This window comes from Pinus tabuliformis, chromosome 6, assembly GCF_031772625.1.
Source record: "Pinus tabuliformis cultivar Carrire ecotype Pingquan chromosome 6, CPIR1, whole genome shotgun sequence".
NCBI classification, from domain to species: domain Eukaryota; kingdom Viridiplantae; phylum Streptophyta; class Pinopsida; order Pinales; family Pinaceae; genus Pinus; species Pinus tabuliformis.
The window spans coordinates 621914098-622058276 of NC_142292.1; the positions used below are offsets into that span (position 1 = coordinate 621914098).

Below are 144179 nucleotides of genomic sequence, written 5' to 3' on the forward strand. Positions count from 1 at the left end.
TCTCTCTGCACCAAGAGACCTTCTTAGAGCTCACAGATTTTGTCAATGCATCTGTAGTATTCTTCGAAGTGTCCACCTTTACCAGCAACACCTTTTTGTTTTCTATCATATCCCTCACAAAGTGATATTGAACATCAATATGCTTTGTCTTTGAATGATATGTGTGTTTCTTTGCCAAGAAAATTGCACTTTGGCTATCAAAGTCTATCCTTATAACTTCCTGTACTAACCCCATACTTGAACACAATCTTTGCAACCAAACTGCTTCCTTGCTTGCATGAGTGGCTGCCATGTATTTTGCCTCTGTAGTTGATAGTGCCACTATAGATTGTTTCTTACTCATCCAACTGACTGCACCTCTAAATAGGTTAAACACATACCCACTTGTAGATCTTCTCTGATCCAGATCTTCAGCCCAGTTTGCATCAACAAAGCCATGAATATCCAACACTCTGTCCAATCCTAGTCTTCCTTGGTAGCACAAACCATAATCACTAGTGCCACGCAAATACCTGAAAACCTGCTTCACTGCTGTCCAGTGCTCCTTCCCTGGTTTTGACATAAACATGCTCAATACTCCCACTGCATGTGCAATGTCTGGTCTAGTACAGACCATTGCATACATTAGGCTACCGACTGCACTTGCATATGGAACACGGGACATGTCCTCTTCCTCTTCTTGTGTCTTGGGACACTGTTCAGCAGATAACCTCACACCTACAAGAATAGGAACCTTCATTGGTTTACAATCCTGCATATTAAACCTCTGCAATATTGTCTCGACATACTTCCTCTGGTTTAATTAGAGCTTCCTCTTTGTACGATCTCTTTTAATTTCGATGCCAAAATATAGTTTGCAGCACCAAGATCTTTCATGTCGAACTTCGAGGACAATTGGGTCTTCAAATCGTGGATAACTTCTTTGTCATTTCCAACCAACAACATATCATCCACATACAAGACCAGATAAATAACACGGTCACCAATTAATTTAAAATACACACAGTGATTTGCTTTGCTTTTGGTGAAGCCAAGTCCCCGTATAAATGTATCAAATTTCTGATACCACATCCTTGGTGATTGTTTTAACCCATATAGAGACTTCTTTAACTTACATACCAGTTCTTTCTTACACTTCACCACAAATCCTTTAGGTTGCTTCATGTAGATCTCCTCTTCTAGATCCCTGTGAAGAAATGTTATCTTCACATCCATCTGTTCTACTTCAAAATCAAAAGCAGCAGAAACAGATAAAAGTAATCTAATAGAAGTTACCTTGGAAATAGGAGAAAAAATATCACCAAAATCAATTCCCGACACTTGGGAATAAACTTTTGCTACCAACCGAGCTTTGTATTTCTCCACTTTTCCTTCTGCATTTGTCTTCTTTTTGAACACCCATTTGCTGCTAATGGGTTTCCTTCCAACTGGCAACTCCACCAGATCCCAAGCCTCATTTTTGTGCAAATATGCCATTTCATCAACCATGGCCTCTTTCCAGAGTTTTCCATCCTCTGAATCCACTACTTCCTTCATAGTTCTGGGATCATCATCAGTAACAGACAAAGAAAAATTTGAATAGAAAGAAGATGGAATATACCTTTCTAGCTGCCTTCTTTCTCGAACTGATCTTCTGACAGCCGGAGTTTGTGGCTCTTCATCTTCTGATTCCTCCCTTGCTGTAGAGTCTGATTCTTCCTCCTTTAGCTCAAACTCTATCTTCTCAGGTTCCTTTGGTTGGACTTCATGTTTAATAACATCTTTCACCTCTCTAAACACCACATCTCGGTTGTACATTACTTTCCTTGTTACTGGGTTCCAAAGCTTATAAACCTTTAAACCATCCTTATACCCAATAAAGATGCACTTTTCAGATTTACTATCCAACTTTGTTCTTTTATCCTTTGGAACATGTACATATACATCACATCCAAGTACCCTCAGATGTGAAAGAGAGGGTTTCTTACGAGTCCATACCTCTTGTGGAGTCTTATTCTCCAACGCTGATGAAGGTGACCTGTTGACTAGGTAACATGCAGTATCCACCACCTCTACCCAGAATTCCTGTCCTAACCCGAGACCACTGAGCACGCTTCTTGCCCTTTCCATCAATGTCTTGTTCATTCTTTCTGCAACTCCATTTTGCTGAGGTGTATATGGAGTAGTCTTCTGCCGTGCTATACCACACTTCTTGCAGAATTCTTCAAATTCCTTGCTGCAAAACTCTCCATCATTATCTGTCCTCAGCACCTTTATCTTCTTCTCTGTCTGGTTTTCCACTAGAGCCTTAAATTCTTTAAACCTATCAAAGACTTCATATTTCTTCTTAAGGAAAAATATCCATGTATTCCTTGAGAAGTCATCTATAAATGTACATAGTACACAAACTTACCTAGTGATGGAACCTTCCAGGTCCAAACACATCACTATGCACAAGCTCTAATATATGTTTCGTCCTCTTACCACCAGAGGGGAAACTCACCCAATTCTGCTACCTGTATACATAATTTTCACAGAAATCAAAATCTAGAGAGCTATTACTCATACCTTCTACCATACCTTTACCATGAAGTATTCAAAAGCCCTTCTCTCCAATATGTCCAAGCCTTTGATGCCACAACATGGGCTTTTCTCCAGAGATCACTAGATTTTCTGCTCCACTTTCAAGAACCACGGAACTGTTGCACCCATCAACAACAGTGCTACCTTGCATCTTGTATAGAGTTCCAATCCGAACTCCTTGCATCAATACCAGTGCTCCTCGAACCATCTTGCAGGTATCCTTCTGGAAAACTATTTTTACACCTGCATCATCTAGCTTACTAACAGAAATCAAATTTCTGGCTAATGCAGGAATCTACAGAACACCCGAAAGTGTTCTAACCCTTCCACCTTGCAGCTTCAACTTTAATTTTCCACGACCAATGATTCTAGCCTTCCTGTAATCCCCTAAGAAGAAATCACCACCATCATATTTCTCATGCTCACAGAACCACTCTCTATGGGGAGTGAAGTGAAAGGATGCACCTGAGTCAATGAACCATGCCTCATGATCTACATGTGTACCTGAAGAAGCCAAGTACAGATCCCCACCTTCATCTGAGGTGGTTTTTACCTCTACAGAAGGAGCCTCATGAGATCCCTTTCCTTTGTCAGGAGCTTTAGATTTATAGTCCCTTTTGAAGTGGCCTTCATTTCTACATTTCTAGCACACCACCTTTACAGGTTTTCCTGGAGATTTAGATCTCCCTGTAGATTTAGATCTCCCACTAGATGACTTATTTTTGTTTCTGTTCTGGGACTGTCCTCGTACAGACAAGGCATCACCATTTTGGCTCTCCATATTTTTACGTCTCATCTCCTCCATCAACAAGGTTGAGACTATTTCATCAAACTGCAAGGTAGTTGCATTGCTACCTATTGCAATAAGTAGACTATCCCACGAATCTGGTAGAGAACATAACAAACTGATGCACTTATCTTCATCTGAAATTTTAATATCAATAGATGCTATTCGACTTACCACAGTATTAAATGCGTTCAGATGCTCTGTCACCGAGTCTCCATCTTTCATCCTCAGGTTATACAGCTTTTTCTGCAGGAACAGTTTATTCACCAGAGACTTAGATTGGTACAAAGTCCCTAACTTATCCCACAAAGCCTTTATTATAGCTTCCCATGATACATTCAGAAATACTAAATCTGAGACACAAAATCGTATTGTGCTCTTTGCCTTCCGATCCAACTTCTTCCATTCTTCATCAGACACTCCCGTTGGTTTAGTACCTAGATCTATCATGATCCACTGATCATTATCCACCAATAGATCCTCCATATTGAGTTTCCACAACTCAAAACTCTAACCATTAAATTTCTCGATATCTATCTTTGCACTGCTTGCCATCTTCTTTCACCTCTAGAATTGATCTTGTAGATCTCCCACTGAATAGGGTCTACCACAGGCTCGAGAGAAACCCCTCAGCAGCAAAGGCGTCCCCTTGAAGCCAAATCTGCTCTGATACCAAATGTAGGTTTTAACTCCATACAGAAATTACCTGCATACGAATTCTAAAACACAGAAAATAAATAATGCGAGCGTAGAACACATAAAACACATATACATAGATATTTTCCCCTAGATCCCAAAATTGGGACTACCAGCTTGATTTTTCATTATGTTCCTTTCAATGTTATAATACATATTTATACATTCCAAAGCATCCAATACCATGGACCGAAAACCATCGCGTCCAAAAAACATGTGTGAAAATCATGCACAAAACCATAGGTGGGTCCACCCAACCTAACATAGGGTCCAAAACCAAAATTTTCCGGGGCACTGCCCCGGACCCCATAAAGTGGGGTTATGCGTGCCCCTCAAACCCCCTGTTAACTACATGGAAAGAATATAATATAACCCAATACCAAGAAATAAGGTGCACCTTTTATGTTTTTTCTCAAGTCTCAACCTTATTAGAATGCGAGGACCCTGTGCGTGGATTTTTTTGAGGGACTTGAGGGAATGTTACCTCAATAGTAAACCTGGAAGTAAGAAGTAAGGATTTGAATGAGTGGCTTCTAAGAATTGCTTAATTTGTAGTCATCTTAGCAGTTAAAATTATTCAAGAACTTTTCGATTTCTAGAGCGTTATAAATTATTTGGGTGGAATAGAAGGGAGAAAGAGTAAGGAATTTTGCTTGGTCGAAGCATATATAGTTCTTATATTTATATGAGTTTTCAACAAGAGAAAATATTTTAAACTGATTATGATTGGTATCAACTATGTGTTCTTTCAATTGAGATTTAACTAATTTATCTATCTGGCATATATAATAATTCTCCAAATTTTTTACTAATAAGCTTCAACAGTTTGTTGGAAACTCCCCTTATTAAATTAAGTATTCAACCCATTTTATGCATCAAACCTCCCATCTCCACCTTGATCTAAAACCCTTTTTTTAATTGAAAATATTTTGGATCTTGAAACCCTCAAACTCATCCATATTTTCCTTACCTCCACCTTCTTTTCCTTTTGGGGCATGTGTTATGAGGAAAATAAAGGGTACAAAATGGGATATTCTCTATCCCTTGTGATCACTAACATCTTCATGGAACATTTTGAAACTAAAGGCATCAACTCTTGGCCCTTGAAGACCAAATGTTGGAAATGATTTGTGGATGATACATTTGTTATTTGGTCCCATGGATTTCCTGACTTTCATGAATTACTTAATCAACTCAATAGCCTATCCCCTCATACAATGTGATGTAATTAGAAGAGTACTCTTCATTACTATTTTTAGATGTGCTATTATCGTTATGCCTTGATGGTTCTCTTTCTCATCAAGTATATTAAAAAATATCCACACTAATAGGTACCTCTATGCCTAATCCCATCACCACCTGGATCAAAAATTTTCTATCCTAAAGAACCTCATTTTTAGGTCTATTCACATCTTTGATCTTTAGTTCCTTACCACACAAAAATATCACCTCTTGAAAGCACTTGATAATAATGGGTATTCATCTGCTCAAATTAGTAAGGCCCTTGTAATAGCTCGATTTCCATCCTCTAAGCAACTGCCCACCCTCCCCCCTCGAGCTATGGTTTCCCTTCTTATATTAATGGGACCACCGATCACATCTATAAAATATTAGCCAAGAAAAACATTAAAACTCTTTTCAAACCCTAAAAATCATTAAATCAATTATTAAATTCCTTTCTCACGTGGGAATTATTATATAGGCCAAATAGGTAGATCAGTTAAACCCTAGTTGAAAGAACACATAATCGATACCAATCATAACCGGTTTGAAAAATCTACTCTTAATGAACACTCATATAAATCTAAGAACCTTATATGCTTCAACTAAGAAAAAATCCATTCCCTTTCTCTCTTATATTCCTCTTGAATAATTCATGAACCTCTCCAAGTAGAAAAGAACTTGAATAATTTTAACCATGAAGATGACTACAAATTAAGTAATTCTTGGAAGCCACTGATACAAATCCTTAATCACTAACTGTGTGCACCCCCTTTCTCCTCTCTTGGTTTATTCAACCCTTTTCCAAATTTAATTTAATATAACCCACCCCCAACTTTGTATTCCATTTCTATTTTATTTAAGTCAACCATAACACATTTATTAACCTATCCATTTTATTCTCTTTATCTTCTTTTTAATTGTTTATTATTTTATTCATTTTTTTTAATTCATCTCTTCTTTTCTAAATTATTCTTTTTTGAATAATTTTATTTACAATTTATTAATTATTTTTATTTACAATTTATTATTTTTAACACCTATTTCCTAGTATTTTGGTTTTACCTCTCACCTAGTTATTTATTAATTCTTTATATGTAAGATTTATTCCTTAATTATTTATTATTACCCCCTTCCTAGTATTTTAGTTTGACCTTTAACCTCTATTATCTATTTATTAATTAATTTCTTTACATGTTATGTCTTAAATTTTTTAATTATTTATTAGTCTTTTGGTTTGATCTTTCACCTTTTCCCACTAATCCTTTGAATTTAATGTTCACCTTTACATCCTATTGCATCTTTATAATTCTGTCACACTCTTTTCTAATCATTCAACTTCATTTGGTCCTTAAGGGTGGGTGAAGTGTTCACCCGAAACGTTGGACATAATCCTCCCACTTACACAATAAAAATATCCAAAAACAACATTATTATTACGGTGATGGACCGTGGAAACTTACACACTCTTATAATAATTTAATTTTGGTGATACAAATAATTTTTTATTATAATATGTATACATATTTAATAGAAATGAGTATAGGTTTTTATTAATAATGATTGGATAATGGGGAATATCCCTTACAATAACATTATGATATTTAACCATATAGATGTTCATTTATCCATGCAAACAATATACCGACTCTAGATTTGCAACTCAAGCTTATACAAAAAACAATTCTACTAAGAACATGACAAAAAGACTTGAGGATAAGGCAACATTTAAAGTATAACATGAGACATTATAGAAACCAACAAATTGACATTAATCCTATCCTTCAAATATGACCATTTCTATGGGAGTTGGATCCCCACAGATGACATTAATTTGTTTTCACTTCTAGAGATTAGATTTTCTAGAGTTGAAACCAAAGTATTGAGAGAGAAAACATACTCATGTAAACCATTACTGGTATGCTCCATATTTATTATGTTATAGAGAAATTAGCTTGTAAAAGAAGTTGAAAGGACTGTCATTGATTTTCCACCATCTCATTATACCTCTGTCTAACTTCCAGTAAGACTTTGGATGAATCCATAATCCTATTAAGAAGAATAGGGTCATTGTACCATTCTAGGATAGATGGAGGATCTGCCATTTCCAAATGGATCCGTTAAGTGCAAACAGATAAAACACCAATAAAGATGAGCTAATCTCTAAAACTGATTAAGAAAGCTAACCCATAGATACCTAATGAAGCCCAAGGAACTATTAAATAAGTAATGTCAAAGAATCAACCCACCCCTAATCAGATTTGATTCCTAGAAGACTCTAGAAGGATCATCACAATAGCTTAAGAAAATGGACATGAATTTTCTAAGTCTTTATGTAAATTTCAACTAAAAATGTAATCCTCTATAAGGTGATTAGCTAGATGGAACAAGATCCACTCTGTTAGAATATTGTTAGGCTTTGTTTTTTATATATGAGATGCTTGCAAAGTGTTGAGAGAGGTGGACATTACGAATGTAATATCAAACTAATTTTATGTTAGGTTTTAGGTCTAAGAGGCTATATGTAATCTTTTAGTTTCAAATAAATATGGAGGGCGTGTTTGGTCCATGAAATCCCACCACTATTTTGAGATGTCGCCATTATTTTTGTATCATATCTGAATGTGTATTTGGTGTGTGAGAGCCATAAGAGTTATAGTCCCAATTGTGTGTGTTGAGGAAGGGAGGATGAATATTGGTTATTGATCACTGGTGAGATCAATGATCTAAACCTTGGAGTATCATACAAGCTCATAAAAAATAGAGGAGATGGGTAAATTTTTCGTTCAGTGGATATTTTTGGAGCTATGATAATATCTAAGAGATGAGAGCTCGTTATGAGGTAAATGGTTGAGTGATCAAAGAACCCTTGGTTAATTATGATTGTTTGTTATGTTTATCATAGGGGTGAAGGATCATTCAAGTAGCTATCAAAAATGTATTTTCAAGGGTTGTTGTGAATTTGTTCTTGGTTAAAGGTAGTAGGAGTTTATTAGGTCCCTATACTACTAGGGTAACCCCTTATTATTATTAGTACAACCCCTTTATTATATTGTTGTGCCCATGTAGTCCCCATATTGTTATTATTGTGCCCCATAGAAGCCCACTATTTTTATTATTGTGCCCTTACATTATTATTGTTATGTTGGCTCTGATTATATTATGACCCCTTAGATTCCTATATATAGAAAGGAGGTCTTGTCATTTGTATCATATAAGAATTGTTCATTTTTGTAATGTAAAAGAGGTTTCTCCCTCGAAGAGGCTAAATTCTAAGGCATTGATCTATCTTTTCTATATTTTGTGAGATAGTTTCATAAAATTTGGTATCAGAGCTTTGGATTCTAGGGTTTCACTGCTCCAAATAGGTCATCATGGAATTTTCGTTATAACTTTTTTCTGTGACGTTTTAGAAGAAAAAAAAAAACCATTTGAGACGAACTCTTGCTGAATCTCGGATACAAATTTCATATCTTGTCCTACTATAGTTTTGGAGATATGATCTGAGGAAGTTAGGGTTTTTATAAGCTCCAGAATTTCATCTAAAATAGGTCATTGTGGAATGTTCACTATAATGCTTTCTATACCAAGTTTTAGAAGCTAAAAAAAACACCCATTTGATAGGAAGTCGTTCTGAACCTCATTTCCAAATTTTAGATCCAGTCTCACTATATTTTTGGAGATATAATTTGAGGACATTAGGGTTTTTGCAAACCCCCGAATTACATTTCAAACAGATCACCTTGGGAAAATTGTCATAACGTTCTCTTTGAGCATCAGATTGAATTTTCATAAGAAGTTGTAGAAAGAGGACAAACTATAGTTTTTTGGGTACCATTTGTATAACCTTAGGTTGAAACAGTGACCTGCGACATGTTGTACAAGTTTGCTCTACTAAACAAGTCTATACTCAGGTCATCATGGGAGATTTATCATAACTCTTCATTGGAGAATCCAATATTGATTAGACTTGCGGAGTTAGAAAGAGGAATCAAAGGGCTGTCACAGGCCGAAATTTTAGAACTTAAAGATACGAAATTACAAAGTTATAGTCATTTGAAGATCGAGCTTGTAAAATAGGGAAAATGAAAGATGAGGAAGTTTGATGGCAAGGATCCGGTAAATTGGATACTACATATGGAGAAATATTTTGATCTACATGGTGTACCACTGTTACAAAAGGTATGTATTACATCTAATTATTTAGAACCGAATCAATTTTTATGGTATAAAGGCATTTTTTCTCGTAAATCACTTGTCACTTGGTCAATTTTCATGGAAGAAATGATAGCACATTATGAGGATACAAAGAGTAACACCTTCTTTAGCCAATTGATAAATATCGAACAAAAGGGTTCAATGGTAGAGCACATTGAGGACTTTCAAAATTTGAATATAAGGGTAACTGATATTCCAGAGAAGAAAATGATTGATGTCTTCATAGGGAATTTAAAGGATAACATTCAACACGAGGTTCGTATTTGGGAACCTGATTCATTGGACAAGGCATTCAAGTTGGCAAGAAAAATTGAAAGTGAAATTATGGAAACAAGGAATCCCACTACTCACGACTATAATTATGGAAGCGTTTTTTCTCCTAGCCTTCCACAACCTACAAGGTTTACACAACAACAATTGGAAGAAAAAAGAGAAAAAGGGCTTTGTTACAATTGTGATATCAAATACACTAAAGGTCATAAGTGTGTTGAGAAGAAATTATTTTACATAGATTGTGAAGAGGAGGAAGAAAAGGATCAAGAAACGTCAAAAGAAGAGGATATACGCCAGGAACCAACCCTAGAGAAAGAAGAAATGAATTTGACCATATCTTGTAAAGCATTGGCAAGAATTACCATTCCTCAAAAGCGCAAGATAGAAGGACATATCAAGAAGAAAAAGGTTCAAGAAGTGAAATATCACATCGAGAAAGAAGAAATGAATCTGACCATATCTTGTAATGCATTGGCCGAAATTACCACTCAAATTATCAAGATAAAAGGACATATCAAGAAGAAAAATGTTCAAGGATTAAGAGATCACATCGAGCATCAAGAAATGAATCCAACCATATCTTGTAATGCACTGGAAGAAATTAAAACTCCTCAAACTCTCAAGATAGAAGGAAATATCAAGAAGAAAAATATTCAAGCAGTGAAAAATCACATCAAGCATCAACAACAAGTTCTCCAACTTTTAAAGGATAACGACACTTTGGTGCAGAATATAATGAAACAACGGGCAAATCAACATCACAGTGAAAGAAGATTTGATGTAGGCGATTGGGTATTTTTACGGCTACATCTCAAGCAAGCTATTTATGAGAAGGAAATGTTGGCAATACTACATGCACCTAAGAAATGCTAACCTTACCTAATGGGAAGACACTTCATCCTAAAAATGGATCATGAGAGTCTTAAATAATTTTTAGAACAAAGATTATCTTTAGAAGAACATAAAAAATGGGTCACAAATATGTTGGGTTATGAATTTGAAATCATCTACAAAAAAGGGAAGTAAAATGTTGTTGGATATGCACTCTCAAGAAAGGATGAGGATGTGGAAGCATTGTTTTGTGCTATTTCTATTATCCAACAAGTTTGGATAAATGAAGGAAGGGATGAATGGAATAAGGACGAAGAAGTGTGGCCACTCATTCAAAAGTTGCAGAAGATCCCAGTTCAAAACATATTGCCAGAACTTGATGAGGAAGGAAAAATCATATTGGAGCCTGGAGAAGTCATAGAAACAAGAACCCGACAACTACGAAATCAATCAATTTCAAAGTATCTCATGAAGTGGAAGAACTTACCTGCTAAATATTCCACAGGAGGACAAGAATTTTATACAGAAGCATCAAGAACTACTCAAGTGTTGAGGACAACACTTTTTGAAGGAGAGGGGCATATTAGGCCACCATACTACTAGGGTAACCCCTTATTGTTATTAGTACGACCGCCTTGTTATATTGTTGTGCCCCTGTAGTCCCCATATTTTTATTATTGTGCCCCATAGAAGCCCACTATTGTTATTATTGTGCCCTTACATTATTATTGTTATGTCGACTCTGATTATATTACGACCCCTTAGACTCCAATATATAGAAAGGAGGTATTGTCATTTGTGTCATCCAAGAATTGTTCATTTGTGTAATGTAAAGGAGGTTACCCCTTGAAGAGGCCGAATTCTAAGGTGTTGATCTATCTTTTCTATCTTTTGTGAGCTAGTTCCATAACAAACTTTGTGTGTTAAAGGATTGGTGCCAAAACGAAGGTGGAACTCATCAACAAGTTTGAGATATCGATTTGGGGTGGGACCTATTTGGTATGGTCAACCCTTGTAGCCATCAGTGAATATGAAAGAGAAAATACAAGGGAGCTAGTATAATGATCTGAGTCCCGATGGACCCACAAAGTAGGCTTGCATTTAGTCGGGCCAAGAAATAGGGTGCACTGATTTTTGTTTTTTCTCAGGTCTCAAGCTTGTCAGAATGCGAGGACCTTGTGCACGGATTTGTTTTAGGTACTTGAGGGAATGTTACCTTAATGTTAAACCTGGAAGTAAAAGTAAGGAGTTGGGTGAGTGGCTTCTAAGAATTGCTTAATTTGTAGTCATATTAGCAGTTAAAATTATGAAAGAACTTTTCGATTTCTAGAGCCTCACAAATTATTTGGGTGGAAAAGAAGGGAGCAAGAGTAAGGATTTTTTCTTGGTAGAACCATATAAAGTTCTTATATTTATATGAGTGTTCAACAAGAGAATTTATTGCAAACTGATTATGATTGGTATCAACTATGTGTTCTTTCAACCGAGATTTAACCAATCTATTTGTCTGGCCTATATAATAATTCTCACATGATCAAGGAACTTCAACCTTCACTTGTTCCTCATAAAAACAACCTCCCCCATCACTTCCTTCTTCTTCTCCTTCCCCCCCACCTTCCTTTAACCTTCATTCCAAAGTGGTAAATATTTCATCGATTGTATTACCTCCTTCTACCCTTATGTTTTTAGAAAAATATTTTAATTTCAACCTCGATCCTGAGAGAATTCCTTTTAAAGACATCTTATGTGCAATTGAATCCACTATGCATAACCTCCTTTCTTCTGAAGTAGAGGAGATCCATCAAGAGTGTGGACAATTCTTAGGCATGCAAAACCCCTTATCCTAACCTTTCCATTGAATAATTTTGTGCAATTTGTGATCTCAATAATAACCTCAACATTTTGGTCTTAAAAGAAGAGAAATGTAATGCTATAGTCATGATGAATTCTTTAGATTATGAGGCTAAAATTATTAAGGTATTTTCATTCTCAACCTATAAATTTCTTCCCAAAAACCCTATTAACTAAATTACCAACATGGTAACTAAAGCTATAAAATCTTCGTCCCTCCCCTTCCCCCCCCCAAATTCAAAAGTGCCTTATACCATTTCACCCTATTACAGTTAGAATCTACGAGTAACCTAAAACTCATAAAAAAGAATCCCCCTCATGCGCATTGTGAGCACCATTTGAGCTCCTACTCATGCCCTCTCCAAATTTTTTACTAATAAGCTTCAAATGTTTGTTGGACACTCCCCTTCTAAAATTAAGTATTCAACCCATTTTATCCATCAAAACTCCCATCTTCACCTTGATCTTAATGAAATCCTAGTTACCTTCGATGTGGTATCCCTTTTCACAAAAATCCTTGTTCCTAAAACCATTTTTTAATTGAAAATATTGTGGATCCTGAAACCCTCAAACTCATCCATATTTTCATTACCTCCACCTTATTTCCTTTTGGGGAATGCGTTATGAGAAAAATGAAGGATCCATAATGGGATCTTCTATATCCCTTGTGATCACTAACATCTTCATGGAACATTTTGAAATTAAAGCCATCAACCCTTGGCCCTTGAAGACCAAATGTTGGAAATGATTTGTGGATGATACATTTGTTATTTGGTCCCATGGATTTCCTGCCCTTCATGAATTAATTAGTCACCTCAATAGCCTATCCCCTCACATACAATTTACCATGGAATTAGAAGAGAAATCTTCATTACTATTTCTAGATTTGATATTATCATTATGTCTTGATGGTTCTCTTTCTCTTCAAATATATTAAAAAAATATCCACACTGATAGGTACCTCTATGCCTAATCCCATCACCACCTGGATCAAAATTTGCTATCCTAAGGAACCTCATTTTTAGGTCTATTCACATATTTGTTCCTTAGTTCCTTGCCACACAAAAATATCACCTCTTGAAAGCACTTGATAATAATGGGTATTCATTTTCCCAAATTAGCAAGGCCTTCGTAATAGCTCGATTTCCATCCTCCAAGCAACTGCCTACCCTCCCTCCTCGAGCTATGATTTCCCTTCTTGTATCAATGGGACTACCGATCACATCTCTAAAATACTAGCCAAGAAAAATATTAAAACTCTTTTCAAACCCTAAAAATCATTAAATCAATTATTAAATTGCTTTCTCATGTTAGAATTATTATATAAGTCAAATAGGTAGACTAGTTAAATCCGGGTTGAAAGAACACATAATCAATACCAATCGTAACAGGTTTGAAAAATCTACACTTGATTAATGCTCATATAAATCTAAGCACCTTATATGCTTCAAATAAGCAAAAATCCTTGCCATTGCTGTCTTATATTCCTTTTGAATAATTCATGAAGCTCTCAAAATAGAAAAGCACTTGAATAATTTTAACCATGAAGACAACTACAAATTAAGTAATTCTTGGAAGCCACTCATACAAATCCTTAATCACTAACTCTCTGCACCCCCCTTCTTATCTCTTGGTTTATTCAACCCTTTTCAAATTTAATTTAGTATACCCACCCCCATTTTTGTATTCCATTTCTATTTTATTTAAGTCAACCATAACACATTTTGTTAACCAATCCATTTTATTCTCTTTATCTTCTTTTTAATTGTTTATTAATTTATTCAATTTTTTTTTATCTTTATTCATTTTATTCATCTCTTCTCTTCTAACTTATTATTTTATTAAAAAAATTTATTTACAATTTATTAATTATTTTTATTTACAATTTATTATTTTTAACACATATTTCCTAGTCTTTTGGTTTTACCTCTAACCTATTTATTTATTATTTCTTTTTATGTAAGATTTACTCAATTATTTATTACTACCCCCTTTCGAGTATTTTAGTTTGACCTTTAAACTCTATTATCTATTTATCAATTTATTAATTAATTTATTTACCTGTTATGTATTAATTTTTTTAATTATTTATTAGTCTTTTGGTTTGACCTTTCACCTTTTCCCACTAATCCTTTGAATCTAATGTTCACCTTTACATCCTATTGCATCTTTATAATTCTGTCACACTCTTTTCTAATCATTCAACTTCATTTGGTCCTTAACGATGCGTGAAGTGTTCACCCGAATTGTTAGACATAATCGTCCCACTTACACAATAAAAATATCCAAAAACAACATTATTATTATGATGATGGACCGTGGAAACTTATACACTCTTATAATAATTTGTTTTTGGTGATATAAATAATTTTTTATTATAATATGTATACATATTTAATAGAAATGACTATGGTTTTTTTTATTAATAATGATTGGATAATGGAGAAGATCCCTTACAATAATATTATGATATTTAACCATATAGATGTTCATTTATCCATGCAAACAATATATCAACTCTAGATTTGCAATTAAAGCTTATACAAAAAACACTTCTACTAAAAACATGACAAAAAGTCCCGAGGATAAGGTAATATTTAAAATATAACATGAGACATTATAGAAATCGACAAATTGACATTAATTCTATCCTTCAAATATTACCATTTCAAAGGTAGTTGGATCCCCGTAGATGACATGAATTTTTTTTTCTCCGCCAATGCCTCCCAAGCTAAATCGATCACTTCTAGAGATTAGATTTTTTAGAGTTGGAACTAAAGCATTGAGAGAGAACATACTCATGTAAACCATTACTGATATGATCCATATTTCTTATGTGATAGAGAAATTTAGCTTGTAAAAGAAGATGGAAAGATTGTCGCTAATTTTCTACCATCTCATTATACCTCTATCTAACTTCTAGTAAGTCTTTGGATGAATCCATAATCCTATTAACAAGAAAAGGGTCATTGTACCATTCTAGGATAGATGGAGGCTCTACCATTTCCAAATGGAGCCGCTGAGTGAAAACATATAAAACACCAATAAAGATGAGAAAATCTCCAAAATTGATTAAGAAAATCAACTCGTAGATACCTAATGAAGCCTCAGGAACCATTAAATAAGTAATGGAGGAGCATTGACCCACCCCTAATCAGATTTGATTCGTAGAAGACTCTAGAATGATCATCACAATAACTTAAGAAAATGGACATGAATTTTCTAAGTCTTTATGTAAATTTCAATTAAAAATGTAATCCTCTAGAAGGTGATTAGTTGGATGCAACATGATCTACTCTGTTAGAATATTGTTAGGGTTTATTTTTTTATATATGGGATGCTTGCGAAGTGTTGAGAGAGGTGGACATTACGAATGTAGTATCGAACTAATTTTGTGTTAGGCTTTAGGTCTAAGAGGCTATATGTACTCTTTTAGTTTCAAATAAATATATAGAGGGTGTGTTTGATCCATGAAATCCCACCACTATTTTGAGATGTCGCCATTATTTTTGTATCATGTCTGAATGTGTATTCGGTGTGTGAGAGCCATAAGATTTATAGTCCCAATTGTGTGTGATGAAGGGAGGACTGATATTGATCATTGATCATTGGAGAGATCAATGATTTGAACCCTGGAGTATCATAGAAGCTCATAAAAAATAGAGGAGACGGGTAAACTTTCCATTCGGTGGATATTTGGGGAGCCATGATAATATCTAAGAGACGACAGCTCATTATGAGGCAAATGGTCGAGTGGTCAAAGAACCCTTGGTTAATTATGATTGTTTGTTACGTTTATCATATGGGCGAAGGATTATTCAAATAGATATCAAAATGTCTTTTCAAGGGTTGTTGTGAATTTGTTCTTGGTTAAAGGTAGTAGGAGTTTGTGTGTTAAAGGTTTGGTGCCAAAACTAAGGTGAAACTCATGAACAAGTTTGAGATATCGATTTGGGGTGGGACCTATTTGGGATGGTCAACCCTTATAGCCATTAGTGAATATGAAAGAGAAAATACAAGGGAGCTAGTATAATGGTATGAGTATCGATGGACCCACAAAATAGGCTTGGATTTAGTCGGGCCAAGAAATAGGGTGCACCGGTTTTTGTTTTTTCTTAGGTCTCAAGCTTGTCAGAATGTGGGGACCCTGTGCGTGGACTTTTTTTAGGGACTTGAGGGAATGTTACCTCAATATTAAACCTGGAAGTAAGAAGTTTTGGGTTGTGACCCATGAGACCCAAGATTGAGGACCTTTAGGGGTAAAAAATGAAGAACCCACTTGGATCAGTTTTCATCTATTAGGGTACAACCCTAACCCGTTTATTTATGTAATAATCCAAAGGGACCTTATCAGAGTCATAGTTAGTTAGTTGATTCAATAAAGCCCGTAAGTATTTACTTGCATTTATAATAATTGTAAGTGGTTAACCCACATTATAGAAAAGGGATCGCAATTATTATAAACATGCCATATTTAATAAATAAAGTGGTTAACCCGTGTTATGCAAGGGACCATTAGTAGTTAGGGTTTTGGATTTCATAAATATACAAATAGTCTTAGATAGCAAGGGAAGAAGCATCATGTTTTATTGTAATTGAGATCTACTTTGTTGGAGGCTTCCCCCTCAAATAGGCGAGTGAACATTGTATTATGCTTCTGAATAATAAAATATCTTTGCATCTTGTCTTTATTCATGTGATAGTTCTATGTTTCTGGTAATATTGTTTTGTATTTATGGAATTTTGTTATTCTTGCAGGTCAAGTGCATAACAAGATGTATAAGAGCACTTTCCAGGGCTAACTGTACCTCCAAATTTGACATATATTTTTTTAAGGCTAGAGACATGTTCCAATGTCTTTAAACCACTAGATCTTTCGTTGAGTGCATAAACCTATATATTTGGGGAGGCATGCATGCATGAACTACACGAGGTTGTCACACTTGTTGGACTACCTTATAACCCCTATGGGTACCCCTTCAAGTAGTACTGCATTAGAAAAAACCACACACATACTGCACTTCCATGTATCCTTGGGTATATTGGAAGCCCCCGTGGGTAACCTAAAACCTAACCTTAGATAAGCCATTGGCCATCTTGCTGCTACAGTACATTGATAACAACACTATGGGGGATTAATCAATATACAATAGGGTAGTACGACTAAGGGTACGATCTATCCTACTCAGTTAGCGCTTTGAAATACTGATATGATTACTGTTGTTGGAATCTTTGTGTAGGGAGGGTTTTGGCCTCTATAGTCTAAATATATTTATCGCAAGAAATTTCACACTGCCGATACTTTAGAGTTTTTGCTACTATAGTCCAATCTTGATTTTCGTAGGATATTTGGTCGTGAAGAATTTTGGATTTCGGCCATTGCATTTTTTATCAGTTGGGAATAAAACTCCTCTTAGAGTTAAAAAAGGTTCGGGGCCATCATGGGACACTTGCAAGAGAATTAGCCCATAAGATTTAGGATAATGAGCTGATCACAGTGTTAACATTCACCTGTAAGCCCCCCATTTTTCATGCGGCCCCAAAATTTTCCCGATGTGACTTCAAGTGACCCACATCAGTACACTCTTGAAATTTTCCTCTTTCCAACCATACTACTCTTAACTAAGCTCAAAAAATTTGACCGGGGCTAGTATATGTGTTGGGCTTCAAAATTGATACATTCTCTTACCTTGTTTCCTTATCTTTTTATTAGTTTTCTAAGCCTTTTATGTATATAATATTGTAATTTATGTGATATGAAATTTAGAAAGCCATCAATAAGAATTTCATCATTTTATTCTTCGAAAGAGTTGATTTAATTATGAAAAGGCAAGTTACGATTATGATTTGAAGTGTTAACTAACATGGAATTTTAATAGCGGATGGTGTTCCTTGGGATAGCTAGACAAGAAAGTGTTACATAAAGTTGCTTGGTTTAGTTATAACCTGATTGCGTGAGATCGACGGTCACCATGGAAATATTAGATGTGAATGAGATATTGGCCACATATTTCAAGGAAATATGGGAGATTTTGTAATTCGAATTAAGAATCCTAAGAATCTTCATATTCTCAGGATCACTTCCTTATTTTTAAAATAGACTTGATTGTAATATAAAAGTGAGGAACTAAACCTCGGTAGATTAGGTGGGAAATTACTGTCATTTTGATCTATGCTATAAGTTTTATAAACACCCTTTGTAATATTGTTCCTGATTAATTTAACAGAGACTTTCAAAGTTCAACTTTAACTCTTACACTGAGCTAGCTCTAAGGTGGTTGAATTCTAGTGATCGTGGGCCCAATCCTAGAATGACTACTGCCCTTCTTTGTGTTATTAAATTTACATTTAAGCTTTCAGTTCTTGCTTTGCAATTATTCAATCACTTTCTAGATCTGATCATTGGTTATTGGATTGCTCATTATAGTGATAGTTGCTACAATAGTTTGAATGAAGGTCATGAGATTGGATTCCTGATAATTGATTTTTTGAAGCATTATTTGTTTTGTTGTTTCCTGTGATTGATAAAGAATTGTTAAGTGTGAGATTTGATATTTCTTTCAACAAAATCATTTCTATTTAGAGGTGTTGTTTCTTTCTTATAGCTGTAGTTTCCCAGCACTACAACAAAAAAGGTCATTAGTGAGGGTCATGCCTACGAAAAACCTTTAAGGTCCATCACCAATGTCACATATGGTAACAATCCTTTAAAAAGCATTGTTGTAAGTGCATATAGTGATGGTCCTTTAAGGTTTGTCACCAAAGCCATTTTTAGTGAAACTTTTGGGGAGGGTTGTTAAAGGCTCGTCACCAATTCTATATTTTGTGACACTTCTAGTGATGATCTTTTATTTACCCTGACTAATGATCTTTTTGGTTACTTTTGGTGATGATCAAAAAATGCTTGTCATCATTGATCATTCTAATGAGCTTTTGATGATGCGATGTGCATGCTACTATATTTTTTGTCAAAAGATAATGATTTAAGACCATTGTTGTGGAGTATTTTTCATTTGTGTCCAAGACCATAGTGGTTAGAGTTAGTCAATTTGTTAAGAAGTAACTAGTGTGTATCATTTCCCTCAAGTAATCAGAATATAATTTTCCTATGAGTCAACGAATGATTCATCTCTATTATGTCTATTATGTAACAAATTTCGTTGAGATAAAGTTCCACTAGTCTGTGTAGGAACTATATTATTTAATACATAATCAAGATTTGTCAATTCTATTAATGAGAGAGACCTAGCACTCCTCAAAACTCTTGGCACATCTTAACATTTTTTGGCACACACTAATATTCCTTGACACCTTTCATGTCTTGGAACATCTTCGTACGTAGAACATCTTTCCATGACTAAGACACCCAAGCACTTGTTGGCAGGCTCTAGGATAACGTAGCAATCTAATAGCATGTGTTGGCATGCCCTATTGTCCCTAGCATGCCCTGGAACACTTTGGAATGCATTAACATACATTAATATACATTAGCATTAGGCATGTATTAGAGCCTATTATTAGTGTGCCTAGCATGCCCCTTTTGAAAAATATAAAGTCTTGACTTATTAACCCTCTTATGTGTTCATTTCCTTTCATTTTAGCTTGGTTCTTCCTTGTGTTTCCTTGAAACTCCTTGACACATATCAACATACCCTGACACCCTACACATCCTAGCATGCATTAGCATCTTTCGTGTCTTGGCATGCCTTGGCACTATTTGGCACATGTTAACACACACTAGAACTCTCTAACACACTCTGACATTTCTTGACATGCTCTGATATTCCATAGCATCTCTTACCCGTACTTAGCAACCTTGTCACTCCCTCCTTGGTATGCCAGCTAGCACTCATTGACACTCCCTTACACACTTTCATATTCATTCACTTCCATGCATTTTGACCTAGTTTTCCCTTGTGTTTCCCTAGTAATCCCTAGCACTCCTCAACATGCATTAGCACTCTATGACATGCCTTAACACTCTTCGACATGCCCTACCACTTCATAACATGTGTATCACTCCCTAACACACATTGGTACTTGGAATGTGTTGGTGCTTGGCATGTCTTAGCATGTCTAACATTCGTTGAGATGCCTTGGTATGCTTTGGCATGGTTTAATATTAAAGTTGTTTGAGATCAATTGTTGGAAAGTAGATGAGAAGTAACAAAGGAATATTTGGCACTTAGAATGCACTAACATTTGGCACTTCACACCTATTGAAACCTAGTGTTGGTGTGCCTAGCATGACCCTCTTGGAAAAGGTAAATTAATGACTTATCAACCCTCTTATGTGTTCATTTCCTTGCAATTTAACTTGTTTCTCTTTTTTGTTTCCTTGATAATCTCTAACACGTATTGTGACATCCTTGCACATCTTGGTGTGCCTTAGCACTTGGTACATATTAGCATATTTGACATGCCTTCGCACTATCTAGCACATGTTAGAATTCCCTAGCACGCATTGGTAATCACACCCTTACAACTACCCTTACATTTTTTCATGATTTGGGAACCCAATCAAGTCCTTATCTACTGCAGTTCATGTGACATTGGCTTGCTTCAGCCGCAATAACTAGACCAATTGCACCTAGTACAAGTAGATTGTGCCTTGTTCACCTAGGAACTACCTATAACTCATCTTAGGCCACTCGTGTCTAAGCTCAACTTGTCCCACTTAAGAAATTATCAAGACAAGGATCACATATAGCCATGGCCATAAAACAACTAAGAAACATAGCTTACACAAACAATATTTGACATGTATGTCTAGTTCATATAAAAAATAGAGCATTAACTAAGAGTTGGCAAGAACCACAAGATGCCCAAGACACACATGATATAATCTGTCACAAGATGAGTTCCCCAAAACTTATACACAATAATTTATAATATGAAATTGTCTAAAATAGTTTAATAAATGAGCATTTGGCCAAAATGTGCCACATGTCATATACAAATAATAGCTAAAGGAAAAACAGTGTTGTGCCTAGCATGAAGTCTCCCTTTGTCTAAAACTGCTTTGTTGAACCCTTATCGTAACCGTAAGCTTTCCTCTTGAAAATCCTATTATGAACTTCTCCTAATGAACTTCATCCTTGGCACATTTGAATTCACTAACGCTCCTTGTCACACACTCTTATTCATTAATTTCCATGAATTTTGACCTAGTTCTCCCTTGTGATGCCTCAATACTCTCTAACACTCCTCAACATGCATTGATATTGTCCAGCAATTGTTAGTGCGTCTTTTAATTCCTTGTCATGCCCTGAACCTCCTTGGATATCATGCCCTCACAACTACCCTTACTTAATTTGCAACATGGGAACCCAACCGAGTCCTCGGTTGACTGTAAGAGCTTGAACACGTTACGATTATTACAACTAGACTATGTTGTTGAATTGCATAGCTTGGAAGGTACTCCACAAGCCTAGTGAGATGAGTGTGTGTGAGTTTGGTCACAAAATTTTTGTGGTAAAAGAACCCAAGCGAAGGGGTTTTGGATCCAAGTTGGAGTTTAAAATCTAAAAAAAAATTAAAGAGGAAAATTAATATTTCTTAAGGTCTAAGTGGTTAAAACTCATAAGTTCTAGAGGGTTCCTAAGAGGCATAACTAGGAAAATCTATTTAAGGAGGCATTAGTATGAAGGAAAGAACATCAAGTGAGAAGGAGCTCATTTTATCAAGGAGGCCAAGAGAGATGTAGTCCTAAAGTAGGCCAAGTTAGAGGGTCGAGTAAGGGTTGCTAAAGGCAGGCCATGATCATCCACCAAGAGAAAGATCATCATGTGAGGGTTCACAAGAATGTCACATACATTAATGGGTGAGAGCTAGGAAGTAGGATGGAAAAGTGTTGGTTATCTTGTGGTAGATTGAGCTCAAGAGAGGCGGCTCATGAGAATTTGAGCATGTGATTTCAGTGGTGTTTTTGTGTGAAGTCCGCATCAAATTCTGAAATAGCAGAGAGGGTTGAGACCCTGCCTTGTGGTGGTTAGTAGGTTGCAAGGTCTGTGATAAAGACCAACACAAATGGACGAGGGCCTGCACTGGAATTTAGGGCCAGAACATAAGTAGCTACAAGTTTAATAATGACTGAGGTAACCATAGTTTGAGGATCATACATATTTGAAGTTCAGGTCAAGATTCAGTAAAATAAATTCCCATAATCTATGGATCTATATGAGTTAGTTCGAGTCTCTTATGGAGGCAAGAGTTGTTGTTTTTGGTATGGTGGATAGGATTGTTCTAAAAATATTAGAATATAAGTATAATGCCCATTCTCTTTTATCACCACTTTATTGTAGCCTTTAACAACATATGTGGGTGTATAGAGTCACACAATATGGATCAATGTGAAATACAAGAGGTCAATATAAATGTACCCCTTGATCAATATAAGAATTAGGAAGGGGAAAATAGGGACTAACTCAATGTCACATTTATTATGGAAGGAAAATGGAAAATCATGGAATTAAACAAAATCCTAATTCATTTGAATGAGAAGAGGGTCTAAGAAATCATACAAACTTGGGGGTTTATTATTTTTCACTTCATGAATAAGGCAATTATGTAATTGTTATGAAGGGTGACCTACCTTACTACATCCTTTTTGGATAAGGGTTGAACCCATTGAAGGCATAGAGGGCTAAAATAAATAGGTTTGATTATCCCTAGAGAGGGTGTATGAGTTCACATGATGTCATATTTGGTAAAATGTTCACACTAAAAAGGAATACCCGACAACAAGTATATATAATCAAGAAAATATACATCTCACATCACTTGTTCATGACAATAGAGGCCAATAAAAAAGCTGATGGAACATTGTGATGACATGAATAACCATTGAGAACTTTTGGTGACCCATCTATTGAAGGCTCGAAAATGTCTACCTACAACATTATTAGGGAGACCACCTGGTCAGGAACTTAAAGAAGCTCCATTTCCATTGAAATGTTGGTTTTTACTAGTTAAACTAGGTCCAATTACCTTCTCTCTATCTTCACTGGCTTAAACTGTTACTTTCACCTACTAGTAGAGAGTAGACATTAGATCATCCCTCTTACTGATCAGGAAAGAAAGTGATCCTTAAGCTGATCACTGGCTAAACCAAGCCACAACTAAATTTTACCTCTTTAAGAGAGGACTTGATGCAAACTAAGATATAGATGCATAACTAATCTAATACATGAAAAACCTATCTCAAACTAGAATGGGATAACCCTCTCCTAATCCAAGAGAAAGTTAACTAAAATAGGGGGAAAGAATTGACATAATTCATCATGTGATTTTGTTTAATTAAAGGAAGGAGTTCAATTTAACTAATACAACTGAAAGTAAAATAAGCCTGCAAATGAATAATAAATAGTTATTAGTCACAATAAGAATACTCTAATGAATTAAGATTGGTTCCGATCTTATCCTACCCTACAATTATAGCTTTAACAAAGTTTCAACAGAAAATTGTTAATGACACAACAATAGTGCATAATATCAAATAAACATAATACTATTTAGAATAAAGATCAGAAACAAAACTGAAACTTTAACAATGAGACAATAATCTTGCATTCCAGTAATAGTACACAAGAATAATAATTAATTAAAACCATGTCAAAATTTTATTACCACAATTTCGAGAGTAGCTATGACCCTCAATGAAAGTGCTTGCAATAGCACAAAGTCCCTTTATAACAGAGCCATAACTTCTCTACAATCTCTACAATAAAACTATTTGCACTCTACAATAGTACGAAAGCACAAATCAAATTATTATAGAGAATTCCCCTGTGTGTGGATCATGAACCCTCTTGAGAAAGATTGAATACAAGGGTATTTATACAAATTTTAAGAGCTAATTGTCTCCCCTAATTCTCTCGAGAGCTGGAAAATCAAATTTGAAAGTAATTGCAATGAAGTGACCTTCTTCAACCAAAGGATTGATTTATTGCCCACATGTTGGCCTTATTTAGTTTTTGTTACAACAATCTTCCCATTTTAAAACTGCATTGTGACACATGGTAGAGAGTGTTCGGAAATCTCAAATAGAATTGTTACTTCCTCCTATCGACCCTGGGTTCATCCCTATTTCAAAATACAACAGAGAAGTGAGTTCTATTACTATACTTAGACAAAAACAAATTGGAAAATAAACAAACTTCCCACAAAACCATTGAAAATAAACTTTTCAATTATTATAACAACGACCCCATATGGAAGTAACAAGTGGAAAGAGCCTAGTGGTATTGGTGATTTAGCTCATCGCAACTTTTGAAATGATACAACACAAAATATTGGTGATATTAGGTAGATTTGATATGGGGCAGATGTGTTATCATATTAAACTCTTTTTGATAACTATATCAAGTCCGTAGTATCAGAGGTTTGATACGGGCGGTTTTACAATTGTTCCGATTAGAGAGGTGGACACGATATTCTGCTTAAACCATTGTTATTACATATATCGAGTCCATATATCGAAGGTGAATGATATATCAGAGTTTGGAGATCGGAAAAGTGATATATCAACATATTAGAGCAGATGCCTTTAGGGATATCAGAGGGAAATATGATATTGTATTTCAAAAGTGAATGAATATGGCATATCGGAGGTTTTGATTGGTGACACATAACAAAACTTTGATAGGGATTCTCTGATATATGGGAGCGGAGGAGGATTACATGGTATATGGGTCCTTTCTCCAACAAACTACAACCAATTTATAAATGGGCTTAGGACTTATGATATTGGGGATTTAGAAAGGGATCTTCCGATATATCGAAACCACTTTATAAAAAGAACACATCCGCTTTATAATATAAGCCAAAGCCACTATTTGGAAAATATAGCCACTAATAATAATAACGAAGTTGTTGGTCTCGGGGGCTATGTTTTATTAATCTAGGATGTTTAAAACAAAAACTTGTTTACAAAGTTTATTAACCAACAAACTTAAGCAATATTAGGCAAAATATAAAAATAAAACAAATGTAAATAACGAGCAAATTATACTTGAAATGATGCAATCACACTCAAAGCCTACATACAATGTAAAAAGGGTCCCCATGTTTATTATGATAGAATAAAATGATGGTGTTGTGTTTTCACTACAACACCACCCAAGATGATAAGGGTCAAGTCAAAGATTAATTGGTAGAGACAATGCCTTGGCTTGGACAATGGAGACCAAATTACTTTGAATACCATTTCCTATAATATACTTAAGCACTCAATCCATAATCTAGTACTTGTGGGTAAAGATCATAATAATAACTAGCTAAGAGATATGGTGAGTCATCTATACAATGTTAGGACTAGCATCAATCAGATTTTGCACATTGATTATGTCAATGAGATGGATTTATATCTCACAAAAGAAGGCTTTAGGGGCCCATGAGTGATGAAAGGCATAATAAACTATGGTCGTGTGAGAGGTAATATTGTGAAAAGTGAAATGTTATCCTATGCAAGGTGAGGAGGGTGAATTGCAAGAGGAGGGTGATGGAGTGGGAGTCAAGTGGGATAAATAGTGAAAAGTAGCGGGAAGGCTAATTTTTTTTAGGAAGAGTATTTTGAAATGATAATGAAAGAGATGCACAAGGCTGTGCACCAAAAAAACTTGATGGTGGAAAGCAAGAAATAAATCAAAATTTAATTTAATTATAAGTACTTGTTCCAAATCAACAATGGAGAGATGCATCTATAACTTGTAGAAAGATTCAAGCCACTTTACATAGATATGTTGTGCATAGCCAATAGAGTTCATTTATAGAATAACCATGTAGAAGGTGTCCCAACTAGCTATGGTGGTAAGACTTTGGTAAAAGACCCCATTATTAATTTCAACCCAAGAAAAATCATAAATGTAGAAGGTATGTTTTATGTTTACCCATAGACAATTGATCCTTGAAAATGACATACTATTAAAATTTTCATATACCTTTCAAAAATAAATTAAATTAAAAAATAAAATAAAATTATATGGTACATTTCCTCAAAATAGAAGTAGTGAACATCTCAAATATGTCGATTGAATCTTTCAAAAAAATAATCATTTTATTATCAATAATAGTTATTAATTATACTTAACGCTTTCCGAGAGTTAATAAAAAACTTGCCATAATGATTAGTACTATTAGACACTTTGTAAGGTTTAATGAAAAAATTGGCTTAAAAAAGAAAAACAAATAGCTCGATGTAAGTTCTTGTACACCATATTTACACTTGAATACACATATCAAGCTCTTTTGGACCATCCCTACACTTAAATATGCTAAGATATTAAATTTGCTAAAAGTAAGTATTATTTTTTAGATACGTTAATTGCCTGGAGGTGCTCTACAACCCAGTATGGGGTAGATCTCACTTAAAAGTTAGTCATGTAGAGGTGCTCTACAAAACAGTATGGGGGTAGATCTCACGTAAATGTTAGTCACGCAGAGGTGCTCTACAAACCAGTATGGGGGTAGATTTCACGTAAACGTTAGTTGTGCGGAGGTGCTCTACAACCCAGTATGGGGGTAGATCTCATGTAAACATGTAAACATAAACGTAAAAATTTACCATTTGATGTTTAACCTTTAACATTTTTAATCTACAACTACAACCCACTATGGAGGTAGATCTCATGTAAACATGAACGTAAATATTTAACATTTAATGTTTAACCTTTAGCATTTTTAATCTACAGCTACAACCCACTATGAGGGTAGATCTCATGTAACCATGTAACGTATGTAAATGTAAACATAAACATTAAACATGTAATGTTTAACCTTTAACATTTTTAATCTAATGTCGTTCTTTATTTAAAAATCAATCTAATTATTTCTATGTATAAACACAATATAAATTTAAAATATAAATAGGTTTAGAAACACTAAAAAAAAGGTAGGTATGGTAAATAATAAAAATATAAATAAATTGGAGGTATGGAAAATAAATAAAACTTCTTTTTTATTTACTCAATAAACATCTTTATATTGAAAGAAAACTCAAAAAGTTTTATTTACCCTATGGGCCAAATACCATTTCGATACCATGAGCCAAATACCATTTTAATACCATAGGCTAAATACCATGGGTCAAATACCATATTTATAAAAGAGGTGTGGTAAATAAATAAATATAAAAGAGGTATAAAGAGGTATGGTAAATAAATAAAATATATCAAATAAGATTAGAAATCAACATCTAAACTCCTATATCCAGTCGATAAAAAATACCATGGGATAAATACCATGGTAAATAAAAGAGGTATTGTAAATAAATAAAACCATTTTTTCATATTTACTCCATAATCCACTTTATATTACCAACACTAAAAAAAGAGGTTTTGTTTAGGTGAAGCTTATGGGCCAAATCCCATGGGCCAAATTATTATTAATACCATGCAAAAAAATATTATTAACCCTAATATCAATATTAATATTATTATTAAATCTAATATTCATATTGATATATTATAATATTCATATTAATAAAGTATAATATCAATATTATTAAATTCAATAACTTTGGATTAATACAATATTAAATTTGTTATATTATAATATATATTCATATATCATGATATATATTAACTCGATATATATATGGGAGGGAAGAATAAATACATAGAGTGAGAGAGGTGGAGAGATAGGGGGAGTCACAAGGGAGAGATGGAGATAAATTGAAGGAGAGGGGAGAGGAGGAATGATAAGAGAGAGGGAGAGGAGTGAGAGAAGTAGAGAAGGGTAAGAGAGGGAGAGAGATAGAAAGATGGAGGGGGGAGAAGGAGATTGGGGGGAGGGAGAGAGAGAGAGAGAGATGGGGGAAGAGGAAGGTAGGAGAGAAAGTGAGAGAGAGGAAGGATGAGAGAGAGGGAATGAGAGTGAGAATGTGAGAGGGAGGAATAGGGAGATGGATTTGGAGGGGGAGAGAGGGAGATAATAAGAAAGACATAGAAATTAAGAAGTGGAGAGAGAGAGGGAGTGAAAAGGGAGGGACGAAGAGAGAGTGTGTATATTTAGGGGTGATATAAAGAGACAAATAAAGAGAGATGGAGAGAAGGGGGAGAGAAGGAGAGATAAGGAGAGAGGGAGGGATATAGTAACATAGTTGGAGAGAGAGAGAGAGAGATAAATGTGGGAAAATAGATGATTGGAGGGAAGAGAGAAAGAAAAAAAGGATTAGAGAGAGAGAGAGAGTGATGGTGGAAGAGAGAGGGAGGTAGGAGAGAAATGGAGATAGAGGAATGATGAGAGAGATGACTTGAGAGAGAAGAGGAGAGTGATGGGGGAATAGAGAGGATTAGAGGGAAAAGAGAGAGAGAGAGAGAGAGAGAGAGATGAGGGAAGAGAGGGGATTGGAGGGAAAAGAGAGAGAGAGAGAGAGAGAGAGAGAGAGAGAGAGAGAGAGATGGGGGAAGAGAGAGGGAGATAGGAGAGAAAGGGAGAGAGAGGAAGGACAAGAGAGAGGACTTGAGATAGAGGAGGAGAGAGGGAGCGAGATAGGAGGAGAGAGGGAGGGATAAAGAGATGGAGATAGAGGGGGATTGAGGGAGGGAAGAAGAAATACATAGAGAGTGAGAAGTGGAGAGAGGGAGAGGGTGTGACAAGGGAGAGATGGAGAGAAGGTCTATATGTTGTGGGGTGAGATAAAGAGACAAAGAAGGAGAGATGGAGAGAAGGGGGGAGAGAAGGGGGGAGAGAAGGAGAGAGGGAAGGATATAGTAACATAGTTGGAGGGTGAAGAGAGAGAGAGAGAGAGAGAAATGGAGATAGAGAAAGAAGAGATAGGATGTAAGAGAGTGGAGAGAGGGAGGTAAGAAGAAAGACATAAAGAGAGAAAGGTGGAGAGAGATAGAGGGAGTGATAAGGAATATGGAGAGAGGGAGAGATGACAATGGGAGGAAAGAGAGAGAAGCGGGGGAAAGGGAGAGAAGGGGAAAGAGAGAGAGAGGGAGAGGATGAGGAAGGGATAAATAAATAAGTTGGAGAAAGAGAATGTATGTTTTGGGGGTGATATAGAAGGACAAAGGGAGATAGAGATATTGATGGAAGGTGAAGAGAGGGAAGAAGAGGGAGATGGAGAGAGGGAAGAAGATTTATTGCACTAGATGAATTAATTTCAGTGTATATTGCGATTTCTAACCCTATTTGATTGTTGCACTAGATGCCTTTATTTTAGTGTAGATGTTGATTTCTAATGATATTTGATTGCTTGCACTAGATGCATTGATTTCAGTGTAGATAATTCCTAATCCTATTTGATTGCTTGCACTAAATGCATAGATTTTAGTGTAGATGGTGATATTTAATCCTATTTCATTTCTTTCACTATATGCATTGATTTCAGGGTAGAGGTTGATTTCTATTTCTATTTGATTTCTTTCACTAGATGCATTGATTTCAATGTAAATGATTTCTAATCCTATTTGATTGCTTCAACTAAATGCATTGATTTCAGTGTAGATGCTAATTTCTAATCCTATTTGATTTCTTGCACCAAATGCATTAATTTTAGTGTAGATGTTGGTTTCTAATCCTATTTGCTTACTTTCACTAGATGCATTAATTTGAGTGTAGATATTGATTTCTAATCGTATTTGATTTCTTGCATTAGATGCATTGATTTCATTGTAGATGTTGATTTGCATTAGATGCATTGATTTCATTGTAGATGTTGATTTATGATTTTATGTAATTGGATGTATGATGGTAGGTAAAAGTTGTTTTCTAATCTTATTTGATTGCTTTCATTAGATGCATTGATTTCAGTGTAGATGTTGATTTATGATTTTATGTATTGATTTATGATTTTATGTAATTGGACGTATGATGTACATTAATTTTAAAGTGATTGCATTAACAATGTGCGTTGATTTTAGTGTAAGCACAAAAAGTTATTGACATTGTACATTAATTTTTGTGTTATAGTAATTGGAGAGTAAGAGAGAAAAGGTATGCTGTTTACTACAACATCTTGAGCTAAAGATTTAAATGATTTACGATTTCAATTGTCCTTTTCATATAATTGAATAGTTTGAGATTAATCACACTGAAGAGTATTTGTAATTGACTACATTCTTATTAAATGTAAACGTAAACGTAAACGTCAATGTAAATGTAAACATTTAACATGTAATGTTTAACCTTTAACATTTTTAATTCCTTTATTTGAAAATCAATCTAATTATCATTATGTATAATTACAATATAAATTTAAAATATAAAGAGGTTTACAAACACGAAAAAAATAGATATGGTAAACAAATAAAAATATAAATAAATTGGAGGTGTGGTAAACAAATAAAACTTATTTTTATATTTACTCCATAAACATCTTCATATTTAAGAAAACTCAAAAAAAGGTTTTATTTAGGTGAAGCCTATGGGCCAAATACCATTTTAATACCATTGGCTAAATACCATGGGCCAACTATAAAAAAAAAAATTATTTAGGTGAAGCCTATGTGCCAAATACCATTTTAATACCATGGGCTGAATACCATATTTATAAAAGAGGTGTGATAAATGAATAAATATAAAAACAGTATAAAGAGGTATGATAAATTAATAAAATTATATGAAATAAAATTAGAAATCAACATCTAAACTCCTAGATCCAACCTAGGTAAAAAAATACCATGGTAAATAAAAGAGGTATGGCAAATAAATAAAACATTTTTTTTTTTTTCATATTTACTCCATAATCCGCTTTATATTTATGAATACTCAAAAAATAGATTATATTCCAATGAAGCCTATGAGACATATACCACGGATCAAATTATTATTAATACCACTGGAAAAAATATTATTAACCCTAATATTAATATTTACCCCAGGCGTTCCCTTTGAATAAAACATCCCTAAATGCCACCTTACACCATTCTCCATCCTGAAACCATCCTGAAATCTGTTGTTAGATAACTTGATGAATGATCTGCCCTCACAAACTGTCACAAACTGTCTCATATACTTGCTATGAAACTACCTTAACTGTTTCTACCCTATGTTCGAGTTCTGCAAGCAGGGGTTTTGACTGGTTTCCAAATGTTACTATAGTTATTATGTTCGGTGCCATTATCTCTGTTATAATCGTTGTTCATGTACTAAAATTCGAAGTCCCTATGGTTGCTTACCGTTGGGAACCCAGATGCTCTGGAGTTTCGAACCAACGACTGATGATCCAAAATTCTCTCTGTAACCTCCTCTTCTTCAACGGAAATCTTCTTTGGACCTAACTCTTCAATATAAGTTTCTAATTCGAGTGAATTGACAGAAATATCTTCAGCGTCTTGTGATTTCACCTTAATTTCTGCTACATCGAAGTCTAATGGATTTTTCTTCTTCTTGGCGGGCTGCCGCTTACTAGATATTGCTTTTCCAAGAGATGAAACAATTACAGGATTCGATTCTTGATCTCGAGAAACTGAAATGATCTTTACGAACTCCTCCGAATTGGCACTGATAACGCGATTGGGGAAATCTTTACATCTTAGTTTGAGGAAGGGATCGGCCTCGAATACTTTCTTTTCTTTTTTTGCTTTATGCGCCTTTTTAACTTGGAATACAAAGATTCCGACAACACCGTTCTGTTGGCCTTTGTTCCCATGGCGGAGCCGAAGCAACTACAGCTACACTTGGTGCATGCAGCCGCTGGTACTGTATACTTAATGTGTATATGTTACTCAAAGAACCGAAAATGTACGTTTATGTAGATATCTCCCACATTATCTCAGATATGCAGACCAGGAATCTCAGATTTAGGAATTTGGTTTTATTTTGGTATTCATTCCAATATTAATTCCATATATAACTGTATTTACCCCACGGTCAATATACAATTTCGCATTCTACTGGATCTATATAATTTCTTATTTTTGCTTTATGGTTCTGTTTTCTGTATATATTTCTTCCACTTTCATTTACTTTTTAGATTTTTATGGCCAAAGTGATTAATATGAAGGTATACGCTGGCTTTCTCCGGTACACATGTTTCATCTGTTTTTACAATTCTGTGTTCCCCATTGGGGAGGATAAATATGAATTGTGGAGGATAAGTATGAATGAATGCACTGGCTTTTTTCGTGTGAGCATATGTGAAAGTATGTATTATAAATTCCATGCCTGCATTTTTTCTGAAGTGTCTGCCTCTTTATAAGCTAAGAGGTAAATCTGCTTTTCAAAATTTACAGCACGATGTCACAGTTGCACGCGCGATTATTGTGCATTCACAAAACATTTTTGCACGTTTTTTCAATATTGCAGTTTTTGCTAATACAACAATACTTTAAAGAATGTTTTTTCAAATCATAAAACCACTAAAATGCTGGGCCCAAACGGCTTTGGTCTTTTAAATTCAAACGTTTAGAAACGTGAATGCGTTTAGGTATTAAAATGTGAATAAATAAATAAAATAAAAAAAAAATTGACGAAAAATAATAAAAAACTAAATAAATAAATAAAAAACAAAAACAAAGAATTATGTTTTTACATAGTGTAAATATTAATGGCCTAGACCTAAATATCTTTGAATATTTTTATTGACTAAATGCAAATAAAGTCATTGTCTAGGAACATTTTTCGAACAAAGTATATAAATCAAAAATTAACATTACAAATGAAAAATAATAGATGATTATATATTTTATAATATGGAAATTAATTTTTTATAATAGATGATTATATATTTTGTAATATGGAAATTAATTTTTTATAATTAATTAATTAATGGAATGAATTTGATTTAAAATTATTTATGAATATCAAATAAAACTCTAGACTTTAAAAGAATAAATATATATATATATATATATATATATATATATATATATATATATATAAAATTCAAATTTATATAAGTTATAGATTAAATTTTATGTTTTTTAAATATATGTAAAAAAATTATAGTATAAAATAAAAAGACACTATTACTTTGAGGTAATTTTTAATATATCAATGAGTATAGTATTGTGATTTATAATTCATGATATTGAGTGACTTATAACTTTTGTTTATAATATTTAAATATGAGAAAACTATTTCTTCAATATAATTGAAAAATTTGATAGTTTAAATAGAGTTTGTGAGAATGTGTTTCAATTTTTTGTTTTTAAACAATTATAAATATATATATATATATATATATATATATGGAATACCATTAAAAATATATTTTTATTTGATATAAAATAGTAGATTAGATATCAAAGATTGAAAGATATTTGTGAAGAAATGAAAATAAAAATATTAGTTAGAATAGAATAGTGTGTATATATATATATATATATATATATATATATATATATATATATATATATATATATATATATGCTAATACTCTTTATTATTATTTAATCATGGACATTTTCCGAACAAAATATATAAATCAAAAGTTAACATTACAAATGAAAAATAATAGATGCTCCTTAATTTAAGGTATGATCATTTATGACCACGACTCGTATTGAATTGGATAATGTATAGTATCCCAATAAGGAGGAGATGCTTCATAATATTAGTAAAACAATATTTTATATTAATAAATTAAATAATAATAAATTAATATTAATTTCAAGTAAAATATTTTAATAAAATGAGAAAAGTTGTGGTGATATACTAGATTAAAAAATAATAATAACCAAATATAATGTTCACTTAATTAAAAAATAATAGAAACAAAAAAGTAATAAAAATAGTTACATTGTTTCTTTCTCAGAACAACTCTCATCCCATGCTACTTGTGTCATTTTGAAATAAAAAACCTATCATACCTTAAATTAAGGAGAAAAAAATTATCTATATATAATATTTGAAAAAGAAATATTTAAATTATTGTATTTTCACAATCACTTAAACTTATCATGGTTAATATGTTTATATTATGAGTTTAAAAAATATTTAATAATAATAATATGGTGAATAAAAAAAACACATTGAAATATTTTTAAAGGTATTGACTACAAATATAAGTAGATTGATGGCAATTATGTATTAAACGTTGAAAGAATTAAAAATCTCTATCATGCTTTAAATTAATTATATATATATATATATATATATATATATATGAAAAAAATATTTAAATTATTTTATTTTTTCTCTATATAAATTTGATATAGAATTATGTTATTTATAACTCATAGTAAATTTATTTATTTATTTTTAATATGTTAAAGTCAATTGAATTACACATCATGTAATATCAATAATATTATTTTTACATGTCATTTGTCAATTCTATAACAATATAAAAAAGCACAATCACTTAAACTTATCATCATTAATATGTTTATATTAAGGGTTTAAAAAGTATTTAATAATAATCATATTGGGAAGCAAAACAAACACATTGCAAATGTTTTTAAAAATATTGACTACCAATATAAGTAGAATGATTCATCTCATTCTTACTATGAACCATACATATCTTGATTATGACTTCAGGTACATATCTTGATTATGAAGTCAATCTGGGTTAATATGCTTATATTATGTGTTTAAAAAATATTTAATATTGCAATTTTGGCTAATACAACAATAGTTTAAAGAATGTTTTTTCAAATCATAAAACCACAAAGGATCATAAAATGCTCTTCGTACAATTAACTCCCTTGTCTTAGCCAAGATGGATCCCCATTACGCATGGTGTAGGCTCATAAATTTTCCAAAGTTAACTCCCTTGTCTTAGCCAAGATGGATCCCCATTAGGCATGGTGTAGGCAAAGTTAAGTCCCTTGTCTTAGCCAAGATGGATCCCCATTAGGCATGGTGTAGGCTCATAACTTTCCCTTGTCTTAGCCAAGATGGATCCCCATTAGGCATGGTGTAGGCTCATAACTTTTCCAAAGAATCTCGATTGAACAATGTGAAGCAAAAATTGAAAATTATTTGCTTGAAGCATTGGGAAAAAGCTTTGAATAAACTTCATATGTCACAAACCAATCCAAATTCCCAAAAGATTTTAAGAAGCACAAGAAAAGGAAAATTCAATCACCTTAAGAGAAAGTGGTAAAAGACTGTAAGATTTTGATCAAGTGAGATAGTTCAATATTGAAAAGAGCAACTTTTTTATCAAATATTTCCTATTTGAACTTGAAATAGCATCTTTGAAGATTGAGAGGCAATCTATGCTAGAAATGTTATAGAATATGTAAATTTGGCATTATGTAAGTGATTTCTCTTTATTTACTAGATTTGAATATATTCAGTGATCTTCTGTCATGATTTTTCTCCAATCTGTCATGATTTTTCTCCAATTTATGCCTTACGACATTTCCTGGGGCAATTGCTAGTAATATTATTATTAAATCTAATATTCATATTAATATATTATAATATTTAATAACTTTGGATTAATACAATATTAAATTTGTTATATTATAATATATATTAATATATCATGATATATATTAACTCAATATATATATCGAAGGGAAGAACAAATACATAGAGTGATAGAGGTGGAGAGATAGGGGGAGTCACAAGGGAGAGATGGAGATAAACGGAAGGAGAGGGGATAGGAGGAATGAAGAGAGAGAGGGAGAGGAGTGAGAGAGGGAGAGAGAGAAGGAGAGCAGGAGGGAGATAGTGAGAGGATTGATGGAGAGAGAGAGAGAGAGAGAGAGAGAGAGAGAGAGAGAGAGAGAGAGAGAGATGGGGAAGAGAGAGGGAGGTAGGAGAGAAAGGGAGAGAGAGGAAGGACAAGAGATAGGACTTGAGAGTGAGAAGGAGAGAGGGAGGGATAGAGAGATGGATTTGGAGGGGGAGAGAGGGAGAGAAGAAAGACATAGAGAGTAAGAAGTGGAGAGAGAGAGAGGGAGTGACAAGGGAGAGATGGAGAGAGAGTGTGTATATTTAGGGGTGATATAAAGAGATAAATAAGGAGAGATGGAGAGAAGGGGGGAGAGAAGGAGAGAGAAGGAGAGAGGTAGGGATATAGAAACATAGTTGGATAGAGAAAGAGAGATGTGGGAAAATATAGGATTGGAGGGAAGAGAGGGAGAGGTAGGAGAGAAAGGGAGAGAGAAGAAGGATGAGAGAGAGGACTTGAGAGAGAAGAGGAGAGTGATGCAGGAAGAGAAAGGTTTGGAGGGAAAAGAGAGAGAGGGGGGGGGGGACTTAAGAGAGAAGAGGAGAGTGATGTGGGAAGAGAGAGGATTGGAGGGAAAAGAGAGAGAGAGAGAGAGACAGAGGGAGAGAGAGAGAGAGGGAGAGAGAGAGAGGAAGGACGAGAGAGAGGACTTGAGGTAGAGGAGGAGAGATGGAGCGAGATAGGAGGAGAGAGGGAGGGATAGAGAGGTGGAGTTAGAGGGTAAGAGAGGGAGGGAAGAAGAAAGATATAGAGAGTGAGAAGTGGAAAGAGAGAGGGAGTGACAAGGGAAATATGGAGAGAGGGTGTGTATGTTTGGGGGTGAGATAAAGAGATAAGAAGGAGAGATAGGGAGAAGGGGGAAAATAAGGAGAGAAGGGGGGAGAGAAGGAGAGAGGGAGGGATATAGTAACATAGTTGGAGGCTAGAGAGAGAGAGAGAGAGACAAAGAGAGAGAGAGAGAGAGAGAGAGAGAGAGAGAGAGAGAGATGAAGTTCGAGGGGCAGAGAGAGGGAGGTAAGAAGAAAGACATAGAGAGAGAAAGGTGGAGAGAGAGGGAGTGATAAGGAATATGAAGAGAGAGGGAGATATGACAACGAGAGGAAAGAGAGATAATCGAGGGAGAGGGAGATAAGGGGAAAAGAGAGAGAGAGGGAGAGGAGGAGGGAGGAATATATAATATATTCGAGAAAGAGAGTGTATGTTTTGGCGATGATATAGAAAGACAAACAGAGATAGAGATATTGATGGAAGGTGAAGAGAGGGAAGAAGAGAGAGATGGAGAGAGGGAAGAAGATTTATTGCACTAGATGAATTGAATTGAGTGTAGATTGAGATTTCTTATCTTATTTGACTGCTTGCACTAGATGCCTTTATTTTAGTGTAGATGTTGATTTCTAATGATATTTTATTGCTTGCACTAAACGCATTGATTTCAATGTAGATGATTTCTAATCCTATTTGATTGCTTGCACTAAATGCATAGATTTCAGTGTAGATGGTTATTTCTAATCCTACTTGATTGCTTTCATTAGATGCATTGATTTCAATGTATAGGTTGATTTCTAATTATATTTGATTTCTTTTGCTAGGCGCATTTATTTCAATGTAAATGATTTCTAATACTATTTGATTGCTTCCACTAAATGCATTGATTTCAGTGTAGATGATGATTTCTAATCCTATTTGAATTCTTGCACTAAATGCATTAATTTTAGTGTAGATGTTGGTTTCTAATCCTATTTTCTTACTTTCACAGGATGCATTGATTTGAATGTAGATGTTGATTTTTAATCTTATTTGATTTCTTGCATTAGATGCATTGATTTTAGTGTAGAAGTTGTTTTTTAATGTTATTTGATTTCTTGCATTAGATACATTGATTTCAGTGCAGATGTTGATTTATGATTTTATGTAATTGGATGTATGATGGTACATTAATTTTAAAGTTATTGGATTAACAATGTGCATTGATTTCAGTGTAAGAACAAAAAATTATTGACATTGTACATTGATTTTTGTGTTATAGTAATTCATCTTATTAATATTGGAGAGTAAGAGAGACAAGGTATGATGTTTACTACAACATCTCCAGCTAAATATGTTAAATATTTAAATGGTTTACGATTTCAACTGTCATTTTCATATAATCCATATGAAAAGATGACAAAACTAACAAGGGTGACAATAAGAATAAGAATAGTAGAAGAAAATAGTTTGAGATTAATCACAATCAAGACTATTTGTAATTGACTACATTCTTATTATTCACATTTTCTATCATTCAACACTATTATATTTTCAATTTGCATTCAATTTTTTTATTTCATAACAATATTTATCATCTCTACAAACTGAGGTAATTAAGAAAATTTAAAATTAAAATGACCAGACTAATCTCAAACATATTTAGAATATTTAAAATTATTATATTAATATTATATATATTTACATATTATTGATAAAATTAATCATATCTTCCATAGACTAATCTCAAACATATTTAGCAGATTTAAAATGATTATATTAATATTATATATATTTACATATTATTGATAAAATTAATCATATCTTCCATAGATTTTCCTTGGTTGCACAAAACATCTCTCGAGGTGCTAACCTTTCCTCAAGTTTTTCACTCGACAAAGAGGTTTACACCTGGAGAGGTTTGATTCCTCTCGGCGCTTGATAGATCCAGAATTTAGATGGATTTAGGCTGGTTATAAATCAGAGTGAAAATATTAGATTTACATTGAATATCATGATGATCCAGACTTAAGATGGATTTAGGATTTTTATAAATCAGAATGAAAAGATTAAATGTACAGTGAATATCATGATGATGAAAAGTGTGATCTAGGCTGGTTATAGTAAAAAAATTAAATGTACTATGATCTAGTATGGTTATAATCAGAGTGAAAAAATTAAATGTATCGTGAATATCATGATGATGAAAAGTGTTTCACATGTTAGGTGATTTCCTTGAGAATTTTGTGATGGCATCATTGTGATTTTTATTTTTATTTTAATATTATTTTAATAGTTTAATAGTGAAATTATTTTTTAATATTAATAAAAATATTTTAAAGTCCGCCTAGGGTAGCTTAAGTGGCGATCCCGTGGAATGAAATCTTACTAAACTGGAGATATTGGGTTCGAATCTTGTACTACCCTCTCCCCATTGCAGGGTGAATAATAGACATGTAAAATTGAAAATAAGAAACTCCTACCAAGCTTAACAAAAAATATCAAATATAAAATTTTAAAAATTAAATATCTTAATATAATATTATAACAAAATTTTCCATATTCATTTTATTTATTTATAATTTTTTTTAAATATAGATATTGTGTAATGTATTAATTTATTCAAGATTGCATAAATATTATAATAAAACATTATGAAAATCACCTTAAAAGAATTAATTTTATTTATTTATTTATAATTTTAAATAAAGTAAGGTGAATTTATTTATTATGATGTTTATTAAAATGAAAAAGATGACATACTACTTATTATACATATATTTATGAACTTCTTGATAGAATCATGTATTGTATAATAAATTAATAAGATAAATTTATGATGATAATAATTACTCATATTTACTAAAATAAAAATGGTTTATTAGTATTTTGACTCCGACTTGGCCAAGGGTTGACTCCGACTCCAACTCCGACTCGGTATCGACTCAGCTGGCTCGATTTCAATGACTCGGTTGTTGTAAAAAATACATTAAATATTTATTTTTTATAAAAACACATAATTTTAAAGATTTTCATTCATGTTTCCAAACACACAGCATTAGAATATAAATAGAAGACAACATATGATCAAAGTAGGCTCATAAATATATCCATTATATCAAAATGGCACCCAGTGCACTGTCCAATACATACACGATGATGATATAGAGATCAAAACAAAAACACATAACCAAGGAGGCTATAAATGGGTTCTACAACAAAAGTCTGTGACCAGTACTATTGTCTACTGCTAGAGTTGCCAACATCATCTGGCTCAGTGTTACTTGGGAGCGGGAGCGAAAGTGGGGAGCGAGAGCGAAAATAGGAGCGGGAGCGACATTTTCAGAAGCTCTTGGTTTGGGAGCGAATCCCAGAGGAGTTCGACAACCAATGTCATTAACATCAAGGTACATAGAGGGATTGGTTCTCTTGATTAAATACGAGTTCCATACCCTAATACATGACAAAATTCAATGGAAACATTGCAATCCTCCAATCCTAAAATACTGAAAAACAGATAAGTCTGTTGGATTTTGAATGAAATCTAAAATTCCACTTTCTCCATATGAAATCCAATGAGGCTGGAACCACTCTCAAACATCCTGAGTCATTTCATGGTAATGTTAAAAATTTAAGTAAAAGGATGAAAATAGAGATTAAGGAGAATGTCACTTTTACTTTAAGAATTTAACATTACCAAGAAATTTGAATAGCATATCAATACTAGGAGAGGGGAATGGACCCCAAATAGCATTTAACTAATTTAGAAAACACTTTGGAGTCCCCAACACTTAGCTAACAGTTAATTAATATTAATATTATTATTATTATTTTTTTTTTTTAAATATGAAAAATCACATTTTTTTGGGGGTTACAGGCTGCATTCATTGACTGGCTGAGTTATTGCAGAACCGGCCGGGTTGACCGAGTCATGACTGACTCGGCCACCCGTTCTGTTTCCTATGCCGGGTCACAAAATATCCCAACGATTCGGATCAACTCGGCTGTTTCAGATTCGATTCGACCGTTTTTTAGAACATTGATATTTAGAAAAGTAAGATTATTTGAATTTCTTTAAATTGTCATTTCAATACTTGAATTTTATTAAGAGAAGCATTCAAATGTCGTTATAATTTTGATGACTTAGAAGGTTGATGTTGGTGTTAGGAAAAAGTGTTTTTAATTTTCAATCTTACATGCCATGGTATTTCACTATGCAATTTGGTGAGAGTTAGATCTTATTTTAGCAATGTTAATTATTTTATTTACTTAAATGAAAACAAAGAGATACTTTTAAAGATAAAGGAGAACTGTCTCCTTATAGTATCTTAATTTTATTTTATTATCTAATTCTTTATTGCACCATGGATTCTTCTTAAACTTAAATATAATATATTTTTAATATCACATATATTCTATAAAAGAAATTCTTTCTTTATTCGTTAATTATTTAGTCAAAGACTTGGCATCTTTATGCCATCCTCGCTTGAGTCATCAATGGTTTTTATTGGAGTAGAAAGCAATTTTGGAGATACTCTTATAATCCATGTTGTTTATCTTTTTCTTGTACATTAAGTAACTAATCATCGTTGTGCTACCAATGGTGGAAGGGCTCATTTCTATGAGGAGGAGGATAAGGTAGGGTGTATTTCCTATCATTTTGAGATTATAAGTTATTAAATTCTTTTTGATCTACTCTATTTTTTATTTAGGATTATCAAGAGATAATATATCCACAAACTTCACATCAAGTTTATACTCATTATCATACAAAGCTTTAGGAATTATATTTTTCATTTTACTCAATAACCTAACAGATTTTTTTTTGTGGAAGTAGAGAGATTTGTCATAAAATTATAATCTATTTTTCTTATATGATATGATATTTAATTTAATATTTAAGTAAGTTTAAGAAGAGATCAACTTTATTTTTGTAAAAAGAAAGTGCCTTTATTTAGTAGATTTCTTTTCAATGGAGCTCTTATGCATGACAAAGTTTAGAGTTTAAATGGAGATCTTATGCATGAAAAAGTTTAGAGTTTAAATGGGCTTTTATGCATGAAAATAGTTATAAGGTCAAAGGTATATTATCAAAGTTGTGTTCATGGTCATTTAAAAGGTCAAAATTGACTATCTGGTTGTATAGAGATATTTGATATCACATAATCCACAATATTGTAGTCCAAACCATGCATACAAGTGATCTATCATTTCAAACTTTATGTGTCCATGATGGTGGGTGGAGCACCCACCCAAATCGTCAGAAGTTTCTAATTTTCTACATAGTCAAATTTAGAAAGATGATCATCACTATCCCTGTTTCATTGCACCATTGGAAATTATTAAGTCTTAAGAATTGGCTAGCTTTATTAGTTAGCTAAAACAAAGTCCTCATTTAGACACAAATAATTAGTTTTAAAATCAACAATTAAAATAATAACTTAATTAATTATAATTTTAAATAATTATTACCTAAACAATATGTTTTATTAAAAATAAACATAGAACATCAAAATTAACAAACACAATTTTTTATTGAAAATAACCATAGAACAACAAAATTAATAAACACAAAAACACACATTGTGAGATGCATATAACATCAATATCTCAAATCTATGCCCCATACCAAGCTGATTGTCATAATGTTTTATAATAATATCTATCTTCGAAGGTGATTGTCATAATGTTTTATTATAACATTTGTACTTCCAAGGGGGAGACACAAAATCTAAGTACTTCCACTGACAATTCAATCTTAGAAAACATACCAACTCCATAAGGAAGATCAAAGACTTAGATGGTATAGTATTTAACCCCCAATATTCTTTGGAAAAAGATGTTATCTCTCATTTTAAGGGCCAATTTATGGCCTAGGAGCATGCTTTTCCCTCTCAATCAGAATTTATTTCCCTCGTCCCTAATATGTTTTTTGTGGAGGATAACGAAAAATTGGGACATCCAATTTCGAGAGAAGAGCTGATCTAGACTTTGAGGGAATGTGCGAAGGAAACGATTCAGGGTCCAGATGGGTGGGGGGTTGAATTATTTATTTATTTCGTGGAATTGATGTTACCAGACCTTTTGGTGGATGCTGAGGAATCTAGGGTTAAAGTATTTATTCTAGGGGCTATCAATGCCACATTTATAACACTGATACCAAAGAAGGAGAACCCCTTGACATTTGTAGACTTTAGGCCAATATCCCTCTCCAATTCAGTATATAAAATGATTTCAACGTTGATTCCCTGTAGACTCAAGCCGATACTATCTAAGCATATATCTGAAGAACAATTTGGGCTCATTGAGGGTAGACCAATTTAGGACGACATTTATATTTCTCAGGAGATTCTTCACACTATTAAATCCCGGAAACAAATTTCTTACCTCCTCAAGGTGGATTTAATCAAGGCATACGACTACATTGATTGGGAATTTCCTAAATTGGATAGGGTTAAAGAAAGTATGTCTCCTCCGAATATTTTTTGGATGATGACGTGCATTAAGACAACTAGTTTTCTTGTGATCATAAACTAGTTGCCATCACAATTCTTCTCTGCCCACGGAGGACTGAGACAAGGTTGCATGCTGTCCGTGATGTTATTTCTCTTGGTGATTGACATTTTGAGTAGGAAAATGCGAGATGCAAGGGAAAAAGGTTTAATTTCAGGGGTAAGAGTATCTAGAGAGTACGATGTTTCTCAATTAATGTTTGTCAATAATATTATATTCAGAGGACATGATATAATTGGTGAATGGATATGTCGACATAACATCATTAAATCATTTGGAGATGCAACAATATTATGTATGAATGATGAAAAATATATCCTAATACATAATGATAGTGAGGAACTGGTGATCAAGGACATCAATATGCTCTTTGGATTTGGTTCCAACCATATTGATGAAGGTATAGTATACCTGCAGTTTAGGCTGAAGTTGAATGATTATTGTAATAATGGTTGGGACTGGTTGGTCGAGAGGTTCCACAAGAACCTAGATTGTTTGAAGCATAGAGGCTGACAATGGGAGGTATAATGATAATGATAAATGCAGTACTACCGAATATCTATTTATACTGGGTGCACCTATTTCTTCTGCCTTGAAAAGTTATTAAAATGATTCAGTCAATCATGGGACATTCTATTTGGGTAAGGACACAACATTCAGGGAAGATACATTTGGTTCTGTGGTCTCTAATAGCTAGAACAATAGAGGAAGGTAGTTGGGGGATCATAGATCCTTCTACTTTCAACACAACATTGATCATTAAAAATATGTGGAGGGCTATCTCCAGATCTAGTATATGGCTACTTATTAAAAGGAAAAATACATGTACATATAATCTTTCTCTACATGGGTAAGCAGTGGGGCAAGGAAGAAAAAAATGCATCTTATATTTGGAATAGTATGATGAAAATATTACAACAACTTTTGGGATTTGTTCGTTGGGAGGTCGGTGATGGCTCCAAGATCAAGATTAGCTTAGATGCAATCAAAGTATGACTGAAAACCACTCATTATTTGTTCACATCCTTAACTTCATTCATGGAAAAGATATACTCTTTCTTAAACATATTTTTCAACAAAACTTACATAATATTGACAAACAAGCATGGACGAGGGCAGGGGCATTAGAGATGCCAAATGAATATGTATGTGAATGGGAAATCTATATCACTAAAATTAGAAATGTAGGCATCACCCTCAGTGAATAAGAGGACGACATGACTTGGAGGGGCATTCTTAAGAAGGATCTTTCGATGGTTAAAGACATATACAATAATCTGCCCAGGAAAGAGAAGGAAAATAATTTTCCAATCTGGACTCAGGTCATATAGAAGTGGGATCTTCCTAATAAAATTAAATGTTTTAGTTGGTTGGAAATTCATGACGGGATATTGACATGGAAAAATATATAGCGATGAGGATTCTAAGGTCTAGGAATTTTTATTTTATGTAAGAGGGGAACATAAGATGCTACTCATTTGTTTCTCCACTATTCATTTGTGAGCGAACTCTAGGATGGGGTTATGGAATACGACAACATTGATCCACTACATCATTATCAATCATTGACTTCTTGCCTTCACTCTTGGTTCAAAAACCCATATAACTTATGAAGTTCTCCCTCTATACATTATATGGACCATATGGCGCAACCGCAACACACTTATTTTTTAACAAAAGGGAGAGGTGGTTTGGGAAGATGTCATTAACACAGTAGCATATTTAAACGAAATTGGACCATCGAAGAAGAGGAAAAACTACAAGAAATACAAACTCATAGACATATGACAAGTATTCCCAGTGGGGTTCTTTGAAGGTGCATGCTATAGGAGAAAATGTGGGTGCATTGCTTTCATAGTCATTGAACTTGACAATTTTTTCCACTTTTGATGGGAAGGTGGATAGGGAACAAACAATAAAGCATAGATTATAGCCCTGTGGGGAGCCTTGATTGCGGCAAAATGGATTGGTATGGAGCACATTTAGATATCTGGAGGTGCCAAGGGCATCATAGACTAGGTGAAGGGCTTCAATAAATTAAGTCCACCCATATTAAATAACTAGATGAAGAACATTAGGACTCTCTGGTAAGCACCTTCCATCATATCAATTTCAACCACATATATAGGGAGCAGAACAAGATAGCACATTTACTTTTCAAGAGAGGAATTGCTAAGAATCCAGGTAAGTTCTACTTTTTTGCCTTTGAACAAGGAGTCATGATTAATGCTGAAAACATTATTTTATTTTTTTTAACCACATGGTGAATCGGTAACTGCTCGTCCTAATCTATGGGAGACCCAGGATCAATCCTCATAGCTGCCAGTATAACACCAAGAGTACATCCAACTACCTGCAAGTCGATATACTAAGATCCTATGGTTTTAGCAAAGCAAGGCTCTCGTGCCGCCAAGGCGGGGATGGGGAATCTATTTCTCGAGAATCCACCATAGCAGGCCAGTGTACTCAATGAGATTTGAACTACGGTCTCCCAGGCTTCGCGCAAGTAGACTTACCGTCACATTGACAACATTAATTACTCATAGTAGATTAAATTTTTGTAAGAATGTGCCATAATTTTTGGGGAAAATGTAATGTAAACACTGAATAACAGTAAGATGGTCTTGAAAAGACGATACTCTCGCATATTATTCTTTTTTGAGGGCATAAGCAACACTAAGTTGAATAATAGTAACAGAATTGGACATTATGAACTCAAATTTAAGAAACACTAAGTTGAACAAGAACTACTGCAAAGCAGCAAGTCCCTGCCGGCAGTTAAAACAAAACTTTAACATAACTTTATTTATCTTGATTTAGGAAGAAAGGGCCAGCCACTTGCGCTTCTGCATCCTCATAGTCCGGGTGCAGTAGGAGGCCTGGAAACCATTGCCCCTGACCCGCTAGCTTTTAATATGTAAAAAATCCTGTGAGGGCTGGCTGCTTTGCCTTGGAAACTGCTCAGACTTCCTTACTCAAATGGTCACGATATAGGCCTGGACATGGAGGTCTGGAACCTGATGAGGAGGTTTGGACACTGGAAGTCTGCAACTTTAGGTCTGGACATATACCTGGAACAACAAAAAAACTGGAAGCTGCTCTGATTCAAATGGTAAGGACATCTAAGATAGAAGCAGAAATTGCAATTGATGGCTTGAGAGCCTGACCATGGAGAATCAGAAAGAGTAGGAGAAAATTTCCTCATTCAGAATCTGACCTTTTCTGGCAGGAAAATATATGTGGCTCAGCAGCGAATAATTGACACTAATAGTAGGATCAGTGGGTTAAAAGCCAGGAATATCAGGCTAGAGAGAAACCTCAGAACTAACTGACTATGAATACCTTTATGTCTAGTCTTTGGTATTGCCGGATTCCACTTCATCATCTGACATCCCTACTTCACATTTTGACATACGTGGGTCCCTACCTGCCCATTTGAACATACGTGGGTCAAGGAAGCAACAGGATTCGAACCAACTCCCTATCAGAGAATCGCTTCCCAGAGACAAGCCCTTCTCTGGCATGACCATTGCATTGTCAGGTCGAATGTCACGTCCTCAGGTTGCACTTAAACCCCATCAATTTTTTCTGATATATTAAGTTTGGTTCCATCATTTTCTATTCAATTTTAGGATTTGTGTCTCTGTTTTCAATTCAGTTTTAGTAATAATATAGATCTATGTTGCAGCATTTATGGAGAGAAGAAATTGAGAAGAATGGAGGAATGGTTGTCACTGCTATCACAAATGGTTAGATAATTCAAGTTGTGTTATTGAGGTTTAGCAGTAGGGTGAACTTAATTTGAATGTCTATGTTTGAAGGCTTTGATGGTTTCACATTATTTCTATATGTTTTCCAGGTGTAGATTGTGTTGTAGTGTCAGAAAAGGAATGGACGAAGGGAAACTCTGCTAAAGTAGCATAGGCAAAGTAAATTGATCTCCTGACTTCAACCTTGTGAGAATTTTAAGTGGTGATATAGTTGATATTGTGTTAACTTGTAGTGCATCTGGCTATTGCCGGATTCCACTTCATCATCTGACATCCCTGCTTCACATTTTGACATACGTGGGTCCCTACCTGCCCATTTGAACATACGTGGGTCCCTACTACCCATTTGAACATACATGGGTTCCCCTGCCGATGGTGTTATAGGATCGATAACATTAAATCAATTATAAATCGATGATTACAAAGTCCCTTATATGTGGTTTTTGCATGAATGGCAGGTGTCTTCTGCATTGCAGGTGTCAAGCAGCACAAAATCCAGTTGTTAGTCCTCTCCTCCTTTAGTTAGTTTGAAGCTATTTTGGGCTGCTTTCGTTTCATTTTATCTAGATTGAACCTCAATTCACTTCACTTTGTTCAATATTGTACTTTAATGTGGCCCAACCATTGACTGGAATGACTAGAAAACTTTCGATATTCGATTCAAATCTCGTTGAAGTAAGGACTACATCTGAGTTTTGCAAATTGAGTTTCTCTGGGACAACATCTCACTCATGGCGATTTGAAAAGCTTCCCTAGTTTTAGAAATATGAGAATTTGAGTTTTTGCATTATGGGATCATCACAAATAGAGGGCCCCAGCACGAGCACATACGATAGCGGTGGCTCCAGCGTCTTCTCCACCAGCACTGCCAATTCGCTCGCCAGTCTCAGGGACTTCCTCCCTGAAAACCCCATTCTCTACACACACAAAGAAAGCGCAGATGCCACCACGCAATTCGCCTATGGAAGGATAGGGAAATCATCTGTCTGGAAGTGTGTTCTCAGGGGGAAGATGATGGCAGTCACTGTGAGAAAGCAAAAGGGAAAAATCGGAGATATCCGGACAGGGCTCAGACAAATTTGCAATGCCCACCACGCTAGCATAGTCAAGCTCTTGGGAGGCTGCTGCGAGGGACAGATCGTATATCTCGCCTACGAATACGTCAAGGGATCGAGCCTTGCGGACTGCCTGAGGGGCAGCAAGGTGCCCGGATTCACGATCCTCGGTTCCTGGATTTCTCGGATGCAGATCGCCGTAGACGTGGCGCAGGGGCTCGAATACATGCACCACGACGGCAACATAAATTACGTCCATAATTACATAAAGTCCAGCAGCATTCTCGTGACGGAGCCTGGTTACAGAGCGCGGATCTGCCATCTGGGCGCCTCTTATCTTGCTGGGGAATACGATTCCGATGGAATTTTTGATACACAAAGCGATTCGAATGCAAATTTCTAGGCTAGAGCTTTGCATAAACATTCTAACTTGAAAATTATGGGCACACAGGGGTAATGTGTATGGCTACATGTATGGCTAGGGTAACGTGTCAAATTCACTTTAACTTCGTCATTTCCATGTCGAGGTATCAGCTTATCAATTTCACCCCAATCAAGGCCAACAAATTGTTCATATGTCGCATTGCCATTATCACCTTCGCCATTACTGCATTCGCTATAAGCAGCCCATTCTCCTTACTTTTCATAATTCCATGCTACAGAAACAATCTCAAAGGTACCATACCTTTGCTACACCACCACAGTTCCATCAAATGCTGGAGGGAAGTACAGCTAGGTGGGATGGGAGAAGAGGAGCACCTCTGGGATATGGTGGACAGGCAATGTCAAGTGTTATTATGAGAAAGCACTCAGAATAGCTCTAAGATGCAGGACCATTTTGAAGCAATGAAAACAGAAGCATCTTGGGTTTTATAAAGGTGCTCTCCATGCAAGGACATACCAACAACACTAGCACTAGCGCTGACAACAGCCATGTTGACTAAAGGAGTGGAATTAACAACAAGTCATGTTACAAGACTAGATCCTTTTGTTCAAAGCACCCAGAGGGGCAGGCGAGTGACAACCACCTGTTGTAGTGTTTTCAGATTCTCTCTACCTTCAATGATCTTATGAGATATGAATAATTCTGGCTTAGTTAGACATGCCAATCCATATCTGCCCCTTGTCGTTTCCAAGCAGCATAACAGGGCTACACCAAACTCTCATTTAGCAAGTGCATAAATGCAGTCCCATAATCCCCACCAGAAGCAAATGAACGGAGAAGAACAGGGGCATCGCAAGTTTCATCCTCCATGTTTCTATCACTCTGCAGATCCTCCTGATAAAGCTTCGGTAGGTAATTTCCTTCCTCTATCTCTTTTTAAGCGAGTTCAGCTTGCTTTCCAGAAAATCAGTTTTATCTAAGCTAAGTCGAGTGCCCATCCATTGAATGACCTATTTGCAACTTTAGCTCTACTCACGAACCTAATTGAAAGATTTTGGTTTCCAAAGCAGATCAACTTGACTACCGCTATAACTAGACTGGCTGGACTTGCGGAAATATTCTATAAGCTTTAGCAACGAAAAAGCATTTCTCTTTTTAAGTGAGTTAAGCTTGCTTTTTGGAAAATTAGTTTTATCTAAGCTAAGTCGAGTGCCCATCCACTGAATGACCTGTTTGCAACTTTAGCTCTACTCACGAACCTAACTGAAAGATTTTGGTTTCCAAAGCAGATCAGCTCGACTACTGCTATAACTAGACTGGCTGGACTTGCGGAAATATTCTATAAGCTTTAGCAACGAAAAAGCATTCCTATGTACCTACCGAAATAGATGAGTTATTCAAGGCACCCTCCATGTTTCTATCTCTCTGCATATTCTCTTGATAAAGCTTCGGTAGGTACTGTGTTATGTTGTGAGCATGTCTCTGTATTGTTTTCAATAGGATTTAGGTTATGTTTTATGGACTTAAATGTCACTTCAAACTTTCACATGTTACACCTCAACAATGGTAGTTTTCTTAACTGGAACAATTTTAAAATAGTGAACTTAGAGATAGGCCTGTTGGGATTCAGGATAATACACTTTGAATTAGGAGGCCACAAAAATACTTGGGATTATCAAAAAATTATTGTAACAAATTTCCATAGAAAACCAAACAGGTTGAGACTCTGTACCTTAGCAAGCAAGCGAGCTAGTACGCCTTAGCTTCAATCATTAATCTGTTGTGCTCTCTGTGTGTCTTGGATGGTGTAAGACCTAGAACCTTAACGGAATCGATCTTCAGATGGGCGCAACAGAAATCAGGTTTTTCCCTGATCCCTTGGGCCTGCGAGTCATGTGGACCCTACAATCTCCACTTTCCGGTGGGAGGCATCCAGTTTGGCCTTGCATAGTCTACAAAAATCGTAAGTAGCATTAACGATATTTCTGTAAATCGTATTATGAAGTCATAATTAGAATTTTTTCATATATAAATCAGCTTCTAAAACAAAGAATATCATTTGAAATAGAGGCTTATTATTTGTAAAGCTAGCATATTGTGATGCAGGTGTGTTCATAGAGCGAACAGATAGAATGAACAGAAAAATAGAAGTGTTGTGTCTGTCAGCCTATAGCTTATTCGAATTAAGTTGGACATACAACAACAAGAAATAGTTATGAAATAGTTCCGAACTAGTTTCGAACTAGAGGATGATTGCAAATTTAAGAAAACAATCAACTTCCTCAAATGTTCACTTACCTCGTCTGAATATGATATATGTTTATGTTGATTGAATTTTGTTGTATATCTAAGGATTCAAATTTGTTGTATATCTATATTATGATGCAGGTGTGTTCACTGAGCGAACAGATCAATCACCGAGCCAACAAAATGAACAAAAAGATTGTTATGCCTGTCATCCCTGTCAGCGTATGGCAGATCTACAGTAACAAGAAATAGTTCCAGTTCAATAGTTCTGAACGGGACACTCCTTAAGGATTTCACAAACAATAAATAGTTCTAGTTCAATAGTTCTGAACGGGACGCTCCTTTAGGATTTCAGAAACAAGCTACTTCAGGATTTCAGAAAGAAGAAATAGTTCCAGTTCAGAAAAGAATGCCTCTGCAACAAAAAGCCCCAACAAAGATAGGGGAGCTGAAGCCTGCAATAGAAAATCAACTTCCAGCCCCAACAAAGATAGCGGAGTTGAAGCCTGCAACAGAAAATCAACTTCCAGGCATGGCAGATGCAGCAAAAGGAAAATAGACAGAAAGGAAAATAGACAAAAAATCAACTTCCACTTCCAGGCATGGCGGAAGAGGCCAACCATCAACTTCCAACATGTGGGAAGCGGTCTTGTTATTGAATTGTCGAATTTCCCCTTCATGCATCACCGGTCTTGTTGTCGAATTGTCAAAGCTGGCAGCTGTTGCACCACATGGCAAGTTCAATGCACAAGAGCAACTAGAACATGGGAACTTGGTTACCACTATAGCATTTAATATCTGTTAAACTATGAAACTAATGCTAGCATTAGTTTCCATTATATTTTCATTAGTTTCAAATTTCTGAAATAAGTACACATAACATATGGTTTTTGCCTCTTTGCCTCGGGAAGTGGCCAAATAAGATGGCAAAACCATATGCCTCTGGAAACTTTGGTTTATATAAAATAGTAAAACCATATGCCTTCAAAAACTTTGGTTTATAAGTAGAAGTGACTAATAACAAATAGATAAATTAATGTAATAACATCGCAAACCCATCACTATAGTCCCTAGCCATTGCCAAATGACAAGGACTAATAATAGTAACAAACTTGGACATTATATAATATATCTATACATATATATATTGCAAAAGATATATACATATTGCAAAAGATGGCATACTATGCATTATATTTTTTTTGCAAAAGATGGCATACTATGCATGGCTTATTGACTGGAATAAAGTGTAAAATACTTGTTGAGGCTGCATTTAAACCCTAGAGAAAAAAGCAGCCCCGACATATTTTAATACTGAAAGGAATCCAGGATATTCGTGATACAAACAGAGGGAAGATTCAACTTAAAAGCGATGGAGAAGAGCGTTTCATTGGCATTTACGGATCACTTTTTAAACTCCGAAATGAATACCAGGTACTTACGAAAATTAATCCTAAGATACCTATAAAGCAAATAGAGGAATGATTCAACTGAGAGAGATACCCTATGAACCGTTCTTATATATATGTGGAGTAAGATAACCCGGGGCATATGCGGGGATCGATAAAAGCACAAGTGGTGACACTTTCTGAATACTAAATTACTAATTGTATGCATGCATGTGGGATAGGAATACAGTATTGAACATTGTGTTGTTGTCAACAGTTGCCAGGAAGGCATGAAATGCATTTTCAGAGGTACGGATCAACCAAAAACCATTTGAATAACATGTACTTTTCTCTTTGTTTAATGTGCTCAAGTCCACTTTCTCATGCTGCATGAGGTTTATTTGTATCGGCGTCCAACAAGTGAGAGAATATCATTGCAGACACAGAGAGAAAGCAAAGTAAATTGCAAGTGATGAAAGGGGTATAAGTATACACCCACCCTCTCATGGTTGTATGCGCATACTGCAAATGCTGTAAGCACAAGACTTGCCCCACCTCCCTGCTGAGAGGCATTGTTTATTTCTTGTTTTCCTAGTGACGCTAGTAAAGAACTCAGCATTTGAGAACAAAGAAATGATGAACAACTTCGTAGGCTTGGGGGTTGGAATTTTAGGTCTCTTAGCGCCTCCAAATCCTTAATATTAATCTGTATCTCAGTCCTCTATAATCATAGATATGGATTTCTTTTTTATACCTCACATCTAACCTATATTTTTGCATTTAGAATAATCGTGTTAGTCGTGTATGAGAAAAAATGTTAATCATGTCCACTGATTTCTCTGACATTACACGACATTACAGGAAGTGCTTTTGCTTTGCTCGTGTATGGTGCACAAATGTGAGTATTGTGTGCAAAATTCTAAAATTCAACTCGGAATAAAGCACCATATTGGGTATAGGACTAATTTGATTTTTTGTGATATCGGTGAATAGTACAACATTAAAGAGGGTAATAGAAAATAGAGCTACGGAGAGCTTTTCGGGGTTACCATACACAATAGCGCTCTTCAATTGTTCTCTACACGTTCTGTGGGTCCCCTCTGATCAGCAACGGGTGGGATAACATTGTAGTTGTAGTTGTCAATGGCATTGGCCTCCTTCTCGAGTGCTGCTTCGTTTCCATCTATCTTATATTCGCTCCACCTAAACCCAAGGCAATATTTGAATTTCAACATACTTCCTCTCGTGTAAATATTAACTGAAGAGCGGCTTGGGTAAAATTAATGCAATCTGGAGGAACTGCACTTGGTGTCTCGCTCTCTATAAATTGTTTGTAGAGGAAAATGGCTGGGATGGTCGCGTGTGTGTTGGTGGTGTTTGGGACTATAGCGATAACTTCATTTTGTGCTGTAGGAAGTGCATAAGAAGGTCGTTGTAGGAACTGCAGGAATGGTAGCGACTGTCATGCTCTACGCTTCGCCGCTTTCCGTCATTGTAAGCTTTACCCTGCCCTGTCTAGTTTTCATAATTATCCGTCATTGTAATCTTTGCCCTGCTTTGTTTAGTTTTCATAATTATGGGCACTATGCCATAATTTTCGTAATTATGGTGTAATAAAAAATTTCGAAAGGCTTAACAGCTTTCAGCATCCATTATTGTTAATGATAGTGCCTATTGTTAATGTCTTTTTAATGTGCTTATTACTATAATTCAGAGAATGGTAATCCAAACGAAGAGCGTGGAATTCATGCCGAACGTCTATTTCTCGCTGTTCTCTTTCCTCCGAAGTGTGTTTGGATGGTGTATGGCGCTCTAAGCAGAGATATTGTCATCACGGGAATATCATAATTAAATTGTTGTTACGAGTTTATATGATGAAACTCATGTGATCAGTGTATATGACCCAACAATATCGCGCAGTAAGAACAGTTAATTTGAAGCTACCGCTAAGTGATTAATTGCTTTCTGTGTACCTTATATTTTGCGCAGGCACCAAATTTTGTTGGAGTGCCATTGGGGTTGGCTCAGATGGTTTTGTACAGCTTTTATCGCAATAAAAAGAGCCCACGTGTTGAAGATGGAAAACTAATGGATAGAGGCCAGCCGTTGGAGCCGACGAAGGAAAAATGTGAGGAAAATAGTGAAGAGGACAATGAAAAATGTCAATCCTATGAACAAGACATGGAATTGCAGTTGAGAGTATGAGCATAGGCCGGAGTGAAACACGACTCTCTGCAATACGCACTTAGATCGATTACTTATTATTTACGTAATATAAGCAAAAATATACATTAGATCTTCTCACCGTACAAGAAAAATTGTGCCTGAAATTTTGGTATGAGCAAATGTTCAGAGAAAAAACCAATTTTATATTTTTCAAAATGCAAGTCACATAATTTCTAATGCTCTTGGTTTCTCTCACTTTAAGTTCATAACTCAAATTTGAAAGTAACTTATTAAAGTCACTACAAAAACGATTTATTAAAATACTTTATCGTAAGGGTTTATGTAAGTGTACGAATCTTCAAAATACCATTCACTAAAGTAGCTTGCTAGTTTATTAAGGGAATTGAAATATCTTGGCATATCCTCTTAAAGTTAAAAGAATTAAACGCATATATGAATAAATTAAATGTAACAATTATATAGATAAGGAAGAAGTAATTGATGAGAGGGAGTTTAATTTGTAAATTTGGTGAAAATGAAGTGTTATATATGAAGATATTTGAGATTTAAATTAATCTTTTTTATGTCAAAAGGGTATATTTAGACATTTAGAGGTTAGTTATATGCAGTTGTGTTTTTTATTTCACTTCCAATCAATTTAATGATCATGTTCTATTCTTTCTCCTCTTAAATGTGGCAATCATAATTACTAGCATTTTTTATTTCACTTCCAATCAATTTAATGATCACGTTCTATTCTTTCTCCTCTTAAATGTGACAATCATAATTACTAGCATTTGTATACACTGCAAAGGAAGCGTCATAAGTATTTCCAATAACACTTGCATATGTGTTTGGATTTTGCACAAGTTTATGCGAAAGCAGTTTTCCAAAACTTATAATCAATTGTAAGATGCTTTTGAGGGACACAAAATATCAAATTGGCAAAGGACCCTCCCATTATCATAAAATCTCATATTGCTACAGCCATATTGGCCTTCCAGTGTATGGCTGCATTTGTATTTTATTTTGAGCTGATGATGATCAGCTCTCAAACATAACACATGCTTATTAGGCACCTACCCACGTTCTTATCATCACTCTCATTGACTTTTGTATTCTGGAGCAACTGTAGTAAGTAGAATGGAGTGTCAATGTGAAGATATAGATGGTAAGAATGAGGATAGCAATATGTTAGAGATGAAAGCATTTGTTCCATATATGCATCCATTTTGCCTCAAAAATAGAAACACAGAGGATAAATGATTTGGCATTTAGGTTGGTCATTTGGCTACAAATTTGTGAATATATAGAGCTTTTCTTACTGAGTTAGATGATGAAAAAACAAATTTGGTTGTGCTTGAGAGGGTAGTATACTACATTAGAGAAGATTCTCATGAAGCCTTTGTTGAGGAAAATGAAAAAGGTATAGATAGATTAGAAGAAAGCATTTTGAATTCCACAAATTAAATGTTTCTTAGAAATCTTCTATAGTTGGAAACATCTGATAAAAATTTGAAACTCTTGCATTGCATTAGGTGGTGGCGATGGAGCGTTGCCCAAACAAATGGCCACCATTAAAGTAGGCCAATAACACCTCTACCCCGATGACAAACAAAGGAACCTTCCAAGCGCACATTCCAACAAAGATAATCCCAAACTCCTTATATCTCTAGAGCATCCATCACACTTCCCACTGTACCCATCAGGATTGAACCTTTCAAGACTCATATAAGCACAAGTTCACACGAAGGAATTGCACTTGGCCAAAGTGTGAACCAACACAATGCTGACACCAAAATCAACAATCTTGACTTCTCTTCTCTTGTTGATTAGCAAATTGGAGGTCTTTATAGCACATACTGGGCAGTTTTCATATAACAATCATTAGCGGGCAAATCAAATATTTGAGAAAATGAGTTGGGATACTATGCATGTAGGAAGACAAAATTTTTGCACAAAACGATTATAAGTAGTTGATACATGGCATTTGGCTCTTTCCACTGGCATTTGCTTATGTGAAATGGTCGATAAAATTGGGAAAGTTAATCACGGTATAAATATATGAGTGGACTAATACCTTTCATAGCATCAAGGCTTTTCCATTTGAAGTCACATCTCTACATGATTGATACATAGCAAGACCATATGATTAGCATATTTTCTAATCTCTTATTCTGGTAATTAATTTTTCATTTTCCTTTCTAGTATATCACTTGTTCCATTCATGCTCACCCATAGTCTTCCATCATGGGTTGGAAATGCTCCTTGTAAAACATAATATTTGATTTCCAGTGCAATGGAGAAAAAAATATTGTAGATAAATCAGACAATCAAAAGCTGAAAATCCAAAACCGACGAGATTGGGGAAGAAAGTAGGAATTTATTTTATTCATGTTAGTACACAATAGCCAAAGGTCCAAGTTCATCACTTATCTGAAAGGAGAATTTGACAAAATACCATATTGAGCATATATAGTGGCAAACTGCCATACTCAACTTTTCTTCACTTATATTCTAACAAAAATTATCTTCATACAACCCCTTGAAGTTTGAAGATAAAGAAGAATAAAGCATAATACAATTTTACCGCAGTGTTCAGGTCTGTGACTCATACATGCACAATGCATCTCACCAAGTTGTAGCATATTAGGTTGACATACTCCAATATAAATGCTTTACACCCCTTCAATCATTATCTACCTTACAACTTGCTTAGGACTCAAATGTGGTTCTAATACACATATTTACATTGCTCCCAAAACTCAATAAATATTTATAACACTATGATTGCTAAAAACAAGAAAATAGCCTAATGTCTTCACTTATATTCTAAGAAAAATTATCTTCATACAACCCCTTGAAGTTTGAAGATAAAGAAGAATAAATCATAATACAATTTTACCGCAGTGTTCAGGTCTGTGACTCATACATGCACAATGCATCTCACCAAGTTGTAGCATATTAGGTTGACATAATCCAATATAAATGCTTTACACCCCTTCAATCATTATCTACCTTACAACTTGCTCAGGACTCAAATGTGGTTCTAATACACATATTTACATTGCTCCCAAAACTCAATAAATATTTATAACACTATGATTGCTACAAACAAGAAAATAGCCTAACTTGCAATTTTCAAAGTTGTAACCATTGTCAGCCAAAATGTTACTTTATTGTCCATTCTCTCGGCGAAAGAAGTTTTCCAAAACTTATAATCAATTGTAAGATGCCTTTGAGGGACACATAATATCAAATTGGCAAAAGACCCTCCCAGTATCATAAAAGCTCATATTGCTATAGCCATATTGGCCTTCCAGTGTATGGCTGCATTTGTATTTTATTTTGAGCTGATGATGATCAAGGCTCAAACATAACACATGCTTATTAGGCACCTACCCATGTTCTTATCACCATTCTCATTGACTTATGTATTATGGAGCAATTGTAGTAAGTAGAATGAGTGTCAATGTGAGGATATAGATGGTAAGAATGAAGATAGCAATACGTTAGAGATGAAAGAATATGTTCCATATATGCATCCATTTTTCCTCAAAAATAGAAACACAGAGGATAAATGCTTTTAGGTTGGTCATTTGGCTACAAATTTGTGAATATGTAGAGCTTTTCTTACTGAGTTAGATGATAAAAAAACAAATTTGGTTGTGCTTATGAGGGTAGTATACTACATTAGAGAAGATTCTCATGAAGCATTTGTTGAGGAAAATGAAAATGATATAGATAGATTGAGAAGCAAGCATTTTGAGTTCCACAAATTAAACGTTTCTCAAAAATCTTCTATAGTTGGAAACATCTGATAAAAATTTGAAACTCTTGTGTTGTATTAGGTGGCCGAGATGGAGCGTTGCCCAAATAGATGGCCACCATTAAAGTAGGTCAATAACGCCTTTTCCCTGACGACAAACAAGGGAACCTTCCAAGCGCACATTCCAACAAAGATAATCCCAAACTCCTTATATCTGTAGAGCATCCATCATACTTTCCGTTGTACCCATCACGATTGAACCTTTCAAGACTCATATAAGCACAAGTTCCCACGAAGGAATTGCACTTGGCCAAAGTGTGAGCCAACACAATGCTCACACCGAAATCGACAATCTTGACTTCTCTTCTCTTGTTGATTAGCAAATTGGAGGGCTTTATAGCACATACTGGGCAGTTTTCATATAACAATCTTTAACGGGAAAATAAAAAATTTGAGAAAATGAGTTGGGTTACTATGCATGTAGGAAGACAAAAATTTTGCAGAAAAATATTATAAGTAGTTGATACATGGCATTTGGCTCTTTCCAGTGGAATTTTCTTATGTGAAATGGTCGATAAAATTGGGAAAGTTAATCATGGTATAAATATACGAGTGGACTGATACCTTTCATAGCATCAGGGCTCTTCCATTTGAAGTCACATCTCTACATGATTGATTCATAGCAAGACCACATGATTAGCATATTTTCTAATCTCTTATTCTGGTAATTAATTTTTCATTTTCCTTTCTAGTATATCACTTGTTCCATTCATCCTCACCCATAGTCTTCCATCATGGGTTGGAAATGCTCCTTGTAAAATATAATATTTGATTCCTAGTGCAATGGAGAAAAAAATATTGTAGATAAATCAAACAATCAAAAATTGAAAATAAAAAACTGACGAGATTGGGGAAGAAAGTTGGAATTTATTTTATTCATGTTAGTACACAATAGCCAAAGGTCCAAGTTCATCACTTATCTGAAAGGAGAATTTGAAAAAATATCATATTGAGCATATATAGTGGCAAACTGCTAGACTCAACTTTTCTTCACTTATATTCTAAGAAAAATTATCTTCATACAACCCCTTGAAGTTTGAAGATAAAGAAGAATAAAGCATAATACAATTTTACCGCAGTGTTCAGGTCTGTGACTCATACATGCACAATGCATCTCACCAAGTTGTAGCATATGAGGTTGACATACTCCAATATAAATGCTTTACACCCCTTCAATCATTATCTCCCTTACAACTTTCCCTGGACTCAAATGTGGTTTTAATACACATATTTACATTGCTCCCAAAACTCAATAAATATTTATAACACTATGACTGCTACAAACAAGAAAATAACCCAGCTTTCAATTTTCAAAGTTGTAACCACTGTTAGCACAAAATGTTACTTTATTCTGCATACTTTGGATTAAAAACTAGAGCCTCTCTATAGATCAACTCTTTCATCTGATCCTTTGTTAAGGTGTGGTACTCAAAATCAAAGCTGAATGACATGGCACAAGTGGGTTCATCACTGATATCATGTAGATTTTCCACGTATGGATGGGAAAGTGCCTCTTCCACTATTCCAAAACTAGCAAACATATTTTCTTAACCAATTGGACCTAGAAAATCAATTGTACTCCCATCCAAAAGAACAAACAACTTTCATTGCCATAAAAAATAAAAGCAACTAAATTTTTTATGCAAAGGATATCAAAAGAAGATATTCATCTATTTCTGTCAGAATTGGATCTGCATTACCAGTGCTGGGAAACTTTTCTCATGTGCTAGCTTTTGGCCTCGATTTAAATGGTATAATTTAAATGGGTGTTTCCTCAGAGACACAACTGCTAAAAGTTGCCTGGATTTAAATGGGTAGAACTTAAATCTATACAATAGGGCCTTCTTGAGTGTACATATTTTTTTTTCTTATTTTAAGGTCACAGCCAAGCCAGACACCAAAATGGTGTTGTAAAACATAATATTTGATTTCAAGTGCAATGGAGAAAAAACTATTGTAGATAAATCAGACAATTAAAAGCTGAAAATCCAAAACTGACGAGATTGGGGAAGAAAGTAGGAATTTATTTTATTCATATCAGTACACAATAGCCAAAGGTCCAAGTTCATCACTTATCTGAAAGGAGAATTTGACAAAATACCATATTGAGCATATATAAAGGCAAAATTCCAGACTTGACTTTTCTTCACTTATATTCTAACAAAAATTATCTTCATACAACCCCTTGAAGTTTGAAGATAAAGAAGAATAAAGCATAATACAGTTTTATCGCAGTGTTCAGGTCTGTGACTCATACATGCACAATGCATCTCACCAAGTTGTAGCATATCATGTTGACATACTCCAATATAAATGCTTTACACCCCTTCAATCATTATCTCCCTTACAACTTTCCCTGGACTCAAATGTGCTTTTAATACACATATTTACATTTCTCCCTAAACTCAATAAATATTTATAACATTATGACTGCTACAAACAAGAACATAGCCCAGCTTTCAATTTTCAAAGTTGTAACCACTGTCAACACAAAATGTTACTTTATTGTGCATACTATGGATTAAAAACCATAGTCTCTCTATAGATCAACTCTTTGATCTGATCCTCTGTTAAGGTGTGCTGCTCAAAATCAAAGCTGAATGGCATGGCACAAGTGGGTTCATCATTGATATCATGTAGATTTTCCAGGCACAGATGGGAAGTGCCTCTTCCACTGTTCCAAAACCAAAAAACATATTTGTTTAACCAACTGGACCTAGAAAATCAATTGTACTCCCATCCAAAAGAACAAACAACTTTCATTGTCATAAAAAATAAAAGCAGCTAAAAATTTTCTGCAAAGGATATCAAAATAAGATATTCATCTATTTTTGTCAGAATTGGATCTGCATTACCATGTGCTAGGAAACTTTTACCAGTTGCCTGGATTTAAATGGGTAGAACTTAAATCTATAGAATAGGGCCTTCTTGAGTGTATAATTTTTTTTCTTCTTATTTTAAGGTCACAGCCAAGCCAAACACCAAATTGGTGTATAATACCCCTTGTTTGTGGGACAAGGAACAAAAATTGATCTCGATACTAGATGTCAAATACTATGATATAAACAACCATAATCCAAAAAGGATTAGTCCAACTTATACAAGGATGAATTAAAAAGTTCTGCTTTAGCAAACCAATAAAGTAATGACCAGTCAATGAGAAAAAGAGGTAATGTTGTGCACCTGTGATCCTCTGATTTGGATCAAATGTCAGCATTCTTTCACAAAGATAAATTGATAATGCATGCACATGAGGAAATTTTTGAGTAAATGACTGCCTTGGATATTGTGGCAGTTGCCAAATAAATCTTCTAGCATTATCACTCTGAACAAATCCAAGGTCAACCTCAGTTATTGCTCCTATCAACTACAAAGGCAATAAATGCTTTCTCACCGCACTGGAATTATATTTAAATTATAGCCATATCTTCAACCATTCAACCAAAACTCTAAAATGTCTTTATGTCATTTAACCAGAGACAAGATATGAACAAGAAGCGTGGATCAAACTTTAATAGGCTTAAAAGTATACAACCATTATACAGGACAAGCCGCAGTAGGAAAATATTACAATTTATGGCCTTTACCTCTACCAATAAACACAACTGATGCACATGATCCTTTCCAGGGAATAAGAGTTGTTTGTTCATCAATTCCATAAAAATACATCAATGGCTGCAGTATAATCTGATGAATTTAGTAGGAATTCTGGAGCTCTATACCATCTAGTAACCACATATTCTATCATGAAATCAGTTTCAGAAGTAATCCGAGCCAGACCAAAATCACATATCTTCAGATCACAATTTTCATTTAGTAGAAGATTGCTGGGCTTCAAGTCCCTATGAAGGACATTTGCAGAGTGTATATATTTCAATCCTCACAAAATATGACACAGAAAGTACTGCAATAGACAATCCACGTACAAACATTAGCCTCTAAAAAACAGTATTCGATGGACCTCATTCATATAAACTATGGCACAAAAATGCATACTAGAATGTAATACCAAGAAACAACAATTCCTGCCTTTTTTCAAGCATCAACTTCTAAGGATGTTTTTGAACAAAACCCCACTTTGTAGGTGGTGGGAGGTCAAAATCATGCACTTGATAGGAAACTTATCAATCATTATAAGATTGTATTTCAATACTATGAGATAGGTGAAGAAAGAAGGGTTTCCATGGAATCTTTTATTGATGTACTTCCTTAGAAGCTCACCGAGTCTCTAACCTCCAAGAGAAATCAACCATAAACAACTATAATCCACAAAGGATTTGTCCAACTTATACAAGGATGAATTAAAAAGTTTTGCTTTAGCAAACCAATAAAGAAATGACCAGTCAATGAGAAAACGAGGTAATGTTGTACACCTACGACCCTCTGATTTGGATCAAATGTTAGCATTCTTTCACAAAGGTGAATTGCTAATGCATGCACACGAGGAAATTTTTGAGTAAATGGTTGTCTTGGATACGGCGGCAGTTGCCGAATAACTATTCTAGCATTATCACTCTGAAAAAATCCAAGGTCAGCCTCAGTTGGCGTGCCAATCAACTACAAAAACAATAAATGCTTTCTCATCGCACTGGCATTATATTTAAATTATAGCCACATATTCAAGCATTCAAGAAAAACTGTAAAATGACTCAAACTTCAATAGGCTTAAAAGCATACAACCATTATACAGGGCAAGCCGCAGTAGGAAAATATTACAAGTTATGGCCTTTACCTCTATCAATAAATGCAACTGATGCACATGATCCCTTCCAGGGAATAAGGGTTGTTTGTTCATCAATTCCATGAAAATACAACCTACTGACTAGACATCAATGGCTGCAGTATAATCTGATGAATTTAGCAACAATTCTGGAGCTCTATACCATCTAGTAACCACATATTCGATCATGAAATTAGTTTGAGAAGTAATTTGAGCCAGACCAAAATCACATATCTTCCAATCCAAATTTTCATTTAGTAGAAGATTGTTGGGCTTCAAGTCCCTATGAAGGACATTTGCAGAGTGTATATATTTCAATCCTCACAAAATCTGATACAGAAAGTACTGCAATAGACAATCCACGTACAAACATTAGCCTCTAACAAACAATATTTGAAGGACCTCATTCATATAAACTATGGCACAAAAACACATACTAGAACGTAATACCAAGAAACAACAATTCCTGCCTTTTTTCAAGCATCAACTTCTAAGGATGTTTCTGAACAAAACCCCACTTTGTAGGTGGTGGGAGGTCAAACTCATGCACTTGATAGGAAACTTATCAATCATTATAAGCTTGTATTTCAATACTACAGGATAGATGAAGAAAGAAGGGTTGCCATGGAAACTTGTATTGATGTAGTTCCCTAGAAGTTGTCTGAGTCTCTAACCTCCACAAGAAATCAACCATAAACAACCATAATCCACAAAGGATTAGTCCAACTTATACAAGGATGAATTAAAAAGTTCTACTTTAGCAAACCAATAAAGAAATGACCAGTCAACGAGAAAAAGAGGTAATGTTGTGCACCTGTGATCCTCTGATTTGGATCAAATGTCAGCATTCTTTCACAAAGATAAATTGCTAATGCATGCACATGAGGGAATTTTTGAGTAAATGACTGCCTTGTATACTATGGCAGTTGCTGAATAAATCTTCTAGCATTATCACTCTGAACAAATCCAAGGTCAACCTCAGTTGGTGTGCCAATCAACTGCAAAGACAATAAATGCTTTCTCACCACACTGGCATTATATTTAAATTATAGCCATATCTTCAACCATTCAACCAAAACTGTAAAATGTCTCTATGTCCTTTAACTAGAGACAAGATATGAACAAGAAGCATGGCTCAAACTTCAATAGGCTTAAAAGCATACAACCATTATACAGGGCAAGCCGCAGTAGGAAAATATTACAAGCTATGGCCTTTACCTCTATCAATAAACACAACTGATGCACATGATCCCTTCCAGGGAATAAGGGTTGTCTATTCATCAATTCCATGAAAATACAACCTACTGACCAGACATCAATGGCTACACTATAATCTGATGAATTCAACAGCAATTCTGGAGCTCTATATCATCTGGTAACCACATATTCGGTCATGAAATCGGTTTCAGAAGTAATCTGAGCCAGACCAAAATCACATATCTTCAGATCAAAATTTTCATTCAGTAGAAGATTGCTGGGCTTCAAGTCCCTATGAAGGACATTTGTAGAGTGTATATATTTCAATCCTCACAAAATCTGATACAAAAAGTACTGCAATAGACAATCCACATACAAACATTAGCCTCTAACAAACAATATTTGAAGGACCTCATTCATATAAACTATGGCACACAAACACATACTAGAATGTAATACCAAGAAACAAAAATTCCTGCCTTTTTTCAAGCATCAACTTCTAAGGATGTTTCTGAACAAAACCCCACTTTGCAGGTGGTGGGAGGTCAAACTCATGCACTTGATAGGAAACTTATCAATCATTATAAGCTTGTATTTCAATACTACAGGATAGATGAAGAAATAAGGGTTGCCATGGAAACTTGTATTGATGTAGTTCCCTAGAAGTTGTCTGAGTCTCTAACCTCCACGAGAAATCAACCTTTAACTTTAAATGAGTTGCATGCTAATTTGCCTGAGATGGCCAATGACAATGACAAGTCCCCAAGATTGGACAATTTCCCTTGTGAGTTGTGTAAAGCCTAGGTGTTATGTTTTCTATGCGAAAAGGGAAAATGGGGAACCAAGATGAGATGAGTGCAAGAAAATGCCAGCTAAATGAATGGAATACCATGGTGGAGGTGTCGAATGAGACATTTCCTGCACACAAACCCTATCTGGCAGCAACAAGCAGGAAACTTGCAAAACAAGAGGGCCAATCGTATACAAGGCATGAAGTCTAGTTCAGAGTGCATCAACTATAGGACCATCAAGCTCATAAAAGGTATTAAGAATTACAAATTCGGCTTCCAGGGTAGCCTGCGCTTCACTTTTGAGAAACTGAAACATGTAATTGGAGGAGTCTGTGAGTTGCAATCATTTGGGTAGATCTTTTACACGCAATTGGGGCATTCCAGGAATGCAGGGGATTATTTGATCCATTTACCCATTTGTGAAGCAACTCTCATCTGCAGCAGCAAGTAATATGATACAGAGTAAGCTCGCTCTTCGTAATCCAGAGGGGGTTAGAACTTAGAACCCAAAATCAATGTAGTGAAAAAACAGTATTCGATAAGAGATATACCTTTGAGAGGAATATAACCATGGTCAAGAAGAAGAGGGATGAAGAAGAAAGTGAAGAAACTGCAAGCGCTTTACGACCATACAGACAACCCTTCAGGATAGCGTTGAATATGCTTGGCACATGATAACCTTCAACTGTAACCAAGCTTGCAAGCATAGGATAACCTTCAGCCGTAACCAAGCTTGCAAGTTTCTCAAACGATGGTTGAGGCCATTCAGTAATGAATTGTAACTGACAATTCCAAACAATCTGATGGCTGAAATTATTTCTATCATCTAACATCAAAATCAATGATTCACAATTGTACATGTGGCATAGGAGGGGAGTTGGTCTCAGAGGGAAACACCTTACGACGTAATTAATGGCATAGATTGAAAATAAAGTAAGCTAGATAAATTTTGATTTGGTATTATAATTTATTTTGTTAAATTAAATTATTAATAATAATATTTAGATTTTTTTTAATATATAAATTATAAAGATAAATAAGATTTACAAGTGTATTTTGTAACTTAAAATGAGAGATTGCCAACTTTGAATTGACACATTTTCATTTTAAATTAAAATAGTTTTTTCTCTAAATAATAAAGAATTATTGCATAAAAAACACTTTCCAACCTAGTTATAAGAAATGAAAGATATTGTAGTGTCAGTTAAGTTAAATTGAAGTATCACATAAAAAATAATAAAAATACAATGTTATCTAAATTCAAAAGTAATAAAAATAATAAATCCATTTAATTCAATTTACTTTTATTAATAAAAATATGAATATCAAATTAAAATAAATTAAAATAATAATAATTTGTATTGGTAATATAAAACTAACAAATGTAATATAAACATAGAAAAATTAGACTAAACTTCTTAACATTAATATTGCTATATGTATATTATATAAATTATATAAATATTATTTTTTAATTGCTTATTAAATTATTTACATGTTTGGTTTGTTATTCACTATGTTATTATCACTAACATTAGCATATTAAAATTAATTATATAAAATGATTTCAACCATTTAAGATGTGCTAAATTTTCATAATAAATATAATGAAATAATAAACTTACTCGTTAAATAAAACTTGAAGGAGTTTGTACTTGTAGAGTTAGCTACCATGGTAACCTAAAGCCTATTTAATGTTACAATATATTATTACCAAATATAATGCCATTCAAAGGTTTTTTTGGAAAATAAATCAATAGAATATTTATGTTAGCCCATTGCAATTTTGATTCAATGTCCATTTATCAAGGGAGTATGGAGTAGATAATGGAAATATATGAGATATTTGATTTTGGATGTGATGGATTTATTAAAGAAGTATGGAGTAAAGAATGGAAATATTTGAGTTAGTGTTGTGGTGCTATAATAAAGAGGTTAGTATTGGTTCTTGGTGTTAGGAAATATTATCCATTTTTTTCCAGAGAAATAAATGGCTACAATTAGTATTGGTTATTGGTGTTAGGAAATATTATCCATTTTTTTTCTAGAGAAATAAATGGCTACAATCTTCTTATTTACCGAGAGGATTTTGATGGAATGGATTTATTAAAAGAGTATGGAGTAGAGAATAGAGAAATATGAGTTTGGTGTTTAGATGCTATAAAAAAATATGAATGCTTATAGTAAAGTGAATTGCTAATGGTAAAAGTAATTTTTTATTTTTATTTTTTATTTTTTAAATAATTTATTTAAATATATTCATTACTTAAATTCTATTATTTAGATTAAGTTGATTAATAAAATTATTTCAATAAAAAAAATAAATATGTTTGTAAATATTAATTTATATTTATTATTAATTTTAACTATAAAATGTTTTTCCCAAATTAATATTACATTTGAGGTATATTCTAAAATCATTATTTTTTAATAAAAATAAAAAATGAATAAATTAAAAAAAAATTAACAATTTCATTATATATATATATATATGATAACTTGTCGGTCTGGGGTATTTCAAGTGGCGATGGCCGTGGAAATGAAGTCTCACCGAACGGAGGTCTTGGGTTCGAATCTTGTGCTACCCTCCCCCCGTAGCGAGGTGATAATGGACATGTAAACAGGAAAATAGGAGAGTCCTACCAAGCTTACAATATCAATATATATATATATATATATATATATATATATATATATAGATATATATATATATATATATATATATATATATATATATATATATATATATATATATATATGAACTTTTAAAAACTTTAAAAACAAAATTTTATGATTAAAATGGTCGTCTAATATTATAAAATTATATTTGATATATTGTATGTGAATCAACTGCTTAACCTTTTAAGGTAATCCTCCACATGAGACAGACCTAGTTTGTTCCATTTGTGATGTCCATAGTCATTTGATATTAAAAAAAAGTTTATCAAGGTTTGTAATTTATTTGCATGTGAAGTACTAGTATAGCCATTCAAGACGTTCACATTGTGTATTTTGAAATGTAAATAAGGGAGCATACAAAAGTTGTGTTCTTAATATTTCCCCGACGCCATTATTCTGTCTTCCTTTGTCTATTTCGTAATTCCTTGTCCTCGGAATCTATGCAGTAAAAATCCCATGATTCGTCTGTCTTCCCTTGCTGAAATCTTGTAATCTATTTACCCTGTTTTTCCTTTGCAAGTGTGCAACCATCCCAATGCCATCAATTCCAGGTGAATACCATAGGAACGTCGACCTCACTAGCACTGGTCAACTATGGAATTTGGTAACAATAACTATAACTAGAATTTAGAACTTTGTTATAAAAACACTAGTAATTGGAGGTATTAAAACTTTTCTTTATCGTAGCTCAAAAAACTTTGACGTTAACATCATGACGCCATGTTAAATTCAATAATTATTTCATTTAACTTATCTCTTTCACATGATTGATTCGATCTGGTCATAAACTTTTATCATTCGAATAATACATAAAAGAGAGAAATTTTTACAAATTCAATAAATCAATTATTTACAACGGCATCCATGGACACATGTTAGAGTAATTGTTGATGAATGGACACATGACGCAATGAATATAAATATTTAATAGTGAGAGCTTTTTTATTATCCATGCTGCAGGGTAGGGTATAATGTATTAAAAAATACATTGACCCTTCAATTAATTTCATGTTGACTAAAAATTTATAAAGAAAAATAGAGGTAGACTCTTAAATTAATTTCATGTTGACTAAAAATTTATAAAGAAAAACATAGGTTTCCTAAAGAACTCCTGTAGTAGGTAGTAGAACTAGTATTGAGCGAAATCACCACTAAAATAGAGGTAGCAGGAACTGGTTGCGAAAGAACAGTTGTAGCATCTGTGCAACTGATTGAAGGTATGGCTTGTCACAATATTGATTTGAATTATTGATGTTTTCTTTTTTATTAACTTTCATGCTCCGTTTCCCTGCAATGCCTTGTTTTCTCATATTGATAGATGTTTATGCAAGTGCCATTTAAATTGTTGTAGTTAAGCTTTGTACAAGCATAAGAGGGTATTTACCTCACCTAATTCAAGAAATTATGTTTTTTTTTTTTGTTTTTTTCTTTTGTTTTTGTTTGTTTGTTTTGTTTTGTTTTGCTTTTTGTTTCTATATGACCCAAACGTGCTCAATCTTTAAGAAATTGTCATACTTGTTATGGCCCTACCTTCCTCGATAAGAAATTGTCATATTTTTCATGGCCCTAACCTTCTGTTGATGGTGTTGGACCCACCAACATGTCAAGGGGATCTCCTCGGTAAGAAGTCCTAATTAGACCTCAGACCGTTTGGTGTAGGAATCCCAGCAGTGTGTTGTAAAGCAATGCCTTGACCGTGATTTTGCACAAAGGCAAGTAAGATAACTCTGTTGGTAGCAAGGGTGTGACTACTGCAATGAGTCAAGGAAGGTGCATGAGAGGTTCTAATGCAAGAGGGTTGAGATGAGTGCGCCCCTTGGAAACCTATAATAGTACTCGAATGGGGAGGGAACACCCGAGCGAAGATGCATCACAAGTTGGAAAGCAAGTCAACTCGAAATCCAAATTGATGGTTAAACCAACAACACATTTGCAACAATATTCATATAATTTCATACAAAATGGTTCATACACAACTATGTAAGTTAAACAACATACATTGCTATAACAACCGGAACAATCCAACTACAATAACAACATATGCATGAAAACGTGTTGGCTCTTATTGTATAGAGAAGTGTAATTTCCAATCATAAAATACATCCATGTAAACCTACTCTTGCCAATAGTGGAACGTTATAGCCACATCTGCTTGCTCCTCCAAAGAGATGAACTAGCTCCATGAAGTGGAGAAGCCAAGGAGTGTTACAATACTATCCATGCTCTCTCCAAGATAGTCTTATTGGAAGCTTGGCTGACTAAAAGCCTTTACAATGAGTTATGAGGTTCTATTTATAGTAAAGGGTGGGGTGACCCTTGACATTCCCCTTTTTGACAGTTCATCTACCCTCATGACTCTTCATCTACTCTATGATTGTTACATCCAACTATTGACACTTGAACATCCACTTGACATGACGTTACATTACAATGCATATCTAATCATGTGAGATGAAATGGCTTGAGCAAACCATGCAAGACATCACTGACACTCGATCCGTTGTGGTGAGACCAAATTTTTGACATGCTTGTGATGGTGAAGGTGGTGAGCTAATGCGAAGCTTGGTCGTCCGTGATGGTGTGCATACACCCCATGGTGACATCTTGCAGAAGCGAACTCTTGCCTTTGTTGCAACTAGTGCATTAGTTCGGCCCCTTCATCCAACTTGTTTGTTAACATGCGCATGGTTTTCTTGGGTGCAACTGAACCAACAACACATTGATGCATAGTGTCCATGCTAATCTTCAAGTGTGTACTGGTGGTAATGTGCATCAACATGCCGAAGTACATGTTTAGCTCTAGTTGGACTTGCTTCTTGTGTTCGCCTTGGTCATTGTGATGAATGAGTTGGATCACATGTGTGCACACAATGAAATGCATGCTGCTGAATCCCTTGCATGTGATCAATAGCACTTTTCACCATGTTTGCTCCGTGCCAGCTGTTGGGATAGATCTATAACTTTTACGGGTGAAATTTCATCCATGAGTGCATGTTGCATCCACCGCTGTTACTTTTCTTGCTGCAACTCATTCATCTATTTGTGCAACTTCATGTTTTTCCTTGAGTTGCTACTTCAACACATGCAACTCCTTCTTTGTTCCATTCTCTGTGTTCACGTGATCTTCATGTCGTGTCATCACCTCATAGCCTGAGTCTCCAAATTTTCTTTCACCCTGAATGGATCTGCTTGAGCTTGCAACTTTGTTCCGCCTCTGTGTTGTCAAAAACCTTCCTCTTGCATTCATTGTATTCATTGCCTTTAATATGCTGCCTTCAGCTGTTGTTCATGATGTTTTTCACTGTGATGTTGTTGTTGTCATGTCTTTATGTCCTTGTCTATGAAAAACTTGATATATTCATGAGTAGGCAAGCTCATAGAAATTTGATTGACTGTATATCCAGGTGTGATTTGAATGATGTCTTCGACTCTGCTCTCTTGGAAACCATTGTACTTGCACTGTTGAGAGGTAGATGAACACCTGCAATACCTGGAGAAATGGAAAAACTCATGGCAAGCAATCTATTAGTCGAAAACCAAAATGAAATTAGGAACTGACTTACAACATACCTATGTGACTAATCATGAAGGTTGTGCAATTTCAGCTGGGAGGTCAGGAGACTGATTGCCAAGACTATGCAAAACATAGTCCAGGCTACTGGGAGACTAAATCACTATTGGAACTATGCAATGCACAGTCCAGTCTAGCTGTTGACTACTAGAATTGTTGTTGACTACTAGAATTGTGCAATGCACAATCTCAGCTGGCAATGGCTTTAGGCACAATGACTGCATTGCGCAATTTTTTGGGCCAACAATCACTCTCCCTTAGAAATGTGCAAAAAAATCGTGGAGGACATTTCCTGGGAAGAAATTTTCATTTATGGAGAGGAAGACAGAACCTTCCTTCCCCAGATTGTGCAATGTTGTCTCAGTGAAGGCAGAGTCCAAGCCAAGGTTTCCTAGACTCGCTGACGGGCAACTGAACGCGAATGTGAGTGTGAATGCATGGTGATACTGAGTTAAGCATCAGTGAATAATCATGCATGAAAACGGTGAATTCCATATTCAAAAAAGGTAAAAACATGCATGTGGGTGAGGTGAGTCACTAGATTGATGACCATTCGTGAAAAACAATTTCATGCATGCGACAATAGTGAGATAGAAATGAAAACTGAAACGGTGCTAATACAAGCTAGTATGTATCAAAATGACAACAAGCGCTCACTGAAATCAAGCAGACAGTGTTCATACGAAGTGAAACACAAAAAGTGCCAGAAATGAAACATAAGTCATGGAAAGCAGGCTTACCCTAAAATAACTGAGTTGAGTGTGCCAACAACTCCTAGATGTGATGTGGGATGTCAAAGCTACAAGGTTGATGTGAAGAGTGAGCTCTACGACATTTGGTTGATGAGTTTTGATAACATCAATTTTGTGACGCACATGCCACAAATCTAGGGAAAGTGAGACTTGGTGGGAGGTCTCTGAAATGATCCTTGTATGTAACCTCCAACTGTTAAGCATAGATCCCTCAAAAAAGGGATGCCTTTTCATGCTACCTTGGGAGAAGTAGCCCATGCATGAAAGTTTGTTTTGCTCAGTCCTGAAGGGAACCAATCAACTCAGCTGCACATGCAAGAGGATGTTTGGCCGCTGGGAGAAAATGCACATTTTTGGTGGGGAGCTGGGTTGGCTGCCCATGAGATTTGCACAATTTCTGGGCATAGTAGCTGACTACTGCCCAAATTTACACAAATTTTGGGCTGAGCATCCCTACTGGGGAAAATTGCACAATTTTCATTATGAGTGTTGACTGCAAGAATTGCGTAATTATGGAGCCTAACAGGATTCCTTTTAAGGATTGCACAATTTCTGGAGGGAAGGATGGCTTCCCTCCAGAATTACGTAATTTCTTGGGGGAGTTGCTAAGCCTGCAGCTGGACCAATTCTAGGTGATTAGCCTGTGAAGGGAATGTATCGAGTTGTGATTGACAAGCAGCCTTTGTGCAAGCAAAACACTGAAGCTTGTGAACTTGATGAAGCATGGCAAGCTACTATGAAACGTTGGTAGGGAGGCTCCAAAACGAAGCTAAGGAAACATTTTGGAGGGTGGTTGTAGTCACTACAACACTTGGCGACATACTGGTAAAACTCCATCTCTCTGAATGGACCTTGTTCGTGAAAACCAAGTCTAATGCCTCCAAAAGTATTGTTCAGTTCTCAGCTCATCCTGGTTTCACACTAGCTTGATTGAAGGATGTAGCATCTTCCAAGCTCTTGGTCGATTGACACACATTCCAAGCCAAGGAAACATAATTGTTTTTACAATTGGGGTTGAAGGGTATATAGGTTCATAAGCAGTATAATCATCAGAGTCTTAGTTTCATCTCTGGTGTTGCTCCACTACCACTAGGCCTAGATAGTACCCCGGCGGAGTCACATAGGATCACAAGCATGGCTCCACTGCCAGTGAGCCTGGTCAGTACCCCGATGGAGCTACTTGCATCACCTCCCTGTGCAAGAAGCCTTTCTCTTCTTTTGCCTTGTTCATTTTTCATTTGATTTTTTTTTTTTACTTTTTCATTTTTTTCATTTTTCGTTTTTACAACTGTGCATAGCACTTATTCATTTCAGAGGTGGAAGAGGGATCCTGACTTATTGAGAGCTGAAGAGGTTGTTCCTACAGAGAATTAGTTTATTATATCTCTGACGTGCTTGTTAAGGTTCCCCCCTCACCTTACCCTACTTGACTAAGCTAACAAGGGTTAACCCCAAAAACAACCAACTAGAGAAGGTGACACTAGTTAGTGCGAAAGCGTTGTGTTTTCACGAAGGTTCACTTCGAACCGTACGTATTTTCCTTTGATGTATCACGAACTAAAAGTAACAAGCTCTTCATATAGATTCAAGATGACAAATAACCAAGTAGTAATAGCTATACAAGCCTGGCGGCTAAACGCCTACAGACAGGCACGGCCATAAGCAAAGCGACCAAACATTGGAGGCTGGCCAAAGCAACGGAAAACATAGCTGAGCTAGTTATGGGGATGAAGGGTCTTATCTTTCAAACAACCAGAAGAAAAGCGAATGGTCTTGCTGACCATCTGGCAAACTGTGGAGCAGACAACCCCAACATAGCCATTGACAGATGCTGGCGGGAGTTTGACGACCCAACCATAAAGGAAGCATGCATACAACTGGCAGCGAAAGATCTTACTCAGGCTACCCAACCTTAACCGAGGATGGCACTTGGCAACAATCTCGAAACTACGAGAAGACAGGTAAGGAGTGTCAACCTGAAACCATCAACGGGCTGATTGAACATAGGGGGCGGTGGTACTCCCGGCGGCAACAGCTCCTGCAGATTGGAGATCATAACGATTTAAGCGACGGGATCCGGCACATCAAACACTGTCCTTTAAGCACGCACGGAAAGGATTTGCATGGAAAGGAATCACTACCATTAATGGCAATTCTGAGTGGAAGACGGTGGTACAAGGCCCGAAGGATCAGCTTCAGGCATGATAGCACAGGGAGCATACCCACCCTCACGCGCCACCACCCTTTGCGAAGGTTTTTACCACACACTTGGCACCTGGCTCGCCCACCTTGCAGTTACATCATGAGCTCCAATTCCTCCAGGGACAGGCCCACTTGTGCGACTCCTCAGATCACCTACCAGCAAGGTACCACCACTATCAGAAGAATTTACTCTGATCCCCTGAGGAAGCATCACTACTATCATTATAAAAACAGGGGCAATTGCCCTGTTCTCCTTATTGTTCTTAACGTCTGTGTTGAGAGTGGTTCCGCCTACAATTCTGGTTCAACTCGGGCAAGCCACGAGAGGTTCACCATGAAAGAGGGGAGCAGTCGCTGCGAGGCGGCTAACAGGGAACTTCAGGCAGCAAGAAGTGGCTACGAAACCAGGACTGCAACCAGGATCAAGCGCAAAATGGCAGAATTGGAGGCTGAGGCAAAGCGTGAGGAGGACGGTCGCTCGGAGATGGAGATCGCCGCCGAGGTCAACTAGGTAACAGACCCCGGCACGCCTACGAAGAGGGCCACACAGTTTGTGCGTACCAAGGCGGAATGCTGGCGCATGAAAACCTTAATTGCTAAAGCGCTGGAATCAGTCACAGAGGTTAATCTCACCACTCAGGTCAATCTCACCACAGAACAGATGGCCAGGATCACAGATTACAACAGCTCCCTGGACAACAAATTAACCGCGGTGAATGAATCGATCAAAACCCAGAACCGTCTGATGATGCTGCTCATCCAGCTTCTCAAGAACTCCATTAACACTGCTCCTGTGGCGCAGCCAGCCACTTCCAACGTGAACTACGTTGCTCAGCCATCGACCTCTGTAGCGTTTCAGCCTGCATCCCTGGAAGAGCTGCAAGCGAGGATCGACAGCCAAGTCAAGAACAGTGGCTTGGATACCACCGCCCAGATGGGTAATTACTACCTCTAAAGTCTTCATGTCAGCCCCTTTCCTGACTCGCGCTCTGGCTTCTCTGTTATCTTTTTACTCTGTTATCTCGGCTTTAGTCTGTGTTTGTTGCTCGGCTAATACTTCTACCATCGACTCACGGTAGCTCCTGTGGTCTAGAAATGTATTGCTCTGTCTATCGCCACCCTGCGTGGTGTGCCTCGTTTTGGTGTAATTGTAACACGTCTTCTGAGCAGGCGATTAGCCCAGGAATATTGTACATCCCTGCTCACACTGCCTTTGTAGTTTTTTGTATTATACTTGTTATATAATATAATCTTCTTACTTACAAAAAAAAAAAAAAATAGCTATACAAGCCCTCTTGTACTTTACCAGCTCATTTCAAGGGCCATACATGGTTTCATGCGAAACTAACCTAGGAATGAAATAAGCGAACTGTATGAGCAAAACAAGCGAACTGACAAACAACAAAGCAAAACAAAAGCAGAAGTGAATAAAAGAAAATTGAGTAAGCAAACAAGAAAGCAACCAAACAATCAAACAAAGCATGTAAACAAACAAGCATGCAAGCGAACAACCAACAGCAAACACTACTCCTACTCCTACACTAACGTTGCATGGGTCTGATCATGTGAAGTGATATTTCCAATGTAGCCACCAGTGTATTGGTTGACCCATGTTGGTGAAGTCTTGGTCCGTGAGTAACCCAGTTGTGTGAACCAACAAACAAGAAAGATATAACAATGAAGACAACCACACTTCATGTTTCAAAGTTCCCACAAGACATAACTGAGTGCATGTGCATGAAAAGCAGTTTGTGGCCTTATCATAGTGCTGTGTGAGACTGTGTGCAACTTTGAAGCATAAGCACACTCTTGACTATGACATGCAAGCAAACGAAGGAAACAAAGATAACTTGTGTCGCCAATGAGTGCTTGCAATGTAAGACTCCTCAAATGCATGAGCGATGGGATCATGCAGTTCAAGTGGAGGAAGTGTGGTCTGTGTGTGAGATGGATCTTCAATGCATACAGATGAGTGCTGAGGAGCCTTTGGTGATTGAACAGTTTCATGATCAGAAGTGAGACTAACCCCAAGAGAGCGAGAATCTGACATAACGATCAGCTTGAGCTAAAGTGCCTCAATAGTCTTGAGTGTTTCAACTTCTTCATCAGATAGATAATCATAAACCGGTGGCTTCAAAAGATCAACTGTGATAGAATCATGATCGTGATCAAATATGGAAACAAATGGATCACAACTACCAGGATTAGAAAAATCAATGATTTCATCGGCATCCTCACGATCATATGAATCAAACATAATTGTATATCAAAAGCGAACAAACTCATCCTTTGTGTTTTTAGAAAATGTAGATGAAAGATCAAGTGGATTTTCAATGAATGACTTATCCTCTCCATTTTCGAATGATGGACCAACATCCAGTGAGTCCTGCAAGTGATCAACAATGGGTGCATCCGTGGATGAAGACACACATGCAGAATCATGGGTGGTAGGTTCACCAAAGATTTTAGGAAAGAATGGAGGGGGCTTGGACGGAAGGGAGTCATCCTTCACCAAGTGATGATGCTCAAGCTCCCACTCATACTCTTTGTGAATGACAATGCATGTTGGTTATGCAACACCAACTCCGTCAGTGGTTTGTTTCTCATTCACAACAAGTGAAGAGTCTAGAATGGACGAACATAGGATAATATCATCCAGAGGAACAACGAAATGAAAAAATAGAGGTCATGGAACATAATGCATATGGGAACTCGAGGGACTCACAACCAAAATTGTGCGGAAATTAAGTGAAGTGATGTTGGAAGATGTGAAAGTTGAACAAGTGTGTGAGCATGATCCTCAACATCACTCAGCAGTGGTGGAGTTTCTGAATGAGGGGATGGCGGATACTCAGTTGAGAAAGTGACTGCATCCACATGAGATTAGGCAACTCCCCCACTGAAGAATGTTGAGCGAGGCTTGATTTCAAGCTTATTCTTGGGACAAGCATATTTCTTAAGGCAATACTCAAATCAGTCCCGAAGATAAGTAAATTGCATTTGGCTCCTCGGAGCTTGAAACTGCAAGTCATGGAAGCGTTGCCAAAAATCCATGATTGATTTATTCAGAGCCTTTTGTTGCTATAATAGTTTTCAGTCAAGATGGTCTGGATCAAAATGATAAAAAGTGTCTTCAATGAGATCACATAAGTGTTTAAGTGAGTGTACGCTATCAACCGGTAGCCTAAGCAGCCATCGACGTTGAGATTGACGAAGTGTGTGTGCAAGCAACAAGCTAGCCTGTTCGTCAGAACACACATATTCCTCATGAAGCATGGAAAGAAGGGCATGTAAGTACTCATGATAGGCCACTTCGCCTTCACCATCATACGTGTAAGTGGACAAGAGATAAAAAAATTCCCCGTGATGGAGACATATTTACGATTTGAGAAACATCACATAGGGAGAAGAGTGTAAGAATCCATGAAAGGTATGCAAAGGTTCAAAACTGGATGAGAGGTCGAAAATTGTCATCTATACCTCCTTCTAGTGCCATAAATGTTGACGCTGCTGGACCCCCCAACATGTCAAGGGGATCTCCTTGGTAAGTTGTCCCAATTAGACCTCAGACTCTTTGGTGTAGGAGTCCCAGCAGTGGGTCGTAAAGCAATGCCTTGACCGCGATTTCACATAGAGGCAAGTAAGATAACTCTATTGGTAGCAAGGGTGTGACCGGTGTAGTGAGTCAAGGAAGGTGCATGAGAGGTTCTAACACAGGTGGGATGAGATGTGTGTGCCCCTTGGCAACCTGTAACAATACTCAGATGGGAATTAAACACACGAGCAAAGATTCATCAGAAGCTGGAAATAAAGTGAGCTGGCAATCCAAAGTGATGGTTAAACCAACAACACATCTACAACAAGATTCATACAATTGCATACAAAACAGTTCATACACAACTATGTATGTTAAATAACATACATTACTATAGCAACCAGAATAGTCCAACTACAATAACAACATATGCATGAAAACGTGCTAGCTCTTATTATATAAAGAAGTGTAAGTTCAAATCATACAGTACATCCATGTAAACCCACTAGCCCCAACAATGGAGCGTTACAGCCACATCCACCTACTCCTCCAAAGAGATGAACTCGCTCAGTGCAGTGGAGAAGCCAAGGCACGTTACAATACTGTCCAAGTTGTCTCCAAGATAGTCTTATCGGAAGCTTGGCTTACCAAAAGCATTTACAATGAGTTATGAGGTTCTATTTATAGCAAAGGGTGGGGTGACCCTTGACATTTCCCTTTGTGACAGTTCATCTACCCTCATGACTCTTCATCTACTCTTTCACTGTTACATCCAACTATTGACACTTGAACTTCAACTTGAAATGACGTTACATTACAATGCGCATGTGCTCATGTGAGACGAAATGGCTTGAGCAAGCCATGCAAAACATCACTAACACTCGGTTTGTTGTGGTGATACCAACTCTTTGACATGCTTGTGATGGTGAAGGTGGTGAGTTGATGCCAAGCTCGGTCATCCGTGATGGTGTGCATGCACCCCATGGTGACATGTTGCCGAAGTAAACTCTTGCCTCCATTGCAACCGGTTCATTGGTTCGGCCCCTTCATCCAACTTGTCTGCTAACGTGTGCATGGTCTTCTTGGGTGCGATTGAATCAGCAAAAAAAATGATGCATAATGTTCATGCTGATCTTCAAGTGTGTGTTGGTGGTCATGCGCATCAACTTGCAAAAGGACATGTTCAGCTCCCATTGGACTTACTTCTTGTCTTCGCCTTGGTAAGTGTGTTGAATAAGTTGGATCGCATGCATGAGCACAATGACATGCATGTTGTTGAATCCCTTGCATTTGATCTATAGCACTGCTTACCATGTCTACTCCAAGCTAGATGCTAGGATAGATCTATAACTTGTATGGGCGCAGTTTCATTAGTGAGTGCATGTTGCACCAACTATTGTTCTTATTCCTGCTACAACTCGTTTGTCTATCCATGCAACCTCATGTTCTTCCTTGAGTTGCTACTTCAGCACATTCAACTCTTTCTTTATTCCATTCTCTGTCTTCACGCGTTCTTCATGTCGTGCCGTCACCTCATAGTCCGAGTCTCCAAAGTTTCTTTCATCATCAGTGGATTTGCTTGAGCTTGCAACTTTGTTCTGCCTCTGTGTTGTCAACAACCTTCCTCTTGCATTCATTGCATTTGGTATGCCGCCTTCAACTTCTGTTCATGATGTTTCTTGTTGTGATGTTACTATTGTCATATCTTGATGTCCTTGCCTACGAACAACTTGATATCTTTGTGAGTAGGCAAGCTCATAGAAATTTGATCGACTACATCTCCAGGTGTACTTTTAACAGTGTCTTCGACTCTTCTCTCTTGGAAACCAATGTACCTGCACTATTGAGAGGCAGATGAACACCTGCAATACCTAGAGACATGGTAACACTCATGACAAGAAATTTGTCAGTGAAAAAACAAAATGAACTTGAGAATTGACTTACAACATACCTGTGTGACTGATCATAAAGGTTGCGCAATTTTGGCCAGGAGGTAGGGAGACTAACTGAAAAGACTATGCAAGGCATAGTATGGGCTGCTGGGAAACTAACTGACTACTGGAACTATGCAATGCACAGTCTAGTTTGGCTACTGACTGCTAGAATTGTGCAATGCGCAATCTGAGTTAGCAATGGCTGCAGGCTCAATGACTGTATTGTGCAATTTTCTGGGCCAGCAGTCACTGTCCCTTAGAAATGTGCAAAATAGTCCTAGAGGATAGTGCCTGGGTAGAAATGCGCATTTATGGAGAGGAAGAGAGAGCCTTCCTTCCCTAGATTGCGTAATGTTATCTCAGTGAAGGCAGATTTTGGGCCAAGGTTGCCCAGACTCACCGACAAGAAATTGAATGTGAATGTGAGTGCGAATGCATGGTGATACTAAATGTAAGCATAAGTGAAAGATCATGCGTGTAAACAATGAATGACACATTCAGAAAATGGAACAACGTGCATGTGGTTGAGGTGAGTCGCTGAATCGACGACCGTTCGTGAAAAACAACTTCATGCATCCGACAACAATGAGATAGCAACAAAAATTGAAACAATTATAATATAATCTAATATGTATAAAAAAGACAACAAGCACTCACTGAAATCAAGCAGACAATGTTCATACTAAGCGAAATAAAAAAAGCGCCAGAAATACAACACAATTTATGGAAAGTGCGCTTACCCCAAAACAACTGAGCTGAGTGTCTTCATAGCTCATAGATGTGATGTGGTATGTTAGAGTTGCAAGATTGATGTGAGGAATTATCTCTACGATTTTCGGTTTATGAGTTTTGATAACATCGAGTTTGTGATGCGCATGCCACAAATCTAGGGAAAGTAACACTTCCTTGCATGTAACCTCCAACTGATAAACATAGATCCCTAAAACAAGGTATTTCTTTGCATGTTGCCTTGGGAGAAGTAGTCCATGCATGCAATTCTATTTTGCTTGGTCCCAGAGGTAACCAATCAACTCAGCTACACATGTAAGAGTCTGTTCGACTGCTAGGAGAAAATGCGAATTTTTGGCTGGGAGCTAGGCTAGCTGCCCAAGAGATTTGTGCAATTTCTAGGCAGAGAAGTTGACTGCTACCCAGATTTGTACAAATTTTAGGCTGAGCAGCTGTGTTGGGGAAAATTGTGCAATTTTCACTTTGAGTGTTGACTGCCACAATTGCGCAATTCTAGAACCCAACAATCTACCATTTAGGGTTGTGCAATTTCTAGAGGGAAGGATGGTTTCCCTCCAGAATTGCATAATTTCTCGGGGGATATTCAGTCAATTTTGGTGTCCTAAATTGATACATAAATTATCAATCCGGGTATCATAAACTGATGAAGTGTAGTGCACTATATGTGCTAGATAACCCTCTTATCTCACTATTTTTGAGTTTTATGGTTGTTTTGGGGGTTTTTCTCTTTTTGATTCCTAATTTTCTGCAATGTAATCTACAAAATCTTAATCTATTGCTAAGAACCTAGAGAAATGAAATGAGAGCTAAAGGTGCTTTTAGGTCAAATTTGGAAGTAAAGTTTGTAAACAAGAAAATGAAAACAAAGCTTCTCTTCTTGTTGTTATGATAGTTTCCAAAACATAAATTGAAAGGACTTAAAACTACTAATAACAAAACCAAAGCTTAAATGAGAAAATGAGATTACAACTATCTATGATAAACCAAAAATGAAATACTGGAAATAAGATTACCGCTACTGTCTAATCTATTTGCAGAATCAAAGCTTAATGAACTACTAAAGATGAAATTGCAGCAAAACTAAGTCAAAACTACAAATGAAATTGCAACTATTCTATTTTGAAAGCAAGGCTAAATAAAGTGTTGTTGTCACTCTGCTACATAATTCAGGGAGAACTACCTCCTTATGATAGCAATTTGAGAGATTTCATTCTTCATCATTCTAAGAAAATTAAACATGAAAATGCAAGGAAAGACTCATTCATAAATAAAACATTTCACCACTTAGTTTTAGGATTAACCTTCAAATGAAAGGGTTTTTGGAAATATCCATTTATATTATGAGTTACTAAACTAATAAGAAAATGGCATTGAACAACTTAACTCAAAAACTAATGAACAATAATTGTAATGAAAGATTCATTCATAAATGTAACATTTCACCACTTAGTTTTAGGATTAACCTTCAACTGAAAGGCTTTTGGAAACATTCATTTATATCATGAGTGACTACACTAATAAGAAAATGGTATTGAACAACTTAATTTAAAATCTAGAAACTAAGGAACAACAGATGAAATAAATCAATTTATGCTATTGCCATCAACTTAAAGCTACAGTTAAGAAACTAAAAAGCAATGAAAACCAAAGGACTATTCTATGCTGGAATACAACTACTCTGAGTTAGTGAAAAATGACATAAGCTGCATGATACACAGAGTTAGAAAATGATTATGAACATGATGAAAAACAATGAATTTACAATTAAACTAAAAAAAAAAAAAAAACATAAACAGTAATAAAAACATGTACCCTTGACCATGCAGGGGCCCTCTGCAAGGTCTTGGATTATGAACATGGAATCAACACTTCACAAGCGCTTCAGGTATCCATTGAAAACATAGTTTTTATATTAAAATAGAGCACTAAGTTTTTCACACTACAAAGCAGAAATTTGCACTATTACATAAGCAAAAACTTGAACTTGTTTTGTGTTCTACATGCTGGTATTTATAGGAAAAATATACAACTGTTTGAAGAGAGAAATCAGTTGTAGCAAAACACGTAGACAGGTAATGTGTGCAGAATTCTTGTCTTCGGTTGCCTTGAAACATAAATCTTCTAATAGTGGCTGTTGGATTCTGTTTGTGTAGGTGGCAGATGAGGTTCTTGGCTTCAGGAGGCTGCCTCAGATCCATCATTGAGAATTGTGTAAAAACAGAGTCCTACTTGCCAGGGGTTTCTTCAGTTGACTTCCCTTTGACTGGAGTCCTCCACATCGATCTTGGCCAAATGGATAGGATACAATCCATGCTCTGACATTTTCCAAACTACCCATGTGGTCCTTTTCTTCTCTTGATACATGTAAACTACAAAAGCATGGAGATAGTTGTCGAACAGTTGGTTAGCTATGGAATGTGGCTGCATTATGTAGCTGAAAGAAAAAAACCTATTCAAATAACAAACATAACAATATAGCTTGTAAATCACTGAAATATACTCCTTGAGGCAATGTGTAATGGCCTTTTATGATTAAGGATGCATTTTTCATGGAAAGAAAAGGAAGAAGGAATATGAGAAAGTTGCTTAAGAGAGAGGCAATTTTGTAACTCAACATAACCCCACTGCGAGACTATTACATGTCCCCATGCAATCAAAATTGTAAAAAACCTCCTTTTACTGCATTTGCTTTGAGACTTCAGCCAAAACATCCAACCTCTTCTTGCTTCTCTTCACTGCAACTGCCATCCTAGGTTTCCTCATGAGAAATCTATACTTGAGGTTAATGAGAGCTCGGTTTAGCTTCTTGTTTTTCCTCTTTAATTTTATGTTCTTCTTATACCAAAAACCCAAATGAAGCATAGTATTGTCATGAATAATCTTATCTAGATTGTTTTGTTCTTTTAAGGCTTCATTTTCCTTCTGAATGTGCCTATTTAAAACCTCTAGCTCATAGATTTCCTGCTTAAGTGAGCTAGTCAAAGCCTCTTGTGATGTAGCTGGCTGCTCAGGGTTGGATGAAGTCCCTTGATCTACTGATGTATTCTTTTGCTCCAGTGACTCAATATAATCATAAATATGTTGTTGGATTGGGTCAATCCCTGGAGAGACTCTCTTTGGGCTGCTTTCAAAGTTTTGTTGAGGAGAGTGTTGTGGGCTCTGCTCAAATGAGATGTTATCTTGGGACTGAGTTGGAGTTTCTTCTCCCAAATCTATGAACTGAGCCTCTTTTGATTTTTCTTTCTTCATTCTACCCTTGAGTCTAGAACTTCTCCTCAAACTTTGTGAGCCTATGTTTTCTTCCTCTATAACCTGTCTTCTTTTCCCCTTCTCCTTCTCTTTCTTGAACTAATCCTTGATGTTGACTAATTTCTCAGAAAGTAATTGTTCATCCTCTAATGAAGGTTCAAGAGTATTTTTATGGATTTCCTCAACTTTTCCTTTCATCTTTCTCCTCCATTTTGTCTGCTTTCTGATCTCTGTTAATGTTTCAGAGATGGGCTCTTCTTCATTGCTTTGTTGTGCTGAAGTTCTAGGAGTGTTTTGAATTGTAAGACTGGTTTTCCTTCTCCTACTCTTTTTCACAGAACTTCCTTCAAGTAATTCTGGTTCATCTTGGAAAAAGTTTCTGATCAAAAAGTTCTCCCATGTGTCTCCTACACTCTTTAATTAATATTCAACTAGAATTTTTATGAGACCATGGTGATAAAGATTAGTTTCTATATCTTCCATATCTTTCTGAACAGTAGTGGCCATTCTACTTAAACTATTCAACAGGAAAAATGGGAGATTGATGGTTCCATTTTCAAAAAAAATCATCAACAATCTTACGTGATATACATACATGGAACCAAATCTTCCCTCACATGTGATAAATTTTTGCAAAATTAATAGCATGCTACCTCATTTACCCTTAAGTGCAGAGATGAGAATTCCTCTCTTAAAAACTGAAGTGTCCATACCTGGATTTTGGAGAATGACTTTCCAAGTTTCATCATGGAATTATTTATTCTTGAACCACCTCTCTCCAACCTTTGGTAGCTCGGTTGTTGTAGCAATTGAAGATTCGGTCAATGTAAAATTTATGTCACCAATCTCCACATCCATCCCATCAAACGATCTAGAAAATGACTTGGTGATTTCTTTATGATGACCATCAAATTTTTCAATGAAACTCAGCCAACTAGCTTTCTTCAACATCCCTTTCAACTGAGGATAACCTTCCATATATTTCACTCCTATAGGTTTTTTTCTAATGATGAGACCCATCACTCCTATTCTCTGCTTATCTTCAAATTTCCTTCACTATCTGCATGTAGAAGACTATGTATATGACAGTGGTATATGGAAGAAAAAATAGTTATAGCTATGGGGATGAAATAACAGAGTATGTGGAAGGAGAACGATTATGAGTAGGAGATAAAACATATAGGGTATATGAAACAGGGAAACTATATGCGTGAAATAGTGCAGAAGATGTATGGAATGGAGTGGCTGCACACGTAAACTGTGTGGAAGACAAAGTACTGCTACACACAGAAAGGATCGAAAATAGAATGAATGATTGTGTGCTTAATGTATCCGAGTTCTTGTATACATAAGAAGGCTATGGAAGTAAAAGCAAGGAACTCGGTGTAATAAAGGAACAATAAGGTTGTGAAGAGTCGTATCCAATTGGGTTATGTCATGTATTTAGCTGTTAAACAAATGTGATGGAGAAGTGTAGTGAAGTACGAGTTAAAAATGGAGATCAAATCATGAGACTGTTAGGAATTTAAAGTCGGAAGGCATGGTGGAATAATCATGGCAATCAAATCGCATGATGACAAGTCAAGGAGTAGTGTAATTATACGAGTTATACAATTTATGTTTTATATTGCTATTTGAAATAAGTTTTTGTGGTTACCTTTCGAACCATACCTTTTCGCTTGCTAGCCTTTTTTTGTTTGCTTATTTAGGTGCTTAGGTGTTGATATGTCTTCAAAAGTTGTTTTCTTCTCCAATACCTACATATGAAATTTATTATGAACTAGCCTTTTCATTTTTATTTTTTTTGAACTAATGATCAAACTGTTATTGCAGAGTCAAATTGGTTGCAGAACAAGATTAGATATGGAACTGGAACAGCTGCAGAACGAGAATAGCTGTGAAATGTAAAACAAAGAACAAAATGTGACTTTATGAATGAATGAAATGGAGATGACTGTGTGGATGAAAATATGATAGAATGGAAATGAAAAATGGAGGTGGAAGAAATGCTGAAGAAGAAAAAATTATTAGTGAAATATGGTGGTGGAGTGGAGTGAAACTTGCAGAAGTAAAACATAATGAAATGAAGTAAAACAATGAATTTTCAGAATGCACAATGAGTAATCATGTTTTTTGGAAAATATAGGGTGTTAGAGTCTTCTGATTTTCACCCTGTGTTTTCTGTATAAGGTTGGTGGAGAAGAAGGATTCTTCTTCACCAACTTCATTTCAAAATTATTTCGAAAAATCTTGATGAACTCCTCCTTTGAGATTGGTTTTTGATAAATTTTCAACCTATGACCATTCACAAGGAGAGGAGTTTGATTCTCATCTATTGTTCTGATTCTTACTGCTCCATTACTGAAATTTTTTTCAATCTCATATGGCCCAAGCCAATGAGTTTGAAACTTTCCTTGAAAATATTTAAACTTTGAATCAAATAACAGTGCCCAATCTCCCTCTTGAAACCTTTTGTCCTTGATGTACTTGTCATGCCACTTAGCTCTCTGTTGCTGAACTAGACTAGTCCTTTGAACCACCTTTCATCAAGTTCATTTAAGTGCTCCAATCTATGCTTTTGAGCTTTTGATAGATCCATCCCCTACTAAACTGCCATCATGAAGGTTTTGACTTGGAACTCAATGGGGAACAGGACTTTATTTCCATAAACAAGTTCATAAAGTGTATGTCCTGTTGTGTTTCTCCATGTAGTTATATAGGCCCACAAGGCTTCAGGAAGCCTTTCTGCCCAATCTCTTCTATGTAGATGCACAATCTTGGTGAGGATTCCTTCAATCACTTTATTTGTAGACTCCACCTGACCATTTGCTTGTAGATGATAGAGAGTGGATTTTCTATGCTTGATCTTGTACTCTTCCATAAGCCTCTCCATCGTTTTGGATGGGAATTGAGTTCCCTGATCTATCACAATTTGTCTTGGAACACCTAAGTGAGTAAAAATATCCTCCAAAATAAAACTAACTATAGATTTTTCTTTAGCAAAAAGTAATGCTCTGGCTTCTACCCATTTGGTGACATAATCAGTGCACACCAATATATACATTTTCTGCTTGGATGGAGGATTAATAGGTCCAATAAAGTCTGAAGCCCATTTTTCAAAGGGTTCAATAAGTACTTGAGGTTGTAATGGAATTTCATTTGAGGGAGCAAGTTTCCCTACCCTTTGGTAGTTGTCGCACCTTCTGACATATTCTTTAGCATCTCTGAAGATGGATGGCCAATAATATCCTAAAGAAAGGATTTTATAGGCTATCCTCTTGTCAACAAAGTGTCCACCACATGGCTCGTCATGACATGCTTTGAGAATATTAGGCATTTCATCTTCCCTGACACACCTTCCAATCATAAGATCTGGCCCTGTTTTATACAATTCGTTAGTGATCCATGAATATCTTGCTATATTTTGAATAATCCTTGTTTTCTCTCTAGGAAATAAATGTGAAGGTAACTTACCTATAACCTAGTAGTTAGCAACATCTGCAAACCAAGGAGTTTGAGTAGTTACTACAAATAAATATTCATAAGGAAACTTATCCTCAACCGAAGAGTCTTCTTTGATATTCTGAATCCTAGACAAGAAATCAGCAAATGTGTTTTGTTTTCCAGGTCTATCTAGCACAGTAATGTTGAATTCTTGCAAAGTAAAATCCATCTTGTAACTTTTCCATTAGTAATAGGTTTATTCATCAAATATCTAATTGCAGAGTGATCTGTATGAACAAAAGTTTCATAGCCTGTTATATAGTGTCTAAACTTGTTAATTGCATGAACAATAACTAAGAACTCTTTTTAAGTCACAATATAGTTCAACTCAGCGGGAGTCAAATTTTTACTTGTGTAGTAAATAGGATAAGGAATCAAATCTTTTTGTCCAAATACAGCTCCTAGAGCTGTATCTGAAGCATCTGTAGAAATATGGAAACGAAGTTTCTAATTTGGTCCTCTTAAGATAGGTGCTTCAGATATTTTTGCTTTCAAGGTTTCAAATGCTAGTTGGCAATCAGGATTCCACTTGAATTCACAATCTTTTGTAAGAAATTTGAAGAGTGGAGATGCTACTTTGGTAACGTTTTCTATAAACCTTCTATAATATCCTATAAATCTTAGAAAACTTCTAACATAATTTTGGCATTTTGGAATTCGTAACCTAGAGATGACTTCAACTTTTGATTTGTCTACTTTAATCCCATCTCCTAAAATGTGATGTCCTAAAACAATACCTTCTGTAAATATCATAAAGCATTTTTCATGGCTTAGTGAAAGGTTTGTTTCTTTACATCTTTAAAGGACTTTTTCAAAATTTCCCAAAGCTTCTTCAAATGTGTTACCATAAACTGTAAAATCATCCATATATACCTCTACACAATCATGTATTAGATCAGAAAAAATTCCTAATACTACTCTTTGTAATGTTGCTGGTGCATTACATAACCCAAAAGGAAGCACTCGAAAAGTTCCCCATGGATAAGTAAATGTGGTTTTATCTTGATCCTCAGGTGCTACCTAAATTTGATTATAACCACTAAAACCATCCAAGAATGAGAAATACTTTTTACCTGTTAATGTATCTAATACTTGATCTATAAAGGGAAAAGGAAAGCGATCATTCAAGGTTGCTTTATTCAATTTTTTGTAATCAATGCACACCCTCCATTTACCATTCTTTTTAGGCACAATTACCAAAGGAGAAACCCATTGGCTATCTGAGATTGGGTAAATGAAGTTTACATTGAGTAACTTTTGGAGCTCTTCTTTCACAATCTCCCTAAGATTTGGATTCATCCTTCTTTGAGGTTGTGTAATTGGTATACTGTTTTCCTCAATATAGATATGATGGATACAAGTCTTAGGATCAATACCTTTCATGTCAGTATACTCCCATGCAAATGCAACAGAATGTTTTTGTAATATTTTGGTTAGCTATTCTTGTTGTAGTTTCTCCAAGTTTTTGTTTACATTCAATGTCCTACATGGAAAAATTTCAATTGTAGAGCTACCAAACTCTTCCATAAAGTAAAGAGAAATCTGCCTAGATGATAAGTATTCAACATTAGATTTTTCCTGGAATTGTGCATGATCATATTCTGAAGATGTTTCAAAATTTTCCAATGTGTTCAAAATTTGACTATCTTCACTAATTTCTGATATAGTAAAGATAGGCTGAATAACATCTTCATCATCGATCCATTCCTCGTCATCTATTTCTATGATTGCTTTTGCTAGAGGATAAAAAGTAAATTTCTTTTTTCAATTACTATCAGAAATGCACATGTCACCAGATCTACAAATAATAAAAGCATCAGCTGTGGCCAGCCAAGGTCTTCCTAAGATGAGTGGGTGTCCTCCTAGATTATTCTTGGGAGTTAAAATCATGAAATCAATAGGATATTCCCAAGAATCTAAGGAGACTGAAATGTCTTTTAGCACACCATCTGGTTTAATTACTGATCTATCTGCAAGTTTTAGTAAGGTAGGTGTGTAAAGAAGGTTAGGAAGTTTAAGCTGCTCCATAGTCTGTCTACTCATAATGTTTATTGCTGACCCTAAGTCAATCAATGTGTTTGGAATTTCAATCCCATTTATGTGTGTCTAGACAATTGGACTTCCTGGATCCACATATTTCTGCATGGCAATCTTTCTCACCATGATATCTACTATATTTCCTACTAGGTGAATTCTTTTTGTTTCTCTTAGTTTTCTTCCTTGTCTTTTGATGCTCAACTCCTTTATTGTCTTGGCTAGAATTGGAATTTCTCTAATGGCTTGTAACAAAGGAATCTTGATACAAACATTCTTCAATTCATCTAGGAAGTCATAATTGGGCAACAAAATTTGTTTTTCCACTCCTCTATCAATTTGTAATCTCTCAGGAGAAGGAGGTGTAGAAGTAGATGCTGGTTGCTCAATTATAGGAGTTGTGTTTATTGACTCTTTTTGTTTTACTTTTTCAGTGTTTTGCTTTTGGAGGGATGTCCCCTCAAAACTTTTAATGACTTTTAGAGAATCCTCCTCAAAAGTGTCTTGTTCTTGAATATCTATAGAAGGTTTTTCCTTCTCTAATATCCTACCAGATCTAAGTTGAACATCATTAAGATCTAGAGGAGCAATCATGCAAGTAGGAAATTGTTGTCCTTCTACCATGTAAGCATTCTGAGGGTTTTTATTATTGGGATTTGGCAATGGTTGGGCTGGTAGTTGATTTCATTATTATTGAAATGGAAGTAAGAGTTTGGGATTTTGACTTTATTGTGGAGGTTGTTGTGGTAATGGCAATGAAAGGTGAGGGCTTTGATTTGGAAGTTGTGGTTGCTAATTTTGCTGCTGATTTTGTGAGGGAGGATAGCTCTAATAAGATGGAGGATATTGATTATATTAAGAAAATCTCCCATAACGATTTGTACCCTTTGTTCCCATTGTTGAGATTGATACTGAGATTTAGGTTGAGGCCAAGGTTGCTGCCAAGAATTCCAGTTTGGTGGGGGTTGAAAATACATGGATTGTTAAATCCTTGATTTTGTTGCCCTTGCCAAGGTCTTCTTGTAACAAAACAAAGAGATTCAACAGGATTTGGGACCGTTTCCTCTTGAAAGATAGCCTTAAGACGTGGGATTGAAGGACAATCCTTGGTCTTGTGACTTTCTAAACAAATCATACAAGTTTCTACAATTTTTGCATCTAAAGGGCATTCCTTTAGAGCATGTTTCTTTCTGCATTTTGGAAAAAATATGGCTAAAACATCATCCTTTATTTTCTTCTTGTTTTGGATTTTGAGGGTGTTTAGCTGCTCACTAAGGCTCCCTAAAATATTAGTTTTAAACTCATCAAGCATATTGATAATTTCTTCCCTACTTTTAGATCTGGTTGTAGATTTGTTTTCTCTAACAAGAAAAGGATCTCTTGGTCCTTTCCTGGTTTTAGATTTCCCCATTAAGAGATGAACACATAGTTCTGCTATGTCACTTAATGGAAGTTGAGAGATCTCTCCCTTCCCCATCATGTTAAGGATATCTATCCATTCATCTCTAATGGCCTTTAACAAAATATCCATCGAAGTTTCTTCATCTAAATTGTTCATTTTTGCTCTTTTCAAATTGTAGTTGAATCTCTCAAGCAAATCCTCTAAGTTCTCATCTTCCTTTTGCATCATTTTGAACATCTCATCCTTATCATTAGTAGGCATACAATAATCCAAGTATCTATCCAAAAATGCATGTTTCATGTCATTCCAAGATCTAATGGATTGAGTGACTAACCCCATAAACCATTTCAAAGTAGCCCCTTTTAATGTTGAAGGGAACAATTTGAGTTTTTGAGAGTCTTCTAGAGTCATAGGTTCTGCACAAGATTTCAAACTCAAACAAAAATGTTTTAGGGTCCTCACTTTTCAACCCATAAAAGTTTGGGAGGACAGATGGTGAAATGTTTTTCATTGTGGTATGTGTTTCCTCATCTACTATAGGGAATTCAAATGAGTTATCTATTTCCCTATTTCCTCTGCCTCCTCCATTATTACCTCTACCTCCTCCACTGTTTCCTTTACCTCTCCCTCTACCACCTCCTCCAAATAGTGAAAATTCTCCATCTTGTTCTTCTTCTGCCATTATAGTTTCTTCAGAGTCCTCTAGTTTTTCTATTAATGGATTATGGGAGAGAGTTTCTTCTTCTTCTTCTTCAATAGGTATTCCTACTTCCTCAACTACAATAGGCTCCCCTCTAGAAGTGAAAAAGGTCTTCTCTCCTAGGACTGTTTTGGTGGATGATATAGGAGAATCTTCTAATTGAATTTTTTCCCCTTGAATTCCAGGAATCCTATGGCTGGGAGTATGAGTCTAGGATGGAGGTGTGTCTTGCCTAATCCTTGGTGGAGTAGGTGGAGTTGTAGGAATCGAACTTCTGCCCCTAGCTATAAATATACCCCTAGAATCTCTTTCTCTATGCATGTCATTGTCTTGTTTTGTTGTTTTTGATTTTTTTTATGAATTTAAGAGATAAGGCTACTTAGCTACACTTCCCCGGCAATGGCGCCAAAATGCTCAGTCAGTTTAGTGTCCCAAATTGCTACATAAATTATCAATCTGGGTATTGTAAACTGATGAAGTGTAGTGCACCATATGTGCTAGATAACCCTCTTACCTCACTGTTTTGAGTTTTATGGTTGTTTTGGAGGTTTTGCTCTTTTTGATTCCTAATGTTCTACGATGTAATCTACAAAATATTAATCTACTGCTGCTAAGAACCTAGAGAAATGAAATGAGAAAATGAGATTGTAGCTGTCTATGATAAACCAAAAATGAAACACTGGAAATAAGGTTACCTCTACTATCTAATCTATTTTCAGAATTAAATATTAATGAACTAATGAAGATGAAATTGCAACTGAACTAAGTGAAAAATACAAATGAAATTGCAACTATTCTATTTTGAAAGCAAGGCTAAATGAAGTATTGTTGTCACTCTGCTACATAATCCAGGGAGAACTACCTTCTTATGATAGCAATTTGAGAGATTTCATTCTTCATCATTCTAAGAAAAGTAAACATGAAAATGTAAGGAAAGACTCATTCATAAATTAAACATTTCACCACTTAGTTTTAGGATTTACCTTTAACTGAAAGGGTTTTTGGAAATATCCATTTATATTATGAGTTACTAAACTGATAAGAAAATGGCATTGACTAGCTTAACTCAAAGACTAGTGAACAACAATTGTAATGAAGGACTCATTCATAAATGTAACATTTCACCACTTAGTTTTAGGATTAACTTTCAACTGAAAGGCTTTTGGATACATTCATTTATATCATGAGTGACTACACTAATAAAAAAATGGTATTGAACAGCTTAATTTAAAATCTAGAAACTAAGGAACAACAGATGAAATAAATCAATTTATGCTACTGCCATCAACTTAAAGATACAGTTAAGAAACTAAAAATCAATGAAAACCAAAGGAATATTATACGCTGGAATACAACTACTCTGAGTTAGTGAAAAATGACATAAGCTGCATGATACACATAGTAACATGATAAAAAATAGTGAATTTACAATTAAAAAAAGAAAGAAGGACAAACAGAAATAAAAACATGTACCCTTGACCACGCATGGGCCCTCTGCAAGGTCTCACATTATGAACATGGAATCAACACTTCACAAGCGCTTTAGGTATCCATTGAAAACAGAGTTTTTATATTAAAATAGAGCACTAAGTTTTTCACACTACAAAGCAAAAATTTGCACTATTACATAAGAAAAAACTTGAACTTGTTCTGCGTTCTACACACTGGTATTTATAGGAAAAATATACAATTGTTTGAAGAGAGAAATTAGCTATAACAAAACACGTAGACAGGTAATGTGTGCGGAATTCTTGTCTTCGGTTGCCTTGAAACATAAATCTTCTAATAGTGGCTGTTGGATTCTGTTTGTGCAGGTGGCAGATGAGGTCCTTGGCTTCAGGAGACTACCTCGGATCCATCACTGAGAATCGTGTAAAAACAGAGTCCTACTTGCCATGGGTTTCTTCAGTTGACTTCCCTTTGATCAGAGTCCTCCACATCGATCTTGGCCAAATCCATGCTCTGACATTTTCCAAGCTATCCATGTGGTCCTTTTCTTCTCTTGACACTTGTAACCTACAAAAGCATGGAGATGGCTACGAAACAGCTAGTTAGCTGCGGAATGTGGCTGAGTTTCGTAGCTGAAATACCAAAACCTATTCAAATAACAAACATAACAATATAACTTGTAAATCATTGAAATATACTCCTTGAGGCAATGTGTAATGGCTTTTAATGATTAAGGATGCATTTTTCATGGAAAAACAAAGGAATAAGGATGAGAAAGTTGCTTAAGAGAGAGGCAGTTTTGGAACTCAACAGGGGAGCTAATCAGCTTGTAGCTGGACCAAGTCCGGGTGATCAGCCTGTGAGGGGAATGTATCGTGCTATGATCGACACGCTGCCTTTGTGCAAGAAAAACACTGAAGCTTTTGAACTTGATGAAGCAAAGCAAGCTACTGTGAAAAGTTGGTAGGGAGGCTCCAAAACAAAGTTAAGGCAAAATTTTAGAGGGTGGTTGTAGCCACTACACCACTTGGCGACACACTAGTAGAAATCCATCTCTCTGAATGGACCTTGTTCGTGAAAATCAAGTCTAACACCTTTGGAAGTATTGTTTAGTTCTCAACTCATTTTGGTTTCACACTAGCTTGATTGAAGGATGTAGCATTTTCCAAGCTCTTGGTCGATTGACACACATTCCAAGCCAAGGAAACATAGTTGTTTCAATTTGGGTTGAGGGGTATATAGGTACACAAGCAGTATAGTTGTTAGAGTCTTAGTTTCATCTGTGGTGTTGCTCCACTACCAGTAGACCTGGACGATACCCTCACAGAGTCACATAGGAACACAATCATGGTTCCGCTACCCGTGAGCCTGGTCAGTACCTTGGTGGAGTTACTTGCATAACCTCCTTATGTAGGAAGCCTTTCTCTTGTTTCACCTTATTCATTTTTCATTTGAATTTTTTTTTTAGTTTTTCATTTTTTTCATTTAATTTTTTTCAATTATGTATAACACTTATTCATTTCAGAGGCTAAAGAGGGATCCCAACTTATTGAGAGTAGAAGAAGTTGTTCCTGCAAAGAAGTAGTTTATTATATCTCTGACGTGCCTATTAAGGTTTTCCCCCTCACCTTACTCTACATGACTAAGCTAACAAGGGTTAACCCAAAAAAGAACTGACTAGGGAAGGTGACACTAGTTAGCGCGCAAGCATTGTGTTTTCACCAAGCTTCACTTCGAACAGTACATATTTTACTTCGACGTATCACAGACTAAAAGTAACAAGCTCTTCATACAGAGGTAAGATGATAGATAACCAAGTAGTAATAGATGTACAAGCCCTCTTATACTTCACCCAGCTCATTTCAAGAGACATACATGGTTTCATGCGAAACTAACCTACGAACTAAAAATGAAGACTGTACGAATGAAACAAGCGAACTAACAAACAACAAATAAAATTAAAAGCAGAAGCAAATGAAAGCAAAGAGAGTAAGAAAATAAGCACGAAAACAAACAAGCAAACAAATCACGTAAATAAACAAGCATGTGAGCAAAAAATTGAAAGAAAACACTACTTCTACTCCTACACTAACGATGCATGGGACTAATCATGTGAAGTGATATTTCTAATGCAGGCACCGACACATTGGTTGACCCATGTTGGTGAAGGCTTGTTCTACGAGCAACCCAGTTGTGCGAACCATTAAACAATAAAGATATAACAATGAAGACAGCCACACTTTGTGTTTTAAAGTTCCCACATGACATAAGTGAATACAAGTAGTCCGTGGCCTTATCATAGTGCTATGTGACAATGCATGAAACTTTGAAGCATAAGCACACTCTTGACTGTGACATGCAAGAAAATGAAAGAAGCAAAGATAACTTGTGTCGCGAATGAGCACTTGCAATGTAAGATTCCTCCAATGCATGAGTGATGGGATTGTGCAGTTCAAGTGGAGGAAGTATGATCTGTGTGTGAGATGGATCTTCAATGCATACATCTGAGTGCTGAGGAGCCTTGGGTGATTGAATAGTTTCATGATTGGAAGTGAGACTAACCCCAATTGATTGAGGACCTAACATAACCATCAGCTTGGGATGAAGTGCCTTGATAGTCTTGGGTGCTTCAACTTCTTCATCAGATAGATCATCATAAACTGATGGCTTTGAAAGATCAACTGTGATAGATTCATGATCATGATCAAATACGGAAACAAATGGATCACGACCGCCACGATCAGAAAAATCAATTATTTCATCTGCATACTCATGATCAGATGAATGAGTTAGAGGGGTAGATGAAAAGTGAACAAACACATCCTCCATGTTTCCAGAAGAGATAGATGAAAGATTAAGTGGATTTTCAATGAATAACTTATCCTCTTCGTTGTCGAATGATGAACCGACATCCAGTGAGTCTTGCGAGTGATCAACAATGGGTGTGTCTGTGGATGAAGACACACATGTGGAATCATGGATGGCAGGTTCACCAATGATGTTAGGAAAGAATGGAGGGGGCTCAAACAGACGGGAGTCATCCTTCGCCGAGTGATGATGCTCAAGCTCCAACTCACACTCTTTGTGAATGACAACGCATGTTGGTTGTGCAACACCAACTCCATCAGTGGCTTGTTCCTCGTTCACAATAAGTGAAGAGTCTGGAATGGACAAACACAAGCCAGTATCATCCAGAGGAACACTCGAGTGCAAATATGGAGGTCATGGAACATAATGCATATGGGAACTTGAGGGAATCACAACCAATATTGTGAAAAAATTAAGTGAAGTGATGTTGGGAGGATGTGAAAGTTGAACAAGTGTGTGAGCATGATCCTCAACATCACTCAGTAGTGGTGGAGTTGTTGAATGAGGGGAAAGCAGAAAGTAAGTCGAGACAATGACCGCATCCAAATGATCTTGCATAGCTCCCTCACTGAAGAATGTTGAGCAAGGTTTGATTTCAAGCCTCTTCTTGGGATGAGTAATTTTCTTAAGGCAATACTTGAATTGGTCCCAAAGATAGGCAAATTTCATCTGGCTCCTCGGAGCTTGAAACTGTAGGTCACAAAAGTGCTACAAAAAATCCATGATCAATTCATGTGGAGCTTTCCATTTCTATAACATTTTTTGGTCAATATGGTTTGGATCAAAATGATAGAAAGTGTCTTCAATGAGATCATAGAAGTGCTCAAGTGAGTGCATGCTGTCGGCTGGTAGGTTGAGCAACCATCGACATGGAGATTCACGAAGTGTGTGTGGAAGCATCAAGTTGGCCTGTTTGTTAGAACACTCATCTTCCTCATGAAGCATGGAAAGAAAGGCATGTAAGTACTCATGCCAGGCCACTTCGCCTTCACCAACATATGTGTAAGTGGACAAGAGATCGAAAAACTTCCACGTGATGGAGACATCTTCACGATTCGAGAAACATCATGGAGGGAGAAGAGTGCAAGAATCCATGAAAAGTATGCAAAGGCTCAAAACTAGATGAGGAGACATAGCTTGTCATCTCACCCTCCTTCTAGCACAAGAAATATTGACAGTGCTGAACCCCCCAACATGTCAAGGGGATCTCCCGAGTAAGAAGTCCCAATTAGACCTCAGACCATTTGGTGTAGGAGTCCAACCAGTGGGTCTTAAAGTAATGCCTTGACTCCAATTTTGCACAGAGGCAAGTAAGATAACTCTATTGGTAGAAAGGGCGTGACCGTTGTAGTGAGTTAAGGAAGGTGCACGAGAGGTTCTAACACAGGTGGGTTGAGATGAGTACACCCCTTGGAAACCTGTAACAATGGTCGGATGGGAAGGGAACACACGAGCGAAGATGCACCACAAGATGGAAAGCAAGTCAACTGGAAATCCAAAGTGATGGTTAAACCAACAACACATCTGCAATAAGATTCATAGAATTTCATAAAAAACAGTTCATACACAACTATGCAAGTTAAGCAACATATATTACTACATCAACTGAAACAGTCCAACTACTATAACAACATATGCATGAAAACGTGTTGGCTCTTATGATATAAATAAGTGTAAGTTCCAATGATACAATACATCCATGTCAACCCACTAGCCCCAACAGTGGAACATTACAACCACACCCGCCTGCTCCTCCAAAGAGATGAACTAGCTCCATGCAGTGGAGAAGTGAAGGCGCATTACAATACTGTCCAAGCTCTCTCCAAGATAGTCTTATTGGAAGCTTGGCTGACCAAAAGCCTTTACAATGAGTTATGAGGTTCTATTTATAGCAAAGGGTTGGGTGACCCTTAACATTCCCCTTTGTGACAGTTCATCTACCCTCATGACTTTTCATCTACTCTATGACTGTTACATCCAACTATTGACACTTGAACTTACACTTGACATGACGTTACATTACAAAGCACATGTTCTCATGTGAGACGAAATGGCTTGAGCAAGCCATGCAAGACATCATTGAAACTCGGTCTATTGTCGTGAGACCAACTCTTTGGCATGCTTGTGATGGTGAAGGTGGTGAGCTTATTCCAATCTTGGTCGTTCGTGATGGTGTGCATGCACCCCATGGTGACATCTCGCCAAAGCGAACTCTTGCCTCCGTTGCAACCGGTGCATTGGTTCGGCCCCTTCATCCAACTTGTCTAGTAACATGCGCATGGTCTTCTTGGGTGCGGTTGAACCAGCAACACACTGATACATAATGTTCATGCTGATCTTCAAGTGTGTGTTGGTGGTCATGCACATCAACTTGCCGAAGTACATGTTCAACTCCAGTTGGACTTGCTTCTTGTCTTTGCCTTGGTGAGTGCGCTGAATGAGTTGGATCACATGTGTGCACACAATGACATGCATGTTGCTGAATCCCTTGCAACTCATACTAGAACCTTGGGTGAGACTATCACATAGACAATAGAACTCCTGAAAACTAATAACCAACAAAAACCCTTTTCTATTGTCTATTCGTGTTTGTTGATCTGATGCAAAGTGAAACAAATGTCAAACTACTCTAATTGTTTACTTATTTGTTCTAAGAAATAAATTATCTATAAAACTAATAATTGTAAATATCACTAGACAACTAAACCAAAAAACAACACGCAAATGTCATTTTGGAAAAAAGTCAGCTAAAAGTAATTCTTACAAAAAATAACTTGTTCTCCCATTCCATGTAAATAAATACCAATAAAAATAAGATGAGCTTGAAAAAAATGATATTACCAAAACATCATGTTTTTCCTCAATTAAGAATACTCTTAGAAATTAAGATTCAATACTTTGAAATTAGAAACTAAAATAGAATAGTTTGGAATTAGTTTCAAAATACTTGGTCTTATTTTATCTTTGTTTTTAGCAATTAGTTAGACCTAAACTTTCCTTGTATCTCTAAACTTGAAATATAAGTTCATCTTCTTCTTTACACATAACATTTTAACTAATAAACTAAAAACTACATGCACACAAATCATGTTTACGAATAAACAGTTGCATACCTCTACATGACTTTTGTTACAATATTATTATAGTTTTTATTTTTAATATTATTTATATAATAAATTTATTTTTATTATACTATTAATAAATAATATTTAAAAATATAAAATTTTAAAAAATAAATATGTTAATATAACATTATAACAAAATTTTCCATCATAAAGAAGTCAGCTTTATTTGTTTATTTATAAATTTTTAAAAAATATGGATATTGTGTAATGTATTAACTTATTAGATGTGGAAAAAATATTATAATAAAACACTATACCAATCACCTTAAAACAACTCAAATTTATTTATTTATATTTAAAGTAAGGTGCATTTATTTATTATGATGTTGGTTAAAATGTAAAAGATGACATGTACAAATTAGTATACATATATTTATATACTATGTAGTAGAATCATGTATTATATAATGAATTAATAATATAAATTTATGATATAATAATTATTCATATTTTAAAATAAATAATATTAAAATAAATATTGGTTTACTAGTATTAAGAAAAGTAAAAGCCTATTTGAATTTTTTTAAATGTTATTTTAATATTTGAATTGCATTAAGAGAATCATTTAAATGTTGTTATAATTTTGATGATTTAGAAGGTTATGAAAGTTGGTGTTAGTGTTGGTGTTGGTGTTACGAGAAAGTATCTTTCATTTTTAATCTTCTAAGGTGATAGCTTTTTACATGCCATGGTGTTTCACTATGCAATCTCGTGAGAGTAAAACTTTATTTTAATAGTGTTGATTATTTTATTTACTCAAATGAAAATAAATAGATACTTTTCAAGATAAGGAAGAACCATGTCTTTATAGTATCTTAATTTTATTGTATTATATAATTATTTATTGCACCATGGATTCTTCTTAAACTTAACTATAATATAATTTTAATATCATGGATATTTTATAAAATAACTTCTTATATGATATGATATTTAATTTTGTATTTAAGTTTAAGAAGAGATCAACTTTATTTTTATCAAAAGAAAGTGCCTTTATTTATTAGAGTTCTTTTCAATGGAGCTCTTATGTATGACAAAGTTTAGAGTTTAAATGAAACTTTTATTCATGAAAAAGTTTATAGGGTCAAAAGAATATCATCACTATTGGGCTCATGGTATTAAAAAGTCAAATTTGACTATTTAGTTGTATATAGAGATATTTGATATCACATAATCCACAACATTGTTATCCAACCCATGCATACAAGTCATCTAGTTAAATATCATATGAAACTTTATGTGTCCATGATGGTGGGGGAAAGTCCACCCAAATCATCATAAGTTTCTAATTTTCCACACAGTAAAATGTAGAAAAAATGATTAACAATATCCTTGTTTCATTACACCATTGGAAATTATTAAGTCTTAAGAATTGGATAAGTCAATTAGTTAACTAAAAAAATCCTCATCTAACCACAAAAAATTAAGTTTAAAATCACCAATTAAAATAATAACTTAATTAATTATAATTTTAAAATTAAATATTTTTATTTTAAAAAATATTCCTTTTATTTTCCAAATTATAATTATTTTATTCTAAAATTTATTGAATAATTTTTATTAAAAATGAACATACACCAACAAAATTAATAAACACAAAACAACCCAGTGTGAGATGCATATAACATTAATATCTCAAATCTCTGCCCCATAGGTATATATATATTGCAAAAGTTGGCATACTATGCATGGGCTTATTGACTGGAATAAAGTGTAAAACAGTTGTTGAGGTTGCATTTAAACCGTAGAGAAAAAAGCACCTCCCACGTATTTTAATACTGAAAGGAATCCAGGATATTAGAGGAAAGATTCAAACATAGGAGCGGTGGAGAAGAGCGTTTCATTGGCATTGACGGAATTCTTTTTAGTTACAGCTTTTTAAACTGCGAAATGAATACCAGGTACCTATGAGGCAAAATAGAGGAAATATTCAAATAGAGAGATGCCCTGAGAAACGTTCTTATATATGTGGAAAAAGTAAGATGACCCGGGGCATATGCAAAAGGAAACGTTGTGACACTTTCAGAATACTAAAATACTAATTGTCTGCATGCCTGTGGGATAGGAGTACAATTCTAAACATTGTGTTGTTGTCAACAGTTGCGAGGAAGGCATGAAATGCATTTGCAGAGGTACGATCAACTAAAAACCATGAATAACATGTACTTTTTTCTCTTTGTTTAATGTGGTCAAGACTCAAGTCCACTTTTTCATGCTGCATGACGTTTATTTGCATCGGCGCCCAACAAGTGAGAGAATATCTTGGAGACACAGAGAAAGCAAAGTAAATTGCAAGTGATGAAAGGGGTATAAGTATACACCCACCCTCTCATAGTTGTATGCCCATACTGCAAATGCTGCAAGCACAAGACTTGCACCACCTCCCCGCTGAGAGGCATTCTTGTTTTCCTAGTGACGCTAGTAAGGAACTCAGCGTTTGAGAACAAAGAAATGATGAACAACTTCATACGCTTGGGGGTTGGAATTTTAGGTCTCTCAGTCCTTTCTAATAAGACATATGAATTTCCGTTTTTATAGATCACTTCAAACCTATTTTTTTTTTTGCATTTGAGATAGTCGTCTTAGTCGTGTATGAACTAAAATGTTAATCATGTCCACTGATTTCTCTGATTTGACATGACACATTACAGGAAGTGCTTTTGCTTTGCTCATGTATGGTGCACCAATGTGAGTATTGTGTGCAAAATTCTAAAATTAAACAAGGAATAAAGCACCATATTGGGTATAGGACTAATTTGATTTTTTGTGATATTGGTGCACAGTACAACATTCAAGAGGGTGATAGAGAAGAGAACGACAGAGAGCTTTTCGGGATTACCATACACAATAGCGCTCTTCAATTGTCTTCTCTATACGTTCTATGGGTCCCCTCTTATCAGCAACGGGTGGGATAACATTGTAGTTATGGTTGTGAATGGCATTGGCCTCCTTATCGAGTGCTGCTTTGTTTGCATCTATCTTATATTTGCTCCACCTAAACCCAAGGTAATATTGGAATTTCAGCATACTTCCTCCAATGTAAATATTAACTGAATAGCCGCTTGGGTAAATTAATGCAATCTGGGCGAACTACACTTACTGTCTCGCTCTCTATAAATTGTATGTAGAGGAAAATGGTTGGGATGGTCGCCTGTGCGTTGGTGGTGTTTGGGAGTATTGCAATAGCTTCATTTTGTGGTGTACATGACCACAAGCATAAGAAGGTTTCTTGTAGGAACGGCAGGAATGGTAGCGACTGTCATTCTCTACGCTTCGCCGCTATCGGTCCTTGTAAGCTTTACCCTGCCCTGTCTAGTTTTCAAAATTTTCGTAATTTTGAAAGGCTCAACAGCTTTCAGCATCCATTATTGTTACTGGCTGTTACTGATAGTGCCTATTGTTAATGTCTTTTTACTGTGTTTATTACTATTCAGAGAATGGTAATCCAAACGAAGAGCGTGGAATTCATGCCGAGCTTCTATTTCTCGTTGTTCGCTTTCCTGGGAAGTGTGTTGTGGATGGTGTATGGCTCTCTCAGCAGAGATATTGTCATCATGGTAATAATATAATAATTAAATTGTTGTTACAAGTTTGTATGATGAAATCCATGTGATCAGTTTATATGACCCAACAATATCGCGCAGTAAGAACCCTATTTGAAACTACCGCTAAGTGGTTGTTGCTTCGTGTGTATTTCATATTTTGCGCAGGCACCAAATTTTGTTGGAGTGCCACTGGGGTTGGCTCAGATGGTTTTGTATTGCTTTTATGGCAATAAAAAGAGCCCACGTGTTGAAGATGCAAAACTAGTGGATAGAGGCCAGCCCTGGGAGCCGACGAAGGACAATTGTGAGGAAAAGAGTGAAGAAGACAATGAAAAATGCCAATCCGATGAACAAGACATCGAAATGCAATTGAAAGTATGAGCAGAGGCGGGGGGTGAAACACGACTCTCTGCAATGTGCATCCGCATTCAGAAGTATGCATCGGAATCGAATGATTACTGCTGGAAAATATAACAAAAGATCGATTACTGATATCGCAGCACTCTGTCTTTGGTAATGTAAAGATGTAAGATTATTATTTATTTAATATAAGCAAAAATATACATATATCTTCTCCCCGTACAAGAAAAATTGTGGCTGAAATTTTGGTATGAGCAAATGTTTAGAGAAGCAACCAATTTTATATTTTTCAAAATGCAAGTCACATAATTTCTCATGCTCCTGGTTTCTCTCATTTTAAATTCAATGTATAATATAAATGAATGGACGTCCAATACTCTTCCTAACTCAAATTTGAATGTAATTTATTAAAGTCACTGAAAAATATGATTTATTAAAATACTTTATCGTAAGGGTTTAGAGAAATGTACGAATCTCCAAAATACCATTCACTAAAGTAGCTTGCTAGTTTGTTAAGGGAATTGAAACATCTACGGGTCTCCTCTTAAAGTTAAATAATTAAAAGCATATATGAGGAAATTAAATGTCACAATTATATAGATACTAAAGCATTAATTTATTAATTTACCAGACGTAGTTTAATTGGTAAATTTAGGGAAAATGAATCGTTATATATGAAGATATTTGAGGTTGAAATTAATTTTTTTATTTTTATTTTTTTATATACAAACAAGGTATATTTAGGCATAATTTACCGGTTATAGTAGTAATGGTGGGAATCTACTTCTTGTCATGTGAGTATGAAATTCTTGAGTTTTTGATTTCACTTACAATCAATTCAATGATCATGTTCTATTCTTTTTACCATTAAATGTGACAGTCAGAATTATTAATGACATAGATCGCAAATAAAGTACCCAGATAAATTTTGATTTGGTATTTTAATTTAAATTAATAATAATAATATTTATTTATTTTAATATAAAAATGATAAAGATAAATAATATTTAGAAGTGTATTTTTTAGCCTAGAAGGAGAGATCTGTGAAATTTGAATGGATACATTTTCATTTTAAATTAAAAGTAAAATTTTCTCTAAATAATAAAACATTATTGCATAGAAAAACACTAAAGTACGCAGATAAATTTTGATTTGGTATTTTAATTTAAATTAATAATAATAATATTTATTTATTTTAATATAAAAATGATAAAGATAAATAATATTTAGAAGTGTATTTTTTAGCCTAGAAGGAGAGATTTGTGAAATTTGAATGGATACATTTTCATTTTAAATTAAAAGTAAAATTTTCTCTAAATAATAAAACATTATTGCATAGAAAAACACTTTGCAACATGGAAATGAGAAATGTTGTGTTTTAAGGTAAATTGAAGTATTACATCAAAATAATAATAAAAACACAATGTCCACTAAATTAAAAAGAAATAAAAATAATAAATCCATTCAATTTAATTTTCGATATTATAATTTTTCTTTTATTAATAAAAATATGCATATCAAATTAAAATAATAATAATTTGTATTTGTAATATATAATTAATAAATATATAAAAACTTAATATAGTTAATGAATGAACATATAATTAGAAATTAAAATATTTATCTATCTATATATTTTATTACAGAAATTAAAATAATGACAGACATACATATATATATATATATATATATATATATATATATATATATATATGAGAATATAAATAATATTATTAAAAATAGATCCATCTTAAATTTGGATTTATAAAGAGCTAAGAGAAAACACTAGCCAATTAGAATTGAATCTCTATAGGTGCAAATCTTTCCTCAAAATGTTTACACCTTGAGCTTTTGATCCCTATAAGCTCTTGGTAGATATGTTGTAAAAGATGGATCTATGCTACTTGATATTTCAAGTGACTATGGATCTATGTTGGTTGATATTGCAAATGGTTATGAATAAGATATAGTAAAAATGTGTCAGTCTCACTCTCAACTACAAATAAAATATTTCACTCATATGTAGTAACATACTTTTTTATCAACTTTAATGAAAGATAAAATAATTACAAGTAAAAAAAAATAATTGTATTTTTAATGTTGAATGAAACTAAGATGTATAGCTTGAAGAAAGGTTTGGATCTCCAGATATTTGATCCATCTTAGAACTTGATATATGTAAAGTAACAATGAATATATGCTAGTTCTTAATAATATTATTTATTATTTACAAAAATTTCATATATTTGTATATATAAATGGTTTTATTTAAATTTTATTAAAACTTTTATTTTATGTGTGTGTGTGTGAGTGAGACATTTCTCTTTAGTTTTTTTTTTTTTTTTTGATATGCATAGAATTGGTTATATATATATATATATATATATATATATATATATATATATATATATATATAATAAAAAATGTTTATTGTAAATATTGAATTTTTATGTGCTTATTAATTAAATTTAAATATGAAATTCAAAAATATTTGTAAATATTGTTGACCTTTTTGTACAACATGTTCCTCTACATCATTTTCTGAGGTATCACTGCTCTAGTTGTTATAGATTTATCAATGCTTCCATTCCATGCATCATTTTCGCTACATTGAACATCTCTGCAAAGTATCGACTTCTTTGTTATTGGATTATACAACTTATGCCTTGGAGTGATCACAATAACCAATAAAAATGCACTTCTCACTTCCGTCATCTATCTTTTATTTTTTCTCAACTCCTTAGGCATAAGAGGATATGCAACATAGCCAAATACCTTGATGTGTGCTACATTCCATCTCATAACTATCTAAGGTCCTTGTGGAACTTTGTTCTTTACACTTTTAGTGGGAGATCTATTCAAAAGATAATTTGAGAAAGCTACTACTTCCCCCCAAAACTCATTGGATAGATGTTTTTCCTTCAACATACTTCTCCATATATTCATGATGGTTATGTTCTTCCTTTCAGCTACACCATTTTGTTGTGTTGTGTACCTTGTTGTAAACTATCTTTTGATTCCATGATAATTGCAAAATTTATGAAAATATTTTGAATCATACTAACCTCCCTTTTCTGATCATAATACTTTAATCTAACGACCACTTTCTTCTTTGTCATTGCCTTGAATTCTCAAAACATGTCAAAATTTTATATTTCTTTATGAGAAAAGCCAAGTGTTTCTATTATAATCATCTATGAAGGTTAGAAAGTTGTAAATTCCTCCAAGTGATTGTGTCTGCATTAGACCACTTAGATTTGTATGAACCAAATTCAAAGATGCCTTTGATCTATAAGCTACTCTCTCAGGAAAACCATCCCTATGTTTTATTTATAGAATGCAACTCTCACTTGAACTAGTTGGCTCTTGAATGGAAGGAAACCCCTTAACCATGTTCTACTGCTGCAATAATCTAAGGCCATCGAAATGTATATGACCAAACCTAAAGTGCCATATCCAAAAAACATACAAGCTAGTTTCTTTTTTAGCAAATGACTAATCATGTTTATCATACTTAATGACAAGATGCTACAACTTATTCTTTGTCATCTTTACTCTAGTAATCAATATCTTACTAGGAGGTCTATCATATATGAAACAATCATCTCATTTAAAGGCTACATTATACCCTTTTTCAGTAAGTTGACCAACACTAAGAAGATTATGTTTCAAACCTAAAGCATAGTACACATCTGGTATGTGCCTTTTCTAACCTTGTTTGATGAGGATGTTAATCATTCTTTTCCCTATAACTTTTAGAATATTATCTGACCACAACTTGACATTCAATCCTGACTGAATCATCCATATATATAATTATCCTTTTTTTTTCTTGCCACATGATTGCTACACCCACAATCTATAAGCCAAATATCATTAGATAACTATTTAGCAACAATACATGTAAGGAATATCAATTCTTCACACTTCTCAAAAGAATAGTTTTCACCTTGTCTATTAAGATCAACTTTCTTCTTTCTACATTCATGAGCATGTTGATCCATCTTATTAAAATAAAATCACATAACTTTTGATTTGTCATTCCTTTTATTTGATTATGAATTTTTGTTGGTGCTCCTCCTTAAACTATGAGGATTTTGATATGATATCCTTTCTTGTTTTGAATCATCTCTTTTATTGTTGCTTCTATTGTTCTTGTCGTTGCCTCTTGATCTTCATCCTCCTTTTCCTCATGAGATAGAAACCTATGATTTGAATGCATTTTCCAAATAATCACCATGCATGTTTATTCAAAGTTCATGAGATAACAAGGATCCCAACATGTCATCTGCTGTTACCTGTGACAAGTCTTTAGACCCTTGAATGGCTACGACCACTACATCAAATTTCTTAGGAAAGGTTCCGAGAAACTTCTCTACCACTTTTTTCTTTGAAAGCACTTCACCATTCATCCTTAGCTTATTAATAATGTTTATAACTTGGGTCATCTACTTGCCCATGACTTTGATTCTTTCACCTTCAAATTCTCAAAATTCTTCCTCATTATCTGCAACTTAAATATCTTCACCTTTATAATTCCTTGATAATTGATTTTTAAGGTGTCGAACATTGTCTCTGAGGAATTTTCTATTTAGATTCTAGGAATGATAGTTGCATCCATGCCATTTGGGATGACAAGAAGTTCTCGCACATCCTTTTCTTTATTATCTCTAAGTTGATATTTCTGTGAATTCATCAAGGCTTATTCGATTACCTCAGCAACTCACTCTATATAGCCATGGACTTCAAGTTCCCACACATCCTTAGAACGTAACCCAATATGCATATTAATGGCCCAAACTTCATAGTTTTTCCCTGTTATAACTGGAAACAATCATTGGGAAAATTTCGTACTTTAAGACATGTCTTACTTATCATTAATTTCCAAAAATGTTTCTTGATATAAAGAATATGATTGAAAAACCATTTTTTAAATCTTTTTATTTATCTCATAGTTTATGTAATTCCTGAGATCATTGACATGACTAACCTATGGCTTTAGTAGCCATGACCTAGGGGCATTTCAACTATTAAAAATCACATCGGGATCACACCTAGCCTAAGCCACACTAGCCTTTAACATGGCTAGATTTTTTCCCACGGAGCTTCAAACTAATGAGCTTTACACCTCTCAGTGCCTTAATAGAACATCCTTTCACCATCTTCTCTATGCCTCATGGGTATTTTTTGAATTTTTTTTAATACAATAGTTAAAATCACTTTTTAATAAAGACAAATCCCCCTTTCTTTTCACTAAACTCTCAACTTCCCTTTCTTTAATATTATTTATCTATTCTCTTACTTTCTCTTTATTCTACTTTTTAAATAAATTTTCTTTCTCCTTTATACACTAATTAAAAAAATCTTAAAAAGACATGTCCCTAATAATAAAATTTTTGCATATGGTGGTTATGCATGAATAATATTAGAACCACTGGTACATCTAAAACTTATGGATGAATTCAATAACATGAATCTTTATCCTCACCTTTGTCCTGAGGATGAACCACATTAGATGGTTCAAAATGTCGACCAAATCGTCATAATGTGATTAATCCAAAATAAAATCTCATTAACATGAATCCCTCTCTTTTTATAAAACCTTTCAACCCTTCACTAAATGGTCAGATAGCAGCACATTGACTCAGAGGCTAGGAATGGCAACATGTATGCGATGAGTATTCCAACTGCAATGGAGGTCCAACAGTGAATTTTGTTGTCCTTAATACATAGTGGCAAAGGATCACAACAATGGCTCATAAATGGTGGATACACTTCAGATTGAAGTGGCAATGACTCACAATGGTGGAGAAAAAAAACTCTTCAAAAAACGAATCCCTAAAAAATTGTTTCTAACTTCTTAGTCTGTAGTAGCCAATGATCTCTTCCGTCTTGGTTGATTTATGGCCTCTCCTTAGCTCATAGTTGTGGTAATTTCTTTAAGAATAGATTCTTCCTTCAATAATAATTTTTCAGGCTGTGGTGAATTGTGGCTATGTGAAAGACACAATGAGGGTTTTTTATATTGTGGCGGGTTTATAAACCTTGGGAAAACTCACTTCCAATACGCTTCACTCTTTGTCTCCTAGGGTTTTCAGTGCCTTATAGCAATACGATAGATGGATAGAGGAGGAAACCAAATAATAACACAATACAATAGGAATAACTTCTCAATAATTTGCATTGCTTCAATTGCTTGAAGCTACATGATTAAGTAGACACAAAACTACTAACAATAGAAATGCTAATATTATCTCACACACACATGAGTGCCACTTCCTAAATTTAGACTTTAAGTAAAATTCTTGAAACTGAAAGATGACTAAATGTAATTGGCAGTAATTATATGCAACACTAATTATATCCACACTATATATGGTTGAGATATTTTATCAACCTCTCCTCCTAAATTAGAAATAAGTTAGATCTGATCAAATTTATACAATAAAGTAATATCTTATCGTAAAAATGTGTGTGTCTGTGTGTGTATTTACACATGCATACCTATGTGTAATAAATTATGTGTGTTTCAAATCATTCTCTAAATTTGTATCAGGGCCCCTAGGTTGGAGAGAAGTGAAACTTTGTGGTGTTAGAGAGGGCATAAATTTGCGTATTGAAGTGGTGCATCTTGGTTCATGGGTGATGTGATAGTGTGACGTGCGTGGGTCTAAGTGTCTAGCAAAGGATCTTCCTGTAGAGTAGTTGAGGAAAAATTCTTAGAAGAATATAATGTTCTACCTCGAAGCCAAAGTTTGTGAGTTGAGAAGGAACAATGTGCTAAGATGGGAAGCATAGAAGCCGATGAAAAAGAACGAAACCGATATATGTGACATGGGTGGTATACCTAAAGCCAGAAAAATTAACATGGATCATGTTATGGTTAATTTTCTAGTTCTCGGCAATAGTGAGTTCCATTGTTGATCCCACACTGGATGATTGTTTAGTTACATCATATAGTTTCTTAAGGGCCGAGCTTAGTGTTGTTATAAATAAGTTCACACATTGAATGAACATTGTACCTGCCTTTATTAGGTGAGCCCATTTAGAGATGGAGGAAACAAGATAGATGTGGCTAGCATAAGACCTAAAGAATTCTATCTGCATAACGAGTTGAAGAGACCTGCTACTATTAAGATGTGGTGACCTCTCAGGCCACTGACATGCATGAAGTTGAGCTTGTAGTATGCCACAGAGATAACTTTGAAAGCTTTTAAGGGCCAAGTGTAGATTGTTAGTGTAGATTGTTACAGATAAAATATTGAATGGAAAGAGTCTGGAGGGGGGAATACTTGTGTGAAGCGTGGACCTACTAGGATCATTGTAATTAAAAAAATTATAATGATGTAATGCAGTTGAAGCATTTTCAATTGTAAAGGGGGCAATGATACTTGTAGAAAAAGTACCTTGGTGTTAAAGTTTAAAAAAGTATTTTCTTTTAGTTTTTAATATTTTTCTTTGATCATGGAATTCATGGTTTTAGAAAAATTTAGTGGCCTAAATTTCCATACATGGAAAGAAAAAGTACAAATGTAATTAATGAATAAAAAATGAAGCACACAAAAGTGGCAACTATAGATACAAAACAATTAATTAAATAATAAAGTAGAGATGACAAAGCTAATTCCATTATCAAACTTGCTCTTTCAGATTCACAATTGCATCATGTCAATCTCACAAAATCATCTAAATAAATATGGGAACAATTGATTCAACTATTTAGTGAAAAAGCCATAAATGCAAAATTTTCTATAACATTACAGTTGTTTAGATTTAAAACGAAAGACAAGAAATCTATGTCTAGCCATATAAATAGTTTAATGTCTCTTATAAGACATTTAATTGAAGTTGGTTCTAAGGTGGAATACAAAGATGAACACACAATCTTATTAAATAGCCTACCTTCAAGCAATGTCGCCTTCACCTTAAGCCAAATGTCGTCAAAAATATTGGATGAGATCATTGTAGCACTTTTGGCGAGGAAAAGAAGCTAAAACCAAGCGATATAAAGTGTAATTCTAAAAAAAAACACATTATTTTTAAAAGCATAGATGAGAAAGAAAAATGAAAATAAGAGTGAAGTTTGATGTTATTACTGCAAGAAAATTGGGCATACAATGTGGAATTACAAAACTGTGTCAGTGATCTATTAAAAGGGAAGCTAAAAGAGTTAGTCAATATAGACACTAATGAATACTCATTGAATTCTAATGGCGACGAGTTCAATGAAGGAATTGAACCTCTTAGTCCCTTTTAGAACAAGAACAATTCAGTTAAAAGGTTGAACATGGATGATTGTCCAATTAGTATGGAAGTTGTGGATCTAGGGAAGGATCCTTTATTAGTTATTGAAGACATGATAGTGGACCTCTGCTAGTGAGGTTATGCGACATCTTATGGATGTTGTTCAGTAATTGAATTAGGGAGATCTGTGATTTGGGAGTTCAGGAGTGGAACTCGAGAATCCAATTTGCCAACCAACCATTTTTGAAGGTTATCAGATAGCTTGGTGGATCTCATGTTGGTCTGGTAGTTGTAAACCATTTAAAGAATGATTATGTATTTTGTTGTCTATGGGTAGTTTCAACAATTTTTGTTTGTTTGTTTGGTAATGTAAGCATTGAGAGGTGGAGTTGGAATTAATGCTTACATTCTGTAAGTGAAAAATTGGTTTGTGATTTGTTGGAGATGGTTGAGATATTGTCTCAACCCCTCCTCCTAAATTAGGAATAAGTTAGATCTAATAAACTCTATATAATAGAGTAATAGTTGATTGTAAAAGTTTGTGTGTGTGTTTACACATGCATACCTGTGTGTAATGAACTATGTCTTACAAATCATTCTCTAAATAAAATATATATACTAATAATAGTTCATAAATATGAGAGTGACACTTCCTAAATTTAGACTCTATGTAAACTATTTATAATTGAAAGTTGATTGACTATATATAAATGTAATTATCTTACACTAATATCACATAATGCGTAATAGTGAAGCAATGCCCATAAATAAAAAACACTTTGTATGTTGGAATCATTCCATAAGATAATAGTTTAATTAGTTATAATTCTAGCATAAAAATTTCCTACTCAAGAAATATTGCTATTATTTTTTAAATTATAAATATATAACTTAAATTTTTTATTATAAAAATAAAATTAATAAACTTTTAATATGATATATATAACATTATATTTAAACTCTCTCGAGAGTGAACTTTTATTTTTATATATATAGAATATGCAAAGAAAAAAAAGAAGAGGCCTATAATGTCCACCAGGCGTAATAAAATCCTGCATTATATAATAAAATTGATTGGAATAAAAGTATAAGTTGTTTCATTGAATTGAGTGGAATAAAATGTGAAAGAGTAGCTGAAGGCTTCACTTTGACCATCTAGAAAAAAGCACCTCCGAGATATCTTACTCCGAGATATCTTAATACTAAAAGGAATCCAGGGCCCCAATGATATGCGTGATACAAATAGAATAAAATTATTCGAAGTGTGTTTCATTGGCATAGACACAATGCAAAATATTGGGAAGAAAGGATGTGGACGAACCGTTGAATAAAGCAATACTTTTAAATCAACAAAATCATCTCGATACACCAACAAAATTAAAGTGAGAGAGATGCCCCGGGAAGCATTAGTATATACGTGGAGAAAATAAGATACCCACGGCGTATGTGGTCAACAACTAAAGCAAAGGCGGCTACATTTTTTGGATACTAAATAATTAAATATTATATTTGGAAAGGTTAACTTTACCCAGTATTTGTTTGTTGGAGTTACGATTAGTGAAGTTGTTAGTCGAAAAGTAGTTTATCAAGTGCAATGTGATCATCACAGAAATACCTACAAATCAAAGCAAATAGAGGAAATATTAGACTCAGAGAGGTACAGGTACAAAAGCAAAGGCGGCGATACCTTTTGAATACTTAATAACTCACTGGCCTGCCGGATATGATTACAATATTAAATATTGTACCGTTGACAGTTAATATTAAGTTCATTTAATGTTAACGAGTGTGGGACAATTGTGTATACCATGTAGGTTTCTAATGCACGTGGTGATTCAGAAACGATGCCACATAAATGACGGTCACGAAAAATTCATATGGTGCCGTATCACTAGCTTTTTGATGGTGTTGATTAAAATTGGAGATCCAAAGACAATAGTTGTAGAATATGAAATGATTTATTTCTAGCCAATTGATAAGCCAACAATATTATGAAGAAAAATACATATAAAAAATATAAAACAAATAAAACATAGTCACTGTGTGAGCTAAAAACTGGGGCAAATTTCATATATATTAATTGGATTTTTAACTACATTTTTATATAATAAAATTATTATTAAAATGATTATCAATCAACTCTGAAAAAAATATACTGGCATTACAACTAATTTCCAGCACTACTACAACTAATTTCCAGCAATGACCACCCTAACAATTTGCTGCGTTAATTTTGGAGAGAACATAAAATCTGCTAACTAATTTGTCAACAATTTACATAACTAATTAAGCATTATTTCCAACACTCCCCCTTCATGATTAATGATGATTTACTATCTTATCTTGTAGTGCCAAAAAATGACCTTTTGCAAATGCTTTGGTGAAGATATTTGCTAGTTGATGCTGAGTATTTATATGCTTAAATTCAATATCCTTCTTCTGCACCAAATATCTAATGAAGTGATAGTTCAGGTCAAAATGCTTTGTTGTTGAATTGGATTATTTGCTAACTTGATGGCACTTACATTATCATAATAAATCATTGTAGGCTGTGTTTGTTTTTATCCAATTTCTTCCAAAATTTTCCTAAGCCAAAGAGCTTGTGTACCTGCTGAGGTAACTGCAACATACTTCGTGCTTCTGTGGATGAGAGGACAACAATGCTTTTCTTTTTTTGAGCTCTATGTAATCAAACTATAACCAAAAGAGAAACAATTTCCAGATGTGGACTTACGGTCATCAAGACTACCTCCCCAATCTGAATCACTAAATCCAACAAGATTGAAATTTTCATAAGAGTAGTAATGAATACCAAAATTTAGAGTGCCTTTCACATACTTTAAAATCCTCTTGGCTGCCTTCATATGTATTTCAGATGGATTTGTCATATACCTTGAAATAAGTGAAATTGAATATGTAATATCAGGCCTTGTGTGGGTTAGAAATATCAAGCTCCCCACAATACTTTTTTAAGTTTTCTCATCAACTAAATCAGCACCATTATCTCTACATAACACCTCTCCATGAGCACTTGGAGTAGGGGATGGATCACAATCAAGCATATCAAATTTATTTAGCATATCCTATGCATACTTTGTCTGGAAAATGAAAATCTCATCCTTATTTTGATAAACCTCCATTCCTAGAAAGTATTTCATGATGCCTAGATCTTTCATCTCAAATTCATTCATCACAACAACTTTGAATTTATCATCATCTTAGAACTACTACCCATATACAATAGATCATCAACATACAAACTTATGATTAGAATGTCAATACCTTCTTGTTTGTAGTAAAGGGTAGCATCACTCTTACTTCTCTTGAAGCCATTTTCCTAAAAGTATCCATCAATCCTTGCATACCACGCTCTTGGTGTTTGCTTGAGACCATACAAAGCCTTCTTCAACTTGTAGACATTATTCTCCTTTCCTTCCACTTCAAAGCCTTGTGGCTGCGCCACATATACTTCCTCTTCTAAGTACCCATTTAAGAAGGCACTTTTCACGTCCATATGATGTATGCTCCACTTTTTCTGAGCTGCTAATGAAATCAAAATTCTAATGGTCTCTTGTATTGCTATTGGTGCAAATGTCTCTTCATAATCAATTCCATACTTCTGTGTGAATCCTTTAGCAACTAATCTTTCTTTGTGTCTTTCAACACTACCATCATTGTTATATTTAGTCTTATAGACCCATTTGGTGCCAATTTTTTTCTTGTCATTTGGAAGTTCTGTCAACTTCCAAGTTTCATTCCTTTGAATGGAATCCATCTCTTCTTGCATGCCTTGCATCCAAACCTCATTAGTACATGCATCTTCAAAACATAATGGTTCAAATTCAGCCTTGGCTAATAAAGAAAGATTGACTATCTCACCTATTGGGCTTCTTCATGTGCTTGATTTGCACTCCTCTGATAAATAACACTCAATCTTCTTACCTTCCTTGTAGAACTTGGAGAAGAAGTTGGACTTTAAATTCATGTTGAAAAAATTGATGAAGGGCTGCTTGGTGGAGTTAAGCCACTAGTTACAGAAACATTAGTTGGTTGCTCATGATCATTATCAACAATTATATCATCATTCAAAATAGATTTTGTCTTCTCAACATGGCCTTTTTGATGACCATAAACTCCCTCTTCCTCACTAATTGCATCTATTGAGACAATAAGCTTGTTAGTTAGAGGATTATACAATTTATAAGCCTTCCTTGTCTCATTATACCCAATAAAAATACATAACTCACTCTTTGCATCTAAATTTTTTCTATTTTGATCAGGTACATGCACATAAGTCAAACAACCAAAAACTTTGAAATGATTAACATTAGGCCTTTTCCCATACCAAGCTTCATAAGGAGTCATCTTTTCCAGTGCACTGGTAGGGCTACGGTTGAGGATGTATACTGCTGTAGCAATTGCATCTCCCCAATAAGAGTTGCTCAATCCCTTAGTTTGTAACATGCATCTTGCCATTTCAAACATAGTACAATTTTTTCTTTCAACCATGCCATTCTGTTGGGGTGTGTATGCTATAGTATGCTGCCTCTTAATGCCATTCATATCACAATAACTCTAGAAATCTTTTGAGTAGAATTCTCCTCCACGGTCGGTCTGAAAACATTTGATCTTGCACCCTCTCTCATTTTCTACAAGGGCTTTGAACTTATTGAATGTATCTAGGGATTCACTTTTGGCCTTCAAAAAATATACCCAACAATTTCGTGACCAATCATCAATAAAAGTGATGAAATATGATGACTTACCCAAACTCTTAGTCTGCATAGGACGAAATATGTCTGAATGAACAAGCTAAAGTGGGTGATGAGCCTTCCATGCATTGCCCTTTGGAAACCTTTCCCTTGCATGCTTTCTTTTAGCACATCCTTCACAAACCTCCTTATGCTCTTCTACCTTGGGAAAACCAGAAACTAATGCATGTGAGGTTAGAAACTTCAAACTCTGAAAGTTTAAATTCCCATATGTGATATTCCATAACCAACTTGAGTCCTCATAAGCCATATTTGCATGATTGTTGTTATGTTCATCAAACCTCAAGGGAAACATCCTATTTCTTGTCATAGGCACAACAATGATCACCCTATTTCCCTTATTCTTATCATAGATAGTACATGTCTTATTTTCAAAGACTACTTTATACTTTTTCTCACATAGCTACGCAACACTCAACAAATTATGTTTCAATTGTGGAGTATAATAAATGTCATGAATACTCCTTATACCTTATTTTGTTTGGACCGCTATAGCTCCTTTGGCAACAACCTCCAATGATTTATCATCACCAAGCTAGATATTGGATTTGAAACTTCCATCCTTTGCTGAAAACAACTTCTCATTCCCTGTCATATAGTTAGAGCATCCAAAATCTAGGTACCAAACATCTTTACTAGTATTTTCACCTTGGCATAAGATAAAAATAAGTGATTTGGAGGATACTCACCACTTTCTTGAGCATAATTAGCATTTTTACCTTCTTTCAATCTGCATTCTCTTTCAAAGTGGCCATAATTGTTACAATAGTAAAATTGAACATTTCTCTTATCAAATCTACCTCTACCTCTTCCTCTAAAACTACCTCTTCCACTTGAGCCACCTCTTCCTTTACCTCTTGAATAATTTTGGCTTTTCCATTTATCTTGACCTTGATTGCTTTTTGTACTGCTGCTACTTGCATATTCATTCTTTGTAATTTGTAATTTAGAGGAAAAATATTTCTCTACACCTTCAAAAGTATCCTTCAATCTTTCTTCATGAGAGATCAAAGATCCAATCAATTGATCAAACTGTAGTTTTGTCAAATCCTTACTTTCTTCCATGATTATTGCAACATAATTCCATCTATGTGTTAAATATCTCAATGCATTTTTAATTAAAACTTCATTACTTACAGTTTCTCCAAGTGTAGCCATTTTATTGACCACATCTTTGATTCTCACACAATAGTCACTAACACTTTTAGCTTCTTGCATCTTCAAATTCTCGAACTCTCACTTCAATGTCTGAAGCTTGACCACCTTAACTTGATCACTACCTTGGTAAGCTTCTTGTAGAGTCTCCTAGGTAGCTTTGGCAGTTTTTGCTCTTGATATTATTGGAAATAAGCTCTTATCAAGAACTATATGAATGTGAAACAAAGCTTGAGAATTCTTCTTCCTTGCTTCCTTTCTTGTTGTTCTTTCATTGGCTGTAAGGGCATTCCAATCAGCTGGCTCCTCATATCCTGATTCAACAATCTCCCACAAATCTTTTCCAATAAAAAAGGTTAGCATCTTAATGCACCAATAATCATAATCGTTCCCATCAAATTCTGGAACTAGCATCTGGTTAGAATTCGACATGATTAACTTTGGCGAAATTCCAACAATAAAAATTTAACCAAAAACAATTTTACCTACTCTGATACCACTTGTAGAATATGAAATGACTTATTTCCAGCTAGCTGATAAGCCAACAATACTATGAAGAAAAATACATATAAACAAATATAAAACAATTAAAACACAGTTACTGTGTGAGCTAAAAACTACTGAAAATCTCATATATATTAATTGAATCATTAGCTACATTCTTATATAATGAAATTATTACTAAAATTATTATCAATCAACTCTGAAACAAATCTACTAGCATTACAGCTAATTTCTAGCACTATTATAACTAATTTCCAGCACTGACCACCCTAACAATTTGTTGCCTTAATTTTGCAGAGAACACAAAATCTGCTGACTAATTTGTCAACAATTTACATAACTAATTAAGCATTATTCCCAATAATAGTTAGGGTTATCAAAATGATGACCTTACCTTCATGCTTGTTGGTTTTAGTTTATTTAATTTGTCTTGCTCCGGTGACTACAACACTGCTACGTACATGCCTCCATATGACACAGTTCTTTTGTCATATTACACTCCCTATGCTTGGTATTGCAGTTTGTTTTCCCTATGAGACAAGGCTATAGATATTTCTTCCTGAGTTAATCGAATTCTATCAACACTTTGTTTCCTTTTTACATGTTACCTATTCCAATGTCACTCCTTCGTTCTCACTTATTTGTTTTTTTGAGTTATGGAGCTAAAAACTCGAAAGTCTCAAAGGAAATGTAAAATTTTGATAGTACTGTTACCCAAATCTTGGATTACACCATTGGCATCTGTCATTTTCTTTCCAAGTACTAAACCCTTATTTTCTTTTGAAGTACTAAGCCCTTATTGTATTGTGCTAAACCTTTGAATCTCCACTAGTTTTTGCTCAAGAGCTCACATTTCTATGAACTTAGATGCTTAACCTAATAATTACCAAGAGTTATTAAACTCCACAAACTCTTTTCATATGGATTTCAACCACCAATGGAGCATGTGAGAATGAAAAAGGTGAAGAAATCCTCTTGGCAGGGCTCAAGAGGTACTATTCTCGCATGACTCTCAACTTCCACACCAAGAAAAAGATCATGGAGGATGTGACCATAATCCCCTTGAAGCAAGCACTTGAGGAATAAGATTGCAGGGTTCGACACCCATCTCAATGCATTCAAAGAGGCCCAATGTGAGGCATCTCTCCCAAGCATTAAGAAGAGGAGCGTGAGAAGTGCATGGACTATGTTACTGACAAATATGCCATCAAAGTTGATGTTATTGAGGTGGATAAAGAAACCATGGACATAGTTACTTCCTTGGGAATGGTTGATTTACTTGGAGTTGTAGAGCAGGCAGAGCCACTAGTGGGTGGTGGTTTTATGAGACAAGGAGGTGGTTACCTAGGCCATACACCAAAAAGGTATCATAAAATTGTCTTGCTTCAACGTTTACAAAAAATATGAAGTATATGCTATTTGTGACTGGTGAAAGCAGTGCTTGAATCGAATTTAGTTGTGACTGGTGAAAGCATCTCTTGAATCGAATTTAGTTGGGGATAATAGTTTGTAGGATAGAAATCGTGTGATGTGAACTCATGGGGACGAGATAGTAATGTTATTTTGATTTAGATGTCATTCCTATTTACACTAGCGTTAAAATATGAAAACGGTGTTAATGTGGAAAAATGATTGCAGACTCCAATTGGTGTATAATATAAAAACATCAATATTGTTGGAGGTAATACACACCTAGGACCTCCACTACTAGCACATGTGGACAATTAGTTAGAGCATTCACTGACATGCAAGACTTCAACATTGGAATCTTCACCATATTGGCACCTTTGACTGTCCATGCATGCATGGGACGACATGCAAGATTATTTCTGCATGATTTACTCCATGATTTACGTCTCCTTTCACTTCGCAACTTGCGAGTTCTCTCCGAAACTTTATGTAGGTGTCGAGTCCTCTCATTGATCACCACTATGGCACATTACCTTGGGATCTTCACCAAGTAATGCTATATCATGAGCATTGTAACTTATTTTCTGAATCAATAATTCTTTATGTTCTTTCGACTTTCTTTTAGTGTTTTTTCTCTACAAAGCTGTGTCTTCAACCTTTACTAGATAGATTCATCTGTGCAGGTTTTCTAACACATTTACATGGTATCAGAGCCCACATGTTGCTAGATAAAAGGCACACCAGTACTTTATTTCATAGGTATTACAGCTTGGAGATTGAAGATCGACAGAAAAATGGAGTTTCCCAAAGCATCAATCCTAACACTGTACAACTATCACGAATGGAAGGACCAAATGGCTCGATACCTTCATCAGAAAGGGTTGTACAGGATTACCATCACTGCAGAAGTGGAACCCACTTCAGCGATAGAGAAATAGAAGTACCTCAACCCCATGGATGAGGCCCACGGATCCATATGCATGTGCATCTCCCCAGAGTTGCAGTTTCATCTATCTGCCTACAGTACTCCCAATGAGATTTGGAAAAAGGTTGAAGAACTCCACAGAAAATAGGATGAGATGAAAGGAAATCTACTCGAAGTGGAGCTGCTCCCATTGGATCCATGGAACTATGACAAAATTCAAGACTACTTCACCAAATATAATGATCTATTATTGCAACTCAAGGGTTGTGGAATTGACAAATCCAAGGAAGAGAGTCACCAAGTTCTCTCTATTATGTCAAAGCTTGGACTAGAATACTCCATCTTTGTGTCTACATTTCATTCAGTAAGGCTCACAATAGGTAAATCCTACATTATGCCTTCTCTCAAATAATTCATGGAGTCCCTCACTTTTGAGCAAGATAAAATCATTGGCGTGGGGAAAATCAAACCTCCAAAAGCGCATGCACTTGTTTTTCATGATGGTAGCCATAATAAAAATCACAGATCTAATTCAAATCAGAAAAATCAGCAACAAAAAGAAAAGGGAAAAGCGCATTCTCATCCAAAGAAGGTAGGGTACACCAAGCCCTTCAATGACTCCTCCAGCTCTAGAAATGAGAAAGGGAAGAAAGGAGACAAATGCACCTACTGTCATCGAGGATTCCATCCGAAATCCTCTTGCATGAAGAAACAAATTGATCAAATGGAAAAAATACTTCAGAATCAAAACCTTGGGGACCACATCCCTCAGGGCGCCAAGAAGAAAACTAAGGATCCGCCACACGAGAAAGGTAACAATTTTCATGCTTTAGTTGCAATTAACTCTTCCCCTGATGCATGGATTATAGATTCTGGTGCATGACATCGTATGGCTACTGTAAAGGAAGTCTATTCCTCTTTGGATGAATGTAAAGTACCTCCCATCCTCATGGGAGATGACTCACCTATTGAGGTCACTAGAAAAGGTATAATGGAACTTTTACACGGAAGCTTTGAAGATGTGCTTCATGTTCCAAAAATTTCGGTAAAACTACTTTCAGTTTATCAAATCACTCATTCTGGCATCGGAAAGAGAGTGGAATTCACTCCATATGTAGGGAACATATATGACCTACATAACAGCTCCAAAATTGCAACCGGTGAGGTAAACAATGGAGCTAGACTGTATACATTTTTTGAATTTATTGAATCTGAATCCTCCTTATTGCTTACACATACTAATGATAGTAGCAGGGTTTTGCATGAGAGGTTTGGTCACTTAAATTACAGGTATATGCACCAGCTAAGCAAGCATGAGATGGTCGAAGGCTTGCCAAATATGAATTTCTCCAAAGGAGTCTGTGAAGGGTGTGTCCTTGGCAAACAACCTAGAGAAAAGTTTGACATCGGTAAGACTCACAGAGCATCCTCTCCTCTAAATCTGATCCATAGTGATCTCATGGGGTCTTTTCCTCATCCTTCCATCAAAAAAGCAAGGTATGTGCTTACATTTATTGATGATTTCTCACAATATACTTGGGTGTATCTTCTCAGGGCCAAATCTAATTGCACACTTTGAAGATTTCAAGGCATTAGTTGAGACATAGTTAGAGAGAAAGATCAAAGCCCTCCATACAAACAATGGGGGGGAATATGTTAACACAACACTTCAAAACCTTTGCCTTGAGTCCGACATACAATTGCAACACACAGTTCCATACACTCTGCAATAGAATGGAGTTGCTCAGAGAAATAACTGATCTCTCAAAGAGATGGCTTCCTGCATGCTGCATGCTAAGTCACTACCTCATAAGCTATGGGCTGAAGCACTTAATTATGCTAACTACATCTAGAACAAATCTCCTCATAGATTTGTCAAGGATCAGACCTCCTTTGAGGCTTGGAGCAATACTAAATCGAAGGTCACCCACTTCCGTGTTTTCAGCTCTCGAGCATGGGCTAGGATCCCATCTGAAAAGAGGAAAGCTATTGATCCACAGAGCATTGAGTGCATCTTTGTTGGATACCCTAATGGTGAGAAGGGATATCGACTCCTGATTTCCTCTACGGACAAGCTCAATATTAAGCGAAGTGTCCAATTTGAGGAAAGACTCTCGCATGCACCTTAATTTCCACATGCACACACCTTTTATCTACCTCATAACTGAGATGATGACTCAATACACTCAGATGCAGATACAGAGCATGCAGATGCCGAGGTAGAGCATGCAGATGCAGAGACAAAGTCTTCAAATACAAATCCAGTGCATGCATATGATGATCCACATCCAAGCCCAGATCGAGCTTCCAGCAGTGAATCAACTTCCCCTGTGATAAACTAGAGAACAATGAGCTTAAGTGAGATATATGCACAAGACCACCCAGCTGGTAGAAATGGTCTTGTGGGGGATAATTATGATCCGAGGAGGACTAGATCAGAATTTATTGAGCTTCCTCTTGCCCTCACTGCCACTGAACCAATGTCATCCCAACATTGTCATTTGGTTCAATCTTCTGATCCACAGTCTTATGCTGAGGCTGCTTGACATCCCTCTTGGGAGTCTGCCATGGTGGAGGAGTACAAATCCCTCCTCGAGAACTAGACCTAGGATCTGGTCCCCCTTCCTTCAGGAAGGAAACTTGTTCAATGCAAATGGGTCTACAGGACCAGGAGTGCTACAGATGGGAAAATCACCAGACAGAAAGCCAGGCTAGTAGCCAAAGGCTTCCGGCAAGTGCATGGCATTGATTATGATGAGACCTTTGCTCCAGTAGCAAAGATGGATTCCATACGCCTTGTACTTGCCATTGCGGCTACACAGAGGTGGGAAGTACATCAGATGGATGTGAAGAATGCCTTCATAGAGACCTATCTGAGGAGATCTACATGGAGCAGCCACATGGTTTCATTCAGGATTCATCTTTGGTCTGCAGACTGAAGAAGTCTCTCTACAGCCTTAAGCAAGCCCCGAGAGTTTGGTATGCGAAGATGGATTCTTTTCTCTTATCACAAAACTTCAAAATATGTAAGTCTAATCCGAATGTTTACATGCTCAGGACACATGACTCTCTTCTTATCTTCGTTTTGTATGTGGATGGTCTCCTGATCACCAGCAGCTCGGCTTCAACCATTTCTACAGTCAAGAGGACCTTGCATGATAGGTTCTTGATGACGGACATGGGTCCATTACACTTCTTTCTTGGTCTTGAGATTAGCCAGGATGCCACAGGCATCAAACTCTCTCAGGCTAAGTATGTACGAGATCTCCTTGAGAGATTTCACACGACTGACTGCAAGCCAACATCGACTCCTTTACTGTTTGGGTTCCACCTTGAGGATGGAGGTGACACTCCATTAGTTGAAAATCTCTACCGATAGCTAGTGGGGGGCTTATTGTACCTCACCCACTCCAGACCAGATCTCTCATATGCAGTAGGGGCAGTTTCCAGATACATATAGGAGCCACATGAGCTACATTGGAAAGCTGCCAAGCGCATCCTCCAATATGTGTAGGGCACCATCACCTTCGGGGTTCACTACGCAATAGGAACTGCATTAAATCTCCTTGGCTTCACAGATTCTGATTGGGTGGGCGGCAACAATGATTGCAAGTCCACCTTTGGATATTCTCTCAGTGTAGGGTCCCGCACTATTTGTTGGTCGGGCAAGAAGTAGGTGCTATTGCTCTCTCTTCATCTAAGGCCGAGTACAGAGGAGTAGTCAACATCACCATTTAGGCTTTGTGGCTATAGCACTTCCTCATTGAGTTGGGCATCCAGTTCCACCAGCCCATTGTCATCTGGTGTGACAACGAGAGCACTCTCAAATTTTGTACGGATCCAGTACAATGGTAGCGAACGAAGCACATAGAGATCCATATGCACTACATCAGAGACTTAGTACATGATCGGATCATTGATTTGTAGTTCCGTCCTTCAGCAAAACAGACTGCAGACATCTTCACCAAGACATTCACTGAGCATAAGTTTCACTCTCTGCGCGATTGTCTTGGAGTGAAGGACACAATTGCTTAGCAACTGTCTTTTCTTCCTCTTTTCTTTTGATTACATTATATTTTGAGGGGGGGGTTTTCCCACGAGGCTTTCCCTCTTTCCTCAATTTTAGTACAAGTTGCACTATATTTTGGGTGACCTTTGGCCTTAGTTTCCAGGACCCATTTTCTATTTTTTCCCCATAATGGTGTTCAGGGGGGGTGTTGGAGGTACTACACACCTAGGACTTTCATTACTGGCACATGCAGACACTTAGTTAGAGTAGTCACTGAAATGGAAGACTTGAACATTGGAATCTCCACCAGATTGACACCTTTGACTGTCCATGCATCATGGGACTACATGCAAGATCCTTTTTGCATGATTTACTCCCTGATTTGCTCCTCCTTTCACTCTGCAACTGGCTAGTTCTCTTCAAAACTTGCTGTAGGTGTCGAGTCCTCTCATTGATCACTACTATGGCACATTACCTTGGGATATTCACCTAGTAATGATATATCATGAGAATTGTAACCTATTTTCTGAATCAATAATTCTTTTTGTTCTTTTGACTTTCTTTTAGGGTTTTTGCTCTGCAAAGCTGTGTTCAACCTTTACTAGCTAGATTCATCTGTGCAGGTTTTTTAACACAGTTACAAATATTAAATAAAAAACACTTAATTTATCTATATGATAATTAATATAAAAATGAGGTAACAACCTGGAGTGATTAGATAAAATGAAAATTTAAAAATACAATTTGAAAACGTTTAACCCGACCAAGATGGGGATAAATGAAAGTTTAAAAATACAATTTGAAAACGTTTAACCCGGCCAAGATGGGGATAAAATGTTTAAACTGCTAGTGTTAAAACTCTGATTAAGATGGGGATAAAATGTTTAAACGGCTAGTGTTAAAATCCTGTTTAGATTTAAAAAAGTCATAAAACATGAATATTCTGAGACTGTTTAACAAGGGCTGGCGAAGATGGGGATCTGCGAAGGTTTCACCAAAGAAAGAACAAGAGCAAGAGTGTTAAATTCTACTTATTGAAATAATTAATTATTTATTCACAGTATTGACAGTGGAGTTTAATATGTTTTGATTATGGATTTATAATACATTTAGAATAATACAAAGTTTTAAAGTTAAGAATTAAAATATTTTGGTTTTAGATGTGTTTTCTTTATATTATATATATGTATTTAGAATAATATGCAGGGTTTTTGTTTGGTACATATTATGTGATAAGTAATTGACATTGATATTTTTTTTTTTTGTTACTTGTACATTTTATGTGAATAATAATTGATAGATTTTAGTTGAATAGTAGATTATAAAATTGTAGATTTTTGTTGTTGATATTATATAATTTTTTTTTTTGTTTATTAAAAATATTAAATCTTATTTTGAACGTAAATAGAAGTCAAAAATCCAATTTAAACAATATAAATTTTCAGTTTCACCTATAATGCAACACTAATTCATCTTCATTTTTAAAAGCATTCGCTTAATAATAAATCAATAATTTTAATTTTTCAGAAATTTTTTAATCTTATGAATAAAAAATGATGAATTTTTATTGATTATGTTTATATATGAAAATATATATATTAAAAATATTGTGAAAGACGATTTAAATTTAAAAATTCCTTGATAGGTAAGGGAACCATCAAATTTAACTCTGGTCGTTCTAATGAAAAATGCATTAGCAGTAGCATGCATTTTTCTATTTTGTTTAGTGTGATCAAGTCAACTTTCTCATGCTGCATGAAGTTTTCTTGCATAGGTGCCCAACAAGTAAGAGAATTTCGGTAGAAAGACAAAGAGAAAGCAAAGTAAAATTTTCAGGTGATGAAACGGGTATAATTATACACCCACCTTCGCCTATTTGTATTCCCATGCAAATGCTATAATTAAAACGCTTGTGCAATTTTAAAGTATCTTCATTTTTTGTCAATATGGGTCTTCTCAAAAGTATGCATGATGGTACTCATTAGATGTAGAATTTAATTTTGCATCCAACTAGTGTCTATAATTGAAATTTGAGTGAATCTATAAGGAGATAAGCCAAAAATACAATTAAAAATATAGTTTTTCTTCTTTTGCCTCCAAATCAACACACTTTTTTAATGTATCTTCATTTTTTGTCAATATGGGTCTTCTCAAAAGTATGCATGATGGGTACTCATTGGATGCAAAATTTAGTTCCACATCGAACAAGTGTCTACACTTGAAATTGTAGTAAACCTATAAGGAGATAAGCCAAAAATACAATTAAAAAGATAGTTTTTCTTCTTTTCCCTCCAAAATATTTACGTGTACCTCTTTTCAAATTTAAAGGATTTTGATTGGTTTAAATATTATGACATGGAAATTAATTGAAAATTTCATGGGCACTTTTAGGCTAAAATTTCTTCTAATGTAGGGGTCTTCTCATTTCAATTCATTGGTGGCTCCAATATGGGAGCTTGTGGGTTATGGATCCACGAAATCCACTTTCCTATGCAACAAACACGTCTTTTCTTCTCATCCATGTTAAACCCCTACACAATCTAATTGTACAAATACAACTCTCCTAAAATATCCTAATAATTTGATAGTCTAGATTCCAGTAGAATGACGAAACTTGCCCTATTACACATTCGTCTAAATAAAATGAGAAATAAAACCTCTATCTACAATTTACATATCCCCTTTTGGGTCCCTTAAAAAAATGCTACATTGGTAATGATGCTCTTGCATCATAGAGTGACTACTTTTATCCCCACTTTTAAAAATAGGTATAGCGAGTCTTTGAACCCAAAGCTTAGGGAATCACTACTTGAATACTAAATTGAAGACTGTGAGAATGATGAGGGTAAAACCTCTAATTTTTAAAATATTAGCTTCGCAGCATTCAATGTCCTTAGTTTTCCCTTTTGTGAATCACTTAACCTCAAACTTTACATGTTCTATAGAAAAAAAATCATCCTGCATAGAAATGTTTGGAATGTTGTCTAGGGTATTAGGAGATCCATAACTATTTTAAAGGTAGGTATTGTGATTTGTCAATAGAATGAAATCATTTTATTTAGTTTTACAAGTCAAAATTTGCTTCCAAAATGTCTTTGGATCTGCCTTACATAGGTGCAAAAGATTCTCTTGCTTTCTAATTATGTAGTATTTGTTTTTTCATTTAATTAGGGATTTGTATTTTTTTATCTTCTATGATTTCAAGGACTCATTATAGGTATCCCTAATGAATTTTCTAACAAGTTTACACTCATTATTATACGAAGGTTGGAAATTCTACTTTTCTTTTTACACAACACTTCAAGAAAAAAATGTTTTATGGAAGTAGAGAGGGTTGTCATAAAAGTATGATAGAGGTATTCAATATTATTCTTATATGACAAGATATTCAATTTAGTTTTTATGTCCTTTAAGAAGATACCAATTTTATTTTTGTCCAAAGGAAAGTGCCTTTGTTATTTAAGTTCTTTTCAAAGGGGCTTTTATGTTTGAGAAAGTTTAGTTTATAGGGTTAAAGGTCTCTGATTAGAGTTAGGATCATGGTCATTTAAAAGGTCAAAATTTACTATTTCCTTGTATACAATGATATCTAATATCACATAATTCACAATAATGATGAGCTAACCATGGATAGAAATCATCTTGTGTGATTTCCATCACTTCATTATATCATTGGAAATTAATATACCTTGATAATTATATAACTTAAGTAGTTAGATAAAATAAAATTCTCATCTAACCATAAATGATTAGGCATAGCCTAACTTATAGAAGGAATAGACTTTTTTGACAAAACAATTTCAAGAAAGAATGTGATATTTTGTTGATTAAAATTCATTTTTGAATGCATAAATGGATTTTTCATTTTGATTAAAACCCCCTTAGGGCACTCAAATTCAACAGATTAAACAACTTAAACTCAAGTTTTTAAAAATGTCTCCGTGATTTTGATTAAAATTAACTAGAAAAAAAGTCGTGAAAAAAAATATTTCTACTATATGCCTAAATAATTATAGTTAAAATGATCGCTTAAAATAAAAATTTGATTAGTTACATTTCTAATATTAAAATTATTACCATTATTTTTCAAATTATAAATATCTTATTTTACACATTTATAATTTTTAATATCTCATTTTTTTTTATTAAAACTAACTAGAAAAAAAGTCGTGAAAAAATTATTTCTACTATATGCCTAAATAATTATAGTTAAAATGATTGCTTAAAATAATAATTTGATTAGTTACATTTCTAATATTAAAATTATTACCATTATTTTTCAAATTATAAATATCTTATTTTACACATTTATAATTTTTAATATCTCAATTTTTTTTTTAAATTTTAAATTTAAATTTTATTTTTTATTTATTTATTTTTTATTTTTATTATAAAAAAATTAACAAACATTGAATGAAAAATTATGATATACATAATAACACTAACAAATAATACTTTTTTTTGGTAGGTAAGCACCCACGGGGGATTTGAACCAGTGACCTTCATAAGGACTGCCTTGACAGTGCACCCATTCACCATCAATCCAAAGCCCTGTGGGCTAACATTAACAATTAATACTTAATCTCTATGTAAAGAAACATAAAATTAATAAACATGAATCACAAACTGCGATATACATCATACCATTAAGATGTCAACTCTCTCCAAAGTCAACTTTTATAAAATTTTGAATTATAAAATGAAAATATGGCATATTAGTCCAACATGGAACATGTAACAGAGTCCTGCACAATATAATAACAAGGCTACATAGATAGCGTTCTCTGTCGCATAGTTTAATTATTGAACTAATTAGCAGATTCGAACAAGGGATAAATTCTTGGTTTGTTTAAGTATAGTTAAATTGGAGTAAAAAACACTAAAAGAAGTGAACCATTGATTGTTAGGATTAGAACATACAATGTATTTAACTCAATGCTTCATATTAAATTCAATGCATTTATAACTTGAAAGCAAGATTAAGCAAGATACAATGTGGTGAAGGATTGAAATCCTTGACCACATTCCACGTACAATAGTTCATGGTATATTTAATGACCAACATAAATATATAAACCCATACATTCCCTAGAATGACCAACCCATCAATACCAATGCCATATCAATCAACATGAATGACCATTATATCAATGCATATAATAAAATCGACAAGACTGCAATCCATTCACCATAAATTAATTTAGCATACCATAGACATCAATGCATACCCTACACCACACTGCCTTCAAAAAAGATCTTAACGCACAACATAGACACAGTACCTAAATATAGATCCTTTCTTTTTCCTCCCTGCTTTGTCTCTGCATATGTTGGGTTTTTTTATGGTGCTTATCAAGCAAGGGTTTGTGGAGGAGGCGCTACTATTTTCCTCCCTGGCAATATTTCCTATTACATCTGGTTAAACTTTGGAGAGGTTTCAAATACTAAAGTTGAAGTGACAGTTGCTTGGGTTCTCTTATTTGTTGTTGCATCTTTAAATATATCATCATTGCATATCTTTGAATATTGGATGGAAGGAAAGAGAAACTCATCATAATCTCATAAGGACCAGCTTGTAGTCAAGTACAAGACTATACAACAAGATTTGTTGGCATAAGTTGAGGATCTCTTCTTATAGCACTTCCACTTTCCTGTTATTCTTAAATTGGAATTCACAAATTGCATTTCTATCATAGCATTGTGACCTATCATCTACCCAAACGTTGATTTTCATGTGTTAGTTCAATGCATAACCTATATGGATATTAGATTCTTATGTATGCTTTCCAAGATACTTGGGTTGCTGATCCTTAATAAGTTATAACAACCTAGCAGTCAGGTTTATGGTCTTTCAAATGGAATTGTGTGATCTAACAAAAATCAGAAATAGTCATGCATCTTTTGTGAGAATACAATATAGACTGAACCTTCTAGATTTGCAGTTTAATTTTTTTCTAGAGTATCATATTTGTTTCTTTCTACCCTTGGAAAGAAGATGTTTTTTGGATAGTGATGAATGGTTAGGCAAGCAGGTAGAAACAATTGAGACATGATCAAAATAACTGGTAGTTCCTTTTTGTGGAAAGGAAATCTTGGACTATTTATAATGCAGAATCCACCCTACCTCACAGGTGAATTCACATCGTTCAACTCTGATCTCTCACAATTCAGTTTTTTGCTAGGACATTAATGTCCATAAAAGATATTGTCTCTGTTAACAAGGTATCAGAGTGGATATGCTACCACTCATTGCTTAAATAGGGAGGGGTAATTCACATGTCTATGCCTTGCCCCAATGATATATGACTATACATGTGTTTATTTAAAACATGAGATGCATTTTTCCCACACTAACAATTAAAATAAAGCAACATTAAATTGCTAAAGAAGAGCTAGACAGGTAGAAGTTAAACAATTTTGTGTCCCAACTATCAATCACAATACTTTGCTCATCTACCTATTAGGCATTCATTATAAAAGGAGAAATATGCCACAAAGTCGAACAAAAATATGTTTTGAACTCAAAAACAGAGTTGAACTTGAAAGTTTAAAACCAAAATAAAGCTGAAACAAATAGACATATAGAGCTATCACCAAATCAAGTATTATTTTTAATAATGTATTTAACATGCTACTATGTTTTTCTCACAACTGTGATGATACCAGTTATCTACGCTTGGTGGTTTACTTGTGTACTTGGTTGTTTTCTTATAATTTGCTACTTAACATAGGAAACCTTCCACTAGCTAGATTCTTTGCTTCAACACAGTTTAGACTTTATGCAGGTTTCTTAAGAGGTCAGTATAGCCAGAATAAAATAATCATGTTAATAAAAAATTTAAAATGAGCTCTTAATTAAGTCCAATTCATAAGTACCAAAGAAGCAAACAAAAGGAAAGAATGGGAACATAAATCATTAGATCTACTCATAAGGACCAAAGAAAAAAACAAAAGGACAAAATGGGAACATAAATAAGCAGATCTACTCATAAGGACCAAAGAAAAAAACAAAAGGACAAAATGGGAACATAAATAAGCAGATCTACTCATAAGGAAATCTCAAACTATTACTGACATAAAAGCTTTGCAATTGACATTGGCTATGATTCTATTTCTTGTTGATTTTGGACTCTGGACAAAACAATGCCTAGTTCGCATTGTTGTATGTGGGGATGATTTATAAATCATTTCTTCAAAGTTTGCATTTAAAGACAATGAAGCTAACTTCAAGGGCATCTGCAAATCTGGAAGTTGCAAAAGGTTGGTCAATATTTATTCTTTCTATGATGTGATTGCTTCTTCTCTATGAAAAATAAAAGCCACAACCATTGAATCATCAACCTTTACAGAGCATTGTCATGCCAGATTTTAGCTAATTGCAAAAAACTAAATTGGTGGTTTTGTGCAACCCTTACTCTCTGAATTACATTTTGGAGGCTGCAAGCTAGCACATTGGTCATGTTACCACTCAATCTGTCATTTTGAATGTGTGAAATCCCAAAGCATTGAGCTGATAGATTTGGGTAACTAAGAGGTTGGCCACAATCACCCACCAACCTTCCTCTCTTCAAGCCAGCTCTCCTCCAACTCATGGGAGACTTCATGCCTCAATAATTTCAAAATCTACATGGATGACAATACCCATTAGCCTATTTTGAATTTCTATCACAAAACCCCGTGGTTAAGACTTGGTCAACTTCTGAAATGTTTGGATTTATCCATTCAAATTCACATAAGAAGATCGTCTTGTTTCAAGAATATGATATGATACCTTGAACAAAGAATGAAAGCAAATAATTCGATGGTTTTGTGTAAATAAACAACCAACACATAAAGAGTTAAGAATCAAACAAACATAGCAAATACACATACGAATTCATATCAACAACAATAGCTTGTGGGAGTGCACAAAGCTACTCCAAAAGCATAAAGTAAAATTATCTAACAAAATGCATGAAAAAATATAACAAGCATTTGTGGAAAGAAGTGAAATAGAGGAAGGGCTAGAAGTGTAGAAGAAGTAGGATATAGCTCAATAACATGATTAAAAATCAAAATACGAGTATAGGCAACGTGTTTTTTTCTTTTTTTAGTTTAAATAACATAACAAAAAACAAGAAAATGCAGATAACTATTATTTACATACAACAAATTGAAACTGGAAATTTTCAAAACATATATAATGAAGAATTTATAAATGTTGTTGTAGAAATATTAGTGTAAAAAGAAATTACATATATTTGATTGGCATAGTATCAATAAAAAAATTTGTATTTTTTTTATCAAATTTGGAACAAATAAAGTTGAAATTGTTCACTATCATGTTCATTTTCCTTTTAGCATTGGGCTCTTATGTTCTGTGATATCATGGAGTCTTATTTTGAACAATGGCCAACCCTGCAATAAAAGAGATAATACAAAATGCTTATCATGCTTGTATAAATAAAAACTAAAGAATTTTGCTATATGACTAAACACTAAATGTCAAATAATGAAGTTGTTACCTAGGGAGACAAGACAAACCTGCTAATTGAGATTTTCTTTTGCTTGTTGTTGTGGTCAGTATCTAAAATGTCATTTTTCACCATTTAGAGTGAAGATACCTTGAACTTGGAGATTGCGACATATAAATTGTTGTTGTTTTTTGCTGAAAATATTCTTGGTAATACATTTGGGCTAATGTTGGCAACAACTACTTTAACACTAGTCTGTTTCTAAGGCAACATCATAATGTGCTGTTATCAGGAGTTCTTATAACACAGTGGATACAATGAAAAAAGAGAAACGAAGTATTTTGTTTACATTTAGTGCAAAATGTTGACATGTCTTCTATCATTACAGTTGATGATATTGGGCAACTACAAAGTGCACACACAGGTTCAAATGGTGTGGAATATGCACTTGAAACTAGTAGTGTTCCTTGCACCTGCTAGAAAAGAAAACTAGTGAGTAAATGTAGAATGGAAAATAAGTAATTGTGTAATAAAAAATAAATAGATTATTGTATATGTACGTACCTGGTTTTGTCTGTCAAATAGTTTTCTGAGATCCTGTTCTATTTCAATATTCAAATTTGTGATGAATGTGGCCTATGTGGTACGAAATGTTTTTTCCTTGAGGTATTTTATTTTTTGTTATGTTTATAAAGATCATAATCGACATTTCTCCATTTTGTAGTCTCTGTTCAATTTCATTATAGACAAGCAGCAAGTTTCAAATAGTTGCAGCTGTGACATAAAGGAAATAAAAAAGTCAAGTTATTGCATAAAGAAAATAAATAAAGATTCATAAAGCTTATGGGTGAATGGTGTGAGGCAGAGCATCTTATTGAGGCCATATCGTCTTGAGAACTTCCATCTTTAATTTTCAATGTAAATTGCATGCCAACGTTTTGAGCTGTTGTTACAAGTGCTGCAATTGTTGCTATTGGGAATGTTTCTATGCTTTCTCCCAATTGTTTTATTGTTGCATTTTGAACAAATTTGTATTATGTACAGATTGGGTCGATGTTTTCTACAGTACTTGTTTTTTCTAACAACAAAATGTGATCACAATTTCCATGGTCGTAATTTGTTTTTGATAGAATCTGGAAATTTGTCACTGCAATTCCTTTTCCTGGCAAAATATTTTGACTATGTTTTTCAATGAGTTCATTTGGAACAACCAATGTGACTAACACCAATCCCTTGTTGATCAGTTAGATCTGCATGCAATATTTGACGAGATTTTTGTGCTTTGTCAAGAAATATGTTGTAGACAACCATTACATCACCATGGAATAATTTTCGAGTTTTTAGGATGTTCAATTCATCAATTGATATTGAAATTGTCGATGGTGCATTTGAACTATGCACATATGAAGCAAATTAGATTCAAATACAAAGAAACAATGTTGATGTGTATATTACAATGTGACAAGTGCAAATAAATGATGGGCATGGATTGACTTGCCTTGTTGCTTATTTTTTTAGTTGTTTTTCTTGCTCCAATGTTGTGTTGATTTGTTGTTCAAGGGTGCAAGGTATTTGTTTCATTGCAAATGATAATGAGTGGAAAATGGAACTAGTGATATTGGAGAGATGAAAAGAAATTTCATATATATATATTTGGTGAATGGATATTTTGAATAGTATATGTAAATACTTGCTTTTTTCATTTTTGGTCGTTGGCTTTGATCCATTTTAGCTATATAAGAGAAAAGGAAACTGCATTAGTCGTTTCTTTGGATATGGATACAATAGATGCTTGAAAAAGAAGAGTAATGAACGGTTAAGTTTCAATGACAATAAAAGGGGAAAGAAAATGATATTAATTGTAGATATGGAAATAGTTCGCTGTGTTTTGTAATTTATCTACATGTACATGGTCCATTATGAGACATATTGTGTTGTGATATGACCAATTTGTATCTAGCTTGTAAATCTTGTAGTTGTTTGTTATGTTAGACCATACATGATCAATGAGTGATGTGTGCACATAGGTATTTGTATCTAGTAGGAAATGGAGTTTGTGGCTATGCATATAGCCTTTTACAGTATTTGTTCTAGTGTTATGTTCACGCATCTTAACATTGAAATTTCCTGCGATGATTATTGGTTTACTAATAGATATATTGCAAAATGTTTTTTCAAGAATATCTACTATATTGGGAAATGTGGCATAGGGTGCTGCGTAAGCATTAACAATTGTAATTTACATTCTATGTAGAATGATATTTGTCACCAATGATTCTATATTGTCTTCTTGAAGTTTCATATGATCAACAATTCTTATATTTTGTTTGAAACATGTTAGCAAATCCATATTTATAATGGCTTGATATGCAATTAAAGGTTTTGAACTTATGTTGCAATATTTCTTGTTTCAAATGTGTTTCTTGTAAACATAGAATATCAACATCCATTAGATCATAGTCATTGAGGACATCATTGATATAAGTTTCTAGGTTGCGAGTGTTTAGAGAGAAAACTGATTTGCATAAATGTTTATGCAAAGATTGATAATTGTAATCTAGTTCCCATTTTTCAAATTGTCATAGAGGGTCCATTTCAGCTGTTATTTTTTACTTGACTTCGAAATTTTCTTTCTTTAGTGGTTTTAATAGGAACAAGGATTGCATGTTTCTAACACGAGAAAAGCTATATAGACTAATCCATGAGTTCGTATTCCAGTAGGTTCAAATGCAAGGCTGTCTAGAATAAGGCCTTGTGATCTATGGATTGTCTAAGCACATGCCAATTGAATAGGAAATTGTTTTTGTATTTTGATATAGCCTATTTTTGCTTGCGCTGTTATTGTTTTTTCTAATCACAATATGGAGATCCAATCTTTGGAAATGCCTTCGCTATAGAAGTGTGCCAAGTTTTATCTTGGCAATGCCCTATGTTTTCATCGAAGAAGTTGATCCATATGATATCAATTTCATTTGTTTTTGTATAGGCTTTAATGATTCCATATGCTCCATTAATAAGGCCATATTGTGAATCATAATTTCTAGCATATGTCTCAACTAACATGTTTAATTTTACAACTATTTGTGAAGACAATGTTTTTGTATGTAAATGGGAAGGGAGATCACCATGGTTTTCTTCCTCTTAATCGATTGCATTGATAAAAATATTGTCTCCAGGAACAATTGACAACATTTTATTGTTGTGAAAAGTGACATCTTTATTTTTATAAAAAGGTAGGGGAAAGGGGGTCAATAAGTGTAGGTCTAACACAATTTCTGTTCAAATATTGCAAATCATCTTCTGTTTGAGTGTTTGTTCACATTCTATTCAATATTGAGATGAATTTCTCATTTGTTTGACACATTGTAATATGAAATTCATAGCACTTTACATTTTCTTGACAAAAGTAATATGGGACTGGTTGTTTGTTGAGAATAGGTAGTTCAAATATCAAGGAGTCTTGTATAGGTTGTGCTTGATAGAGATCACCAAAAAAAATGATATCAACATTTCCAAAATATTTTGTTTAGACATGTTTTATGTTCCTCAATCGATCATCAATGAAAAACAAGAACCGACTTCCAAGTGGGGAAACCTCATCAATGAAAACTAGTTTTAATTCTTGGTAAAGTTTTCCGAGTGCATCCAATGTCTCATTACTAAGTGGTGTGGGGGTAGACTTGTTAAAAGGAATAATCAGTGTAGAGTGGAATGTTGTACCACCTGCATTATATGCAACTTTACCTGTGTATGCTAGTATCAAACCCTTTAGTTTCAAAGGATCAGTTGAATGATGTGCACCATAAAGCTGCATGAGCATTTGGAAGATTACTTTTGCTATGAAAGTTTTGCCAGTTCCAGCTCCTCCAGCCAAGAATAAATATAGTGCTTTATACATGTCCATATGCTTCTTCATTGCAATGTATTTGGTAATTTCTTGTTGTTATCTATTGAGCATTATTCTTAATCTATGATATTCTGCATTTGTGAGCAGAAATGGATGATTTGATAAGTGGAATCCGATATTTAGTTGTCGTTTTCATTCATGGTGATGGGAATGTTTTAAATTTCTTTCCAAGTCATATTTTTTTGCTAATTTTTAGTGGTTCTTTTCTTTTTCATTGTATCAGTGGCATCTATGGTGCTATTTTGGATGTCTTGAATGGCATTTTCTAAATAACCCCATAATGGGTTGATATTATAAGTGAAATTGGACTCATTTGTTTTTATTGTGTTTTCATGTAACATATAAGCAACTTCCAATGATAACAAGTTTTTATAAATGTAATTTCACTTTTTTCAAATGGCACATATAGCAAAAGCTTTTCTCTGCAATAATTTTCATAGTCAAAGTGTTTTTTGTATTTCATGAATCGTATTACTTTTGGTTTTTTCCTTTTCGAAATGGGTGTGACATTTTTGTTGTACATTGAAGCAAATTCAACAAGGAATATATCTAATAGCATTAGGTCGACTAATATAATAATCAATAATGGAACTACACATGAAATTTTCAGAGTTGTCATCTTCATGTTTTAGCAGGAATGATGGTTTGAGGATAAATGTACGTTTGTCCATTGGAGTTGTGTTTATGAATATGTATTCTCATGAACTATGATTCAATGGAAGAGAAAGTCTTATATAGACTACTTGTTGAGCTAAGATTTGTTGGAGATTAAGCAAAGCATTTCCGAATGAGCATATCATTTCAATAACATTTAGCTTGCTCTTTTCATGTTCTCTTCTTACCCTTTTAAATGCATTTGTCATTAATTTGTCAACTTTTTTCATGTAAGAAGTGCAATATGATGCAGCTGCATATGCATTAAGGACAAATTGGACATCCGTATTTACATTCCATAGCTTTGGCATATTAGTGGGAAAGCAATTATTCCATGTGTGTGAGGGTTTTTGTTGCAATAAAATCATTGGTTGCTTCAATGTACATTGTATTGCCAAGATGTAATCAGTTTTAGTTAAATGAAATTCATGCAATCAGTTCAAGAAATTTTGTTCTTCTCATGGGTGGCATTGGGAAGTTGTATCTGCAATGTGAGTTCTTTCTCTTTTTGCAACTTCTTGTATGGTGGTGTTCATGTATTTTTGAAACCTCTGGATCAAGGTGATTTGTGCTACAAGCCAAGTAATTGTCAATGAAGCTTTGAATGTCAAAGTTACTATTGACTCCATATGTTGGTGCATTTTTTACCCATAACCATACATGTTCATGTTATCTTCCTCTATTTTGAAATTCAGTAACAAAGTAGTGATCATGTATCTCTCCGAAGACTATTTTTTCTTTAGATATCAATTTTTTAAGGCATTAATTCTATGCCTATAATAATGAGTACAAGTTACTGGATTCTTTCTTATGAGATAGTCGATGTTATAGTCTTCTATTTTTTCAATATGTTTTCTTTCTTTCCTCTTGCTATGTAATTTGGTCAATTTGTTGACCAATGGAGTGCATCAATGTTCAAAACTTGTAAATGTGACAAAGAACATTGGAGGGACTTTTTGATGTATCATGGAAAATATATTTTTCTTCATTTGTTGTAGGTAATCAGGAGAAATTCTTATGTGCTTAAAATCAATGTAACCAATGTCACTTTTAAGAATATTGTCCAAGTTTGGTTTGTATTTAACGTCTTTTGCTAGTAACATTCTTCCTTTTAATTTCCCTTTTCTGATTCTTATTGAAATGAATGCAAGGACTTTTTCAATTATTATTCGCAATGTTTTGAAAAACAAATTTGTTGTGTGGTAAGAGAAGTCAACACTATGGTGTATTAACTCCCATTGTGAAATTTTTTGGTAGCGAAATATTTCTACAATGTCACCATCACACGGGTCTCCAAAAAAGGGGGTTGGAAAGTTCATTTCTTCTACATATTTATCTCTGCAAATTCCAAGGGGACATTTCCATTCAACTGGAGCAAGTTAAAGGAACTTGTCTTATAAATCATGGATGCAATGGGATCCTATGTACCTGTGCACCAATGTTTCAGTTGGCATTTCATTTTCTAAATCGCTACTTGTTTGATCTTTGTCATCAATGCCACTATTTTCAATTGGAGTGTTTGAGGTAGTTTATTGTAGGATGCTATCCCAATTTTTATTTATGTGTATGTTTTCAACTCAATAAAGGTGTCAAGAACATAGTTCCTTCAATTTTGTCATGATAGTATGCACACGAACTTTTCCTTTTTGAAATGAATTTTTATATTCCAATCCTCTTTTCAATGCAACAACAACTGTTGTTGTGTTTTCCATAGATTGTGGTAGTGCAGTTTGAACAATGTTTATTTGGACTGGAACATTGATGTTCGATCTTGTTAAACCCATTTGTGATCGTTTGTGGCCCCATTGTCTTATTTGTGCAAATTCAATTCTTAATGCTGCAAGATGTTTTTCAAGTTCTAAGAGTGTGGCTACAACTGGCAATGGTTGTTTCGCCTAATGTTCTCAGGTATAGCACATTGTGGCAATTTTCCATTTCGAAGTGTTATTTTGCAAACCTTGCATATTACTTTCTTGGGCATATTTCTATGGTTTTTAGATAAATTTATGGATATTTGTTCAAAGTATTTTCCAATCCTCTCCATATTCTTATGAAACTGCAATTGTTTACATATTGGACATTTTTGCTTAGGTGTGTCCTCTATGTTGTCTAAGTAAATTGTTATAGGGGTTTTCTTGGATAAGCAATTATGTTTATTATGTGATTTGTGTTTGCATAAATTTTTATAATTTTTTGTCTATAATCGTGATAGTTGTTTTAATCTACATATATTGACCTTATTATTTCTATATTCTATCATTGGTGTAATACCATATTGCAATTTGTCTTCATGCACACGTGCATTTTTTGACATAGATCCATGTTGCATGTGAAATGACGTTATTTCCATTGGAAGGATTTGGTAATGTACATTTATTTTGTTCTTATGCTTATCTATTGATAAATATGCAAATGGGTGTGAAATGCATCTATTTCTAATTACACTATATTGTATGTTTGACTTGAAAAGTTATTGCATTAGTAGTAATTGACAATGCTCCTAGTTATAGAGGACCATTCATGTATGTTTACTTTGAATAATATTTTTACCCATTGAAAAAAAAAAAAAAAACTTGCCTTCTATTCCACCTTTTTCAAATGGCATTTCCATATTGATAAGGTATGTTTGCCTATTTGCAACTTTCTCTTGAGTTTTAATGACATCTTTTGATAGATATTTTTGTAGACAATGGAATGCAGTGTTTGCATTGCACATGATCAAATTGCAGAATGACTGCACAATGTAAAGTCTTAAGGATTCTACATCAAAGTCAGGTGCAATCAAATGAGAAGGTGTAAAGAGCATGATATCTCCACAAATGGATATAGTGTTTGTTTATTTATTCAATATATGGCCTTACATTTCATCATTCATTATTTCCCAATAGGTTTGTAGATATTTGCAAGGAGGTGGAAGGTATTCATTGCATATTAAAATTGATTGAGCTATTTTTTTGTACAACAATGGTTCATAGTGCCCATTAAATGGGTTCTCATCATGGAACAATATATGCAATGGATTTGTCGTTTTGTTTGAATTGAATAGAAAATACCCTTTTTTGTTAATGACCAAATTCCTATTGATAAATTCAACCATTTGGCTAGCTAGTGTATGCAAAATGTGTCTCCCCATTGGCCTTGTTCATTCTCAATAGGACCATTGATGTGGGAAGACACATTCTTTGCAAATATGTTTTGATGTCACAAATTCCATGAAGTTGATACATGATATCAAGTGCTAGATTGTAATTTAATGATTGAAGTGCTTCTATGTGACCTTGTTCAGGGCACATAAAAAAGAGGTCTATTGTGCCATTTCACAATTGAGTGGACGTATATCAAAAATGCAAAATGACTTCAATTGCATTGAAAAGACAATCACCTAGACTATATGAAAATGCTTCGAGTCTAAAAGGGTTGTTGGTGTTGAAGACATTATGAATATTCACATCATTGTCACATTTTTTTTGGTTTGTAACTGTCAACATGAATTATTTTGGACATTTTTATATTGTTATTTCATGAATTTTTTTGTTGAAATTGGCTAGATAAATGCAATTGTCTTGTTCTTGCGATATTGGGGAATTTGGAATAGGATAACGAAGTTGTATTTGTAATGAAATGAGAGCAGGAGCAAAGTGGTATAGAATGTGTAACTAACTTGAAATTCTTACTCCCATGTATTTGCAAGGAGAAATTGTAAAAGAAAACAATAGCTTATGACATACAACGAAAGCATGAAGGAACCTAAAGAAAGGAAAATTATGAGGAAATCACAAAATCCATGTACTTTAGCAAACTATCAAGAAGAGAAACGATGTTGTTGACAAGAAATACAAGTTAAGTGAGATGGTTCTAATTTGCCTAAAACAAGACTTTGTAACAATGTGATTACACATAATGTGTAGGCGATGAATATAGATCTGTTCTTGGTGAGTTCGCTTCCTGTTCTATTGATTATATTTATTTTCATCTTGACTAGAACAAATCATCATCATATTATACCCGATTGTAAGACTTGGATCAACAATCCCTTTTGTTGTTGGGCACCATAGGCCATAGAAGAGAAATATTTTATAGGGAAGCCCCCCTAGCGATCTTGGACCATCCCGAAGAGTGGGAAGATAAATTAAGGTGATAGTGGTTTATTTTCCAAGTTCCACAAAATTGTTTTCAGATGAACATCTTGCACTATTTGGTGACAATTCATGTGGTAACAGGTAGGTTAAAAATCATTCTATGACTTCCCATTTGCTGCAAGATTTTAACAGACACTGAAAAAATTCTTCATTCCAAAATATTAAATAAGGATACATTAATGTATGAATTTGTTTATGCAACAATAAAACATAGACCATTTACAATAAAGAAGCAATCTTTGCCACCATATTCATCTAGACTGAAAGAAGGGAGACAGAAACTAGAACTACAATCTTCCTACCATCTCTTCTTGTCGTTGAACCATACTATCCATTGCTAACCAAAAACAAATTAAAATCTAGTGAATTAACCTAAATAAATGTATAAACATTGATAGCATGAGACATATTCATCTTAAAATCTAAAACACACACATCAACACAAAGGAAAAGAAGTTACAATGAGAAAACTACACAAAAGGAAACCAAAGAGAAGACATACATTCAATCAGTTGCACAGAAGCTACAACTGTTCTTTCGCAACCAGTTCCTACTACCTCTATTTTTCTGGTGATTTTGCTCAATGCGAGTTCCACTACGTCATGAATTCAATACTCCAATCACCTAGTAAACTCCAAAAATGAATCACTAAGATTGAGTGAGTGCAAGTTCTAAATACAAATCAATGGTCATTTTTTTGTGATGATAAATCTATGCAAGTTACTCATTGAGTGTTGCATAATAAATTTGCATAAGATATTCAATATGTTTTGAGAAAGTTTAAACAAATGAGTAAACTCTGTTACTGGAAAGAAGCTTAAATATATCAATTAAGTAGGAAAAAAAATAAAGTATATGGTGTTATTGAGAGTAGGTTATTTTGCAAAACGAATTCAAATAAATAAATAAATAAAAACTGCTAACCAAAAACAAATTAAAATTTAGTGAATTAACCTAAAGAAACTGCAGGTTTTGGAGAAAACTAAGTTCAAATAATGATTCTTGAAGAGAGGATAGCAATTACTATGAGTGGGAAATGGTATTATGTTTAGTATATTCAAATATGACAAATCATTGTACTAATGTTTTTATGATGTTAGGACTATAGAGGATAAATTTATGAATGTATGTATGGTCCTGAAAACTAGTATAAGTTTCCAGGATAAGCTGTAATGCTTTTTGACTTTTGGAGGAAGATTGTAATAAGTAGATTTAGCAAAATTTTTTGCTGATATATGAACAGGTGGTCTTGATAAGTAACCAATTCCAAGAAGGAAAAAGAGTCTTGAGCCTTTTGAATTTGCATTTAATGTGTACAAAGTCCTTATGACATAATAAATTTGCATAGCATATTCAATGCGTTTTGAGAAAATTTAAACAAACGAGTAAACTCTGTTACTGGAAAGAAGCTTAAATATATCAATTAAGTAGGGAAAAAAAAGGTATACGGTGTCATTGAGAGCAGGTTATTTTTGCAAAACAAATTTAAATAAATAAATAAAAACTGCTAACCAAAAACAAATTAAAATTTAGTGAATTAACCTAAATAAATGTATAAACATTGATAGCATGAGACATGTTCATCTTAAGATCTAAAACACATACAACAACACACAAGAAAAAAAGTTACAATGAGAAAACTGCACAAAAGAAAACTAGAGAGAAAAAAAAAGTATAAATACTACAGCAAGCCATACCTTCAATCAGTTGCACAGATGCTACAACTGTTCTTTTGCAACCGGTTCTTGCTACCTCTATAGTTCTCCTAATTTCTAGGAATGAAAGAACTCTATTGGGACAGTTACTCTAAAAATGTGACAAATGCAATTAGCAATACCATTTGTAATTTAATAATCTTGTAGATTAAACATAAAGGTCACGATCTACCAACTCATCAGCGACAACTTCCTATTGTAGGATTTATTCTTGATACAAATACTCTCAGAACAAGAATAAGCTTCAGATGTATCAAGCACATCATCAAGATGTGCTCAACATTGGTGAATTGAGCGAAGATTCAAGTTCTGTAGTCCTTATGGCTTTTAATCTTGCAGCAGGGATGCATATATCATAATGTGTTCTTTTGTCATGGTACTTTTTTATTGCAACTACGCATACATGTAGAACATCTAACTTAGTACAAAATTGAAGGAAAAGTGAATGATATAACGATACAAACATTAAGTAATGCTTTTGACATTTACTATAAATTGTAATATTAGTACAAAAGTGAAGGAAAAGTGAATGTTATAACGATACAAACATTAAGTAATGCTTTTGACATTTACTATAAACTGTAATCCCCTGTCCCACATTCTCTGAAAAAATCCAGACCCTTTAAATCTGCATTACACTGTTTTACGTAAATTTATAGGCACTTGACATCCACATTGATAGTGAAGCACCAAACAATGTTACATTGTAGCTTCTGACATAAAACCTTAATATTAACATGGTTATTGAAAAAGTGTTATTCTATTTCATAACATTTTAAAAAATCTCTAAGTTTCTGAAACTATTAGAAAGTTTGTTAGTTCTCTGACAGAAATAAATGCTCCATCTTTCTAGCATCCAAATTACAACATCTCAGTGAGGTATGGAGTACACACTTGGCATAATCGATCATATAGTCTGGTTATCAACAAGTTGGTGAAGGTTGCATCACCTTCAACCAAAATTCGTAAAACGTAGAAACAATAGTTCATTGCTACATTGGATATCTTCCAGACCATCAAGAAAAGGAAGCCTTTGGATGCTATAATAATGACTATACTGATAGATGGAGGCAGAAAGCTTTAAAGAATTTTGTTGAACAAATGATAAGGCTAAAAGCAACTTTCACCTTCGTAGGCCTAGCCAGACAATAGACAAAATATGTGACCATTGCAACAATATTTTCATCTCATTCAACAGGTTCCTGCACTTCACCTTTGTTTGACCTAGACAAACATAAACCATTGGACTCCACTTGGTGGGTTCTGAAGTAATAATTTCTTTCATTGATTTCTTTTGGAGAAACTACATTGTTCACTGCCCCAATGCTCAAGATACAACATACAAAAAATCTAAGAACCTGGTGCCTTTCATAAAACCTTTTTCAGTTAACAGTTCAAAATTTAACAGAAGACCCCAACTATGGTTGCCCTTCCATTGATCAATTCATTCTTCCTAGTAAATCCAAAGCCAGTTTCACCATGAGTGGGTTGTTGTGGTATTGTTAGAAATCAAATTCCAACCACATGTTGATGAAGGTAATGTCAAAAAAATATCAAATTATATGGAATGAATTTTAGTTTTGAACAACTTGTGTACCTTTAAACTAAACCCCCACCATTTCTCTGAAATTGAATAACTAGATTATAAACAAAAAGTCACATAAAACAATTTATGGGGAATTTATGCAAAATACATTTTCCCACTATAGTCGATCTAAAATAGGATATAAAACTGACCCAAAACAATACAAATAAAGAAAACTAGGTAGAGTTGTAGTTGGTAAGGAAATATATAAATATGTTCACAT

At 34.8% G+C, this 144179-nt stretch overlaps 2 protein-coding genes and 3 pseudogenes across 2 annotated transcripts; 3 read left to right on the forward strand and 2 right to left on the reverse strand.

The window, feature by feature from the left end:
* The first annotated feature begins 47836 nt into the window (after window positions 1-47836).
* LOC149260119 (lysM domain receptor-like kinase 3) lies at window positions 47837-48505 on the forward strand. The gene has a single exon (XM_089456748.1). The coding sequence runs from the start codon at window positions 47837-47839 to the stop codon at window positions 48503-48505; it is 669 nt and encodes a 222-aa protein (XP_089312874.1).
* Window positions 48506-52106: 3601 nt separating this feature from the next.
* On the forward strand, window positions 52107-54327 carry LOC149260120 (bidirectional sugar transporter SWEET3b-like). The gene is made up of 5 exons (XM_089456750.1): window positions 52107-52168; window positions 53231-53369; window positions 53536-53616; window positions 53837-53911; window positions 54112-54327. Exons 1-5 carry the CDS (start codon window positions 52107-52109, stop codon window positions 54325-54327), a joined length of 573 nt encoding a protein of 190 aa, XP_089312876.1.
* Window positions 54328-59463: 5136 nt separating this feature from the next.
* On the reverse strand, window positions 59464-73649 carry LOC149260121 (mitogen-activated protein kinase homolog D5-like; annotated as a pseudogene).
* Window positions 61960-64006, reverse strand: LOC149260122 (mitogen-activated protein kinase homolog MMK1-like; annotated as a pseudogene).
* Window positions 73650-74609: 960 nt separating the features above from the next.
* On the forward strand, window positions 74610-102505 carry LOC149260123 (bidirectional sugar transporter SWEET3b-like; annotated as a pseudogene).
* Window positions 102506-144179: the final 41674 nt, after the last annotated feature.

Bases quoted from the DNA above. Each gene is read 5' to 3' on its own strand.
- LOC149260119 (XM_089456748.1), top strand. From the start codon at position 47,837: ATGGGATCATCACAAATAGAGGGCCCCAGCACGAGCACATACGATAGC.
- LOC149260120 (XM_089456750.1), top strand. From the start codon at position 52,107: ATGGAGAAGAGCGTTTCATTGGCATTTACGGATCACTTTTTAAACTCC. The intron at 52,169-53,230 runs GTACTTACGAAA...CCCTCTGATCAG, and splicing joins AACTCCGAAATGAATACCAG to CAACGGGTGGGATAACATTG. The intron at 53,617-53,836 runs GTAAGCTTTACC...ACTATAATTCAG, and splicing joins CTTCGCCGCTTTCCGTCATT to AGAATGGTAATCCAAACGAA.